The 121,896-nt window shown below is 36.3% G+C and overlaps 13 protein-coding genes, 1 long non-coding RNA gene and 1 other non-coding gene across 16 annotated transcripts; 9 read left to right on the top strand and 6 right to left on the bottom strand.

Annotated features, from left to right (window-relative positions):
• Positions 1–7,543: 7,543 nt before the first annotated feature.
• On the bottom strand, positions 7,544–10,030 carry LOC117789787 (esterase B1-like). 2 transcript variants are annotated; one of them, XM_034628920.1, is made up of 4 exons: positions 9,702–10,030; positions 9,027–9,493; positions 7,749–8,964; positions 7,544–7,691 (listed from the first exon to the last, which is right to left on the bottom strand). In XM_034628920.1, exons 1-3 carry the CDS (start codon positions 9,746–9,748, stop codon positions 7,778–7,780), a joined length of 1,701 nt encoding a protein of 566 aa, XP_034484811.1. In that variant the 5' UTR covers positions 9,749–10,030; the 3' UTR covers positions 7,544–7,691; positions 7,749–7,777. The 2 variants fall into 2 exon arrangements, with proteins under 2 accessions (XP_034484811.1, XP_034484810.1); XM_034628919.1 differs by having other exon boundaries at positions 7,544–8,964; positions 9,702–10,029.
• An 844-nt stretch (positions 10,031–10,874) lies between these two features.
• Positions 10,875–12,937, top strand: LOC117791368 (esterase B1). Its single transcript, XM_034631097.1, has 4 exons — positions 10,875–11,100; positions 11,170–11,446; positions 11,504–12,400; positions 12,459–12,937. The coding sequence occupies exons 1-4, from the start codon at positions 11,069–11,071 to the stop codon at positions 12,915–12,917; spliced, it is 1,665 nt and encodes a 554-aa protein (XP_034486988.1). The 5' UTR covers positions 10,875–11,068; the 3' UTR covers positions 12,918–12,937.
• Positions 12,938–13,526: 589 nt separating this feature from the next.
• On the top strand, positions 13,527–15,546 carry LOC117789596 (esterase B1). The gene is made up of 4 exons (XM_034628637.1): positions 13,527–13,627; positions 13,688–13,964; positions 14,020–14,170; positions 14,225–15,546. The coding sequence occupies exons 1-4, from the start codon at positions 13,614–13,616 to the stop codon at positions 15,385–15,387; spliced, it is 1,605 nt and encodes a 534-aa protein (XP_034484528.1). The 5' UTR covers positions 13,527–13,613; the 3' UTR covers positions 15,388–15,546.
• A 349-nt stretch (positions 15,547–15,895) lies between these two features.
• Positions 15,896–18,039, bottom strand: LOC117789591 (esterase B1-like). Its single transcript, XM_034628633.1, has 3 exons — positions 17,925–18,039; positions 17,353–17,819; positions 15,896–17,110 (listed from the first exon to the last, which is right to left on the bottom strand). Exons 1-3 carry the CDS (start codon positions 17,975–17,977, stop codon positions 15,930–15,932), a joined length of 1,701 nt encoding a protein of 566 aa, XP_034484524.1. The 5' UTR covers positions 17,978–18,039; the 3' UTR covers positions 15,896–15,929.
• An 820-nt stretch (positions 18,040–18,859) lies between these two features.
• LOC117789594 (esterase B1-like) lies at positions 18,860–20,933 on the top strand. Its single transcript, XM_034628636.1, has 5 exons — positions 18,860–18,919; positions 18,993–19,266; positions 19,327–19,477; positions 19,632–20,365; positions 20,428–20,933. The coding sequence occupies exons 1-5, from the start codon at positions 18,909–18,911 to the stop codon at positions 20,878–20,880; spliced, it is 1,623 nt and encodes a 540-aa protein (XP_034484527.1). The 5' UTR covers positions 18,860–18,908; the 3' UTR covers positions 20,881–20,933.
• Positions 20,934–21,663: 730 nt separating this feature from the next.
• Positions 21,664–23,975, bottom strand: LOC117789592 (esterase B1-like). The gene is made up of 3 exons (XM_034628634.1): positions 23,832–23,975; positions 23,171–23,637; positions 21,664–22,967 (listed from the first exon to the last, which is right to left on the bottom strand). The coding sequence occupies exons 1-3, from the start codon at positions 23,876–23,878 to the stop codon at positions 21,787–21,789; spliced, it is 1,695 nt and encodes a 564-aa protein (XP_034484525.1). The 5' UTR covers positions 23,879–23,975; the 3' UTR covers positions 21,664–21,786.
• A 1,278-nt stretch (positions 23,976–25,253) lies between these two features.
• On the top strand, positions 25,254–32,504 carry LOC117792638. The gene is made up of 9 exons (XM_034632851.1): positions 25,254–25,626; positions 25,686–26,591; positions 26,669–27,126; positions 28,280–28,384; positions 30,043–30,355; positions 30,415–30,565; positions 30,633–31,196; positions 31,254–31,417; positions 31,900–32,504. Exons 1-9 carry the CDS (start codon positions 25,282–25,284, stop codon positions 32,371–32,373), a joined length of 3,480 nt encoding a protein of 1,159 aa, XP_034488742.1. The 5' UTR covers positions 25,254–25,281; the 3' UTR covers positions 32,374–32,504.
• A 38-nt stretch (positions 32,505–32,542) lies between these two features.
• LOC117789598 (ubiquitin-conjugating enzyme E2-18 kDa) lies at positions 32,543–33,142 on the top strand. The gene has a single exon (XM_034628639.1). The coding sequence runs from the start codon at positions 32,572–32,574 to the stop codon at positions 33,028–33,030; it is 459 nt and encodes a 152-aa protein (XP_034484530.1). The 5' UTR covers positions 32,543–32,571; the 3' UTR covers positions 33,031–33,142.
• Positions 33,143–34,836: 1,694 nt separating this feature from the next.
• On the top strand, positions 34,837–42,577 carry LOC117789589 (esterase B1-like). Its single transcript, XM_034628631.1, has 4 exons — positions 34,837–35,531; positions 39,307–39,619; positions 39,676–40,560; positions 41,823–42,577. Exons 1-4 carry the CDS (start codon positions 35,485–35,487, stop codon positions 42,309–42,311), a joined length of 1,734 nt encoding a protein of 577 aa, XP_034484522.1. The 5' UTR covers positions 34,837–35,484; the 3' UTR covers positions 42,312–42,577.
• A 4,135-nt stretch (positions 42,578–46,712) lies between these two features.
• LOC117789590 (esterase B1) lies at positions 46,713–57,207 on the top strand. Its single transcript, XM_034628632.1, has 5 exons — positions 46,713–47,326; positions 54,369–54,681; positions 54,740–54,890; positions 54,945–55,681; positions 55,749–57,207. The coding sequence occupies exons 1-5, from the start codon at positions 47,283–47,285 to the stop codon at positions 56,211–56,213; spliced, it is 1,710 nt and encodes a 569-aa protein (XP_034484523.1). The 5' UTR covers positions 46,713–47,282; the 3' UTR covers positions 56,214–57,207.
• Positions 50,615–51,905, bottom strand: LOC117789597 (growth hormone-inducible transmembrane protein). Its single transcript, XM_034628638.1, has one exon. It carries the CDS (start codon positions 51,880–51,882, stop codon positions 50,797–50,799), a length of 1,086 nt encoding a protein of 361 aa, XP_034484529.1. The 5' UTR covers positions 51,883–51,905; the 3' UTR covers positions 50,615–50,796.
• A 999-nt stretch (positions 57,208–58,206) lies between the features above and the next one.
• LOC117789599 lies at positions 58,207–58,684 on the top strand. The gene is made up of 2 exons (XR_004617915.1): positions 58,207–58,314; positions 58,374–58,684. It is a non-coding gene; the product is annotated as an uncharacterized LOC117789599 (long non-coding RNA).
• Positions 58,685–59,635: 951 nt separating this feature from the next.
• LOC117789593 (esterase B1-like) lies at positions 59,636–64,347 on the top strand. Its single transcript, XM_034628635.1, has 4 exons — positions 59,636–59,908; positions 62,331–62,643; positions 62,709–63,420; positions 63,479–64,347. Exons 1-4 carry the CDS (start codon positions 59,868–59,870, stop codon positions 64,099–64,101), a joined length of 1,689 nt encoding a protein of 562 aa, XP_034484526.1. The 5' UTR covers positions 59,636–59,867; the 3' UTR covers positions 64,102–64,347.
• A 31,298-nt stretch (positions 64,348–95,645) lies between these two features.
• Positions 95,646–95,718, bottom strand: Trnav-cac. The gene has a single exon. It is a non-coding gene; the product is annotated as a tRNA-Val (tRNA).
• Positions 95,719–105,321: 9,603 nt separating this feature from the next.
• Positions 105,322–107,210, bottom strand: LOC117791243. The gene is made up of 2 exons (XM_034630944.1): positions 107,166–107,210; positions 105,322–106,037 (listed from the first exon to the last, which is right to left on the bottom strand). The coding sequence occupies exons 1-2, from the start codon at positions 107,178–107,180 to the stop codon at positions 105,387–105,389; spliced, it is 666 nt and encodes a 221-aa protein (XP_034486835.1). The 5' UTR covers positions 107,181–107,210; the 3' UTR covers positions 105,322–105,386.
• Between the last annotated feature and the right edge of the window lie 14,686 nt (positions 107,211–121,896).

Genomic DNA, 121,896 nt, shown 5'->3' with positions numbered 1-121,896 from the left:
TGCCATGAAACTTACACAATTAAAGTATTAAAATAAATAAAATTATATCTTATAACACCCTTAAGCTTACACACACTCGTAAGTATTTTTATATCACACCTACAGTCTATCCAAAAGTATTAATTACACAATCATCTGCTTCGTGTGGATAATCGACTGGTTTAAAAATTGATCCGACTGATCTCATCTGGCTTAAATTAAAATAAAGATGCAGCGGGACCAATTTGTAGCCCAATCGATGAAGAAAAGAATACCTAAATTCTCTTGCCAATCAACTATAAATCATCATATGTCATCTAATCAATTATGTCTACAACATTCATTAATATAATACAATTTGTGTAGAAGCACATTTCGAATCATTTACATAATCCAAAACTTGAATCAAGGATTTCTTCAAGCCCGGTCTCAAAAAAGACATGTGAAAAAAGGAAATGGCCGCCATATATCCAAGCTGCCAGTGTCAATGCAGCCGAGTGCAATAAATTTGTGCAACAACCACAGCCAACAACACTCGCAACCCGAAGCCGAAGCTGGGAGAGACCCTCGGTAGTCCCCCTTAGACACGTCCATGCTTTACCAACTCTGGGTGAATGCAGCCAAGCTGAGGCGTTGCCTACGCGCCGCAAATTTAATGCCAATAAATTTAAATTAGCCGAACGTCGTTTGGTCGGGTACAGGCCGACATGTCTGCGTTCGTAGTATTTATGATAGCACTTGGAGAACAGTAGACCAACCGGAAGTGTCGCAAACCTCCTCCAACTCCCCCGACTGATATTCCCACTAAGAGTGTAATGAGCAAGGCAGTCTGAAACCAGGTGTCAAACACCTAAGCTCGTTATTCTGTTGCTAATTAGTACTGTTGTTGTCGTATGGTTGTTTTATACATTAGAAGGGGCCAATGTGCCAAAGACAATGCAGCAAACTGCAACTAATTGAAGCAAAAAGTTAACGGACAAATTGGATTATGAAAATAGAGTCTTGATGTTGAAATAGGCAATGTAGCATGTTCATTTTAATCAATGTATAAGAAACAACACATTAATTAAGATTTTAGTCATAATTATGATTTACTATAATTGATTTTAAGTAAACCAGAATGTGGAACTCTTTACAATGAATAGAATAATATGTTTAGACTAGCTACAAATAATGGTATATGTTCCCAAGTTAAAGAATATTTACAACTTGTATCTAGAACATATTGAAATAGAAAAAAGAACTTCTCAGAATGCAATAATCTCAGGCTTCAAATATGGTTTTCAATTTTCATCTGAGAAAGTCAATTGAAATGAAGTTTTGCCCGCGTTCGGCAGCTTTCGTCAAAGGACAGACAGTTGGAATGCGATTTGTAAAAAGTATTAAAAAATAAAAATAAAAAAACTGCTAAATGGGAATTGTCAGCTCAATGAGTAGCTGTTGTAAAGACACGATTGACTGCAACAAGATTAAACCTTAAATATCAAATACAGGAACGTGTTCTGTAACAAAGAGAGGAAAACATAAGGAGCAGAGAATGGTAAATTGCATGTAAATTAAGTTTCACAGTCTCATCAATACAAGAAGCTCAGCAGACACAAGTAATGACAGCATAAAATGTAAGAAGAGAATGCACAGGCAAAAGGAGTGACTGCTGGGTCAACTTGTGCTCGTGTTACTGCATTTGGAGGTGGTAAATGACAGTACATCAAGCAGCACACTTTATCATTGTGCCCAACCAACCCAAGCCTAGGCAAAGGATGCCGAATCAGCGCAAACAACGAATGACCATTAGCAGCTGGAGGAAATGGGAGGAGGAGTGGCTAACTGGCAGCTATCGTCCTGCAGGGTTCGTGTCTGGTTCATTTATAACCAACAACGAGACGACAACGACCACAACGACGCTCAAATGCAAGACCGCAAAACTGTTTTGGTTTTTCTTCTCTACATTTGCACTTTTCACTGACCTCCTTTGCCTTCTCCCAAGTTCAGCAACAATAACTAGTCCGACAGCTGTCATCATGAACAAGGACGAGTCCTGCGGCGGGACGTCGATGAAGCCAACCGAAAATAGCAGTTCACAGAAGTGCTCGCAGTCCCACAGTTCGCAGAAAGTAAAAGTTTGTCAGTCAATTTTGTGTTTGACATTTTAGCACGCCCATCGTCATCCTTCTCTCCCCACTGGGTATTCTTGACGTTAACTGTGCGAATAAGTGATGCATTAATAGTCAAATTTAATTACACTGGAAACTCGACAAAAACTAGGCAAACCTCTTATTATTAAATTAATTTTCTCTTGCGGTCAATTGAAATAAAAGTACACATATTTGCATGCAAATACATACGTTTTGCAAAGAATGTATCTTGAGTGCAAAAAAAGATTCATATCTGACAATTTGCATAACTAATAGAAAACACATTTTCAAAGCTAAGAAACTGTTTCAAAACAAAATAAGGTGATTTAACAAAATTTAGTTTACCCCAGATATTCTACCTTATTTTGACAATTTATACCCCTGATCGCAATGTAAAAACGGTGGAAAAAGAGTCCATAATGATAATGAAAAATAATCATACTGTCCTCTGACAGTAACTTCTCAATTGGGAAACTTGAGAGGATTTACTCATACCTTACTATATATGCGTATTTTAGCGTCCTTTTAATTCCAGTACAGAATATCATCCAGTCAGCCACAAGATCAGTCAAACTTAACTTTGTCCCATTCAGAATTGAAGTATTTCATCTAAACTTAAGAGAAAGGAAAAATTATGATGTTTATCTTTATTTATTATTAATTTGTAAATATTTAAATCCTTACTTCTATGTAGGATGATCCTCTACAAATGTACAGCAATTTAAAGCAAGGCTGCAAACCTCAAAAATTTTGTTAAAGGTTCGGTTCGGCGGTTCGCGAATAGGTTTACTTACCCCCTGAACCCAAGGTTTGGGTTCGAGCCTTGGTTCAACTGTATACAAAAAAATATTTTTATTGTTATACAGTTTTCTTTACATTTTGAACTAATTAAATTTTTTTTTTTTTAAAGAAATCAAATTTTGATTTAAATTTAAATTTATTTGAAGATTTAAATATGACCTTTTTTAATCCGAAGTCTCAAATAATTGCGTAATTAGAAAAACATAAAATTTATGTAATTTTTTTTTTTTTAACCGAACCTTTTATTTTAAAAAGTGGTTCGGTATAGGTTCGGCGTCGCAAAGTAAATAATTTCAAGGGTTCGGCTCATAATCCGGTTCAGGCTGTTTACATATTTTTGAACTGTCTTTCAGAAGAATTCAAGTATAATTAATTAGTAGCAATAGTAAATATATCAAAATGAAATGTACATCAACCACAGCAACTTACGAAGCCAAATGAGAAAAGTAAACCTTCCTTTGGCGGAGCAATCCGTGCAATTGTAACACACAAAATGGAGACGTCAGAGTCCAAAACTTGGCAACAAAGCGTGAAATTTCAATTTGCCATATTAATAAACCTAGAGCATGCAGCTGAAGGCAGACAATAGACAAGCAGACACATACAGACACATACAGACTCTGGCTTGGCTCGATATCTCCCAGGAGCAGACTGCATAGCGGCCACAAGACAGCCGTGGACTACATTTCACAACAGCCACAAGAAACTCACACATTTCTGTAGATACACTCGTATTCCCAGGACTCCATCCATGGCCACGCCCACAATTTAAACAATTTCGCCCCCCGCCCCAAACAGCTAAGAGTAGCGCACAAGAGAATGGATGGTTGGTTGGTTTGGGCACAGGAGGTGGCAGAGGGCGACAGCAACACTTCCGTTTCCGCTGGCTTGCGCTGATTGTTTTATATCCTGTCAGAGGACACGCTGCAGTTGCCGAAATTCACAAACTTGTTTTGCGCTTTCTTGTCCGACCGACTCTCGACTCGAGTCTCGACTCTCTGCTCTGACTATTTGACTTGTCTAAGGAGGTCTAGATTCTGCAAAAGTGACTTCTCCTCCGAGAGCATCTCCACTTGCAGTCGCACATTGTTGCGGCATTTTAATGCGTCCCACGCTCCCTCCTCCTCGGCATATTTAATCAAAGTGAATTACAAATGCCACAAACGGCGTCACTGACAACTACGCGGCCATTTAGTTGGCCCAAAGCTGAAAGTGTTGCATGTTCAACATACAAATTCGTGGCACAGCATAGAAATCAACTCCTCGCTTAGGCAATCATTGTATTAGTTGGGAGCGCGTTGTTGCATGTAATTTGCTTGAAAGATCAAAAAGCGTTTCAGTTAATAATAAGACGGTCGAGTTCATTATTTGCCAATTGACGACGACTTTTCCCTCCCTACAAAAAGTTAATTTATGGATGATGTATGTATGTATGTTTTTCCTTTATTCTTATCCCGTTTGCTTTTCTCTTTTGTTCAGCCCAATGTAAATTTATTAAAAATGCTGCTCAAGTTTCATAAAATTTCTTTTTTGTTGCCTTTTGCCATTATTTTGGCATTGTCTTAAAAAAAAAGTTTGGAGTGGCAACAGTTTTCATTACCCACCTTCCCAAATATTACCCTCCCTCATTCTATTTAACAATTACTCACTTGCCTTTTAACCAAATTACTTTTTTGGGAAAAATGACAAAAGCATAAAACAGTTGCCCTTCTCTATATTAAAAAATGGCCTTTTTGCTAGGTTAATAGGATTTTAGGGGTATAAACAATTGTTTTAGGGTTTCGCTGCCTGTTTAATTAAAAAGTGAATTTAATTTAGCTGAAATGAAATCTAAGCTTGCAACGAAGTCAATTGCCTGCTTATATCAACTGCTTCCAAGATCATACAACTGAAATTTAAATTTGATTACATCATAGAATTTAATTTGTAGCAAAAACTTTTGACAATTTAATATTTAATTAAATTAAATAATTGGTGAGAGTTTACAAACGTTTTCCCCGACAAAGAACTGACAAATTGAAGCTGTTTAAAATTCTTTAGAAAGTCGTCTCCTAGCAACAGAGAGAAAATCAATGTACAATTCTTCTAGTTGTTGTTGAACCCAAAAACTTAGTCCATCTTCGTCTCTCTCAAAGGGAAACGCACAACAAAAGTCGCATAATTCTGAATTTGTTTGCAATTTTAGAAGAAGGCGTTAATCGACCACAAAATGCCCTGTAATTTGAAGTTGTCAAATGAACACTCGTTTTCCGACTTTATACGTATATCAGAGACGTATGACGCTCTTAGTCAATGAAAATGTGTCTTTTTTATGCTCAACTATAATATACCCGTTTTTAACCATGCTATACGGAATACAAATAGTTTTAGCTATCAAAAAAAGGACGCTGGAAGATATTCACATAAGGAAAGTCCCATTGGGTGTAATAAGCAACAAACGAAGGACAGGACTAAATAAAAATAGAATAAAATAAAAACTTTCACCGAACTCAAATGGTTTTGATGCAGTCTCAAGGAGCAGGAGAAGTTAAGGGACATTGATTATATATCACGGACAAATGACTACTGCATATTTTAGACATGTTAATAAATAGATATTGGGGAGCAGAGGGTCTTGAGCCACTTTCACTTAACCCTTTGACATTCAATTTACTTTCACAGAGCCCACAGCTTGCAGTGTCAAATTTCAGGAGCGACGAGCTTATATTAAGATTAGTACGCCAGTAGACATTGAAAGCAAAAGACTACTCCCGGATACCCCCCACCACCATCCAGTTGCAAACTCGTTATATGTACATAATTTAATAAGCCTCTGTCTGCCATCCTTAGCCAGGAACCGAGCAGCATGTAACCAAAGGGGCCTGACAGCAGCTTAAGCCTATAATTTACAAGGTTTCGGCTCACTTTGACTTGCCAGCCTAATTTGCATTTCTTTGCAACCTTCTGCCTCCCTCCCATCACCCCTTATCGACAACTCGAAATTAAAGTGCGCGCAAGTGTAATTAAGTACTTGAGCAATACAAAAAGCACAATTCTGGGCATGGCAAAAGGCTCGTTGTCGGCCGTCTCTAAAAAACATTAAATGAAAATGCTTATTGCCATTTCTCACCAGCCCAGTTAACTGTGAATGGGTTAAACTCTCCGGATTTATGACAATTTTTAATTAACATCACCCGCTCTCAGGAGTTAACCAATATCAAACTTTACTATGTACTTTAAGCGTTTCATTTCAATTTTGTCCTTTTTTTCATATTTGATGGAATTTACTACATGCTTAGCATTTTCTCGAATTTCATAAAAAATGTTGTTGGTTTTTTTCAACAAAAGTTGAACAACTTCAGTCATGTACAAACAATCACATACTTTTTTTGGAATTTGTACGCACTCTTGAAAGTTTTATTGGATTGTGCGTTGATTGGAAATTGTTGTTAAATTTAAATGCGCGCAGGTGAAAGTTAAAAGCTAAAAGTTAAAATCGTTAGCAGCCATCGGCAATCAAACATAATTGACAAATGCAAAAAGTTTGCACCTGAATTGAAAGCCAGAGAAAAAAAAATCCATCGAGGACATTGGCAACACTACAGAGAACCCAGTGCGTTCTGATGACTTTATGACAGTTGGCAATGCTGTCACATGTTTCCGATGAGTAAGAGTGAGACAAATCTATGAGCCTGGATTAAACTGTACCATTTTCCATCAAAATGTACCAAAATTTATTGTTTTCTAAAGTATGTTTAAATAATTTGAATAAATAACAAACTTGAGAAAACAAACACGTAGAATTTTGCAAGTGTTTTGCCTATTTGAAATTCGCATATCTGTTGTTTTATTATTATTATTATAATTATTTCAAGATGAGCTACTTCACATTCACACGATATTGATAGTCTCAACGGCGTCTGCGCGGATTTCTTGGAAAACGTGAAACGTCGCAATTGTAAATATTTACATTCAACACTCACGACTTAAACTATTATGGTGCAGAGCTTTTAATAAACAGAAAAAGTAAACAAATATATGGAACACAGAATAAGGTTAATTTTCGACGAGAAATTGAACAAGTTAAAAATACAAAGAAAAAAGTTTCACTTACCTGACGAAAAATTATATGGATACAATAATATGAACTCTAATATTATCTCGTTTATCATTTAAGGAAATCACAACATAAATCTAAAATAAAGTAATCATTTAATTATTTATATAAAAACCTTTGGGTTGGTGATTCAGTTTGGCAGCCAAGCGGAAAAGCAATTTCTCTGTCGTGGCGGAAGTGGAAAGTTATTTTAAATCGCACGGTTGTATTTTATCTAGTTGTCAAACAAGCTCTGTGTGGCCCTTACACGGCACAATCGGCTCATTAAATGTTAAATTTCTTGTGTAATTCGATAAATGTTGAATTTTATGAATAATACGACATTGACTTTGAGTAAATACAGCATCATTGTGAAATGCCTTTTATTTGAGCAATCATTTATAAATATAACCTATTTTGGTTCTAAAAAAATAAAAAAATATAATTATGAAATTGAACTTTTCACTTTTTACGAGATAATCTACATTATTTTTTTTATAATATATGTTTGCTTACAGTTTACATTTTTAAGGTCAGCAAACTAGACTTTGAATTCGAAAAATATAAAATTAAACTTTATTCTTTTAAAGATTTGGGGCAGGTACAATCTAAACACTTAAGTTTACAAGAATTTAGTTACACTTTAATTGGAGAGCTTTGTGATCACAAGATACCTATTGTATATAATTAAATGTACATGTATGACCCTACATAAAAAACACTTTCTTAGAATAGTATTGGATTTGTTTTGATAATCTTTTGAGTAGAAATGGAATGGGTATATGGATTAGTAGAGAGCCTCCCTGTCATAGAAGGTATCCCAAACGGCCAGCGTTGTGGCCTCGGGCAGAGCCATCATTTGCATCTCATCGCTGATGTTGTAGCAATTGTGTGCTGCATTTTGCGTCTCCTCCACAGGTGTCCACTTGGCCGATTCTGTGGCCTGGCAGTTGGGATTGCTGTTGGCTGCAAAAGCTGTCCACATGCCCACCATTCGCTCAATGGTGCGGTATTCTAGCGAGGATTTACTTAGTTTCGTTGCCAGCACATTGTAGAATAGATAAGACAACTCATCTGCATGGGAAACGCCCCGTACACGATCACCACAGACGAGCCAACGGAATTGATTGAAGTGCGGTGAGTCAAAGTCAAAGCGATACAGGTAAGTGGATGAGGTTGGAGCATATTTTAGCCGGGCCATAACCATTCGATGCAAATCATGCCAGATTTGCCGATCCGAGAATATGGAGAGAGCTTCGAATAGCTCCATCCTTTCTCTCTGCTCATCTCCAAAGTACAAGTGCTTCAGCCGGCGAACCAACAGCTGTAGTTGTTCTGGGGAACAGGCCTCGCTCACTTCACGGGGTATTATGTTATCAAAGTGAGTCATAACCCAGGGATCGTTGCGAACGAGCTGATAAGAGAACAGGCCCTCGAACGAGTTGCCGCCCACGATAAGTGGAATACTGTTGCCCCACGCACTGGCCAGCATATCTTTGTGTGGCTTTGGCACCACACAATGCGAACTCTCGTAGGGCTCGACGACGGGTCCAAAGGCGAACAGGTAAAAGCTTCGCAGCTCATCCTGCGTGATGACATCCTGATCATGGGACGCGATTTGTCGTGCCGATGCCTTGCTGAGAAACCTCAACACATCCGCCTCCAGCTCGCTGCCTTTGTAGCCCATCCGCTGAGCTAGGCGATACGCCCAGTTGTGATCCGGAGTGTCGGCCCAGGCGGACAGGGCACAGCCCGATTGCATTATGGCCTTGTGGAAGAGACCACGCGATTGTTCGGTTGTCATCATAATGTGCGTGGAGGCGGCACCAGCGCTCTCACCCATCAGCGTTATGTTATTGGGATCCCCATTGAAGTTGGCAATATTCTGACTAATCCATCGAAGAGCCTGCACCTGATCCTTAAGTCCCGCATTACCAGGCACATCTAATTTCGGATCCTTTAGACTCAGAAAGCCTGTAAACAAATTCAATGCATGAGAAAGCAGCAATAGTTTGAGATTTAAATAGAGAGCTTACCAAGAGCGCCAAGTCTGTAGTTGATGGTCACAAGGACGACAGGTTGCTTCATAAAATAATCTGGGCTATAATAATCGCGGGAGGCTTCACCCTTCTGAAAGCCCCCGCCATAGATCCAGACCATGACGGGCAGTGGTTTTGTTGTCTTCATGTTCTTTACATAGACGTTCAAGTAAAGACAATCTTCGGATCCCTCAATCAACCCCATTATCATGTTTCTCTGAAACGGTTTCTCGTTGTATGTGGTACAGTTGCGAACACCACTCCAATGCTCTGGTGGTTGCGGTGCACGGAAACGCAGCTCACCCACTGGCGGTTTGGCATAGGGAATCCCCTCGAAGGCGTAGTACAGTTCCCCATCGTAGATTGTCTTCCGTTGGAGGCCGCGGACTCGGCCGTACTTCGTTTCCACGATGACCGTGTGGCTGGTGGCCAAGCGATATTGTTGCATCTTATGTCCGACAAGTCTACGAGTGAAGGATCAAGGTTACAGATTACAATTTGTACTGATAAGGAACATAAAAGGTGCTTCTGCTGATAACACGCAGCTGTGGTCTAGGTCCCGGATTCAGGTCGAATATTCAAGTTCAAAGTCGTCGTTTGTCCAAATCACGATGAGGAATGAAAACACTTCCCCCAGCTGGCATTTGGATAGCTTTTTACACATCTACTCACTTGGCGCCCATCTGCAGCAGTTTCGGAAAACCAACGTGCACTTCCATTTCTATCTTTATAAATGAGTATTTATATACGGAAGCGTGTACATAAGTGTATTCGATTTTTGAACAATTATTTTGTTCTTTAAAAAAAATACCACTAATTTTCGAAATATTTGCTCTGGTTGCTCCAATTCTGTTGACCGTCGAAATGCGATTGATCGAATTTTGACTCGATGCCGGTAAATTTAAGCGATGAACCTATGTTCTTTTCACGTATATTTCTAATTTATGAAAGTATGTATTGTATATACACAAGCACAAGGTACACTGAACGTCTGGTCAAAATTTGTCTGGCCCATTCCCGAGAAAGATTATTATTGTATCAATACTAGAACAAAAATAGATTGCCCAACGGCGCCTGTGCTTTACATTAACAGTGTTTATATGTTAACAGCACTCGGCTGCCTTAACAGCTGTTATTTTATCGCAGCAAGTACGCTGTAAGTTTTGTTGTTTTGAATATAAAGATGGGATGATACTTTCAAACTTACATATTTATATTTGTAAACACATGCATTTCTCATTACTCAATTATTTTGCAAGGTAATTAATTAACAAACTTTATTATTAAAAAATATTGTGTAGCAATGGAAATAAACAAAAATATGTTTATACACAAAATTCTTAATAAACAAAAAAGAGAAAAATACCAGCTTTTATTTAACGCTTTACAGCAAAGTATATCTTATCAGAGAATAGTATAAACAAACTGATAGCAGCATTTATGTATGTATATATTAAGTGCAAACATGTTACTCACTTGTCAGTGACAAGTTGTCACTACCTTGTATTTTTATACCATTCCGAGTGAGCTTCACTTTATTTTACAATGCAATTTTTCAGGGTTACAGCAGTTTTATATAAAAAGTAATTGTTAAATATCTAGCTATAATTATTATATACAGTTGAGAAATAATAGACTCTAAATATACGAAAAGTAATTTTTTGGAAAATAAATTTGATAAGTTGTGAGTCCCAATTTATGCAGCCCTGGCAGAATAACTTTGCATGTTTTGAGTATGTCAGTGTGTATGTTATTGTCGATACACGTCTGCCGATACGAGAGCTTTGCTGCAATCAAATAAACAACAGAAATAAATAAAAACAATGACTACCAGTTTAACATTTTATACTTTTAAAATTAACTCAAATTGTGGCAGAATAAACTCAAATCCGCTGTCAGATAATATTCCGGCTTAGATATTGTTGTACACTTTTTTTGTCTTTGTTTTGTACGCTAGCAATACAAATTGCCACAAATGCGTTTTATTGTTGGATACAAGAAAAATTAAAAGCTGCAGATAAAAAGGCGCATACGTGCAAATGCCGAACAGTAGACATCGTGCAATGAGCGAGTGAGTAAGACTCGAGATCGAAAAGTTCACATATATTTAATACGTAGTTCTCTATTATTTATCGTACAGCCCCAAGCCCGATATTGTCGTAAAGACCAAAAGTGGCAATGTCGTCGGCAGCCAGTGTACGAGTATCTACGGCGATGATTACGTCAGCTTTGAGCGCATTCCGTACGCGAAACCGCCTCTGGGCTCCCTCAGGTTTAAGGCGCCGCTGCCAGTGGACCCCTGGAAGAAGACTCTGATATGCCGTCAGAAGGGCGAGAAGCCGCTGCAATATAATCAGTATACCAAGGAGCTGCAGGGGGTTGAGAATTGTCTGTATCTCAATGTGTACGTCAAGTCGGTGAGTATATGTAATTAAAGATAATAGATGATTAACTAATTAACGATTAATCCATAGATGACTACAGAGAAGCCCTTGCCTCTGATTGTGTTCTTTTTTGGCGGCGGCTTTGAGAAAGGCGATCCAACGCGAGATTTGCATAGTCCGGATTATTTCATGATGCGCGATGTCGTTGTGGTTACGGTTTCATATCGTGTGGGCCCTCTGGGCTTTCTAAGTCTCCAAGATCCAGCAGCAGGTGTGCCTGGCAATGCAGGCCTGAAGGATCAGCTGCTGGCAATGAAGTGGATCACACGGAATGCTGCCTGTTTCAATGCGGATCCTGCAAATGTAACCGCATTTGGTGAAAGTGCCGGTGCTGCCTCGGTTCATTATCTAATGTTGAACCCAGCAGCGGAGGGACTTTTCCAAAAGGCCATCATGCAGTCCGGTAATGCTTTGTGCTCCTGGGCTATGTGTCCGGTGCCCAATTTGGCGCGACGTCTCGCTGAAAGTTTGGGCATGAAGAAATTGAATCAGGCCTCGGATTCGAAGGTGCTGGAGTATTTGCAAAGTGTGCCCGGTGAAAATCTGGTGAAACCGTATCTGCTGAGTGAAGCCGAGAACCTGGACGATTGTGTCTTTCAATTCGGTCCTGTCGTCGAGCCTTACAGCACTGAGAGCTGTGTGCTGCCCAAGCAGCCCCTTGATTTGTTGGACACAGCCTGGGGCAACAACATCCCAGTTCTGATGAGTGGCACCTCGTTTGAAGGTCTCCTGATGTATGGCCGTGTGCACATGTCGCCATATCTCCTAACCAGCCTCAAGGATCAGCCAGAACATCTGTTGCCACTGGAACTAAAACGTTCATTGCCCCAAGAAATGGCCCATCATCTGGGAAAGCGATTAAAGGCCTTGCATTTTGGGGACAAGCCCTTGGAGTTGCAGCAAGAAAGTGTGGTGGCCTATTGTGAAGTGAGTTAGATGTGCCAGATCTTTGTAAGATTATTTTAATGTACGATTATTCTTGCAGTACGCCAGTTACAAGGTCTTCTGGCATCCCATTATGCGCACCATTAAGACACGTCTTCAATCGTCCTCGGCACCTACATATCTTTATCGATTTGACTTTGATTCGTCCACGTTTAATCATCAGAGACTCAAATACTGCGGCGACAAACTGCGTGGCGTTGCTCATATTGACGATCACTCCTATATTTGGTACGGCGATTTTGCCTGGAAACTGGACAAGCACACCGCAGAATTCCAAACCATTGAGCGTATGATTGATATTCTAACTACATTTGCGGCTACATCGAATCCGAACTGCGCTAGCGTCGAATCAAAATTACCCAAGGGAACCCATTGGACGCCTTTGGCCAAGAAAAACATAAAATGCTTAAACATTTCGGATAGAATCAAAATCATGGAATTACCCGAGGTCAACAAGTTAAAAGTCTGGGATAGCATCTATAAAGCGAACTCAAAATAATGGTACAACAATAAAAAAAATATTATCAAAACCAAATATTTGTTAAAACTATATTAATTCTTAATTTATTTATTATTTATTTAAACATAGTTTACTATGGGAAACCATGTTGATTTGAAACGGTATTAACAGCCCAATATAATATACATTATTAATAATCTGAAAATAAACTTAATTTTATCTGAATTATTTATTTAGAACATCTATTATAGTCTAAAAAACGCTATATTTTTCGTTTTTTAAATGTCTCACTTGATAAAATTGTGATTATAAAAATTTGATAGATAAAGTTAAAGAAAAGAATGAAGATTTTAGAAAATTTGATAGTTAAGAGATAAATTTCTACATGGATTACTTCTCTTCAAATACGTGTCTCGTATATATGAATTTCAGGAAAATAGTCATGCAAATTACAAGTGGTCTTTTATAGAAATTATAAAACAAAATAATGTACATTACTTTGTATATGTTCTCACTAACTTACTAACCATTTTTATCAACAGCCCTAGAGGTGTATTTGTCTATATAAATGTTTTTCCACTTATATCAAGAAAAGATTAGATTACCTCTAAAAGCTTAAAAAGTTGTAGATTGCTCAACTTTTAGTGGGCCAGATAACTTTATCTTTCAGCATGGTTAAATCTAGTTTAATTGCCAAATTTTTGGTTTTCGTAGCCAGTTTTTCGAAGACAAGACATGGAAACGGACTAGTGGGTTGGGATCGGTTAAAATACTTAACTTATTAGGCTAAAAGAGTCATCTAATTTCAGCAAGGAAACGAATCCAGTTCACAACACGACTCACGGTCCGGTGAGAGGCGTTCTGCGTAAGTCGATGTATGATGAGCTTTACTACAGCTTCGACGGCATACCTTATGCTCAGCCGCCCCTGGGGGAGTTACGTTTTAAGGAGCCACAGGATGCAACACCATGGAATGGGGTTCTGGACTGCACACAGCCGCGAGACAAGTGTCTTCAGGTCAACAGGCGAAACAATAAGGTTGAAGGCTCCGAAGACTGTCTATATTTGAATATAGCTGTGAAAAGAGTAAGATTTGCTTAATACCCAATACGAAACGTTGCTTGAAAATGCTCGTCCAAAGTTAAGCAGTGATAAGCCATTGCCTGTGATGGTTTATGTTCATGGAGGCGCCTTTAAGTCAGGGGATCCATCAAGTCGTGCCTGGTCACCGGAATTTTTAATGCGCGAAGACGTCATCTACATTAGCATTGGTTACAGACTCGGAGCATTCGGTGAGTATTATAAATATTTCAGGAAAAATAAAATTAAATTGAGGCTCTCCTTAGGACATCTGAGTTTTGCGGATCCATCACTGGGAATTCCCGGCAATTCGGGCTTAAAGGATATTGTGCTCGCCCTGAAGTGGATCAAAGCTAATGTGAAATACTTCAATGGGAATGAGAATAACATAACTCTCTTCGGCCACAGCTCGGGTAGCATGCTAGTACAACTGCTGTCTGTAAGTCCACAGACCGAAGGACTCTTCAACAAGTTCATCCTAATGGCGGGATTCTTGCAAGAACTGAACCGTTTGCCCAACATTGAGTACCGCCTGGCTCAGAAGTTGGGATACCAGGGAGAAAATATTGATAATGAAGTGTACAACTTTATTAAAAGTGCTGATCCTAATCTCTTGGCTTCGGCGGATATTTTGACGGAATTTGAGAAATGTCATAGTGATATGATAACAACATGTACACCTAACGTGGAGCACTATGAGACACCCGCAGGATTGATACTAAGAGAGCCTCGTGAGTTGCAACGTAAAGCCTGGAGTAATCGGATTCCACTGATGCTGGGCACTACCAGCGATGACGGATTTAGTGTGTCTTTAGAGATCCTTAGTCAGCATCCTGAGGTCTTGCTACCACGCACTCTTTTATTCCTTGATGATGCCCAAATGCGAAGACAGTTGGGAAAGAAGTTGGTGGAGTCCGTTTGTCAGGTCGATATCAATGATCTGAGCGAAGCACATTTGGACTCACTTAAAAAGGTCAAAACTTATTGCATTATGCATAATCAGCATCGTTTGATCAATGCTCGCTTAGCTTATGGAAAAGCCGATAACTATCTTTACCGTTTCGATTTTGACTCGCCCGATTGTAACTTTTATCGCATACGCCGTTTAGGTCCCGATAGTCGAGAAGTTACTCATGGCGATGATTTGTGCTATTTATTCAAGATACCAGACACATTCAAGCTGGATAAGTCCAGAGCAGAGTATGCCACGATATGTAGAATGGCATCCATGTTCGTTGAGTTTGCCCTTCGGTCCAATCCGAACTCCCCTCTCACACAAACTTTGGTGAATTGGAAGCCTGTCACTCCAGATGAACCAAATATGTGTCTGAATATCAATGAGGAGCTGCGGTTCATTCCACAACCGGAACTACAGAGTCTACAGTTTTTCGACAAATTGTTTGAGGAGGCAGGTGTGGACTTAATTTAAGGCCAATTTTGAGACCAGCGATATATGATTGCAGATCTTATCAGAGTATAATTAACCTAGATTCCAGCTGGATTTATTTTATTATGCGCTTAATGCCTTGTCTGTTTTTTTCAAGCTCTTACTAAGAAATAACAGCATTACATTTTTTTTGTAAGAGTAGTGTTGTCCCAATTACAATTTCATATATGTATATTTCTTTGATGAATTGTGGCATATTGACAGTTAGCTGACTTATGGATTTATTATTTGTCTTATAAGAAATAAACTGAGCAAAATGTAACAAAATTCACTCTTATCTTACTGCTCGCAAATTCATCATCTCTAATTGGCTTAAGCTATAATATTATTTAAAGCTTCACAGTAAAAATAAATAAAAATGTTTAATTTACATAAATAACTGATTTTATTCCCACTTCGAACTAAGCCATGAAATCTTTACAATAAAACTATTATATTTTAAGGAAGTCATCTTCTTATTTCTACAGTAAAAAGAGAGATAACAAGTCGATTAATGCATCGAAATCTTATTACATTTGTTTTTTTTAGTATAATTTGACATTATCATAGAAACTATCCCAGAGCTTCAGTTCTTTGGCTTCTGGTAGTTCAATGAACTGAAGAAGTCTGCCAATATTCAGACACATTTGAGGAGCGTTAGGCTCCAGGGGTTCCCATTTAACGGGCGCAGTCTGAGCAAAGTTGGGATTTCCATGAGTTGCAAACGCGGTCCACAAACCCACCAGGTGTTCGATTGTTTGGTATTCCGGTGAGTATTGATTCAATCTGTATGACAGAATACCGTAAAACAAGTAGCAGAGATCGTCTGCATGCGCTGCACCTCGCTGATCGGGTCCACAGAGAAGAAGGCGAAAGAAATTGTAGGTAGGTGAATCAAAGTCAAAGCGATAGAGGTAGGTTGGTGTTTTCGGGGCATATGACACACGTGCGAGGGCTGTACGATGTATGGCATGGCTGCAGTGTTTTATGGAGAGCAGTTGTAGGCATTCATTGAATTCCATGTGATCCCTGTCGACATCTGCAAACCTGTGCAATTTTAGTCGTCTTATATGTTCCTTAAGTTCCTCTGAGGTGCAAGAATCACGCACCTCTCGTGGTATCAAGGATTCAAAGTCGCTCAGTAAGTGTGCTGTATCCCTCAAAACATATTGATAGAAGGCGAGGCCCTCAAAGGACGTACCACCAATGATAACCGGTATTTCATTGCCCCAGGCGGTAGACAGCGTCTCCACATGAGGTTTGGAAATAACACAACTATCGCTGACATATGGTTCCACGACGGGTCCGAAAGGAAACAGGATATAGTCCCGCTTTTCCTCCTGACTCAATATGTTATTGCAACAGGCAATTTCTTTAGCCGAAGCACGCTGTAGAAATCGAAAGACTTCCTTCTCATTGTCGCTGCCTGAGTAGCCGAGTTGACAGGCAAACCGATGGGACCAATGGTGATCGGGCTCATTGGCCCAGGCACACAGCGACGATCCCGACATAAGTATGGCCTTGTGGAAGAGACCTCGGGTCTGTTCTGTCGTCATCATAATCTGCGTTGAAGCCGCTCCGGCACTCATTCCCATCAGAGTGATGTTGTTTGGATCGCCGTTGAAGCTGGAGATGTTTTCGTGTATCCAGCGAAGAGCTAACACCTGATCCTTGAGACCCGCATTACCAGGAACATTCAACTCCGGATCGGATAGGCTAAGGAAACCTGCATTAAAAATACTTTAAATATTTTCTCATACAATTTTGTTCATTTAAAAGTGCTAAAATCTTAGTCAACCCTAAAATTGATCAAGTGCAAGTCAATTTGTTTTGCTTAAAACGTTTGATATGTTTCGCTTTAAACTTAATGATCACGGTATCGGCAATAAAGTTTAAATTAGGTGTTGAGTTTAATTTCGTTTTGTAACTAGAACTGTTTATAAATTTTTCCTATTAAATTTTACTCACCTAAAGCGCCCATTCTGTAGTTGAATGTGATTAAGACAACGTCCTTTATCATAAAGTGATCTGGACTGTGAGTATTCCTTGAGGCCTCACCAACCTGAAATCCCCCGCTAAAAATCCAAACCATTACCGGCAATGGTTTCTCAGATTTTAGCTTCTTCGTGTACACATTAAGATAAAGACAGTCTTCGGAACCCTCAGCATAACGTAGCACACAATGCATCTGCACAGGCTTGGAGCGCGGATATGTGCAGTCCCTGATACCCTTCCAAGATTCTGGTGGTTGCGGGGCACGGAAACGCAGTTCCCCTAACGGTGGTTTGGCGAAAGGGATTCCTTCGAAGGCGCAGTAGAACTGCTCATTGTAGAGTGTCCTACGTTGCATTCCAAGCACCAGACCATACTTCGTGCTGAGAAGAATCTTCTCCTTTGTGCCCAGATTGTACTGCACTATCTTGTGGCCAAGAAACCTGCCAATTTAATCCGATAAGTAATACTGCCAATCACTATATTTCCTTGATTAAAACTATCGCATCCTGGCATTTACTTTCTTATCGGCATTGACGATCACTTACTTGCAAGCCAGCTTCAACATATCCACAAGACCCATATCAACTTCCATGCTCATTGTTTTAATTGGTATAAAATAATATTAAATGTTCGTGAATCAACACTTCCACTTTTACCAGTTGCCAAGTTGTAACTGATCTTTCGAAAAGAGTTCTACAAATTGCGGGTGTTCAAACTTTGAAGCAATCTTAATTACACGGTAAGCTTATTTAAAGCTTAGTTTTCACGGATTGGCATTAGTTCCGACTTTGCTGTTAGAATAGTGTTTATATTTATTTATTGTAACAGTATATAATATATATAAAATAAATTTAAAAAATTGCCCAGTTAAGTTGTTTACAGTATCTGAATTTCACATTTATTTTTACATCCCATGACATCTAATAATTGAGTTAAATTTGTTAGTAAATACATACATACATAAAAACTGAAGAAAAATATCTGATGCATAATTCTACAAATATCTTTAAAAGAACTCTGTAGTTTTTTATACTAAACGATCCCCATCGGCTGCATTCTCAGAAAGTTTTGAGTAAAAAAAATAAAGGCAGCTCTCTTCTAAAGCTCTATAATTTAGAGTGCAAATAAAGAGTCTCTTTTAACAGAACTGTTAATAACAGGTCGTTATCAGCGCAGCAAAAAAAACACCGGGAGAATTAGCTTATAGACATAGAAGAATATTAGAGTCGAGATACCCTGTATTTAGCTTATTAGTATGTGCATGTATGTATGTATTTACAAGTATTAATAAGTAAATGTAAGTAAACAAAGTAAATTCATAAAAACTTAAATGTATTTTATCTTATCAGAAGTGCACAACTGTTAATCTGTCACACAGAGCATATTCCATAAGAAATACGATCGGTAGACATGTTGTTATGGACAGCACTGTACATCAGTGAGCTTTTTTGTTTTCAATTGATAAAAATCGAATAACTTATTTTAGTTGACAAACGACTCTCACTCGGATCAGGCGACCAAGAAGTACAATGTCGGAAAGGTGATTATCATATCAGACAATCTAACATAGAGAATAGTGAGCATTATATGGAATTTAATATGTACCGCTCTAGTCTGGAGACATGTGAAATTTCCCTACCGCTGGGCCAGATAAAGGGCGTGAAACGTAGAAGCCTCTATGACGATGAATACTATAGTTTCGAGCGTCTGCCTTTTGGTAAGCCCCCGCTGGGAGAGTTACGTTTCAAGGCCCCGCAGCCGGCGGAACCATGGACTGGAGTCTTGGACTGTACGCATTATGGAGACAAGCCGGTGCAGAAGCAAATTCTCACAGGTATAATTGGTGGCAGTGAGGACTGTCTCTACCTGAATGTGTACGCCAAGCAGGTGACTATCAAAAAATACTTTGATTGATGGACATGATAAATGAATCGAATACTCTCTTAGCTTAAAACGGAAAAACCACTCCCGGTAATGGTTTATATCTATGGAGGTGCCTTTACGATTGGAGAGGCTACACGGGAGCTTTATGGTCCGGACTATATAATGGCCAAGGATGTGATTTTAGTCACGCTAAATTATCGTGTTGATTGCTTGGGTAAGATATGAACAACTAATCGCAGTGTTTAGATAGTTTTTATTAACATTCTCTTATCTGTTGATTAGACACGATGGTTGTGTGAAAAGCTCTCAACATATAGAATATTAATTTAGCTTGTTCGTAATTGCCACTTTTTTTTTCCTTTTCATAGGTTTTTTGAGTCTTAAGGATCCCAGCTTAGATGTGCCTGGGAATGCAGGTCTTAAGGATCAAGTCCTGGCACTCAAATGGGTTAAGAAATACATTTCGTACTTCAATGGTGATGCCAATAATATTACGCTCTTTGGAGAGAGCGCAGGCGGCTGTTCAACCCATTATATGATGTGCACGGAGCAGACACGGGGTCTCTTTCACAAGGCTATTCCTATGTCCGGCACATTGCACAACTACTGGGCCAATACAACACCCGAGGACTTTGCCTATCGGCTTGCAAAGTTCCATGGCTATGAGGGCGAGAATTTTGATCGAGAGGTGTTGGATTACTTGCGTGGAGTTGAACCATGCAAGTTGGTTGATTATAACCTGATGACGCCCGAAGAACGTCGCAATGGATCACTTTATGCATTTGGACCCACTGTGGAACCTTATCAGACTCCTGACTGTGTGGCACCAAAGTCGCAGCTGGAGATGGCACGCGATGCGTGGTCTAATGACTTGCCTGCAATGCTGGGCGGTGTCTCCTTTGAGGGACTTTTCATGTATCCCGCTCTCAAGGCCAATGCGAAGAGTATGGATAGCTTGCTGGAAGATCCTCTGCGTATGACGCCCCGTGATGTTCGTGCCGTCAATACGGAGAAGCAAAATCTGGAGTTCAGCGAAAAGCTGATAAAATTATACTTTGGTGATGCAACTCCCAGTTCAAAGTTGATAATGACATTCCTGGACGTGAGTAATTGTTAATAATTAAGTTTTTGAATGTACACAGAAATTATGAATATTTTTTTCAGTACTATTCATACAAGATCTTCTGGCATGGAATCTATCGCACTTTGTATGCTCGCCTGGCCTATTCTACCGCTCCAACATATTTCTACCGATTTGACTTTGATTCCCCCGACTTTAACTTCTATCGCCAGAAGTTCTGTGGAGATGATATCAAGGCTGGTGTTGCCCATGCCGATGATTTGAGCTATTTGTTCCGAAACACAGAATCCCGAAAGCTGGACAAATCTTCCGGCGAGTATCGCACAATTCAACGCATGGTGGGAATGTGGACGGCTTTTGCAACAAACTCTAATCCCAACTGCAAGGAAATTGGACATTTATCGTGGGAGCCCTCAAAGAAAGACCATACGCAGCGGGTACTCAACATTGGCAATGATGTCAATGTCATCGATCTGCCTGAGCATGACAAACTTTTGGTCTGGGATAGCTTGTATAAGCCAAATGATTTGATCTAACTTTGCTGCAGTTACGGTAGTTAACACGTAATAAAGTTTTTTGCGAGCTGAAATGCTTTTAATTAGTAAATGTTGTATTAGATGTGTTCCAGTGTTGGAAAACAGTGTTACTAGCCATCTGTAATGTTTGTTTGTTAATTACAATAAAAACAATCTTTATTAAAATAATCTCTTCATATACATAAATATGCACAGAAAATTTGATTGAAAATTATATCCTGAAGATATATTTAATAACTGGTGAAAATTAAATAGGTAGCTTGAATTTTAGAATAAAAAATATTTCTGTGTACAGAATATTGTATAAATAATTGCACAATCTCGTAGTCATAACTATGTAAAGTGGGATTCTAATAGCCGAGTACACTCGACAGCTGATTTCAAAATTTTTTAATTAGTGACAGTTTAAACTACCTATCAAAACAATATAGCTCCTAAGTAATAAGCTAATAGGGCTTGATTATAAAGCAAGCCTGTAAAACAATGTACAGGTACTAAAATATTAACTGCACTGCCTTTTGAACTCGCACTGGCGCAAAGTGTGCCCAACCGAGTATAAATGGGGTATAAATTAAAAAAGAATTGGTCAACATTATTTAAAATTTGAATATTATTAAAGATGGGAGCTAATAATTGTTTAGAATATTATTCTTATTTCCGATTCGTAAAATTTTAAATATTATTATTATTATTATTTAATAGTATTGTCATAGTTAGACCACTGTCATTGTAGCAAGTAATTGGCATTCAATTAAAGATGTCTAAACGACAACTACAAATTTGTACGTTTAATTTTATACACTCGTCTGTACTTTATTCACGAAATTATCACACAAACTATCTAGAGAAATAATATTCATACAAATTCTTACAAAATATTGCCTTCCTTTTACCTTGTGGACCAAGTTAAAACAATTTTAATTTTTCATAAAAACTATCCCAGAGTTTCAGTTGTTCGGTATTGGGCATATCAATGAACTGAAGTTTTCTGCCAATGTTTAGGCACTTAAGAGGAGCCTTTGATTCAAGGGACTCCCATCTAACGGGCGCAATCTGGGCACAGTTGGGATTATCATGATTCGCAAATGATGTCCACATGCCAATCATGTTCTCGATAGTTCGGTATTCTGGAGAGGACTTGTCCAGTTTATTGGATGGAATATTGTAAAACATGTAGAACATATCATCGGCATGACAAACACCTCGTTCATGGCGACCACAGAGCAAAATGCGATAGTGATTGTAGGTAGGGGAATCAAAGTCAAAGCGATAGAGGTAGGTTGGTGTCCTTGGGGCATAGGCCAAACGGCCTTGAACAGTCCGATGTATACCATGCCAGAAATGCTTGTAAGAGAGCAGCTGTAAGCACTCTTTAAATTCCATTCGTCCCCTTGTGGCATCTTCGAAACTGTACAGCTTAAGTCGTCTTACATGCTCCTTGATTTGCGCTGCATTGGAAACATCACGCACCTCTAGTGGTATCAACGATTCAAAGTCGCTCAGTAAGTGTGCTGTATCCCTCAAAACATACTGATAGGAGAAGAGGCCCTCAAAGGAGGTACCACCAATGATAACCGGTATTTCATTGCCCCAGGCCGTAGACAGCGTCTCCAATGGAGGTTTGGAAATAACACAACTATCGCTGACATATGGTTCCACGACGGGTCCGAAAGGAAACAGGATATAGTCGCGCTTCTCCTCCTGACTCAATATGTTATTGCAACAGGCAATTTCTTTAGCCGAAGCACGCTGTAAAAATCGAAAGACCTCCTTCTCATTGTCGCTGCCTGAGTAGCCGAGTTGACAGGCAAACCGATGGGACCAATGGTGATCGGGCTCATTGGCCCAGGCACACAGCGACGATCCCGACATAAGTATGGCCTTGTGGAAGAGACCTCGGGTCTGTTCTGTCGTCATCATAATCTGCGTTGAAGCCGCTCCGGCACTCATTCCGATCAGAGTGATGTTGTTTGGATCGCCGTTGAAGTTGGAGATGTTTTCGTGTACCCAGCGTAGAGCTAACACCTGATCCTTGAGACCCGCATTTCCGGGCACATCCAAATCGCGATCTCGTAGACTAAGAAAGCCTGCGAAAAAAGAAAACACTCATTTTATTATAGTGCTCTTTTAATAATTATTAACTATTTTTAAAGTGAGTGACAGGCATGATATCATTATGGGGTTGTACTCTATGATTATGAAGTACTTATAATAATACTCCATTAAGCACGCAATCCGTCAAGTTGATGAAGAGAAGTATTAATTATTAAAATGAAACTCTAACACTCACCTAGAGCACCCACTCTGTAGTTGAATGTAACTAGAACAATGTCCTTCTTCATAAAGTAATCCGGACCATATACATCCCTGGTGGCTTCGCCAATCTGAAATCCTCCGCCATAGATATAAACGATAACAGGCAACGGCTTCTCAGACTTCAACTTCTTGGCGTACACATTAAGATAGAGGCAATCTTCGGAGCCCTCGACCACATGCAACAGAATATGCTGTTGCAAGGGCTTGGAACGTAAAAATGTGCAGTCCCTGACACCCTCCCAGGGCTGAGGTGGTTGTGGTGCTCGGAAGCGTAGCTCTCCCAATGGTGGCTTGGCATAGGGTATTCCCTCGAAGGCATAGTAGGTATCCTCGTCGTACACTATCTTTCGTTGCAGCCCTTTAACCTTTCCAGAATTTGTGCTGAGAATCGTCGTCAGTTTGGTGCCCAAATTGTACTGCACAATCTTGTGGGCGATGAGCCTGTGGTTCATTAATAATATAATTATATATTTATGATCTGTCAAATGGCCTGGCCGTATCTTATCGCACAGCTATACCCGGTGTTTTAAAATAGAATTCTAAACTATATTCTTTGGAATTTACGATTACTTATTAATAATCAAGTATTTAATCGGCTCATAAACCATTTGAAAAATAGAAATCTATCCACCTACTTGGCAGTCATCTTAAGCAGATCCGCAACACCCATTTGCACTTCCATGTTCGCTGCAGCAATGGGTATTACGTCTTTACGGGTACTCGTGAGTCAATTTCGTGATCGCAGCGAATTAACTTCCGCTTCTACCAATTGACAAGTTGCAACTGATCGTTCTACTAGAACCGGGCAATCAACGAGTACTCGTGCTCGCACTCATTATTGATGTACAGTGAATATTCGTCAAAATGAATACTATATAATTACAACTTTTAAGTACATATTAAAAGATAAAGATTAAATTAAGATGACCGCTTGGAAAAGTTTAATTGTTGTTGCCTTTCAGTCGATAAAAAACGCCGAGGTCTTCTAGGGCAATCTTTACTGTAGCAATGTAGATATTATAATCTTTGTAGCAACTCACAGTCTCTGTTGATGTTTTAATCACGAACGACAAAAACGAGTGCTTATCTCCATAGGCGACTCTCTTGTTCTTGTGGATGTTATTACTGCTGCTGTTTTAGTTGTAGTAGTTGTTCTTATTGAAAACCATATGGCAATGGGAGCATGAAAACTGTATTGATAGTGATTGCACTGGAGTGTTACTGAGAGCTTCACTCTTTATAGACAGCTGTTCGTGTTAATAACATTTAATGAGCCGCAGTACAAATTGGCACTGCTGTTGTTATTGTTATAATTGTTGTAAAAAAATTTAACTTTAAAGTGGATACTTATGTATGTGCGACCAGGTCAAAAGTTAAATATTACCTTAATTCATTTAAGCAAGTGGGCAAGAAGTACTTACATATTTAAATTCACTATCATCGTATGCCTTATAGTAATGAATAATTTGCAACAGCTTTAATTGTGTTCATAATATTGAAGACACAAATTAGTTAAAATAAAATAGAATTATTTTCTTAAAAATATTATTATTATTTTCAGCAATTTAATATAACATTAATTCTGTGGAAACTGCCATTTGGATGCTGTTAACAATTTGCTATAGTTCAACTTCTATCAATCGAACTGAATAATGTTAAACAATAAATGTAATTTACATGATAATACATTCCTAGCTTAGCAATTAAGTTTTTCCTATGAATGAATAAATGTTAATTGGTATGATTTGTAATAACTCTAACTAAATCTGATCGAGAGCATTTTAATACCCTATATTGCCAAAAGTTATCAGGATGATTTGACATTAAGTTTTATTTGACTTAAAAATTACCTGTACGAATTGAATGTGTAAGCTCATAAACAATATTTGGATTTTTTCATTGATTGGATAATTTTGTATTGGCCCAACTCGTTCTTGGCCAGACTCAATGCAATTTCTGCTTAAACAATATAAAAGGTAAATAAACGTTAGTCTGGCCCAGTAATATGATCCCCTGGGACGGATTTGAATTAACTTACCAAAGTTGCCTTTGCATGAGTTCGATTCACAATCATTCAGTAATGACATGTTGAAATTTGGCCGACAAAGCAAGAACAAAATTCTGCAGCTACTGGCTATCAAGTTGAACCACTCGAAATGCCCAGAGTCGAGGACTGTGAAGCTGCCGGTGGGCAAAGTGAAGGGCAAACATCAGACTGGTTATTGTGGCAATGAGTTCTATAGTTTTGAGGGCATTCCCTATGGCAAGCCACCCATAGGGGAACTGCGTTTTAGACCATCGCAGCCAGCTGATCCATGGAAGGAATTGGATTGCCAGCAGGAGCGGGATCCGCCCGTTCAATTCGATAGAGACACTGGCAGAGTGTTTGGCAACGAGGATTGTCTTCAATTGAATGTATATACCAAACACGTATGTTTCAAATATTCGAAAAAAAATTCGAATTTTATTTACTTGTGACACATTCACAGTTCGATACTGCAAAGGCGCCGCTGCCAGTAATAGTTTACTTTCATGGAGGAGGTTTTCGCAATAACGGGGCTATCCGCATGAAGTATGGCCCGGACTATCTGATGCGCGAGGATATAGTCTATGTGGTCTTTAGCTATCGTCTGTGCGTGTTGGGATTCCTCAGTCTTAGCAGTCCGGAGTTGAGGGTGCCCGGCAATGCAGGTTTGCATGACCAGCTACTGGCCCTCCGCTGGGTGAACAAGTATATTTCGCACTTCAATGGTGATCCGAAAAACATAACCATAATGGGAACCAGCGCCGGAGCTGCCTCGGTGCACTTCATGATGTGCCTGCCACAGGCATGTGGCCTATTCCATCGGGCCATTATGATGTCAGGCTCAATGATGAATCCCTGGGTAGATGTGCCGAATACAGAAACATTTGCTTATCGACTGGCCAAGTTCAAGGGCTACAAGGGAGCTGCTACTGACTCGGAAGTTTTCAAGTTTCTTTGCTCGCTTTCCGCTGAGGAATTGGTAAAGCATCATCTCTTCGGAGCTCAGGAACGCTGCTTTGGGCATTTGTATCCATTTGTGCCCACATTGGAGAGTCAGTCGAGCTCTAAGAATAATAATAATGGACTCCTCAAGCGCCCCTTCTTGCAAATGATGAAAGAGGCTTGGTCTGGACAGGTGCCCTTGCTGATAGGAGGCACCTCGTTCGAGGGATTAGTCATGTATCCCTATTGCAAGGTGAATAATGGACACATGATTGAACTGCTCATGCAACAGCCGGCTATGATCCTGCCCTATGATCTGTACCGCTGCCTTCCACAGGACGAGCGTGATGAACGTGCTGCAAAGCTGATTCGCTATCATTATGGACCTCGGAGTATTACCAAGTCAAATGTGATGCAGACTCTGGATGTGAGTAGAACACATACACACATACGATTACTGCTCAATGCTGATTTCAACATCAAACTACAATTTCTTTCTTTCAGCACTTCAGCTATAAACTATTTTGGCATGGCATTCATCGGGTGGTTATATCTCGGCTGACCTTTGCACAGGCTCCGACCTACATGTATCGTTTTGACTTTGACTCGCCCACCTCCAACTTGATGCGCCTTCATCTATGCGGGGATGATATCAAGCGGGGAGTTTGCCACGCCGATGAACTGGGTTATATGTTCCCAAGACAGGGTATTGAGTTTAGTACAGCTGGACAATGCACCGTCCATCGAATGATTGGAATTTTAACGGCTTTCGCTCGAACTGGTAATCCCAACTGTGCGGAAACCGACAAGGAGTTGTGGCCTCCGGTTGATCGAAAGGATCCATTCAAGGTAATGAATATCGGACAAAAACTAGAAGTTCAACCACAACCAGAAAAAGAGGGTATCAAAGTTTGGAATCAACTTTACAATGATGATGCTTGCTTGCTCTATGGTGGAAGATTTTAGAACTCTTTTAGGAATTTATTCACAAATTTTAATACTTTTGCATACAAATTTAATCCAATAGCTTGAATTTATAAAATATTAAACAAGGTGACTATTAAAATCGGGTTCTATTACGTAGGAAACTAGACTGCAGGCCCTTAGTTACAACGACAGAGCGACCATTTATTGAATTTTATGAACTGTTGCATTTATTCATTTGTATATAATTCAATATGCAAATTTTGTAATCAACTAGTTTACCTTGTCTGATATTTTTTTTTTTCAATTTTCAGCGTGTGTCTTAGTCTACAACTTTTTAATAATACTTGTGCAACTAACTTTTTTTATATTTAATATATTTGTAAAACATTTACATTTGAACATTTAAAAATTGTAATAGTATTCTTATTTAATCTTGATAATTTGTAATCTTATAACATACGTAAATATTTAAGAGGCAGAAATAATATTTCATTCCGTCACTGTTTCATTGTGAAGCTTTGTGCTTTAAGCTTTCCATTAAAGTTTGTGGTTGCCGCAAGCAACAACAACAAATCGTTATGTTTGTTTACATTTATCTGACCCACTGATCAGGGAGAGGGGTACACTCCAGTGTTCTATTCTTTCATACTTAACGACACTTGATTTTGTATTTGTTTATAAGCGCTGAAAAGTTGATTACAAAGCAGTTTGTGTTTGGTTATTGGTTAATCAATTGATTAATTATTCAGTCGCTTTAGGCGAGTCTACAAGTTGCCACTGCCATACTCAGTGGCGCCACACTCACAGCTCGCTGTGTTGACGGCCCACGTTTCTCCACTCTCCACTCTCCACGCTCCAATCTCCACGCTCTGCAACCTCAGAGTATCTATGATTATTTGTATCTGTATCTGCGCCGGCCGCTTTAGCGCGCACTTGAAATTCACTTTTTTGTTGTATGCGTATGATTATTTTGCTATTTTTTTATGCCGCCTTTTTTGTTGACTATTTTGTATTCTGTTATTTGCCTTATTCTACATAGTAAATACTTATATTTTATTTTATCTCTTCCCACTTGTTTCGCTTGCCATTTCGTTTGCCCGACTCGTCGACAATTGAACAAAAATATTTTTATTTCAGTTTCAGATTGGCGCTGTCGCGTTACAGTCCATACTATCGGTGAATTCAAAGTAAAGAGCCAAAGATCTCGTATTTCAGAAAATTATATTGTTGCCTCTTTGTTACCAAGATGAACAAGAATCTCGGCTTTGTGGAACGCATGCGCTGGCGTCTTAAGTGAGTGCTCAACTGTGACCACAATGGATCAATATTTATTTACTGTATCATATAGATTATTTAAGTGAAAATAACAAAATTATCTCCTACAACTTAATCATATATAATATATTCAATTAAGGCAGTAAAATTCTTTGTGTATGAGAAAAGTTTTATATTTCAATTCATTAATACGCATGACCTAAGTTACTGTTGGATCATTGCAATTTTTGTGATCTAATCAACAACTCGACTGTGACCAGTCATATATGTGAAATATGATGCCAACACCTTTACAAATACATGTACAGTAAAAAATACATGAAATGCTGTCATATCGGGTTTGTTTCGGAATGACTAAGAAATCAAAACAATATAAATGCATGTTCTTTATTATTGCTGAAATTCTTTGTGAATAAATTATGACAATTACAATTAATGATTGCTCAATATTTGTTGAAATTATTTTGTCACTCAAAGTTCTTTAAATCAAACTGTCATAGTTGATATAACGCACTTTGCCGCTCTTCAAAGTATATCAATAAAGTTTTTATGTTATCCATAAAAATGTCACATAATCCCTTAATTTATACCCCATCAGCATTTATATAATACGCTCACATACGTCGCCTATTTATCGCTTAATCAGTTTAATGAGAAACATATTTCGCATTAACGACCTTTCATTAATGCATAGTTTGTCATTATCGATGGGTATACAACATAAACATAATTTGCTTACATAGGCATATATTTGTATTAATATATTATTAAAGTCGTAACTTATACATGTTTATTTAGGCCTTTAAATTAAATATTGAGATAGTTACATCAATTTATAATTTTTCTCTGAATATGCGAACTGCGTTCAGTTTTAATAGAAATGTGACATGTGATATCAGCTTAATTCTATTATTATATAAAATTCGTATTTCTTTCTCTATATTTAAAAACCGAATGAACTTATAGTTTAGCTATCTAACGTACCACTATATATTTTGGTCGTTAAAAAACGTTACACATGCCATAATAAATTTATAATTCCCGTAGCTAGAGTATGCAGAGATTGAACTTAAATACATATACTGTTGACTGATTACTATACATACCTATATTTACATTGTTGTTTTGGTGCCCTTTCGCACAGATTCTTAGTTCACGGGGTGAGAGAAGGAGAGCGATAAGTGGCATAACTTTGACAATCATTGTGTAAATAGTCTTGCCTTTCTTATAGATGCTATTGGCTTATCTGTCGGCTCGCTTGTCTCATTGTGTTCGCTGATAGCCAAGATATACTATAAAAGGAACAAAGTTCAGTATGGAGTGCTTCAGATTTAAGAGCTGCTTTAAGTGTAAGAGAGAAATATGGGGAAACTGGGAACATGAGTGCATTGTAGCGTGACTGGATGACTCTGTGAATCTAAGTGTACATTTATCACTGACAGACGTGCCCAGTTAGGTGAATGCGGTCCATACTTTGTGACAATGCAATGAGCTAGCTCAGATCTGTGGCGGCGTCCAGCAGCATCAGCAGAATAATTTAAATTTATTGTGTTGCATGTCTGTCGGTGGAATATGGTTAATTAAAATAATTAGCATGCATTCAGGGCCGACAAAAGTATCATATTAACTAGGCCTCAGTATTGTTATGCTAATTTGGTGAATTTCACATTTTGCAGAACCATCGAGCATAAAATTCAACAATATCGTCAGACGACCAACGAGTCGGTCATTGCCGACACGGAATATGGCAAGGTGCGGGGTGTTAAGCGGCTATCCACTTACGACGTACCCTATTTTAGCTTTGAGGGTATACCCTATGCCCAGCCACCCATTGGAGAGTTACGTTTCAGGGCGCCCCAACGTCCGACGCCCTGGCAGGGCATCAGGAACTGCAGTCAGGCCAAGGAGATGGCGGTGCAGGTGCACTTCGTGTTTGACAAGATGGAGGGCGACGAGGATTGTCTCTACTTAAATGTGTACACCAACAATGTGAGTTGACTGTTGTCTATTGAGGCTACGCAGTGAACTGTACTCATCTTTTATGACAGCTAAGTCCTGCTAAGCCACGTCCTGTTATGGTCTGGATACACGGAGGAGGCTTTATAATAGGCGAAGCCAATCGAGAGCAGTACGGTCCAGATTATTTCATCAAAGAGGATGTCGTTTTGGTGACCATACAATATCGATTGGGTGCATTGGGTAGGCAAAGAGTCTTTCGAAGAGATATCGAAGATATCAACTCATTTCTCGCTTTATTTTCAAATAGGATTCCTCAGCTTGAAGACGCCTGGCTTGAATGTGCCTGGCAATGCGGGTCTGAAGGATCAGGTGCTGGCTCTCAAGTGGATCAAGAACAACTGCGCCAGTTTCGGCGGTGATCCCGACTGCATTACGGTATTTGGACAGAGTGCTGGCAGTGCCTCCACGCACTACATGATGCTGACCGATCAGACGCAGGGTCTCTTCCATCGCGGCATTCTGCAGTCTGGCAGCGCTATCGCCCCCTGGGCATACAATGGGGATATAACACATCGGGCTTACAGAATTGCACAGCTGGCAGGCTACAAGGGTGAAGATAATGATAAGGATGTGCTGCAATTCTTGCAGAATGTCAAGGCCAGGGATCTATTACGCGTGGAGGAGCTTGTGCTTACGCCGGAAGAGCGCGCCAATAAGATAATGTTCGCCTTTGGACCGGCCTTGGAACCGTATGCAACGCCAGAATGTGTGGTGACTAAGCCCCCGCGAGAGATGATGAAGACCGCCTGGGGTAACTCCATTCCCATGATGATTGGCAACACCTCCTATGAGGGGCTAATGTGGGTGCCAGGTGGGTGCCTTGCAAATTTCCAAAGTGCTACAAATTCAAGGAATTGTATTCTTTCAGAGGTCAAATTAATGCCACAGGTGGTACAGCAGCTAGACGCACCTACGCCATTTGTACCACGTGAGCTGGCAGATGTCAACAAGGAGAAAATTGCCAACTGGGCTGAGAAGATACGGAATGCTCATGTAACGGGCGAGAAGGCATCTGCGGATAACTACATGGATGTGAGTTGTGTTATGAGTCGAAAGGACTTCCTTTAAAGTTATTACTTTCCTGATTTCATATAGATTTAGCTTGCTAATTAAATAATATTTAGTTGTATTTAAATTTATAGAAGCTTACATTGATATTACCAAGAATTATCACAGAAGAAGAAGAATTTGAATTGCTTATTACAACTAAAATTCGAGTTGAGTTTGGCGATTCAGATAGTATCGTTCTTCTAAAAGTCTTCTTTTAAGACACTTAATACCAGGGTTTGGTATGAACTAAAAGAATATATAAATTTTAGTTTTGTTTGTAAATGGATTTGGATTTGGAAATAAACGAAGACGTATTTTTTCTGTGAAATTTATTAAATGCTCATTCTTCGGTTCTATTAAGGTTAGAATGAGTCGAATATTAAAAATAATTATTGTGCTCTATAACTAATGGAAAAATCTCAAAAAAAAACTTTAATTTTGTTTTGTTTTCCGTTCATTTGCAGATATGCTCCATGGTCTACTTTATTTTTCCAGCTCTGCGTGTGGTGCGTTCTCGACATGCATATGCCGCTGGCTCTCCCGTATACTTTTATCGCTATGATTTTGACTCGGAAGAGCTGCTCTATCCGTATCGCCTGATGCGCTTTGGGCGTGGCGTCAAGGGCGTCAGTCATTCCGATGATTTGACCTATCAGTTTAGCAGCCTTCTGGGCCGTCGAATGCCCAAGGAGAGTCGGGAATATCGGAACATTGAACGAACTATCGGCATCTGGACGCAGTTTGCGGCCACCGGCAATCCTTACAGCTCGGAGATCAACGGCATGGATATGATAAGTTGGGATCCAGTGCGAAAAACCGATGAATCTATCAAATGTCTGAATATAAGTGATGAGCTAAGATTTATTGAGTTACCCGAATGGTCAAAGGTGAAAATCTGGGAAAGCCTTTATGATGATAATAGGAATCTGCTTTTTTAAGAATATAATTTTCAATTTAATTTGTACATAAAATCATAATTTGTAATAAAATCAATTTGGTGGCTATTTTATAGTTTTGTGAAAATATGTTTAAGCACAAAATAGGCTTATTAAATATATTCAATAATACCTAAATTTATCTGTGCTTAAAAATTAAACAGCAAAAAAACCAAAAAAAAAAAAAAACATAAACAAAAAATGTCTGCCTCACGTCGTTTGAGTCGCGAGCTGAGTGATATTGTTGCTGCCAATTCGAAGATCCTGCGAAACATTGAAGCCTCCGACGAGTCGTTGCTTCTATGGACAGGACTTTTGGTACCAGAAAAAGCGCCCTATAACAAGGGCGCCTTTCGAATTGAAATTAGCTTTCCGACTCAGTATCCCTTTATGCCGCCAAAGGTACTCTTCAAGACGCAAATCTATCATCCCAATGTCGATGAGAAAGGCGAGGTTTGCCTGTCAATCATCACTGCCGACAACTGGAAACCAACCACACGAGCCGACCAGGTTCTTCAGTCTCTGATTGACATTGTGCATAGTCCTCAGCCCGAGCATCCCTTACGCTCTGATCTTGCCGAGGAGTTTGTCAAGGATAACAAAAAGTTCATGAAAACAGCAGAGGAGTTCACCAAAAAGAATGCTGAAAAGCGTCCCTAACAAAAAAAAAAAAATGTATTTAATTCTTTAAAAGGGTATGACAGACAGACCGGGCTGCACATTATTTGTTAATCCAAAATTTTACATAAAGAAATGTTTATAAAACGATTTACTTGTTGGATTGCCAATAATTTCAATTAAACTGCTTTCTATTGGTTAGTATAGTCGTCACAAATTCTGGCACCTATCGACTCAAATGCTGCTTTAAAATGCAGTCTTTCATCTGGCTATTTATTTAAAGACCAATTACTGCCTAATTATCGGAATTTAGCATGGACTAGATGTAACGCTTATAGCAGGAATAGTTAATTCTGTCCATTTGTATTTTTGTATAATTCTTTAACATTATTGTTTATTTGATTTTAATATACAATCATTATAGAATGATGTGTCAATTATTAATAATACAAATTAGTTAGTCCGTTAAACAAAGTAGTTGTCACAGTCAAAAGGCGTATCATTTTCAAGTTGTAATTTTTGAATGGAAAAGAATAAATAAGCTGCAATTATTTTATTTTAACAAATCTCCATAAAAATATTATTAATATGTAAATTACGGCTCATCATCAAAATCAAAAATGATTATTGATAATATCATGGCAATAAACGCAGTATTCGCAAACAAACATTAACAATAGTACTATTTGATTACAAGGTAAGAGAGCATTAAATTATTATTAAATAAATACTTAAAAGGTTTAAACTTAACGGAATATGAATAATATTTTTACCTTTACAATATTATTATACACATTATCAATCACCATTGTCATGCTAGGAATTCTTGTAAATCATCTGATTGCAATGAAACTACCGTTTTAATTACCGTAATTACCTCAGCTAATGTCATGTCATATTTCTGTTCTATACTCAAAGATTATCGTCGCTCATGTAACATCGCGAGTTGAGTGGAAATTGTCATAAATAAAATGAATTGAGTGTGCTTTTCATTACACAACACAAACTCTGGAATAAAAATCAGTTCTTAATGATGTTGATGAAAGTCATTTTCTATAAGGACTTTTGTCTTCTTGCGATATTAAACTGCAAACGATATTAAATTTTTATTCTGTCAGCTTTATAATAAAATCAATTTAATTGACAATACTGCAATTTTGATAGTATTTTGAAATAGCTCAAAAGCATCTCGAGCATTTCGAGCTATAAACTTGTCGCAAACTGTTGATTAACATTCCCCGAAAACAAAGCAAAGGACAATATAAAACACACGTTACACATACGCCATGTGTGACAGTATAAAAAGTGCAATTTAAGCACACAAAATACAAAAATAAAATCAACAAAAGAATTTCAAACCTAAAGTCAAACACAGCAAACAAACAACAACAAGTGACTAGCTGCAACAAAAGCAGCAGCAAGAGCAGCAGTTGAAACTATTTTGTATACATGTGTATGTGCACATGCTATAAACAATAAACAAAGGCAACAACAAAAACGATAACGTTTAAACAAAACAACGGCGCCCAGCACAGGCAGCAAGCAAACTCACTCGAGCAGACAATGCCATGGGCATTTGAGTGCGAAACATGGCAGTCTACACACACAAACAGGCACACACACATTCACACACACACATAGAGATGTAAACGAATACACGAACACAGCTAGAACATCACTCATACGCCAGCGAGACCCGTAAAGAGTAAATGAGTGGAAACCCCAACAGCAACAGTAGCTCGCATGTAAATTTCAGTGTGTGTGTGTATATATATTTGGCTGTGTGTGTGTGTGTGTACTTAGAGTGCCCATACGGCAGTCCGAGCGGCGAGCGTCAATCGTCGACCGTAGACCGCAGACCGTAGACCGTTGACGACCACTAAACTTAGCCGGCGCCTACTTCACACACTCAGTAGACGAGCAACGGCTGAGAATAACGCATCAAGTCAATGCTCCAAAGCCGGCGTTTTAATAACTAAATAAAGCAACGCTTTCAATTAAATAGAATAGAGCAACGCCAATGCAACGCACTCCTATTGCCGGCAACAAGTGGAACGAGTTGAGTTTTAGTGATCGTTATGTGCTGTCTGAAAATAATACAGTTTAAATGAAACCAAATAATTATTTCATATTAACCAACAAATGCATAAACGAAATAGTTTAAGAGTAGGAAAAAATACATATAAAAAATCAATCAAAACTGTTGCAAGCCCAGAATAAAAGGTTTCAAAGGGCAAGTGGCACATTTTGAGTTGCGCATACGCCGCGTGGGCGATATATTTTTTTGTATACTTGCCACTTGAAAAAGTGGCCTTGTTGTGTGTTTATTTTTACTGGGATTTCAAGAAACTCGCAAATCGTGCTTTATCAGTATTTGTGTTTATTCAAAATATTGTGTGTTTGTGTGTCTCATCTTGACGATTGTGCAACTTATTATTGCCAAGGGGCAAGGAATCAAATTGCGTTTGTTTTGCGGTAGCTTGGAACCATTTGAAGATGTCATTTGATATTGCAATTGCCGATCAGATGCGCATTGCATTAAAGTAAGTGCTATTTTAATTAAATTAATTAATTTGAAAAATTTATTAAAATATACTAAACATATTGGTTAAATTTTTGTATCAATGTGTGTGTTTTTTTTTTATACAATTGTCTTTAATTAATTTAAGTCAATACCATGTTATTTATTCGTTTTTATTATATAACTACTTGACGACAGTTTGGAAAAATTTTCAAAATTATTGCCTATTTTAAATATAGCTGTAAATATTCTATATGATTTAACTAAATACTAGTCTTTTAATCTGATAAGAATTCTAGTTTATATCTTTTTAAAATTAAACCTCTACTATTTATTAAAATTTCTACAGTAAGTTTTACTTTAAATGGAGGTTGAGCTTGCATAGATTGCAATTAAAAATTCTACATTAAGTTTTTCTTTTAATGTAGGTTGAGCTTGCATAGATTGCAATTAGAAATAAAAATTGAAGGCATAGTCAATGCTGCGCATTTGAACTATTTGACACTTGCTATCGATTCCCAAACAAAATGCTTCAATGAGCAATCTTGCAATCTTGATGGGTAGGTTAAAGGTTGATTGAACCTGCCCTCGTTGTGTGGCGCTTATCGCAGCGACTTGGAAATCAAAGTAATATTAAGTAAGTATTTTATTATAGCAGATACGTCAGAGCCAAGTCTCAGAGTCCCTGTTCTTATCATCAGATGCTGAGATGCTATTTATTCCTGAGAATCCGGTTCACTTTTCAGCTTGAGGTCTCATAATAAGCTACAGATTGCATCCGTGTTGTCTGCCCTGTTCTCTCACCTTTTTTTCTGTCTGGATTTTCTGTCTGTACTTGGACCTTTACCCGTTTAGTCACAATTATTTCCATAAATAACGCTTGTCTGTGGTTTTTTAAAGACTTATGTTCATTTGCTCGTTATCAGCCTAAGCGTTTGTTTTCTGTCTAATATGAAATCTAAAGTATCAATATCAAATGAGCTGATAAGATTTACACCAGCGGACTACTGAATTCGTGTGACATTATCGACATTAGGTAAAACAATGCGTTTAATTTTTTTTATGTTTTCATATGCGTCATTCTTGTTTTATGCTTTTAGAGCTGCACTGCATAAATCATGTGTTTACCTAGCTTACCACATGACACCGTCAATTTCATTATCGCCTGAAACTTGCGCCAATTAATGTGAAATTGCCTCTAGTCGGGCAATGTCAAGATCAAAATTTTATATTGCGACTTTTAATATCACTATAATATCACGTTTTGGGCCATTTAAACCGACAATTCTGCAAATGTCAAGGCAAACAATTTATATTGTAAATAAAAAAATTTGCAAGTTATGCTAAAGCTGCGACAAAGCCAACTCGAAGTGACAACGAAATGTTTGCTTAAAACTGGTCTTCTGTTTATTTTACGACAAATGCTCATACGAGTTTTGGTTTTAAAAGACTGAAACTTTGATGTAATCTTAGGCATAAACAATGCAAAAAAGTTCGTTAAAATAACAGTAACGACAATATTTCTCTATTATTTTAATCAACAAAGTCAAATGGGTAATTTAGTTGTATTTGATATTAGTTTATTATATCCAGAAATTTCTTTTAATATCCGAAATCTATCAATGGCTGCTTAAATTTCATTTCCATTTACACTTCGATGCACGATTTTGATAAATTGAAAATTTTAAATATTTTGGCAGGCAAAATGAAATGCGCTTAACCGAAATGTCATTGACCTGAATCGATGATGATGATGAAGCTGATATATTGGAATATTGATTGATTTTCGTTAGCTTTGCATTGGAATTGTACAAAATAATTTATACTCTTAGCACTTAAATTACTCTAGAATTGTATTTTCCAATTTCGACACATTTATAAGCAGAAATGCAAAAAAATGTAGCACTAAATGAGTTATAAGATTCACGTAAATTGTTGTAACGTTTAGAAGCGCACAATATGCATATTGGGAAAATTAAGTTAATGTAGACATTTATGAGTGTTGATGTCGAATATTTTTGTTTGAATTTATCGGATCATTCACTCGATGGAAAACTATAATGGAATGAGTAATTTTAGAAAATCCATTCGACGTTATAATATGTTGACTTTATTAGTAGTTGAAATCAGTTTCAAAATATAAGTCTTAATTAAGAATCATAAACTAGGTCACTTTGATCATGGGCTTCGATAAATTATAATCTCTATCTGAGTTTTGAATGCGTATTATGCTTAGAAATAATTAATTTGCAGCCAACTTTAAATAAGTATTAAGTGTTGTGCAAGGCTAAGAAACTTAAAAGCTTCCCTTAATTTGTCTTTTATTTTAAATGTTATCTGTAACTTTATTCTTTTATCTATAATCATAATAGAATTTGGCACAAACAAAGAATTCACAGATTTAACTACTTGTTTGGGACAATCTCTTAGTCTTCCGCTTTTTTGATGTTTGTATTTATAATTAACATACTGTAAATTATTTATGTAGGCAGTTTCGTATGCAAAGTCAATGTCGAATATGTTTATTTCAATGTTTGTCTTTCTTGTGGTTTCATTGAGCATACAAATTGCTTCTCATTGGATGCGATAGACCCAGAAACAGATGCGGCCTGGTTTTATTTATGTATTGCGTATTAAGTGCGACTTGATTATTTTATTATTTCAACAAATTGAACACGATCTCGCTCAAAAAACTGTCTATTGCAGGAACCAGTTTTACGTTTAACTAACTTCATTTTTTAAACTTTTAGATATTTATTCTTATATAAGGAACTGCAGCTATCTCGCTGTACATCAACTTGTCGAATCTAAGCTTACAATTAACACCTTACAATATATAAGTATAACTCACAAGGCATTCACAGACTAGAAATCCCTCAAGGTTGCATTCACTTGCAAACGAGACGAAAATGCCAGCTGCTAATTAATTGCTACTCGTAGTACGCTCAGTACATATTTCCGATGATTTGCAGTCATATAAATGTTCTGTGGGATCGAGTGCTTTCGTTTTTATACATATACCCATATTTGAAATCTATATTGACGGCGACCCGGTCTGTTGTGGATCGACTCACGCATCGTATAACTCGCGCGTTTCCAATGGAAACGCACTTGAAATTTCAAATGGGGCAGCGCCGAACGAGTCTATCTATTATTTATACACGATATACCCTGTTCTACGAGCAGGTCTTGCTAGACTTAGTGCCATCGTAGCGAATTGATAATAGTACTAATTAAATTATCTGACAATGGTTATCTTAAATTATCAAGCTCCAATTATCCGTTTGTTAACAGATAATGATACTACAGTCAAGCTATCCTAGCATTAACTATTATTTTCTTTTCTCCAAATTTATATTGTCCCACGTGTCCTAGTAATCATGATCTCGTGATTGCTAGCAATTTATAGTTTCCTCTTTTTTATTGATTAATGGATAAGTTTCCTTTATTTTCAGTTTTAATCGGAAATAGTCAAAAAAGTACAGCATTTTCCAGATAACGATTAATAAGAGAACTGAGAGCTCTACAGTTACGGAAAAAATAGTTTAGTATAGTTTTCTCTCAATTCATAGGATATCCCTCGGTCAGTTAATAATTTTAAGTATCTGCTTTGCAATTTGTTTTGTTTACTTAATGAACAAAATTATTGCGAGTGGCACGCCCAAAAGCAAAGGAATTGTTTACAAACAAAAAGTCAAAATGTTTATCCAAACACTTGGCACTCGATTTGCTTTAAGTGCACTCACCTGTCCGACTTCAAATGCATTAAAATTTTCAACTGCTCTTTCTCATTTCAGCTATGTCAAGTTCAAGACAAAACAGCAGCGTTTGCGAAGCAATGACAAGGTCATTGCGGATACGATTTATGGAAAGGTGAAGGGGGTTAAATGGCGTTCCATCTATGGCAATAACTACTACAGCTTTGAGGGAATACCCTTTGCCAAGCCGCCAGTGGGGGAGCTTCGTTTTAAGGCGCCTGTCGAACCGGATTGTTGGACGGAAGTCAAACGTTGCACACGAGAACGCTCCAAGCCCTGTCAGGTGAATCTTGTGCTGAAGCAAGTACAGGGTAGCGAAGATTGCCTATATCTCAATGTGTACAGTAGAGAGGTAAGTTGAGTATTTAAACTTGAAAACTTCTCTCAACTATTAATATCATTGATTAGCTGCATCCGCAAAAGCCGTTGCCCGTGCTGGTCTGGATTTATGGCGGAGGATTTCAAATGGGCGAAGCCTCCCGAGATCTTTATAGTCCGGATTATTTCATGATGGAGCATGTGGTGCTGGTAACCATCTCATATCGTCTGGGTGTGCTGGGATTTCTCACACTGGACGATGATCAGCTCGACGTTCCTGGAAATGCTGGTCTCAAGGATCAGGTGCTGGCTCTGCGCTGGGTCAAGCGTAACTGTCACTTCTTTGGCGGCGATCCGGACAACATAACAGTGTTTGGTGAGAGTGCCGGAGGTGCGTCCACGCATTACATGATGATCACGGAGCAAACCCGCAATCTCTTTCACAAGGCTGTGCTCATGTCAGGCTCCGCCTTGTCGCCCTGGTCCATCACTCCCAAATACAACTGGGCATTTCGCTTGGCTCAGGCAACGGGCTACACGGGAGAGCTCAACGATCGCAAGATTCTCAATCATCTGCGACACACGAAGGCCAGCAGCATGCTGCGAATGGCCGAGGATATTATCACAATGGAGGAGCGTCATCAGCGCAAGGTCATGTTCTGTTTTGCGCCCACCGTCGAGCCTTATGAGTCGTCACATTGTGTGATACCCAGACCTCCACTTGAAATGATGCGCAACTGTTGGGGCAATGACATTCCCATGGTCGTTGGTGGCAACTCTTTCGAGGGCCTGCTCGTCTTTCCTGAGGTACGCAAATGGCCGGAACTGCTCTGCGAACTGGGCGATTGTGAGTATCTCTCGCCCGAGGATGCCGGCTTGGATGCGGATCAACGTCGTGCCTTTGGCAAGCAACTTAAGGCCGCCTTCTTTGGCGACAAAGAGCCCGGCCAAAAGACAATTCTCGAATACAGTGATGTAAGTAAACGATTTGAAAAATAATTGTGATAAAGAGATGGATAAGAAAAGTAAGAGAGAGCTATATGCTAAAGTTAATAGTAAATATCTTGATTTGAGCAGCAGCATGTACTTTAATTATTTCTATTCAAAATACAAGTATTACAAATAAAAATGACAAATTTAATACATGATTATTTTAAGTAAAATTAAAACATTACAATTCTTTTGCATACATATACAGAAGTTAATGGTAAATATCTTGATTTGAGCAGCAGCATGTACTCTAATTATTTCTATTAAAAATAAAAGTATAACAAATAAAAATGACAAATTTAATACATGATTATTTTAAGTAAAATTAAAACATTACAAATCTTTTGCATACATATACAGAAGTTAATGGTAAATATCTTGATTTGAGCAGCAGAATGTACTTTAATTATTTATATTAAAAATACAAGTAATACAAATAAAAATGACAAATTTAATACATGATTTTTATAAGTAAAAGTACAGAAGTTAATAGTAAATATCTTAATTTGAGCAGCAGCATGTACTTTAATTATTTCTATTAAAAATACAAGAATTACAAATAAAAATGACAAAATTAATACATGATTATTTTAAGTAAAAATAACACATTACAAATCTTTTGCATACATATACCGAAGTTAATGGTAAATATCTTGATTTGAGCAGCAGCATGTACTTTAATTATTTCTATTAAAAATACAAGTATTACAAAAAAAAAATGACAAATTTAATACATGATTATTTTAAGTAAAAATAACACATTACAAATCTTTTGCATACATATACAAAAGTTAATGGTAAATATCTTGATTTGAGCAGAAGCATGTACTTTAATTGTTTCTATTAAAAATACAAGTATTACAAATCAAAATTACAAATTTAATACATGATTATTTTAAGTAAAATTAAAACATTACAAATCTTTTGCATACATATACCGAAGTTAATGGTAAATATCTTGATTTGAGCAGCAGCATGTACTTTAATTATTTCTATTAAAAATACAAGTATTACAAAAAAAAAAATGACAAATTTAATACATGATTATTTTAAGTAAAAATAACACATTACAAATCTTTTGCATACATATACAAAAGTTAATGGTAAATATCTTGATTTGAGCAGAAGCATGTACTTTAATTATTTCTATTAAAAATACAAGTATTACAAATAAAAATGACAAATTGAATACATGATTATTTTAAGTAAAATTAAAACATTACAAATCTTTTGCTTCTACTTTTCAGCTCTGCTCGTATAAATACTTCTGGCATGGCATTCATCGCACACTACTCTCGAGAAGTCTCAACGCGCCCAAGGCACCGACATTCCTCTATCGCTTTGACTTCGATTCGAAGCACTTTAACATTATGCGGATTATAACTTGTGGTCGCAAGGTGCGCGGAACGTGTCATGCCGATGATTTATCCTATTTGTTCTACAATGGGGCTGCTAAAAAGCTAAAGCGACGCACGGCTGAGTTTAAAACCATACGACGTTTGGTCTCCATGCTGGTGCAGTTTGCCGCATCCGGTGATCCCAGCATACCTATGGTCGCACACGAGGAACAAGTCGAGGCACAGACAGAAACACAAGCATGGCTGCCCATATCCCAGCAGGATGCGGTGTTCAAGTGCTTGAATATTTCACATGATGTCCAGGTGATTGATTTGCCGGAGGCCGATAAGCTGAAACTCTGGGACAGCATGTACGCTGACAAGCGATTATTGTATTAGTTATGTGTATGCCTTAGCTACATATTAGTTTATTAGTTAGCATATTTTACTACAAATATACATATATTCCCCGCCTCAAGCTGGCCTTAAATGCACATCCCGAATGTAAATCTGTTTGTGCTCTGCATCAAGTGTACACATGTAAATAGGAATTTTTATAGCCTAGCTATTAAATATAAAGAAAAACACTGGCAAACACACTCTCCCACACACATGATTAAGTAAATAACAGCATACGTTTTTTATGAAGGCCTTTGGCTATTAAAGCGTCTGTTTGAATTGTTATCAAATGGCAATGTGTAAATATCTCCGGATTCAATAGAAGTCAAGTTAAATATAATCAATAATTTAACATTTTTTATAGCATGTTGAAAAATGTAAGCAGATCTTAATATCGTTTATTAAAAAGAAACTTTAAATATAATATATTTACGTTATAAGATCTAAATAGTATAGTATAAATAAAAAACATAAAAAAAAAAATATATATATATACATATACATATGAATTCTCTATTTATATAGAAAGATTGGGCTTAGATGTATACACACAATTATAGAACCAATTGAAAACCAACCCGTAAAGCATGCAGCGCTTTATTATATTAAAAATTCATAAAATTCCCAGACATGAATACTCAAACACATGCACACACAAACACACTAGAATGAATTTCAGAATTTATAAAAAGTATTTCTTAGAGCAGAGCGACTTTCGTATGCCCTCACAAATATTCAAGACATATAACTATAGCTTTATAAATTGTTTAAAAAAATGAAAGAAATGATATAGTTAGCATTTCCTTAAGTCTAGCCACTTAAAGATTCTGAAATTTTTTTTTGCCTTTGAACATTTCATTGTTTGGTCTTTCTTAGTGTTTCATATAAACAAATATATGTTTGACAACTTAAAAAGTTGCCTTTTCTGGCTTACACAAATTTGAAAGGTCTTATTAATGGTAATTAACAACTTACAAGTGCTTTACATTCATCATTCCTGGGACTTTCACACACAACAATGTCATTGACCTATTTCCCTTGTACTTGAGCTGTAAAATTGGAATTATTATTTACTTACTAATTTCTTAAAATGCATTTAAATGTTGTGTTGTCGGCTGAGCATCTTTTAGGCGCACATTAAATTCAGTGCTGTGATTTACAGATGCAGCCTGAAAGTAGGCAATGTTTGTGGTTTACTTCGCTCATTAGAGTAATTTCAAATTACGAAGAGATGTTTTTAAAAAATCCAGTTATATTTGATCAAAGAGATACTATTATTAAATTTGACATTAATTTCTAATCATTTTATATAGCTATCGAACCTGGTATATAGACTTTGGAAAAATTAGTCTTACCGAATAAATAAAATATGACTGTATCTAAATTATAAAAAGTGAACGTAAAATGCAATTGACGTCATGAGAAAATAATCTAAAAACTTAATAAAAAGTTTTTAAAGGAATGTGATCGAATTGTAAACTTAATCTAATGAAGTGCATCTGAATATTCGACTGTTAACTTTTAAAAGAAATTCAAGATTATAGTTTTAAATTCAATTTGTATGTACAATTTAAATCTAAACCGTTCTTCAAAAGTTTCCTGATTTAATATATATGCACATACATTTGTATTTGTAAAATGAAAATTTATTTACACAAAGATAATATCTCTATGCTTTGCTATCAATCGTGCAAACATAAATCATAATTATGCCTACGTTTCTAACAAGCTGCTTACCACCGGAGCTTTAATATATTTGTATGACTTTAAACAATATTATTACAACTACTTAAAGCGTTGAATACTTTGGTTTTGGTTTTTACCCTTATCTACACCCACCTTATTTGAGTGAGCTAAGCAGTCGTGCGTATGGCTTTAACTATGTCAAAACATGCTGAATTTTTAAAATTGCACACAATAGTTTTTTTTATGTCACTTAGAAGGGCTTTGTGGAGGATGGGCAAATTACAGGCGAACATTTTGAATGGAAACTTCTTTACATCCCTCTCATTTGCTGTGGCGCCACTGGCAACGGCAATGAGGACGACTATAAGAATCAGGACGAGCCACGTTACCCATGTGCGCTATAATCGAGTCACGGAATGTCTGAGAAAAAGTCACGCGAGATTGTTGAACTGTCTGAAAATTATGACTCTAGGGGTTGGCTATTGCATTATGTGGGGGCGTGCCGAGTATCCTCATGATTTGATTTTGAAAATTCATAGCACAAAAGATTTCATTCCCGACCCCGTATTGCCGTATTGTGTTTAGATGTACATAACATAACTTGTTAGTTAATCAGAAACAGCTCGACACATGGAGTAAATTGTCATACAAATTTCTAAAAATATCTAAGATGCTGTACTTATTAGAAGGGAATTTGATTTTTAATTAGAAAGCACATCTGAGTCAATTATAGAGAACGCCAAGAGATTGTAAATCCCAATTTACAGTAATGGAAATATATAAGAGCTTTTCTGATTCATTTTCATTTCAGTTTTAAATAATCTTTCTGTCATAATTCGCATTCGATATTCCAGAGAATATTTGTTAACTACAGACAAGAGATAAATATTAAATTGTTTACTTAACTGTAAGGGTGCAAAGTTCAAACAGACAAATTCATGAGATTTATACATGAGTCTAGTGTTGACTTTGATACATATGGTAACATATGGTAACGATCAGGCACACAAAAACGAAATTCAAATATCAAATCAAAGCGAATGGAGAACTTTAATTTTATTAATCAAAATCATTTAAAAGCTAACAATGTGCAAATTGAGCTGACAACTGAGCCAGAAATAGACGCAAATTTCAATTGATTTAAATGAATTAGAGGCAAAAAACGTGCCGAATGCCTGAGCACGAGATCGCACAGAGAGAGAGAGAGAATGAGAGAGAGAGAGGGAGAAAGAGAGCAACTTAGTTCGGTTAAGCTGATGCTCTTGAAAGCTCTCTGAGCCACAGCTGAAAAACACATGAATGAGCATAAGACACGAGCGTTTATGCTAGAAAAGAGCGTTGTTCAAGGTCATTAAGTCAATGTGCTAATAAAATGAAAACAATGAGATAGAGGGATGAGGATTTATATGTATATACTTATGTATCTGTATCTTCGAAACTGAGAGAGGGGACATTTTTTGACACATTGTTTGAATTAAGTTTAACAAACATTGCGTGTGGAGGGAATATTCAGTGATTTTTCGATTAAAGGCGCTCTTAATTGCGTGCCTAGGATTAGTAACCAACTAACGGTAACTGGCTATAACTAGCAATAATTGCCTGGTCAAAGCAATCAACTGACCCATTTTGAAAAATTAAATCTCACACAACGCAACACGAAAAGCTTTTGCGAGAGCTTTACGTGTTTCTACGACCCACAAAGGCAGCGCGAACAGCAACAGGAGCTCATGGTCGAGTCCTTCAGTCAGCTGTTTAGTCCTTACTTTTCGCCAGCGTTATTTACATTGGGCCAAAGCTTTTTGGCGCGTGTAAGACAAAAAGAAGCAATAAGAAAGGTATGAATGACTTATGTTTTTGTCTAATTTTGTTAAAGATGTGGTTAAGAGTAGACGAGATAATAAAAAACAAATTGGGAACTTGACAGTAAATTTTAAAAATATATATTACCAGTGTTGTAGATGATAGATTTAAAAAAAACACACTCCTCACTGAACTTTACTCGATCCAATTTTATTGTGACACATACAACATACAATATCAAATGTGCTGATGGGTCTTCCCTATAAGCCAGATGACTCATTTTCCACCAAAACAGTTGATGGGCTTTGAAAAAAAAAAAAGCATGTCACCTTATCAGTAACATTTATACTATTTAATTGATTTTTTTTTGCCGAATGATTGCAATGTTGAACGACGCGATAAAAACAGCGAAATCACAGTTGAGGTACTTGTAGCTCAAATAATACCATACTAATTTATATTCCTCAATATCGATCTGTTTGGCCAGTGATAAGACAACAATAAATAAAACCCGCTGTGACTCAGTTAATCTATGATTCAATGGAAAATGCACTGTTTAACATCGATCGACTCGCATAATTACGTGGCATCATTTAATAAATATAAGTATAAAGATAAGGCATAGTTAGGCTGTGATTACAGCATGACTTGTCGTTGTCGTTGCCGTTTCGTTTTGTTGGTTTTGCCTGAAAATCTCAAGCACACGCACAACAACAACAGCAACAGCAGCAGCAACAACAACAACAACAGTAACAGTGAAATAAACCACAACAACAAGCAGTAAGCAGCAAGTCTCTGTTGTCATCGCGCGCTTTTTAGTTATGCTCAGCGGGGGAAAAAAAAGCTTTTGGTGCTTCAGTTCATGTGCTTAGAACTTTGGCGCGGTGCTTTTTGGTTTGCTGCTTTGAAAACAGTTGACGAGCTGCTTTCATGCCCAACGGTCGTTGCAGAAAGCGTTAAGGAACTCAAGCCAAAGAAACAATCAACAGCTAGCTAATAATACAACAACAGTACATTTTAAACTATAATGGAATTTATTTAATTCTCTTCGCTTGGCAACAATAACAACGGAAACCAAAAACAATTTTCGCGTTCCGTCTTCATTTTTCGTGCGCGAATTGAAAGCGAAAGTTATGTGATAAGCAATTTCTGTGTGTGCTTTTTTCGCAGTGAAATTATCCTGCGTGCCACAGCGTGTGTCCAAGTGTTTGTGTGCGTGTGCGTGTGTGTGTGTGTGGCGTGTATAACTGCGCAGGACGTAACAGTGAAAGCTCTTTTATCAGTGAAGAGCTGCTGCACAGCAGCCTGTTTTTAATCAGGCATATCAAGGCAAGGTCAAGGAAACAGCTGACGCGGCAGATAAATAAAAATAGAAACGTTTAGTAAACAAAATTGAGTTTGTGAAAAGCATTGTGTGCATAAATAAATCAATTAAATTATAAAAGCAAATTTGACGACAAGCCTACAAGAAAACCCAACAACAAAATGTCTTCCATGGCTGCATTTGATCAAATCAAAATTGGACTCAAGTAAGTCGCAATAAAACATATATACTCGATAAATATTTTTAACGAAATCTCATTAGCTCAAAATTTAAGTGCTTTACTAAACAAGTTGTCTATTTAATTGGCAACTGCATTACAATAAGTTAATAAAAATTAAAACTGTGTGTAGATCATTAAGTTCATTAAAGGCACTGTCTTTTTTAGGTATTAATGGAATACCTTCTTAGTACTTGTAATTTGTGACTTACGTCTGTCTTTTCATCTACTAATATGACATCAGCTGTGATTGTGTCATCAACCGCAGAAGCTTAGTTATTCATCAAATATATTTTGAGCGTTATTCTAAAGAAACTCTACTCAGACTTAGTTTTTATGTACATTCAATGGATGTGCACTGCGATATCAGATCGCAAATTTAACTCGAGCAAATCGGGGAGATTAAATATTTATTTGGCAAACAGATACCTATGTTTTCCTTTGTCCAACAAACCCACAAGTCTACATACATTAATTTAATGATTTCATTTTCGGTTCATTTTACCAAATTGCTGCAATTTTGTTAAACAGCTGTGTCCTTTTGACATGGCTTGCTCATACACCTGCAAATGAGTTGGGACAGCAACAAAACAAATATGTTCACACCAGGAGCCCCAATTTACTAACAGCTATGACAGGCTACCTTTCCCATATTTCTTAGAGGCCCCATTATTTTATCGATTCCGAGAACTCTGTAATTTGTCTACATAACGAGCAAACATAAACGGTGACTGACAGAGCCCGAAGCCCGGCACATCTGTCATTAGAGGCGCCCGTTGTGAGCGTTTCTTTGGTCTCATTCTCAATGTGTATGTGTGTGCCGGCACTTAAAATGCGCAAATAATTAGGTAGCGAACTGCTCTCAAAGCGTCCCGCAGCTGTCACAAAAAAAAAAAAAGAACAAAAAGCGAAAAGAAAACAATAAAAAAGCACACTATTTATGTAAATTTTGTCTATTGTAGAAGCTCAAACTGAGTCATTTGTGTCATAGCAAAATGTTTGAGAGAATGGAAAAGAGATTGTGCCATGAGATCAGCAAAAGCAACAGGTTTGGCTTGCCATATAAGCAAACCTATCTGATATAATCGTACATTTTGTATATACTATATATTTAAATCAAATTAAACAAGAACTCGTTGTAAAAACTTTGTTTGACTTGAATTTCCCAATCCATTATAGATTTTAACATATTGTTTTCTACAGGAGTTATTTGAAATTTGTTCTAGATTAATCACTTATTTTAATATATGAAATTAATTCATTTAAATGCCAGCTGGTAATTTATAGTCATTTTCTGTTTGCAGAAGTTTTCGATGATATTTGAATTGTATATACGGCATTTAATATATAGCTTCTATTTAATAATTTTTTCTTGTTTTTAACTTGTTTCGAGATGTATTTCAGTGCAAGATTTTTTGTGGAAACATGCTACCAACTTTTCATTTTTTTTTTTGCGAAAATTTGCATATTCATTGTTTGTGCTGTGATTTATGCGAAATACTTTGAGTAGGGCACTCGTTGTCATTTATATATTCATAAAGTGTATTTATTGAATTTAAAAAATCAACAATTAGATTTAAATTGTCAATTCAATGTATAATATTTTAATACTTTCAATCAAAATTATTTTTCAAATGCCATAAACTATTTAATATTTATGGTGAAATCAATGAGAAGAAGAGAGCAGTGCTTCTCACGTGCCGCCATGACTTACACCTTAATTAACCTTCAATATGATAAAAGTTTTATGCTCACGCCTTTGAAATGTAAAATTTCTAACATTTTGTTATCTTTTATTGTTTTAAATTGTTTGCTGCTTTTGTAATTTAATTTATTTTAAACGTTGAATAAACAAAAATTTCCTCATAATTTCTGTGGCTGCCAAAAATTTCGTGTTGTTTTTGCTTTGACATTGCTCATACGCCGCATGTGCGTTCCACACCAAATTTTACGTACATTTGTCGCTGTCGCTCTTGTTTAGCTCACTCTGTTCGCCCACACTCACAGACACAGATACATATGTATATAATTTTACAGATGTAGATATATTTGTATATGTGTGAGTTTGTCAATTTCATTTAATTTGGCCGTGTTTTGTTCGCATTTCGTATCATTTTTGTAAGGCTTTTATAGTTAGCTAAAAAATTGCTTGAACGAATAGAGAATGAAAGAAAGAGCAAATGAAAGAATTGAAAAGCACAAATCTTTTATATAAGTATAATAAGTATGCTTTTCTATACAATTGTATAGGGCAATAGAATTTATTCATTGACACTTTGTTGGAGCACCTCAATGGGTTTAGCGTCATCAAATTGTGAAATTGTATTCATCAAATTTAGCCAACTTTGATGTTGACGGTTTCCCCTAAATACTACATTTTTATTACTGGATATTTTTTTTAACCCTAACACGCTTTTTTCTGACATCAGACGCCAAAATCCAAGTATCACTTACCTCGTGTTTTATCCTTGCGCTACTTGTAAGCTTTCCATTCATGCACTAAAGCTTTTTCGCAGAGCTTGCGTGCAGCCTTCTCAAGGTCAACAGGCGCTATGGCAGATGGGATGATAGCAAACTTTTCTACATGAAAAACCTAAGCTAACAGTGCCTGCCTTTTTATGTACAGACAGGGACATTCCCTGCCCCAATTTAGTTGCGTTTTTCATGGGAATTCGCTCATACAAGTTTTTTAATGAATATATAGTAAATTTATAATAAAAATTAATTCCGCACGACGCGTCTCAGTTTGCTATTTGTTTAGACTTCGTGCGAGATTCGTCTGTCTGACCATACGACTGATAAGCGAGAGGGGAAAGTGAGGTTGTATAATACGAGTTGCACGTTTGAACGGTATGGAAAATTAATGCAATTATCTTGACATAATCTGTTACATTCTCTGCTTATCACATGGGAACACATTGAGAGTGAGACAAGAAATCTGATAGAGCAATATTTACAATGCGAAAGTGAGAGAAAGGGAGAGGGTTATTTCAGTGATTTTACAGTGTTGCAGTTGCAATATCAATATCTAAAGACCATGTTAATTGCCAATGACACCTGCTGAAGTGGCACTTAAAAATACTTGCAGCTCGTAAAGAATTACAGTCGACATTATAATGAACATTTTTGGTTTCATATTGTAGCTAGTTTGCAGTTACCATTTAATCAATCAATAAAAAAGAAAACTATTTAGAAATATATTTATTTTGTACTTGTTATCAGCAAAAGCTCATAGACTTCAATATTTGTGCTATTTTTAAGAAACAAAGCAAGTTGTTTATGGTTTTATACGGGTTTCTATTTGGCTGCCAAACATTAATTTTGATTCATCTTTAACTGAACATGACAAACTACTGAATAACCAGTCATCGATTTAACATGTATTAAATGCTAAAAATTAGAAAATGGTAAATTTTGTAGGAAATGTTGACTCTCTGCAATGTCAGATCCACCTCGAACTATTTCTTGCGCTGATCGCCATTTGACAATATTATCGCTATGCGTATGAAAATGTTCAAGGCATCCATATAGATGGCCATGGCATGATTGATGGGATCATATTTGTAGGCACTGTGCTGTGGATGCATCTCAGCTGCCTTCACTATGCGCTGTGTGTCATAGAGTAGAAATCCGCTGAACAGTATAAGTCCGCCGTATAGCGATAGAGAGGCCAAGCCAGCACCGATCGCTGTTGTGGGTGGCAACCACATGGAGGCCAGGGATGAGGCGAATACAATGCCCAATCCAATAGCTAAGGGTCCGCCAATATGCAGAAACTTATCGCTGGGCGCACATGCTGCCACCGTGGAGAGGGCGCCCACAATGCCGCCTGTATAGAGCAGAGCTCGGACCAGAATCGGACCGCCCATGAAGCACATGGGAGCAATAACGGCTCCCAGGACGCCACAGTGCAGCGCCCAGGCCAACTGCTTCACTCCGAAACCGGGCTCATATTCAATGGCCTGGGTCAAGGCGCCTGTGCCCATGACCAGACCGAGTGTCACCAGGGTCGCGATCCAGCCACTGCTCATGATCAGACTGAGCAACGCCTCCGACTGGAATACTCCCACCGCCGAGGCGGCAGTCAGAGCACAGGAGGCTCCGAAGTATGCGTAGGTCGCGTGGATGCGATCCCTCACATAATGTGGCCACATCACCGAGTGGTCATAGAGACTCGGCTGTTGCGACAGACCCAGGCCGTAGTAGCAGAGTGCCACGAGACCCATTAGAGCAGCTCCAGCTGCAGCTCCCTTTCCCATGGAATAGGCATTTTCACTGGGCGGACCCATCAGTCTGTCCTTTAGTGAAGGTCCTTTTGTGCGTTGCTCCAGATGCGATCGGTTCCGATTCTGCGAATCTTCTGCGAAATTTCGCCTGAAATTGGGACGAGTTGGCAGCACCGATTTGTTTTTCAATGAATTGAATGATCTGCCTCTGGTTGACTGCATCGTTGACTTCCATAATCCGGGTCCATTAATGGAAGATCTGAATAACAAACATGTCGAGCGTTTCGGCAGGACATGCGACAGACGCGCCAAGAGCATTTTTACAATTTAAAATTATATATATTTTTAATGGATTTTGCTGTACAAAATTTATCTGAATGAAAAGATCTGATCGAGGCTAAGATTGTTTTTTTTATTTATTTATTTCTATTTTTGAATGGAAAGTCTAAGTTGAAGGTTTGAGAAATTATAATTATATATTGCATATTTGTTTATTTTTTTTTTAAATTGTTCGCTGTAAAAAAATTGAAGGTCAAAAACAACCGGGAAAATATTTAGTAATAATTAGAGGTAAGGCTAGGCATAATTATTAATAATTAAGCAACTAATTTCATTTATATAATTGCAAATTAACCGCTTTTTTTTAAATTCATCTTACACTATAGTTTGAACTTGAATTCACAAACAAGTATTCTACTGAAGATCAAACCTAGTCACAGCTTCCGTTCCTTCCATTATCTGTGACAGGTTGTGACAAAATTCATTATTGTCTCAAATTCTCTTAGATCATTAGATAAAATCTAGTTTCTGCCAGCTTTTAGCAGTTGGAATCCGCAATTTTCTCCACATGTTTGGCAATGTCAGCAATTGTGGCATGCAAATAATATTTTACTAAATCGCGAGGAATGCCACATTGCAGAAATCGGAAATGTGTCTTATAAGAAGTGTTTGTTAATTATAAATATGTCTTGGTTTATTCGATGCTTTTGCTTCGGCCTCTGGTTTATTTGTCTTTTATGTTAATTTGCTCTGCTGTCGTCACTTTTAGCGTATAAAACAAGTCTTTGTTTATTTTCATTCAAATTTATTTTCGAATCTGTAGCTAAAGATTTTTGTACGCGGCCAAGATAAGCACATAAATCAGCTTTAGTAGAAGAAAATGAAATTCAACGTCATTTAGATTATTCCGGAATGGAAAACGTAGCAATGCCCCTTTAAATAATTTTGTGGTAAATATAGAACATACTTTATTTTTTGAAAATTGACCATTATGCTTCAATTTGATGCTCGTAACAATTTGTTAATTCCCATTGTTGGGTTATCCACTGAACCGAGTTCTGCAATTGCCAAATTTGCCACGTTAGGTGTTTTCCATGCCTAAGGGGAGTCCCATTCTCAAGACTATAAAGTGGAATGACTCTGACACACGCAAAGCCAGTATTACTCGTTAGATTTTGTTTTTTTCCCTCTGTTTTTTGTGTTTTTTTTATGACACGCGTCCTCTTGTGAACATTATTTATATTGACCTTTATTTTTATAGCAAGATGGCCATTAGCTAAAGCATTGGTTTGGCTTTCACAAATTTCTATGGCAAAGTTCAGGGCCGCAATGCGATAATCAAAAAAATCCCAATCATTGCCTTATACTATAGTAGCAAAAAGCAAAAAAATAAAATAAAATAAAATAACAGCTCGAATGGCTATTAATAAGCATAAGTATGACATATTTCTGTCGCTTTTGCTGACATTTGCAAAGAAATAATAAATAAATACAATGTGTAGGTTGACAATGTTTCTTTTTGTTTATTGATGTAGTCAACTATTTAAGATTTGTTTGAAAATTGAAGCACGTTTCATTTGATGAGCTCACAGCTTTGTTGATCAAAACTATATCTATTATTAAAATATATTTCGATAACCTAAAAACAAAACCCGAAAAACGCAAACATTTTGAAATTTTGAAACTTTTGTTTTATTTTTTGTGGAATTTCAAAGATCAATTTATTTTGTTTCCGGTAACGAAACGAGATAGAGCTTCTACTTCAGTGTGCCGAAGTTTTAATACCCTTTCGGGTAAAAATGATCATCTTTGGTTTTTCAAACAATCGAGTTTTTTTTTAAATATTACGGTTTGTGCAATTATGAGTTAAAGATCAACTATAATTATATCTATAATTTAAAAAAAATATATGTAGTAAAAAAAAAAAATGGTATTTGTAAAGATGAAAATTATGTATTTTAAATGCAGAAAAATTGATTTTAATTGATTAAATATTTAATTCTTTAGATTGTCACATGGTACTAAATATATTTAAGCTCTTCTTTAAAATATGTTATAAATTTGGGCATTTATTTTGTAAAGAGATTGCTCTTTGGCTGTCGCAGCGGAAATTTGGGTTTATCTTTTAGCACAAAGCAAAGCAGGCAAAAGTTAAAATAACAACAATTAATAAAATGGCAAACGGAAATATATTTTTAGACTGATAAGGTTCGAGTTAAGAGAGGAGTCGGGTCTCGATTTTGGGTGGGCTGATAAATGGGCACCTGGCTCGCGTTGAGGTACTGATAAAGCATTAACGTTATCGCATTGTGGTGTTTATGTATGTGTATATTTATTTTTATATGGAAACGAATGAGCGAAAGACATCCCATCGATATAAAAAAGATAGAGGAAAACGCAATGCTTATTGTGATTGATTAATGACGGCTTTCAAGGGCCAAAGTACGATTCAAACCTTTTGCTACGTATACAGATATAAAAGTAATGAAAACTAACTTGGAGAAATCTCTTTTCTTAATCCACAGAATGGTCGACTTCAAGGTCCAACAGCGTCGTTATCGTACAAGCGAAAAGACTGTCGTCAGCACCACATATGGTCCAATTAAGGGAGTCAAACGCAAGTCCATCTATGGACAACCCTACTTCAGTTTCGAGAGAATACCCTTTGCCAAGCCACCTATTGGGGAGTTGCGTTACAAGGCGCCGCAGCCGCCAGATATTTGGACTGAGGTTAAGAGCTGCACATCTCAGGGTCCAAAACCATTGCAGAAACACTTTGTATTTGATATGACAGATGGTTCGGAGGACTGTCTCTATCTCAATGTCTACACTAAGAATGTGAGTAAACGAATTTAATATTTTAAAGATTCACTTTTATAATGGACTCATTCTTCAGGTATATCCCACCAAACCCATGCCAGTGATGGTCTGGATCTATGGAGGTGGCTTTCAGTTTGGCGAAGCCTCTCGTGAATGCTACAGTCCCGATTACCTGCTCCGAGAGGATGTCGTCGTGATATCTATCAACTATCGATTGGGTCCACTTGGTTAGTGTTTGAGCTCTTCCAAATTTGATTGCAAACTAATCAAATTTTCTATAGGTTTTCTTTGTCTCGAGGATCCCGAATTAGATGTGCCCGGCAATGCGGGACTCAAGGATCAGGTGCAGGCTCTGCGTTGGGTCAAAGCCAACTGTTCGCGCTTTGGCGGCGACTCAAGCAACATAACGGTCTTTGGCGATAGCGCAGGCAGTGCCTCAGTGCATTACATGATGATCACAGAGCAGACACGCGGACTCTTCCACAAGGCCATCTGCATGTCCGGCAACACGTTGTCGCCTTGGGCCGTAACGCCGCAACGCAATTGGCCATATCGATTGGCCGTACAGGCGGGCTATACGGGAGAGAATACGGACCGCGAGGTGTGGGAGTTTTTAAAGAACGCCAAGGGCTCGGACATCATCAAGGCGAATGGTGAGCTGTGCATCGACGAGGAGAAAAAGGAACGCATCGGTTTCTCCTTTGGTCCCGTCATCGAGCCCTACGTAACCAGCCACTGTGTGGTCCCCATGAAGCCCATTGTCATGATGCGAACTGCCTGGACCAACAGCATACCTCTAATACTGGGCGGTGTCTCCAACGAGGGACTGTTGCTGTACTCCGAGACGAAATCGAATCCCAAATGCCTCAACGAGCTCGGCGACTGTCGTTTTGTGGTGCCCATGGAGCTGGACATGGATCGGGAAAGTGCTCTATGCAAAGATTATGGAGAGCAGCTGCGTCAGTGTTATTATGGCGATAAGACGCCGAGTCTGGAAACACTTCACGAGTATCTGCAGGTGTGTACGAGTACTAAAAAATATATTATAATGATTGGAGTATTCATATTGCTTATCACATTCACAGATGGTCTCGCACGAGTATTTCTGGTTCCCCATCTATCGCACAGTATTGTCGCGCTTGGAGCATGCACCTGGCGCCCCCACCTATTTGTACCGCTTTGACTTTGACTCGAAGCACTTCAACCATCTGCGCATTCTCAGTTGCGGCAAGAAGGTACGTGGCACATGCCACGGCGATGATCTCTCCTATCTCTTCTACAATTCGCTCGCGCGCAAATTGAAGATCCATACGAGGGAATACAAGTGCATTGAGAGACTTGTCGGCTTGTGGACACACTTTGCCACCTATGGCAATCCGAATTTCGATCCCGATCAGTCTGATCTGTGGCAGCCCATCTCGGCAGCTGCCGTCGAGAAGCGTCAGCTGAAGTGCCTTAATATATCCGATGATCTCAAGATCATCGATGTCCCCGAACTGCGCAAATTGATGGTCTGGGAGAGCTTCTTTCGGCGTGACGAGCTGCTGTGAATAAACGAATGCTTTGAGTGCTATCATCGGGGAGTCTCTACTTAGCATTATGATTAGCTTTATGTTCGAACAATGCAAAGCCTAGCTTTAAAGCTTTAGATTCTGCAACTGCTACAGTTACAGTTAAAGATACAGATACATCTATGTGTTGTTAAGTTTGTTCATGATCCAAATTCTATTTAAGCCTGTTAAAGTTGATCAATGTCTCCAAAAGCCCACTTTGATCATGTTGATACAAACTTTAGACGTTAGCTATAGTACATACTGAAATAAAATGATTTAAGTCGCAACTAAAGTACCTTTTGATAGGGCGATGCCGCTTGGGAATTCCCACCCCCATTGGAGTACAATCTCCATCTTGTTCCTTAAGTGTCGCAAAACGATTTTAACTATTTGAGCATATGCAAGATTCTGTCAAGGCGCCGCTTTAGCTAAAAATAATTAACTATAATTTATACTTATTAAATTATAATCCTCTCATCATATGACATTATATAATTTTGTAAAGATGCATTGGGTAAACATGCCTCATTAGCTTTAAAAGCGTCTTGCGGAGGTTTTTGAATAACTAACAATTTTGTTATTACATAAGTATATAATTTTTGGATATGTATTTTTTTTAGCAAAACTCGTCCAAGTTTTACATATTTAGGAAATGATTCTCGTAATCAGAGAAAGATATACATATAGTATATATATTGTATATTCATATAGGAAAAAACAAAGAAGAATAACAACTTTGATTATCTGTTCGACACCTTGAAATGTTATTGAAAGTGCACATTCTAATCTTAAATGTTTCGAATTGTTTTTTATTTATATATTTCTCAATGAGCATTAAAGTTTGAGCTCTCAAAATTTTAATTCCTATAAGCTTCAAAATAATGTGATGCAACAAAACTAACACAAATTCATATTTTAGTAAGACAACATTTCAATGGATAACTGAATGTATTTCAAATAAAAACAACTGAAAAAATTTTCAAATATATCAAGAAGTATTTCTTTTGTTTTTTTCATATCTTTGCAAAAGTTATCAAAAATAATAATGTCAAAAATTGTGAATGCATTGTCAAAACTTACAACATTGAAAAGACAAGCACCTGGCATTTACACGAACTATGATTATTTACAAAAGTAAGTACTACAGCAAATGCTTTCCCTTAACAACTCACTTTACTGGATATCTCCTTAATTGACGTAATACCCTCTGGTACCATATTTTTGGTGAGCTACTTGAAATCTTATCGCGATCGCGAATCTGAATCATAAACTCGTCTGCAGCTTTCGAAGGCACGCGGTCTTTTGACCAAAAAAAAAAAAAAAAATTATTCACGTATCAGCTGACGTTTGACAAAATTAAACCTAGAGACCATCACAAAAAAAAAAATACAAGGAAAAACAATCACATTTTTAAATGTAGCGTGACTAATTCAAGTGCAAATGGCAAGTTGTTAATTAGGTAGATTTTTATTGTTCAGTTTGGAGGTGTGACTTGCTTGTCAATAATACAACCTATAATTGCAGATAAATTTCTATAATAGCGAAATTTTATATTATCTGAATATTTTTATGATCGACGTAAAATAGCATGGAAGTAATTTCTGATTACGATTATTTTATTGATAATATGATTAACGCTTTATTATCTAACGGTAGGAAAATATCAAAACATTTTCTCTATTATTTTAGGAGCGTACCTCTTTTTATTTGCGAGTATCAACCAAATTTTTCTTCATTGCCATAACAGCATAACTCACGTCTATCATTAAAATATTCGTAGATACCATAATTGATTATTTCTAATATCCTAATAGTTATGTTATTATCCTACTTAGTATTATATTATAGTCATTTAGAATTCATTAATTTATGTTTTGGAAATTGTTATGAAGAAGTGTGGTGAAGCACTCCATTGTATTCATTAGATTCTCTAAATAAGTCACAAGTGATAATCGATCGCTAATAAGCCAAGCAAACTGATTGCATGAAACTACTTCATCATTTAGGGTACTGTAGATCTGTATCCAGTTGCATTTGTGAAAGAGTCGAGAAAAGTCGGAATGTGCTCTAAGCTTCAATATATTATTCTACTACTCAGGTTATTGTCTAAGAATGTATTGAAATATTATACATAAATAAAATATTTTATTAATTTAGCTTTTTGGCTGTGTGCATTCGCTTAACATTATGTGATGATGGGCCAGTTCCTGAAGTCATTACTGAAAGCGAGCCTCCGTATACAACAGCAGATGTCTTTGATTTTTAAGTTAAAAAGTCAAGATGACAGTTTGAGATATGGATATAGATACCAAGCGGAAATGAATAAATATTGTTAAAATAGTAAAAGTCTGTTAAATAATGCTAATAGAAACCATAAACCGACTATGCTTCGTCGTAGTCTTAGACACAACTACAAGCAAACAACTACAAACTGGTTTAATATAATTATTTGGCCAAATTCAAGTTCAGCTCGAAACTGTATCATAACTGTTCTGCGATTGCAAAAACCTCATTTCCAGGTCTTTGCACTCACTCAATGGTTTTATGAAAGTATTTTGTGCTCCGCTTAGGTTTAATAACTTGGGCGTTTGCTTTAAATTCAAGGTGGATTGTTATTTTTGTTTGCTTTGTGCTAAGTGTTTTACTCGAGGTTATTTATTGCCTATCCAACATTTGCTTTATGTTCGTTCAAAATACGTATTCTGTCTGCATCTATTTTAGATATATATTTTTCTACTAGCAATTCAATAAATATGTATTATTCTACTAAGAATCTAAAAAATGAATGTTACTTATGGAATCATTTAAATATCCAACGCATATTTTGCAAAAAATTATATGCTGTGTCCACACTGCCTCACACAGCAATGTCACAACTTGTTTATTGTTCACGAGCTTGTTCAATGTTCACTTTTTGTGAACATGGTGATTGCCTGTGAGGATTTGCGATGCTCTGTCACAATGCGTCAAAATTATGGTGTCACATTGTGAAGCACCGACTGTTTAACAGTGATCTGCAGCAGCCATAAGCTTCTTAACATACGTTATGTTAAAAGAGCTTTAAGCTTTCACCTTACAGACAAACCACAAATAATTTAAAGCTTAAAAGCTTTTAGAGCAAACGAACGAACAGTGAAGGCGGAAATAAATTTGCGGCAAGCAACAACCGATTCGCTTTGTTCAAAAGACACCTGCTGAGAGCGAGAACAAAAGAGAGCGAAAAAAGAGAGAGAGAGAGCGGCAAAGCAAGAGAGAGTGTTAATGTAAGCGTGGCGCATGCATGGTGATTGTTTGTTGAGAGCCGCTTCCGTTAATGTTTATGTTTTAGCGGTCTGCTCACCTTTCCCCGGCTCTCTGTCACTATTCCACACTTACAACCATTGTTTTCGCTGGCGTCGCGATCGTTTAGCTTCAGTCAGTTGTTGGCGCACTCTCGTCGGTAGCGCATCGAAGAACGGATCGTGTAGTGTTGCTTTTTTATCGTGCGTGAACTGGAATTTTTAATACTCGCTCGTGTTTATTTACTTTCCCTTCCCCAACCACCACGCCTAAGCAAGCGTAGGGCCGTGACATTTTCTATTTGTTTTCTTTATTCCCATTATTTTTGGAGTGTTATAAAAAAACTAAAGGTGTGATCTAATTAGTCTTACAATGGCCGTACGCTTCATGGATATGCTAAAACTCACCTTTAAGTAAGTTTTCACAAGCACAAAAGCAAAAGCGTTGTCGCTTTTCGGTGTTTTGAGGTCTCCCGTGTTGCTGCAACATGTGCTGCTTGCAGATTTCTGATTTCTTGTTCGATCGTCAGTCGTTTTATTATCATCTGTCTCGCTCACACCTTCTGTATTTATGTACATGTATCACAGTGTTGCGTCTGGTGAAATTGTTGCGCAAGTTTCGCAGCTGTTTTTTTCCTCTTTTTTTTTGCATAAACTTACACAGAGGGAAATAATCAAGTATTTCGTACTTAATACGCCGATATATCGGTGGTTTTTGTTTTCTTCAACTCGATTCAGCATATATTGTTTTTTAGTTGTCTTTTGTCTGGTGTATTCGTAAATTTTCAATTCCATTTGTTATTATGTGCACGTTTGAGCATGAGCCTACATTTCAAATGGTTTATTGACTATTAATTTTTACTGTATTTTCTTAACATTAATTATGGCCAAGCATTACAAAATAATTTAAAGCAACAGGCTTCATTACATATCAATTCTATTATGAAAAGTCATTTTTTTGTATTATATAAAACGATTATCTTGAAATAACTTTCTTTTACTTAATATTAGTTCTTAACTTTCTGTTATAAATTGAGTAAGAATTTCCGCAAATTTGGGAACGTTCATAACATAGAGTATAGAAAAAGTGCTTAACAAACAAACAATTTTCAAGTGCAGAATGATATCATGTTTCGTATCTCTTAAGTAAAAAAGCATTTACTATGTGTTTTAAGTAATGTACTTTAAGCACTGCTTCCACTTAAGTTCAATAGTTCACATACTTGTTTAAACGTTAATGTTTAAAAATATGTATGTATGTAATTTCGCTAATCGCATTATTCCATTACACATTTTATTAGACATATATTATATTACTCCGGTGTTTGTCCCCACGTATGACAAGAGATTGATAAAGCGACAGGTACATAGTTCACTTTGATTTCAGGTGCATTTGTATTTTTTTTTTTTTTCCATACGTCGGGTTGTTGAATTGCTAAATAGGCATGACGGCTTGGAACTGTGATATAAATATTCAACATTAATTTGAATTTTAGCTTAGGCTTTGACAGTATAATTACAAAACTGTTCATTTAAGTTAATTTGAAAGTATTTGTGCGGTTTTAATATCGGAAAAAATCCAAGCAGCTGCACCTTATCGGCAAAATTTATATATACAAAAAGAAACATTATTTATAGATATGGATTTGATTGTTCTGAGAATTAGACTTAATTAGATTATAACAGCATTGCTACGGTAATTAGTTCAATTAGTGTACACCTTATAAATAATTTATTGAATTATATCGAATGATATTGCTGAAACATTTCGAGTTTATAATGTGACAATATCATCATGTATCAGGCCCTACTGAGTGACATGGCTTAAATAATTGTGTTTGGTTGAAAACAAGTTTTGTAACAAGCAAAGTATGAAATTAAAATTGTTGGCTATCGCCTGTTGAACTTTATTCTCTAGAAATGTTGTTATCTTATATATGTACGTGCATACTATATGTATTTCCACAGCAACCAAATCAAATTTTACGACGTTGAAAGCGATGAGCATGAGTAATAACTAAAGTTTGAATACCATTATAAGTACAGTAAATAACAATAGTAAAATGATCTTCAATCGAAAGTAAATGAATAGCAATAATTTAATCTTAATCATATTTGACAGAACATTTTTAGAACGATTTAATTTAACTAACAGATTAGTTTAATGACAAACTAAAAAAAAAAACATATGAAAAAATATAAAACACGTTTGCTAATATAATTTTTACTGTCTTATGTGGACCTGAGTTTCCCAGCCATGTGGAAAGATCACGTACATGATAATCTTTGTATCTGATCTCTCTCCTTTCACTGTGTCTGCTCTCAAATGATCAATTTATATGCAATTTTATTCTTAAACTATGTCAGTGCATTGGGGCAATGCGTGTGAAATATAAAATGTTTAATTAATTTTTTTGAGAGCTGCGCAATTGGCAAAAAAAACAACAAAAATGCCATAAAAATGCATAAACCACACACCCGCAAGGCAATAAAAACTGAATGCAATAATTGAAAACAAAAAAATATATTTGAAAAAATGATAATAAAAATAAACAGTGAATAGAGAACTTGTCATGCATATTAAGCGTGGAGCGTTGAGGTTGGTCAAAAGGCGCTGACAGTTCGGTAAGACTTTCAAAACAACAATGCAGTGTAACGCAACCACTGAGTAACCACTCGGCGGCATTGAAACCACCTTGCCGGCAATTTGTTGGCGTGACTGATTTCGGGCCGAAAAAGCCAGCGGCAAAAAAGTGGCAACAACTTGCAGCTCATAGCTCAAAACTAATCGGAAACAATGTTCCGCTCTCTCTTCCTATCCCTCTCTCTTATACAGGGTGCTCAGTTTCAAGTACGAGCAACGTCGGCTAACCACAGCGATCTATTCGGTGGTTAAAACGAAACTCGGCTCGGTGCGTGGCGTCAAGAGAAACACAATTTGGGGCGGAAGCTACTACAGCTTTGAGAAGATTCCATTTGCTAAGCCACCGGTGGGGGAACTGCGCTTCCGAGCACCGGAACCGGCAGAGCCATGGGATCGTGAATTGGACTGCACTTCGCCAGGCGAGAAGTCCATGCAAACGCATGTGTTCTTCAGCAAGTTTGCGGGCTCCGAAGATTGCCTGTATCTGAATGTGTACGCCAAGGATGTGAGTAACTATATCAAGCAGCTTTCAGTTATTGAAACTAATAAATGTTTTTCTTCTATCTACAGCTGCAGCCGGAAAAGCTGCGTCCCGTCATGGTCTGGATCTATGGCGGTGGTTTCCAGGTGGGCGAAGCCACACGAGACATGTACAGTCCGGACTTCTTCATGTCCAAGGATGTGGTGGTCGTCTCCATCAGCTATCGGCTGGGCGCACTTGGTTTTCTTAGTCTGGAGGATCCAGAGCTCAATGTGCCCGGAAATGCGGGCCTCAAGGATCAAATCCTGGGTCTCCGTTGGGTGCAGCAGAACATCGAAGCCTTTGGCGGGGATCCCAACAACGTGACCCTCTTTGGCGAGAGTGCAGGCGGTGCCTCCACACATCTGCTGACCCTCAGTCCGCAGACGGAGGGACTACTGCACAAGGCCATTTCGATGTCCGGCACTGCGCTGTGTCCTTGGGCTCAGCCGCCGAGCAACAATTGGGCCTATCGTTTAGCCCAGAAACTGGGCTATACAGGCACCAGCAAGGACAAGGAGATCTTTAAGTTTCTGCTTGATGTCAAGGGCGGGGACATTGTCAAGGCGACGTCTTCGGTGCTCAGCAAGGAGGAGAAACACAATCGAGTTCTATTCGCCTTTGGACCCGTTGTGGAACCCTACAAGACGGAGCACACTGTAATTGCCCAGTCGCCCTTTGAGTTAATGCATCAACCCTGGAGCAACCGGGTGCCCATGATGTTTGGCGGCACAAGCTTCGAGGGATTGCTCTTCTATCCAGGTGAGTGTGTACAGTTGCAGACTTTGAATCGTTTTACTAATTTTTTATTAATTTGCAGAGGTAATGCGACGACCGGCTACTCTGGACGAGGTGGGTGACTGCAAGAATATGCTGCCCATTGATTTGGGTGACAATCTGGATCCCAAGCTGCGCGAGAATTATGCTCTGCAGCTGAAACGCGCCTACTTCGGCGAGGAGGCCTGCAACCAGGCCAATATGATGAAGTTTCTGGATTTGGAATCCTATCGCGAATTCTGGCATCCCATCTATCGCACAGCTCTGGCCCGACTGCGTCAGGGCAGTGCTCCCACCTATGTGTACCGCTTTGACCATGACTCCAAGCTCTGCAATGCCATTCGCATTGTGCTTTGTGGCAAGGAGATGCGCGGCGTTTGTCATGGTGATGATCTGTGCTACATCTTCCACAGCATGCTGTCGCATCAGGCGGCAGTGGGTTCACCTGAGCATAAGGTCATTACTGGCATGATTGACATCTGGACGAGCTTCGCGGCCAACAGCGATCCCAATTGCGAGAGCATCAAGAACCTTAAATTCGCTCCCCTTGAAAATGAATCGGACATTCAATGCCTTAATATTGGTGAACAGTTCGAGGTCAAGAAGTTGCCTGAGTTGGAGAAACTTCAGCTCTGGGACAGCTTCTATACCAGGGGTAAACTTTAGTCTATCCTAGACTCAAGTCGTTAATCTTGGGTTCATAGCTTTAGCTAACATTTTTGAGGCCCGCTATTCCCATTATGTAAATACTTTTGTTGTAAATGTAAATATGTAATAGTTTTTCTTATGCGTATTTTATACTGTTGAATTCCAGCTTAGTCTTATTTATTATTGTTACCGATGTGTATTTTGTGCAATGTTTTTCACATTGTTTGGTTTATCAGCAACAAATATACGTTATCTTGAAAATCATTTGTTTCTGAATTAATTTAAATGATAGAAAACATTTTGAGAAGATTCAGAGCATGATAGAAAGCCTAGGATCAAAGCTAATTTTGTCATTGGTGTTTTAATTTATTATTTGGATTTCAAAGTTATCAGTAACTGAAGATTAATATGTATTTTAAAGATTTGTTGGTGATATTTTTTAAACCTTTTCTTGTTTTCAAATAGACTTAAATTGAATTTTGAGCCAATAATTGGTTTGAAAATCAACGTTTAACCGCATATTAAATTTAGAAAGAATTCGGTTAGGGTAAAATTATTGTTTAAGTTCATAATAAAACATTAAATTTGTTGCAATAACATAATAAATAGCCGAAGCATCAATTTAATTAATTGGTAATTAAAAATTAATGCCAATAAAATTAAAAAGTGGAAAATATGTAATGTAAAAAGCAATTGCCACAAATGGGTAGGGTCAGGTGAATCTAAGACTGTAACTTTAATAATTTGGTATGCATCTAACTATCTTGGTATTTCATAAACACTTAAAGAATATCTCTGTCGTAGCAACACCTAATCTGTATGTATTTAACGGATCTCCATTGATTTTTCACAACGCATTTCAATTTTCGTTTTTGTTTTATATATTTGCCAGTATTAGGGCAACTTTTCACTCAAGCTGACAGTTTAGTTTTTCAGTCAACTAGCTGTCCTGTAACCTCTGTCCTCCTGCTCTTCCATCCTCTTTCCTGTCTGCCTTCACACCTATTCAAAAATGTGTGTGTGGGTGTGTATACGCATGTGACATTTATGTGTGTAAGCCGATGCTTGACAATCAAAGGGAGCAACGACAACAATTTCTGCAACGCAACCGCCGACAGACAGAATAAAAGTGAGATAGTGAGAAAAAAGGAGCAAAAAATAAAGAGAGGGAAATAAAATTCCATTAAAATTTTTACAAGTTTTAATCCATTTTTTGTTCTATTTTTTTTCTAGAGGACACCCCAAAATGTTTGTGTGGTAAATCCAAAGGACTCCTCACGTCGACCGTGGTCATGGCGCGTGTCGCGAGTGACGTGAAAATTTCATTTGTCGACGCGTCGCGCACCAAGTCGAATCGGGTCTAGCAATTCTTTTATATTACTTTTTTTTTTCAGTTTTTGTCGTTTTACATATTTGCCTTTTCAATTTCTTTTTTTTTTAGTTTTAGATCCTGTTTTGGTTAGGGCATGAGGTAGGACGTTCCCGCTGAATTTTGTCCATGTGCGCAGCGTGTAAAAATGGGCGTAAACCCAATAAATTAGAATTTTTCCGTTGCCCCGAATGCAGCCAGCACTTTTTTTGTATTTTTTCAAGTGCTATGCTCTGTGCATTAGTATAAATGTTTTATAGCGATTGCTTCAGTTCTTTTATATAATTTTTTTAGTTTTTAATTTAGGTTTTCAGCGGTAACTGTGAAATAAACGAAAGTGGTGTTGGTGCTGGTGTTATGTTCAATAAAAAAAACAAATATATATACATATTTTGGTATTAATACTTTATATAGTATTTATTTACACAGTTCTTCTTAACTATGATCAAGCAATACAAAACTTAAAATAGATATATTCAGTTTTAATAAATGGAAACTTATTTTGAAAAATTGTAAATAAAATAAATCAAATCGAATACTTGAAGTTAAATATTTATAAATTAAATTTTAGATAACAATTTAAAATTTTGCTTTTCTGGAGTGTATAAAATGTTATGGATTCTTATTAAAATATAATGGTTTTTTACTAAATAGTGTTAAAAAACTTTTTAGTGAATTTGACAAATAAAAAATGATTAACGTAGATCTCAAGTGTGAATAAATTTGAATCAATATATACGAAAAAAATTTCTGCATTCTGTTTTAAAGTTACATTTTTGAATTAAAACAAAAAATTAAAAAGTAAATACGATTTAAATAAAAATATTCTGGTACAGTTTTTATAAACTAATTTTTTAATATGTTAAAAATAACTTGCATATGCAGGGTAATTTTTGTAATTTTGTTGTGATGCCACATAATGAAAAGTTGGTTAATTAAATAGATGTACTCTCGCATGTTTCGCGTGCATACATATTTACATTTGTGTATTTTTATATGCATGCAATGTGTCCTACACTTTGCAATTTTGGTGGCAGCCGCAGTTAAAGTTCATTTTTTGTGGGCGCATAAAAGTATGCAACGATTTTTCGCTTTAAGCCTTTTCGCTGTTTGCATGTGTCACTATCTGTGAGAACATGTATGTGAATACGTATATATAAGCCAAATTCATCCGCCATGCTGCCACTTGCTGTTGTTTTTGCTTGCAGCAGACAACCTGATGTCTGATCATATTTGTTTGTGGTTTTCGTTGCGGTTCTCGTTAAACAAAAAAATGCTTTATAATCACAAACACACACTCACACATACACACACTAGCGGAACCACAATTATAATGGCCTAGCCAGCTTTGGCACTTATTGAAGTTCAACTTTTATCAAATTAAATTTGCCGGATTACAGGTATTTAGAGCTGAACAGTCTGTGGTTTATCGCCAGGGCAATACAAGTGGCATTTAGCGGTTGTAATTGAATTTCAGCTATGAACAAAAGGTAATTTTTTTTTTGCACTGCAGCTTAATTGAATTTACTGTGCGTTTAACTAACAAAGTTGGAAAATAATAGTGACAACTCACGGGACGAGGAATGTTATGATGTAACTATTGCATTAGAAAACAGCTGTCAAATGTAATTCTCTTTGTCCACTTTGAAAGTTTATCTAATTGAATGAATGCGACAGTGCTATATGCAATATAATCTGTCAGTGCTGGTAAATGTCAAATTGAATTAATGTAAATTGCGTTAGGTGAATTTAAATCAAATAAATTCTAATTTATACATAATAGAATTTGAATGTGGAGTAATGTTAGTTTCTTGTAATAAAGTGTCGTATTTAATTTTCTTTTTATATTTTTTGTTAATTTTTCTGGAATTCTGCACTCAACTGACCCAAAAAGGCTGAGCACGCAACTAAGCTCTTACTCAGAAGTGCAGCTTTCTGTTGTAGCTGCAACTCAATTATGTTGCACACATAAATTATTTACTTAAGTGTCTTGAATTACCTGAAGAAAGGATGGTCCAAGGTACAAAGTTACCCTGAAAAATCACTTCCAGCAACAAACACGAACGCAATTCAATTTGAGCGTGAATTTCGTTTGGTTTAACTAAGAACAACAGAGAGGTAAGAGACTTTAATAACAAACACAATTTAAGTGCACATAAAAACACTTGCCAGGCAGCTAAAATTCACCCCTCCCAATACCACTCACGCTGACTCACACATTTGCACTAGTTCCCGCACAGACGGTAAGGAATTATGCACTCCAAGGATACGACCCGCATTTTATGCACTCACTAGCAAACTTATTGAATAATCAGCTTTAAAATTCTGAGCTAGCTGCTACTGCTGTTGCCCCGTACTCGGGGCAGTTGTTTGTTTGTTTCTTGGCCACAGTAGCCTGCACTCTTTGCAGCATGCCCCATAAAATGCGAAAAATGTATGCCCAGGCACGTGGCAGCTGAAAATGATTGCGCGACATGCTTGCTTTATGCTTTTTGGGTCCTACGATTTATGCAGCTCTTCCCACTGACAGTGTAGAGTGCTTCGAGTGGAGCCACGATCCTTGCAGCCAGCAGCTGCTGCAGACTTGCTGCTGCTTAGCATATCGCAATGCTCGAAGACAACGTGACGTATGAGCGTTAATAAGTTCCTACACGTCGGGCCAAAAACTAATCAGCACCAGTAGCAGTTACAGGCTTGCAAATATTTCAGTTAGTGGCAACAAAGTAACTATTTCTTAATTTTACTTAAGCTGGTTCATGTGATACCCTCTACTTGCTCAATACAATTTTTTTTAAAACTAAATATAACTTGTTAAACAATTATTTGAAAACTATAATTTTTGAAAATCAAAATATTTGATGTTGCTAGTTAACATAGATGCAGCAATTTAATTTTAATTTTAATGTCTTAATATATAATTACCACATTTTCTTCACTGTATTCATCAAAATATTATTCTTAAATTGAAAATATGAGTAATATAACATTTCAAGTTTGGTTTTAGCGATTTGCATTTACTATGAATTTACATTAGTATGTATATTAATAAACACTCTTGTAATTATTGTAGATTTTACTTAAAACGAATCATTGTTTAAATTTAAAATTAATCGTTTAACTTATTAATTTTAATAAAATTAAAACATCAATGATACTAACATTATTCCATATTATAATTCGATTCTTCATAGTGTAGTTCATTACTATCAGACACATATATTTAAATTAAAGATGAATGTAAATAAGTTTTGAAGAGAGACCTTACCTGTTCATTGATAAAAATAAACTTCGAACTCAAAGTGGCGAGTCATTTCTACAGGGTATTCGTAACTATTATTTATTAACGTTGGCTGACCAAAGGCAACATAAATAAGACGCAGACAATGAACAATGTAGAGCGTCTTTTTGCGAGCTCTACACATTTTTTTGCTTGCGTACACTCTCCATCTTTTATTTTTATTTTTATTTTATTTTATTTTGGTCTGGTTTGCAGCCTTGCTGAGAGGCAGACTCATTAAGCCCTGTAATGACACTTTAGCGCTGCGAGCACGTTCTAAGCACCAACAATAATTCATGCCACTGAGTGATTTGTGGTAGCAGACCGAAACAGAAGCCACCATCGAAGCTACTGGTCAGAGTCGAAGTGTGAACATTACTCGTATTGGCTGGCATATTTTAAGGTAGATACACGTATGCTGCCAGTTTAAGTCCACTTTGCTATTTTTGATAATGTTGTGAACAGCTGCTTCTTAGCAATATTCCAATTTATGTATTCACTTTGTATATAAACACAAGTGATTGGTGGTAATGGAACTGTGGCCCAGTTTCATAATTAGTTAGTTAAATATTAAAGTCGGCAGCAATTGTACAGGTTGAGTTCAATAATTGAAGCCAAAATAATTGGCAATAACTGCTTTCAACAGAAAAGAGAAATATGTACCGAAAACCAGAACTTTAATGTGCCTACCCAAACACACACGCAAAAAAGCCGAAAGTGCAAATATTTATATGAATATATGCATGTATGTGTGATGTGGTCAGAAAACACTATAAACAGGCAAGCAGTTAACACTGCTGGCGTGGGCGTGACTGTCAAAAGTCCATGAGGCTAGGACAGTACAGGACAGGAAAGGACAGGCAAAGCGGCCGCAGCCAGCAAACCGCAGCAAACTAATAATAACCAGTAAAGCCACATGGTAAAAAAAGAAGTAAAAGAGTGTAGGCCAGAGAGAGAGAGAGAGAGAGAGAAGGAGAGAGAAAGAGAGAGCGAAAGTGAGAGAGGGGGGTATGTGCCAAGAGCGGCAAGTGTGACTAGCAAATGGTTGCGTGGGAGAGCAGGGCAAGAGAAATTCGAAGCTGGCAGCGAACAACACAGCAAACATAATTGCAACCACGAAATTTACAAATAGCTTTTAGTGTCAGCGTAAAATACATAGCACACTCTCAAACGCACACACTCACACACATATACATATGCAAACACACACACGCTCACATAATGCAGATGCACTCAATGCATATCAGCCCTTGGGTCAGCGCGTGTTGCATACTTTTGTGGGCGGAAATGTCGTAAAACAGCGTCGCGCTTTAAACTTGCAAAAGGACTGACTGCTGGGAGCATAATATTTTTGCCTTTTCTCACAGGGCACTCGAAAGCACATCTAATTTGTCATGGAACTGTACAGCAAAAAAAAAAAAAAAACAAAAATTACGGAAACATGGAGCTTAACTGTCGCTGGGAAACTGAGAGAGGCTTGGCTAAGAGTCCTGGCCACGACGCTAGCTTGTCCTTGGCCACTAATTAATGTGGCTTGTTTGGCCTGGCATGTCCTCGTGCCTTGTTGCCACTGCTTGTAACTGTCCTGCTTACGCCTTTCACTGCCCCCTTTTGCCAAGCATCGTTTGTCAAAAATTTTCGCTGCAAGGCTGCAAGCTGAAAAATTAATTTAGCTATCCTGTTTATGGCGCGTATACGTAATATCGCATGTGCGAAGTTTGCATTTTTTTTTTCTTTTCAGTTTATATCCATATAATGTTTTCCTTAATTCAGTTAATTGCGAATCACTTCAAATGTGCTTCTAATGAGCTGCTGTGTACATTTATTAAATACGTTGTGCCTCAGAGTGAATATTTTTTAGTTTGGCTCGTTTACTTCTGTTGCCGTGAGGCTTCTTCACCATCTGGAGTACCTCGTTATCATATTCTTCCCTTAGGCTTGTTTTAACAGCCGCTCTCTCATCATGTAGCCTACAAGCAACAAGTTGGCTTTTAAAGTACTTACAATGAGAAATTATTAAAAATGATACAGTCCGAGACATCTACTAAAAGGGCTCTGTAATGTATTAAAAAGTAAATTTTGAGCGCTTTTAGATTTATATATCTATTTTACTATGAAATCAATGAAAAATATATATAGCATAATATATTATTTTAAGCTGTCCTCATATGCACAGGGTATAAAAAGGGTAACGGAAATTATAAAATCATATTTAATTAGGACAACATATGTGATACTCAATCTAATTACTTTCTCAGATGACTTACGGCTATCCTATGAAAATATAGTAAAACCTCTACCCTTTAAGTTTCTTGCAGAGTGCGCTTAAAGATCAAATCAATAACAACAGCTATAGCTCCAGAACTAATTATTATGAAAATTGCGAGCGATTTAAAGGAAAATACATGACAAATACCAACAAGCCAACGAACAACCAAAGGCATTTTGTGCATGCCAAAAACTTTTCCTATTACGAAACTATTAAAAACAGAAAAAAATGAAACACAGAAACTAAAATAAAAACAACAAGGAACAGGGTCACCACTAACGCCCCTACCCAAAAGGCAACAAGCCAACATTTAAATAAAAGTAAAACAATGCTAAATATTTTTTGTAACCCTTTTTTCTTTATAGTGCTAACTTTTATTGCCAAATAGAAATGCCAAAAAAAAAATGAAAAGCAAAGGAATACTACCATATGATAAAAGTAGAAGCACCCGAAAGCGGAACAAGCCACATAAAACTAACGGTACATACAACTGTATTTATGCAATGTACAAATAAAAAGCGCTGACAATTTGCAATCAAATTAGCTCAATTCTAAATGCTTGTTGTTCCGTTTCCGCTTTGACATAGATTTTGTAACCCTACTGTTGGCACCTGAGCATAACGAGCACACGAATATAGTGCAACTATTCATGTCTGGTACAAGCGACTTTTGCAGACAACAATTTCCTTTTGGTTGATTCTGCCACAAGTGGCAAGCTACAAACACAGCTGGGAAATTCTTTTTGAAGACACATACATATTCCTATGAATAATTACACCTGCTGTAAAAGTGCAATATCTAAGAGTTTTCTGCACAGACTTTACAGCTAATTGTTTGCAAGCTTTTTTGTAGCCGAAGTTTTAATACCCTTGCAAATATATGAAATCTTTAAATAAAAAAAGTAATATAGATTTATATAAAATAAAATAGGTATATGATTATTAAAATCATCTTTCTTTGTTCTTACTTTTTCAAATACAGATTTAAACTGTTGTAAGTTTTGCATGTTTTGTTGCTACACCTACATACATTTATTTTCTTAATTAGGGCTAAGACTAAAACTAATTCAGAAATAATAAATTACATGCATAAGATTTATTTGAAAAAATATTTTATTTTTAAATGCACGCAAAATATATAAAGGATAAAGGACTCGAAAGACTTTACCAATCAGCTTACATATTTGAGTACGAGTTCAGATGGCTGGCAGGCAGATGCAACAAATAAGCCAAGAAAGCGTCTTGCTTTCGATTATCTGGTAAACACATTAAATGGTGTGGCAGACAATGGCAGCAGACACGGACATGGACATGGACATGGATACGTGCAGCGTCGCGGAATGGAAGGGGAGATGGGAAGATGGGGGAGGAAACATCTCAGGGCAGGCAACGAAAATCGCGTGCTCCACAAAAATATTTATTGGCTTGCAGCGAAGCCATGACAGGGCTAAAATAGAAATAGAAATCACAGCTAAGGAAATGCTAAAGAAATTCTAAAGAAATAACGGAAATACAAAGTTGAGGTATCAGGCCCGGAAGCGCATATCGCGTATGGCAAATGCAATACAACAATAGCAACAACATTGCTCACAACAACAACAATAAGAGCCACAACAATGCCAGCAGCTCGTAAATAAAATGCAATACAAATGTGTGCTGCCAGAGTACAAAAAAAAAAAACCAAAATAGTGATACCAAAATCTGTGACAAAAAATAAAAATTAACTACATGAGAACAAAAATTGCTGGCATTAAAAAAAAAGAATTTTTGCATTTAAATAAATATAAGCTTTATTAAAGAATGATTAATATAGCTGCAAGATAAGTACATATTTAAATTAAATTAAAAATAATTAAATTTGTATGTATAATGTAATTATCAATTGTGTATCTAAAAGCTGCCTTAGCTATCAATAATATAAGCTAGGTTTGCTTAGTTTAAATCCAACTGCAATAGACAACAGTTTTTTTGTCTTATTTAAATACATTTAGTGAGCGATCACTGTGCTGACGTGTGAAATACGCAAATAAAATAGTTGGAAATCAAACGGCCACCACTTTCACCAAACCAGCGTGTGGACAACCGCAACAGTAGTAGAACTTGATGTTCTGTGGCGTAACTTTATTTTCGGCGCTTGGGAAATTGGAAAATTGCAGATCACGTATAGCAAAGAAATAGAAATGCGTGTGGTGCGCCATTGATAAGCAGTCGCTAGGAAGATTTAATCTCGGCTCGATGTGGGCGTGGTGTCACAAAGACTGCGTTTTTATTGCCGCCTCGTTGAGCTTATGGAAGTTGAAATTGGTGAGGTGAGCTGAGGTGCGGTAAGGTAACCTTACCTTAGATGAACTGCAGCTCATTTGGTAAGCAATAAAAAACTTGTTGCCAGGGCTACAATGTTTGTGCTCAACCCTTTTGCATGACTTCTTTACATTGTTGTTACTGCATAAGTCAGTGGGAATTTACATTTTGTAAATCAAAATACTTTTAGCATGGCCGAAGACGCCAAAGATAGCGACGCAGCCATCCAGTTATCCACCCACTCGCCTTGCATGTGTCAACAACAACGGCAAACACCACGTAAACACAACGCCAACTTAATGGTAACTGTGTGGGCCGGGCGCACGCCTAAAAGTATGCAATGTTTGCTTAGGCACCTCTGCAAACACTCTCCGGCTTTCAGCTTGTGCTCTTTCTGCTGTTGTTTGCTACTCTGTGGGCGATGCTGGAGCAAACTTTATTGCAAGCACTTTTCTTGCTTATATTAAAGAAAAATACTGAAAACCCACTGAAACGCACAAAGTTAATGGGCGTGGTCGTGGTGAAAGTTTAACCTGGCTGGAGGCGTACTTCGTACTTCCACCCAACTACAGGTACAAGCAATAACGCTCTCTTGTTTATAACATACAAACAGACTTAGGCTTAACTTAAACGTCACGGGAACTCCAACTAATCCAAAATGTCATTTGCCCTTAGTTTGCGTGTAAATTAAGCAGTAAAAAGGTGCAAGGCATATTTTTTAAACTCTAGTTAAATATTTCTCAATATAAATAATTAGCGCTTAATACTGCCATCCTACCTTCATAATTTTGCTAAAACTAAATTTATTCAAATAATTTATTTAAATAATAAGCTTGTTCTATTATATTTCATGTTTACGGAAAGGTATGTATTTCTAGTTCTCTTCAATATTGGCAAAAGTAATAATTGAGCTTCCAAGTTTCCAATTTCATATTATAAAAAACAAATCAATACTGCATTTTTAATAATTATTTTAAATCCAGCAGAAATAAACTAACTTCAGTAACTCTGCAATAGATATAATATTATTTTCGTCCAATTTACTTTGTTTAATTTATTCTGTTAAAAACTTAAATAAAATCGCGATGGCTAATTATTGCTGAATGAATCGGAAGAGTTGAGTTGATTATTAAATTATCACTTGAATGTTTTAAATTAATTTTTATTACATTTCTAAAATCCCTTCTAGCTAATTAACTATAATTAAAGTGCTAACAACAAACTCAAGGGCATTTTAGTAAATATAATATTAAAAATAGTAATATATATGAAAATCTTAGACCGAGAATAATAAATTGATACTTCCAGTTCAATAAACACGCACATTTTCATTTAGTTTTCCTCAAGCGTTTACAATGGAATTAGCAATTGGGCTATTGGACAAAATTTACAATTAAATATATTATTGTGGCAATTGAATAGAGACTCAATACAATGGCGTTATTTATTAAATTTGCCATGGAACTGCACAGTTCAGAACATTAAATTTAATTAACAATACAAAATGTGTGTAGAATCCGTGAAAAGTTCATTGATCAGCATTTGGCCACTTTGTTTAATTATCAGTACAACAAAATGCAGTTATTTGCATATTATATGTACATTTATTGTTCTAACCAAGTTAGTGTCATCTGAATTTGATTTTAATGTTTCCAAATTCTAACCACAAAATGTGTTCAATAGGGTCAACTAAAAACTGTTTTGTGCTCGTAAACAAATGAAATAGTGACAATTATTACAGTAATTAAATAGAATTTAGAACAAGCTATAACTAAAGCTATAAACTCATAACAAAACGATAGGTAAGTCGAAATTGACATATTCAGAGATATGCTGTGCATATCTTTTAATTATTTGATTACAAATTCATTTAATAAATGACCTGTCAAATAACAGTTGAACTAATTTTGATTATTTTTAATACACGAATTAATCAAAAGTAGTCAAATCATCTTGCAAGTTCGTTGTACACTTTGTTGTAATGTTAACTCATATTTTATTTTTAGAGTCCTTGGCCAGGTTCTTTCTGTTTTTCATAGTGTCATTTTTCAAGTATGCAGCAGTTAGTAAAATTTTAATTACGCATTCAGTTGGCGCAAAGTCGTTGATGTAATAACGGAAGCCGAGAAATACATGCACTTGAGTGTATACAACTTTCTTATTGTGCTAATCATTTTCTGTTCTTTATTCACATTTTTCACATTTATTTTTTTTATTATTTTATAAAGAGTGATAACAACAACTTATTTTAAATTCGAAAGTTTTTGTTAATTAGTAAAAACAACCTTGCTAAAGGGGATAACAGCTTGAATAAATGTATGATGTTGTATGTGGTTGAACTTTTTCCTGTTGATGTCTGTCGCCCAGTCAAGTTTATGGCACCCCAAAGACACATAAAATCTTAGCATTTCCCAAAATGAACATAAAAACTATTTATGCATAAAACACATGAATATTCTCTTTTCCAATCTTAATCTCATTCTTATCCCAAATTTCGTCCTCAACCACTTTCGTATAAAACATTGTAAGTTGAATGGCAATTAACCTTTCGCGTTGCTAAATTAAAATCATGAGCCTAAAATAACCCACAAATGCGGGTCTACATAAATTCACAAATGCAGGGAAAAAGACTTTTAAGGGGGTGTGTAGGGGATGGCACACATGACATGTATTTATAGCTAGCCGAAGACCTCGGTTGGTCATATTGCTAATACGCCATGTTAGCAGTCAGCTGCGCGGCTTTTGTTTTATATGCGCACACACATAGAGATTCGAGTGGCATTTAAGAGTCAAGGCTTGAGTGTAAGAAAATGCAAACGTCTGCCAGTGCACACACACCCCCACACTCTCCTTTACCAACCCTTCAACTGTCTGTTCAGTCTTTTTGCTGGTGATTGTAGAGAAGTTGTGGTGCTTGCAGTTGCCTCCGCGGTTGCTTCTGCATCTCGTAAATTGAATAAAAGTTCAAATGTTGGCAATTAATATAACGCAAAACTTAATGCCACATGTGAGTATGTGTATGTGAGTGCGGTTGCATGAGTGTGAGTGCTCCAATTGGCTCGAGAAACAAGTATAATCAACTGTGGCTTCGTGGCAGCGTGCAGAACAATTTTAACAGGGGCGCAGTTTAAAACTATTAAATATGGAAAACTTTGCATAAGCTTATAGGTAATTAAGTAACATTAAAAATAAAATTAATTTTAGCACTTAGTACACAAAAAATGTAGAATTTAACTGTTTAAAACTTATTGATCAGGCATGACAAAAGTATTATAAGTGTTATATTTCCTGCAACTTTATATTAAGTTTTCCGATAAAGCACAAATTTATATTTGATAAATTGATAAATTTTCATGTTTTTCTCGAGTCCAAAAAAAATGTAAACAGTTAGAGGGCAAATCAAAATTGCGGCAATATTTGTCACGAAAATGAATTTATAATTAGCAATTATGCGTTTTTTAAACCAATCCTATGGGTAAGATTGCATTGATTGATTTAAACTATAACATGCTTAACTGTAACATTACACCAAGAGAGTGAGTATTTAAATTACAAATAATGCGTTTGACTTAAATGGATTGTTTTTGCACACATATTTTAAGCAAGCACTTTTGAACGAAACTTAATGGAGTTATCCACTCTTGATTAAAATCAAATACTAATTTGTTTCTGTTCAATATTCTGAATATATATGCCTTTTTTATATGGTGTATTCTCTGCTTTGTGCTTATCATTCAGGAGTTCTTATTAGGATTTTGCAGATATCAGAAACTGTTCTTGTTCTGTTCTTACTGTGCTCAATGCACATGTAACTGAACTATTTACTTCCAGAAACATTCACTATGATTCACATACTCACACACACACTTACAGTTGGCAATTCATTAGCTCAAATTGTGTGTGTGTGTGTGTGCAGCTGCTGGCATTTGCAGTTTCCTTTTAGCCTTTTGCCGAGATTGTGGCACACGCTAATTGCTCGAATCTTTTGCCATTTCTCCATTTCAGCACTATGCACTATGAATACATATTCTTTTTGAAGACGCTTCACAGTGAGTCCTTAAACAATGCTTCGTTATTTTCGCAAAAGTTAAAGCGCATTTGCTGCAGTTAACACTGATTTTATTCAAGTTATTTAATTGTTGTCTAAGTATCGGGTTGCTCCAATGTTGTTGCAATGAAACGTATCCCACAAGCTCCTTTGTCTGAACTTCTTACATTAATTGTTTCTCTCGAATACAATTTTATCATAAAATTTACAAGATACCATATGAGGTTCTTTCAACTTAAGGATAATTAATAATAAAATGAATATATGAAATTTTCAAAGCAATAATACCATATTCGTTCTAAAATCAAAAAAAAAATTAAATTTAATATTATTTTAATGATTGCAAATATTGTTTACTGAATTTTCCTTAGAAAACCAAAACTGTCTTTAATTTGAATTTGATTTTCCATTTTTTTGTCCGACTTCTTGTAAGAGTTTAAACCCTATGCTTATGTTTTTGTTTAGGACCAATTTGTCAGGCAGAAGATAAGCAAGAACAGCTTTCTAATGCCTTTTGTTTGTGCTTTGTTCTTACGAAATGCTTAACAGTTATCTAATGACTTAACAATTATTGCGAGCCATTAAATAAATAACCGAAATTTGAAAATTTGAGGCAACTTCACTTAGGCAAAGTGCTTAGTTAAATCACTTAACTGTTTCATTCATCAAAATGCAATTTGCATAATCTCTTACTCCCATTCTTCCCCTTCCACCATATCTCTGTGAATCACAAACAGCCATTTATTTGCACGCATGTATGAGTGAGAGCTATGGGAAACACGTTTTTAATTCCCAGCCGTCAACAAATATGCGATTTGCTGTAATTCTTGTTGTTGTTGTTTGCACAGACTCAAAGCACACAAGGCAAAGGCAAATCTAATTTCTAACATACCAAACAAAATAAAAGAATACGCAAAAAATGAACGAGAGAGCACAACAAAAACAAAATAATCAACAAGAAGCAGCAGAAAAGCAGCAGCAGCGACAGCGGCAGACAGTTGCGTCCCAAAAAAGTAGGCAATGCATGTGTGTGGCATAAATCAAAGCTAGACAATTTTGGCAAGGGAAAACACGAGCTGCGAGACATAAGTAAAAAATACAAATTTAAGAATAGTCAATAGAGACATACCTCTTAGCGAGGAACCAAAGTGTGATATAGACAGTAAATATAAAATTAAAACGTTTCACTTTCCAATATTATTTAACTATTTTTCAACTTTAATTTGGATATTTTATTTGAGATTTGCTTTAAGAATAGTCAAAAAGGACATACCTCTTAGCGAGGAACCAAAGTGTGATATAGACAGTAAATATTAAACTAATAAGTTTCACTTTTCAATGTTATTTAACTATTTTTCAACTTAAATTTGGATATGGTATTTGAGATTTGTTTTAAGAAAAGTCAAAAGAGACATACCTCTTAGCGAGGAACCAAAGTGTGATATAGACAGTAAATATTAAATTAATACGTTTCACTTTTAAACAATATTGAACGAATTTCAACTTAAATTTGAATATGGTATTTGAGATTTGCTTTTGCTTATTCTCCTTACTTATCATATATATTCTCTAACATACTCTTGGTACTACAGGGTATTCAAAAAGGAACAACAGGCGCGACGAGACAGGAAGGAAATCAAAAGTAAGTGACAGGCAGACAGGCGGACGCACATAAAACACATGTGCACCGCAAACAAACAGTATGGCAGAACTTCTGTCCAAAATGGAGGAGGATAGGGGCTGGGGTAGGGGTAGGGGTAAGGGGACGGGGGGCTAGATGCTGCTGTTGTGTTGTGTCAGAGACAAGTTGCCCTTTGAATATTCACAGGGCTCCAAGCGGAGCTCCTGACGCGCCTAAGTACTTTAATTGTTTGTGCCGAAACGTTGACAGTGGGAAGTAAGTGGAAAAGGCAAAAAAGAGGAGAACAGAGGGAGAGATATTGAAAAGGAGGGGAAGGGATTTTGATTAAAGCAGATAAGAAGAAACTAAGCTGAAATTGAAAATGAAGTTGTAATTTTCAATTGATATTATGTACATATATCTAAATTTCTGTTGATGTTACTTCTCCACATCCTGCTGAGAGTCCTGCGCAGTCTTTAGCTACGCAATATCCTTACTTGTGAGTTATTCAAATCATCTAATGGGCTTATGTTGTGGATTTAGTTGACATTTTTAATCACTGTGCGGTTAACGCTCCCCGCTGTTCTTAGCTTTGGCAAGTGAGTTGGCAAAACAAAGCATTTGCCCTGCTGTTCAGAACAGGAAAAGAATACAGAATAATTACTGCAATTGTATGCCCAGACAAGGTCTAGACAAAGCCTGTTTCTGTCAGCCACATGACTACATGTAACAGGACAACAGTCGGCTTTGTTGCCAGTTGATTCCACAGGACGAGTTTTCCTGCTCAAATAATACGCATTGCTCGATTGGTGGTCAAATCATGTGGATTTCTGTGTGTGTGCTGAGAGGAGATGGAGGCAGATATAGAACATTATGAAATATCCACTTGGTTGGCATTTCATAGGAATGTGGTTCTTGTCTCTGTTTGTTGGTTTGGAGATACCTCGGGACAAGCTCGTATCTAGCCAAAATGGCAAACATGCTCCTATAAATTCAATAAATTTGAACGTACAATGCACATGGAACAACAATTATAATGCCAAACGTTCAACAATTGCATTTCACATTGATAACATTCCGAGCTGAAAACCATTATCAGCTGGTAATGTCTGTGGCTGCACTCGCATCGTTGGTCAAATTTATCAGTTTCAGATAGTTGAAGTATACCTTTTTGTGTGGCCCACTTAAGAGATTAGCTTTAAGCGACGCTTTAACTATTAAATAAATATATATGTTAAAGAGACAAGAGAAAGAATAAGCAATTGAACGCACAAGGGCATGAAAGTACCTGCCCTTCATCAGTAAAACCACTAAGTGGACTAATACAGCTAATACGCATAAATAACAAGGATGCATAGGATGCCAGAATGCTGTCGTTTAATATTTATTAATGGCACGATGGCAGAGATGTTATAGGAAAGGGCCAAAACCAAATTGAATGCATCAGCGAACCAGTTAATATTAAATTGCCGCTTCGATGAGCACAGCAAAAACATGTACAAAAACAACAATACGTTAAAAGGAAAAAGTTAAAATGATAGCAAAACTATGCACAGATTTTATCTTGAGGTTTTGATATTTTTTTTTTTTGTTTCTTTGGATGCGCACACATCAAAAGCTTCATAAACGCGCAGCGCAACCCAAAACTTATGACTCCCGGGGGAGACACTTGAGTGACTACAACAATAGCAACAACAACAAATCGAAGCAACTTAACTGGGAGCCCAATACACCAGAAGACCCTTTAAAGAAAGAAAGCAAAAAAAAATACTGAGCCAAGGAGAAACCGAAACTATTTCTTTGCGCAGCGTTGTGGAAAATTAAAAACCTCCTTCCCAGATATCCCATATACGACCAGTCTTACAGACAGTTGAGAGAACAGCTTACCCAGCAGCGTGTGGGAAACACTGAGAGCCGCCCGCTGATTATTAATAACCGGGCTGCATCAAAAGAGTTATTAGACTAACGCAGTTAGTACTCATATCAGCAGTATGAGATAAAGTACAGTAAGTATCTCTGGCTGGCTTGTCTGCGGCACAGATTTCCCAAGGGCCATTGAACCGCTGTCGACAGCGCCTAATGAAGAAAATGTGCACTCTGCACACACATTTTGCGAATAAAATTCTATCTGTTTGATTGCTGTTTGTTGCTGCCTTTAATCAGCTTGCAGATCCCAACTCCCATATTACGTATACGCAGTTACAAATTTTCCAATTGATTTGAATTTGCTGGGCATTCTAGAAGCATATCTCTCATATGAATGGCCAATAGATGTGCAATTTATAACATTTTTGAATATGCATAGATAACAGAGCAGTGTCAATGCTCGCAACATTTGATTGACAACGCAGCGTATGAGTAATATTTGTGATTTAAATCTGCTGCATAGAAGAATAAATATTTTATGAGGTGGTAGTATTCAGTATAATATTTAAATAATTCGAAGTCGAAAATGTTTTTTTGAATTCGCATCAAATTAGATTTTATTTATTAAAAAAAAAATAAAACTACTTACATAAAAGCTTCTCATTTTATATTGCGATCTTGTACATTTTTTTCTATACTATTATTGTGATTTGTAAATCAATCCAGTAACTCTAGAATTGTTAAGAGTTAATTAATATTTCTTTTAAAGTGTCTACGATGTTAAAAACAAGCCTGTCCTAAGAGTGTGTTACATACCTTTTTTTCAGATTCTGATTAAGGCCGCTGTTGGCAGTAAAAGTTGTTAACGGAATCAGAACTAATCGACAGAGCCAGCCAAGCATTCAAGCAACCAATGCCACTGCATTCAGTCAGGTTTAGCCTTGTGCTCGCATTGATTCAAGTCGAAACCGAGGCAATGTGGCACAAGAATGCAATTGTGTTTGTACTTATAAAGCGAGCGAGCGAAATGAGTGAAAATGGCTAAAATTGGAACTGGCAGTGGGTAAGTATGGTGGCAGGGGAACCAGAGACCAACGAGGGATAAGCCGCCGCGGAACATCATTTTTTAAAATGGTTTAGGAACTGCGAGGACGCGACCGTGCGGCGAGCAGCGCGAAACCAAAACGCATTCAGGCAAACAATTGCAATTGTAATTGAGCCGAGAGTCGACATGGGCCTGTATTAGTATACTATATATGTATGTGTGTATATGTGTGTGGGTAGCGGGGGGTTACTGAGTGAGGGTGGGGTGTGCGTGAGTCTGTTTGCATTGTTATTTCAACGTCGGTCGCTTAGTGGCAATAAAAAGAATGTGCATTCCATAGGGAAATTATGAAAGCGGATTTCTTTTGTTTAGAATCGTTTCTAGATTGCATGCAGTGGCACAGTATTTGAGTGAGCGTGTGTCTGTGTGTATTTGAGTGTGTGCAGCTTTATAGCCATTCTTGCTTATTGCTAATGTGACTCTTGCTGCGGCTGAAGTTGCATCCGCGCCAACAGCAGATACTCGTAGCTTTGATAATGGGAACCTCTCACGTTATTTAAGATCGTTCTTTGAAATGTTGATTACAGAATAAAATATTTATCATTGATGTACACTTTGTGCATGAGTAACAGCCTGTAGAGTACTTTAACTGTTATTGTGAAAAGTATTTGAATTAAATCTTCAATGTTAAAATTTTTAAAATTTTTACACGTTACTTAAGAAATAAGTAAAAGGGTATATTGTGTTTGTTGGAATGTATGAAACAGGGCGATGCCTCCGACCATATAAACTATATATATTCTTAATCAGCATCAACAGAGAGCCGAGTCAATATAGCCATGTGTGTCTGTCCGTCCGTCCGTCCGTCTGTCCGTCTGTCAGTCTGTCTGTCTGTCCTAGATCTCAGAGACTACCACCACACCCACAGTTCTTAAGATAATATAGGTTATATGGTAAATAACGTCTATTAATATTATCTATAATCTCATTTAATTGCAGCAAGATCGGACAATTAGAACGGCAGTAAAAGCTAACCAAAGTTATCAATAAAGTTAATAATTCAATACAATCACCTAAAAGTATGCAATAGTTTTTATTAGGCAGTAATTTCTTTAAAGCACTTTTATATATATATTGAAATAAGTAACGGGTATCCTATGGTCGGGATCACGACTATAGTCTTTCCCACTTGTTTTATTCTATAAAATTCAAGACTCAAAACACTAGGAAAATAATTTCTAAATTGGTTGATAAATAAGAAAGCTGAATAAGAAATGATCATGCAATGAATATAGTTGAACCCTTAGAAACGTCGAGTGCTTTAATTGAAGAGTTCGTAAAGTTAGAAAATGGGATGTTGTACTGTCTTAAGTACAACGAGTGGTATTTTTAAGAGACCTCTTTTAAAAACTGCTGAATTTTCGGAGCTTCTTGGTCTCATTCTGAGCGCTTGCAGAACTTACAGTCAAATATTTCTCTGAGTTGGATTTTATGAGCACTTTGCCGGCATTGCTTTGAAATGCAAGTAGCTTACCAATTGACAACCCCAATGCAACGCAGAGCTCCTCATCAAAATGTGCGTATGTGTATGAAACTTTTACCACTATGACTTTCCTTTTCCCCCCCTGAAAGCTAAAAAGAACAGCAGACTGCCAAGTGCCGCATGAAAATCAAATTTTTTATGATTGAGCAGTCATGCAGCATGAAAGTGGCATGATACAATTGAATGCAACGTTGTGTGTGTGTCCGTGAGTGTGTACAACATTCAGATAGCGACTGCCAATTGGTTGCTATTTTGTATCATCATCTTGCCATATGGCCCGGGACGCACTTTGACTTGATGCCAATTTTAGTGCAACTTGCTGATTTCATTTCCTTTTTTAAGCGCCAGCGCGAAAATATGATTTGCATGCTGCTGCTGAAGCTATCTCGGATACTTCAGATACACAGATACATATGCATATATTGAAATGTGCATTGGTTCGCTCATAAGGGAAATCGAACTTTTATCAAGTGTATCAATTTGTGTTATATGATTGAAAGGACAATGTACTTTGCCTGATTGAACCTTATTATGAAGGACGCAGAGGTCGCTCATTGGAGAATGACAATGGCTTATTTGATGCACATTTTAAGAATTGATTAAATTTCATATCAGCATAGACAAATACTGCAAACAATCGTTGACTTTGAATAAAAGAGAAATAAACCGATTAGGAAGTGTACAGATATATTTTAATTTGATGCACATTTAAGATACATATGCATAGATATTATACTCAACAATATTTATCAAGTAATAATTTTCTTCGCTTACAAATTTTGCAACAATGCAAGTCACGACAATTTATGCTGGGGAAAAAACAATGGAATTAAGATAAATATTTTCTCACGCGACATTTTCAGTGCTAATGAAATTTTGCTTTCAACTAAATTGGTGTCCGTCTGTAGAAAGGGACAATAACGGCAGCAACAACAACAGCAACAACAACGATGGCACAAAATAAAATTAAATAATGCAAGCACTTTTAGGTTAATTAAACTTGAATAGCAACAAACTGGCAGCAAACGATGCAACACACTAAGCCATTCCAGCAAAAAGAGCCAGTTGCAGGGGGAGAAATGGACAACTTGAAGAATATTGCAGCCAAGTGCAAGGGTTGCTGTTGCTCTTGTTGCTGTTGTTGCTGTTGTTTGTAGTTGTAATTGTTATTACAATGGTTGTCCTTTTGCATTGTTGTTACTGCCAGTTGTTGTCTGGCTGTCTCGGTTTGCACTTTTCCACATAATTGTGTGCCTGTGGATGCCCAGTTTACATTCAAGTTCTATGCATTTCCCGTAGCACATGCCAAAATCTACCAGACGCTTCCTGCAACATGTTCCGAAAAACGCTTTCGCTTTGTCCGAAAGAGACGAATTCTCAAATGGCGACAAAAGGAATTAATAATATAGTCAGGGGTTATTTTAATAAGTAAATACTCAGATTTCCGATCTTTTATAATTTATTCAGTCTTAACCGGGCGGCGTCTCTTCAAAAAGTCACGCTTGCTCCATTTCAGCTAACTTTTATTCACGCCAGAGGGCGCTTCTTAGTAATCGATAAATGATTAATTATATTTACAGTGCGATAAATATAATAATTAAGTAGCACTATTTACAATATAATACAGTCTTACATACTACTTATGACTACGTGTGCTAAATATTACTACAATAATAAACTATATTTGATTAGGGGAATTTTAAAATGTTTGTCAGAGAGATGGAGAATTTGTTGCTTGGAACACAGCCAGTTGTTGATACTCTTGCTGCAGTTGCTGCTGAAATGTGCAAAAGTAAACAAAAGTGTTGCCAACTTGCCATAGACAAATACAAGCAACGGGATACGTTAGGCAACTGCCTTTCTCTCTTTATGTGTACGAGTGTGTGTGTATGTGTGTGTGTCTGTGTGTGCGTTTGTGTGTGCTTATATCTGAGTGCTATCTAAGTGCTACAACAAGTTTCTTTTACTGCTGCCTGCCGGTTTCCCTTGCTTATTATAATTGCCTGCGTTTTGCCTCGTCTTCTGCAAAATGTTGGCTTTTGTTGCGGGTGTTGCAAGCTGCAAGATTTTCGGCAGCCTGTTTTACAAATGTAAGCAACGTTATTGATGCTGTTTTCCCAATGTTTTTGTTGTCTTCCTTTTTTGTGTATTGGTAGAACAGTTGTATTTACAATTTGTATACTTTTTTATTTGTATATGCAATATAATCGTGTTGGCCAGTTCTGAAATTGCTATTTAGTAGTATTTATGTGGTCAAGGAATTGTTTTTATTGCTCAGCAGATATCCAAACACAGTCAGTCAACAAATTGGCTTATAAAGTAGAAGTTGAGTTTGACTTTCTTATGAAACATAATTCAATTTTGGCAAATTTAGTTACTCCAAGTCAAGGCAATCCTTGAAATTGTTTCCCCTCATAATTGCAAAGCTCTAGCAGCAGTTTCAAGTGGTTGGCTGTTATCGTTGTCATTGTCTGTTCTTTAACTTCAGTTTGTTGTTGCTGCTGTTGTTGCAACTGCATTGTTGTTCGCAGCGTATAGGGTTGCTAATTGCTTTAAATGTATTTCAGCTTTGCTTAAGCCACTAGGCATTACCACAGACAACAGGGCACAAATACAGGCAGACACATCTGTAGATACAAATGCAGCAACAATGCAATCTACACTTAATACGCATAATGCACACATGTATCTAAAAGATGCAAACTGAATGCGGCTCTGAATGTGCTATGAACTGTATACGAGTATTGGCTGGTATTATCTGGGATTTAATTTAATCTGATTTCATTTTCATTGTTTTTATTTATTTAACTCAGCTTTAGTCAAGGTCCTTTCGGTTTGTATCCGCAGTGCTTAAATACATTTATCGATAAGCATACAAAAGCTTTGACAAACAATTTTCTTATTTGCAGGCATTTGATTCCCAAACAACAAGAAAATTATTCTTGACGGTTTGTTGACTAGCCGACGCATTGTATTGAATGCAAATTGAATCCTGAAAGTTGATGTTTTATATGCAATTTCAATATGCAATTAAATATACATGCATGTAATCGGTAGATCCATTGTTTGTTCTCATTCTTGTCTGTTTTCTATTGCCATCTGGCTCTTTTGTATTGTGGTTTTATGAATATTGCATATTGCATAAATAAGAAACAGGCACGAACAATTATTTGCGTTGGACAAGCATATGTCAATATTTATCAATAAATATATATATATTGTCAATAGCCAATGTCAATTAAATTTAGAACTATTTTAATGAAATAATCTAAAATATGATATTATTTGTTTAAAATATATAATTTAAATCTAAATATGCTCAATAACAGTAGAAAGAAATGAGTGAATGATGAAAATCTATCGATTTTTAGCGCTATTTATATTTGCTTAATAAAATTGATTGTGTTTTTAAGCTTAAATCTGGGTACTCAAATGAAATAAAATCCGTACGGTGAGTACTCGTAAAAGATTGCTGCACTTTTAAAGTGTGGCTTAAGATCAGTTGGAGGAAGGTCTTCAGATGCTTATGTGTTGACATTTTTATGGGAATTTTATGGGGAACGCGAGTGCGAGTGTGGCAAAGACAAAGCTAAGCTGTATTTTTATACTTTTCAAATCGATAAAAAATGCAAATTAAACAGCGCAAATGTGTGGAAGGGAAGACCGTAAAAACTTGCATATGTGCCTGAATGATATGGAAGTGGTTCCCACAGCCAAGTGACAAGAGTCTTGCTCGTTAAAGAGAAAGCCAAGCGAAATTCAAATACCGGAAAATGGTTTTTTGTTGTCAGTGTCTGGCATATCGTGCATACATACATATGTACGTTATACAATACATAAATATGAAAATAGTCAGAAATGCCTAACGGAAACAGCTTTTCAAGTTACTTGCATGATGAAGCACATGGCCAAGGACGAGACCCAAAAATGAAGCAGTCGAGCGACAAATGAAAATTGCAAAAATGATCGGAAATGACCAATTTGAAATAAAAATGTATTTAAATGTGGGAGTGGCTCTGGCAAATGTTAAATGCAGCTTAAGAAGAGTACACACACACAAACTCCTTGTGTGCCTGTTTATGTGTGTCCGGAAGTGAAGAGCTTGACATGCTCAGACACGCACATCAAGAGCACAAGGATGCAAGGAGGCAAATACAGACAGCGCCTGTTTGCAAGGGATGCGTCTAAAGCTCGGTTCGTTGGCCCCAGGAAACTGAACCAAATTTCATACGGAAAACTACACTGCGCAGACGATATGTCACATGTTAAAGTCATGTGCACGAATCGGACAAAGAAATATGGCCAGATCATAATCGTATCAGTTGTAACCTACATTAGATGGCTGACACAAAACTTATTGCCCATCTGCGCTGCTGACAGACTAATTAGAAATTTGTCATCTTTCTGTGCAACTTACAACATGTTGGAAGTATCTTAATCTTACACACGGTCATTGTACTCGTATTTTTCGCATTCTTATGGAATAAATGTTAGAGTGCATTGACTTTTATATGGGAGCGAGGACTCACATCGACGCACAGCTCATAACTCAAAGTTGTCATCTTATGTGGAATTCTAAAAACAATAACACAAAACAAACCCATATACTCGCATGTAAGTATGGAAATATGCATGTGAATATTTCAATAAATCAAAACAATGCTTCAGTTGCGTTAGCAGTTAGAATTTTGCAAAAACCCTTTTCAAAAAAATGCCCTCAAGCAATTTATTTTTTTGTAAGGAGCTGGCAAGTAATTCATCAAAGATACATACTTGAATTATAAAAGAGTTCACGAAAGCGACTTGGAAAATAATAATGTAAAGAATTCTAAGATATTTTGCTTGCAAATTAGAATATGTTTCGTGTGTCTTAGACATGGTAAAACAATCAATGAAAGTTTTTTTTCTCTGGCGCAATTGTTAATTAATATACGTATATATAAACAGAATATAAATAAAACAATGTTATTAAAGAGTGCATAAAAGTTAATGTGTAGATTTTTGATGAGATATTTGGCATTATGCATTATTTGAAGAAATTACCTGCTGCTTGTTCTGTTTTTTTGGTTGCAATCTGTACGCTTTTCATTTATTTTTTTGGCGTGCCTTAAGGTACTTTCCTTTTCGTGGGTAAACAACATGTTGGGTTTTGGGAGAAAATGTACAAAAGTAAAAATTTTGGTATTCATTTGTAGCCGAGTCAGCACTTTGCGCTAATTTTTGTTGACCATTTTGTTTGTCTTTCCTCTTAGTCTTGTTGTTTTTGTTTACTACATTTAAAATTTGCTTTAAAATGGTGTCAACAACTGCGACCCGCAATTAGCAATGCGATCAAAACTGTAGCTGCACATTTTTTTTGCAATTTCAAATGAAAATCTTTTCCGTTGCCAAACGAGCTAAATAGCAATTTACCAGTCTACAAACACATACGCAAATTTTACAGACTACACATTGCTCATACGCCCCATAGACAAACTCGTACATATATAAAGTACTCGAGGCAGAGCAACAGTTCGCACAGCTGCAAATGTCCGTTTTTCGTTTTAGTTTTATTAAGTTTTTAATTAATGTATGAGCAGTTAAAACTTGTAAAAGTGCTGTCGTGATAAACTAAAACAATATTTCTCACTGGGGGACCAGCTCCCACACACACACACACACACACACACACACAGACACACGCAAACACACACTCAAACACACACACACACACGTCCATGTAGTCAGGTCACGGAGCAAACAGGATGAAGGCGGAAAGCTGTGTAAATAAATGAAGTTATGGCTAAAAGTGTGCAGGATGTGAGTATGTGTGTGTTAGGGTGTGCTTCTGATTGGTTGTGTCATTAAAATATTTTCGCCTCATTATTCACTTAAGCAAAATGTGTAGCTGTAAAGTTCAGTGGACATGCACCATATATTAAGTATATTTGCAAGTTGAGTGAATCTAAACTTACACTTTAAATTTATATAGACAAGCAAAGTGGGTAAGCTCGATCCATTAGATACTTAATTGTTTTTCAAAAGATTTTCTTCATATTCGTCCTCAGACGATAAATTATATATAGAAATTGATCATCAAATTCAGTTCAGTTACTAGACCGATTGTTTCACTAAATATAGTTTGATTTCCTATTATTTTCGTATGAATGTAAAGTACAAATTCATACAAGTATTTCTAATCCTTGGCCGTATTCAAATAAAAGTTGAAATTCTTGTTGCATTTGGGCAGTGTTAGAGTAGGGAGCACTTGAGCTCTATCGTATCAGGGAAATTGAATTTGTGGTCGGCACCCAATGAGTGTGCTAAGTCATTTGGCAAACACACTCGTACACCAAGTGGCACACACTCACATACTTAGAGCACACACATTTTTCAAATGCCTTCTGGGGCAGGTTTGCACTAAGTTTTATCTGTACAGGATAAGAGAGGAGAGAGGGCAGTTTAGCTCTTTTTGTTTGTGTGTGTATGTCACCCTAATCCATTATGCATTTTGTGCCCCAGACACAGACTGACCCCATTCATAGAATTTAGAACGCCATCTATCAACACACACAACCATACGACGTAAAGGACATGGAGGCGACATGGTCAAAACTTTGCACAATTAAAGTTTAAGTGTTGCACAAACTTGTGTCATGTGCTTGGACGAACAGCAACAACGATGACGATGATGATGATGATGATGATAATGATGATGCCGATAATGCTGATAATGAGAATGATAATGATGATGACAGGGACAATGCGTAAAATTCATTTTGTTATTATAGACTTTGGAGAACGGCCCGAAACAAGCTGCATGCTCGAAAAGTGTATTCGGCTTTGCCAAAAAATAACACCTTTTGGATAAAGTTCATCCGCAGTAACAAAGTGTAATTAAAAAGTTTCATTCCAGCACTTGCAAAAATAATTAAATCGATTATAAACAGGGTATGGCTGAGGTAAAAGATTGAAGCCAGCTCTAGTTGCAACAAATGTCTAGGGGCAACAACACTCAATGAAATTAAAAAGATATTCTCTCTAACTTCTTTCTTGCTTTTTCATTTTATTTTTGCCTCAAGGCTGTCAGGCAATTGCATTGCTCTTTGCCCATTGTTTTCATGTCATTTTTGTGCGTCTGTCAAAAGCAGGCAGTTGCTTGTGAATTCATTGGGAAAGTAGCTACAAAACGAGGCAAAATGCAAGAGTCTGAGCAGAAACTATGGCAAACTGCAAAAACTGTCAATAAAAGCATTTTTATGCATTAATTTCTTTTGCATTTTTCTTCATCGTTGCGCTGTTCGAGTAACAATAAGTAAAAAAAAAACTATGGGGAAAAACAATGCAAAAATTTTAATGCAATTGCCTCAACATTTTTGCAAGTTTACTTAGAGTAATGCTCATTGAATATTTAAAAGGTTCTCAGTTGGCTCAAGAGGTTTTCAATGACAATCGAGAATTAATTTGTTAAATGGTCTAATTAATGAATACAATCTTTACGCAGTGCACACCAATAAAAATGTAAATGCTCGGAATCCGTGCAAAGGAATCGTATTCAGGGTAAATCACTGCATATTATATACAAATATATATTTTATATATGCTTCTCTGTCATAGTAAATAATCAGTACAGAGATTAATTGTCATATTTATTTAAAGTAAGATTAATATTATCCTCCCACGGCGCACATGTCACTATTAATTATGTAAAAAGAATACAGTCTGAATATTCGACCTGTTATTGATTTCACGCTAATTATATATTTAAAATTACATAAACTGCAATTAATTAAGCAGATTAAGCTACCAAAATACAAATATATAGGGAACCATCAATACCCGACTATTAACAAAATTAATAATGTGAGCCAGGATTGTGACATTCAGATTTTTAATGACAGTCGGGAAAATTTCCACAGATGAAAATTAATAATATATACTCTTACAATGATTTATGCATTAAAAGATAATGAAATTGGATAGTGGAAGAAATTTAAAATTACTTTTATTAAATAAAATTTGAATTTATTGAGATTATTGTTGACTTATTAAAAAATTTTAGTATCTTAAATTATATTTTAGACAATGTAAAAAATAAAAAAATAAGGTTGATAATGACTTCTTTTTTTGTAAATATTAGCGTTTATAAATAAATAAATTTCCAAATTTAATTATTTCGTACAATTGCGCATTATAATTAGTTGTAGGATCAGTTTCTTTCATAGTCTTTGGCCCACAGACTGATTATTTCCATACATTTATTAATTCATATATTTCATCGTTTTAAAAATATTAACAAGCATCCAAAGTCATAAATAAATCTGCGAAACATGCTATGCAAATGCAATTGCACATAAATAATATTTAATGCGCTTTTCTTAACAACAATTGCATATATTGATAATGCAATTGAATGAAATACGCAAAATAGACCACGATTGGCATAAAATCAATAAATGGATGAGCAAATGATGTGTGCAAAATGAATGTATCTGATAAATACAGTGGAAAACAAAGCTTCAATAAAGAGTGAATAAAGTAAAATTTCCATTTAGCATACTATTGGTTAACTTCTTTCCATAATTGATACTCTTATTACTTTACAGTGTATTATGTTTTAGTTCATTCCATAAAGTCTCAACAGGTCACGTAAGTAAAGCCAGTTAACAAGTTTATCTTTTTAGGATTGTTCGCTAATCCAATTTTTCTTTCGCGTCTCGCCGTCTGGTGAAATGAAAAACAAAAAAATAAAAGAAATGTAACAAAATGTCAGTTATTTGAAGCTGTTGTTGATGCTGTTGAGCTTAAGTGACATGTTGTGACCGGAATTTGCTCTTCAACTTCAATTTAAAAACAATTTTAATGTTTGTGATGCATTTATGTCGTTAACACATGAGTGGCTCTTCGAATGTATGAGTGCATGTGTGAATACAGTGCGAGTGTGAGTGTAAATGTTTGAGTGTCAGTATCTGTGAAAGTCATGTAGGCTGTTTGTTGTGGTTGTTGTGCTGAAAAGTCGGTTATCCGTGCTGCGGTTTTGTCCGAACAGCAGACACGGCTACATACACAAGAACATATGCAGATGGATACAATTTAGAGATACAGACAGTACAGAAAATCTATAAATATTGCCAAGCTTTAACCGCCTTTACCTCAAAGTAGGCAAAGAAACTTCCCCCACTGTAATTTTATTATCTTTTTTTGTGGTTGTGGGTTACTCCAATCCAAGCAAAACAAACACCTGCGACATAAACTTTAAATCCATTGCAAGGCCAAACAAAGTTTTATGTAGCTTAAAACAACCAACAAGCCAACCAGAAATAAAATTCATTCGACTGTAACTGAAATTTGTGCTACATCTGTAAGGGTGTTGGTGTGTTGGTGTGAGCCGTGTGTTTGTATGCCTGACAAAAATAAAAGTTTTCGATTTGCCGCAGGTATTTAGGAATAACTTTATCGTTTCTTTTGCTGGTCGAGAAAATAACCTTGCCACAGAGTTTGCCTCTCGCTCAAAATGCAAATGAGAAAATTGAATGTTTTTGCGAGCATAATTTATTAGAATCATTCGCGTTCCACACATTTTCACCAGCTGATGATGATTATGATTATTTACTTGTATGATTTCATGGGTTTCGAAATACGAATCATCCTTACAATGCGAATATGAAACCTGTATACTAAGCCACCTTATGATGATCCGTAGTTACGTTATAGCAATTATTCGCATTATCATTAATTTATTAGAGCCACAGTCATTGGCCGCCCCCACACACACAACTCACACGCACCTAGATTACACTACCACAACGACAACGACAACTTCAATGGCTTTTGACGAGCAAATCTCCTTTTGCTGGCGACAAATTCCAGGCAAAGTCCTAGCTACAATCATCCTCGATGTCGCACATTTAGCTGGTTATTGTTTTAACATTTGCCATACCCCAGTTGCGCGAAGCTGTCTATTCTGTCTTCGCTTCTTTTACCTTATCATTATTAACGTTCATTTTATTGTGCTGCTTGGCTCTTTGTGTGTGTGTGTGTATGTGTGTGTGTCCCGCTGCTACTCGTAGTTGCCATCATGTTTGGTCTGTATTTCAAGAGTGCTTTTTATTATGTCATTATTGTCATTTGCTTAGCTCTCTGTCTGCCACCATTGCTTGTATCTCCCTCTACCCCAACTCCAACTTCCGATCTCTGCTCTAGCTTGCATTATTTTGATTATTTGTGACTTCTAAATGGTTGCTTTCAGAACATTATGCTCAGACTCGTTGATATTTTGATGGCGGATTTCATTTACAGTTTCATTCTCATCTAAGGCCCTTTAATGACCAGCTCTGTTTATTACTTGCTCTTGCAACTTTTTCTGACTTTTTTTTGGTTCAGTTGATTCTTCGGTTAGTTGGCTGCTTGTTGACTGTGAGTTATATGGCTTGCAGATTATTTTAATGACAAATTTCATTGGATTGCTTGATGTTAACAATATCTGTATTTATTTTTCACTTGACGCTTTTTCGAAAACTTCCAACGGTCAAACCTTTGTCAATTTTTAACCTATTTTTAAGTTTTATTTCGATTCTGCAGCAAAACTGAAAAATTCTATTCTTTTTTTTTTTGCCAACACTGTCTATTTTTCCAAACTTTCCCCTAGACGCTTTCTCAAAAACTTTAAATTGTCATAACTTTGTAAAATTTTAACCAAATTTCTTGAGTTAATTTGATAAATTTATAGTTATTGAACTTCTTTTTTAGTTCTACATTAAAATTGGAATGTTTAATTTTTTCATCACACTCCTTTTTTCACTCCACTTCCGTCAACACAATTTTGAAACACAGAATCGTTATTTAAATGTGAATAATATGTGAAAAGATTGTGCACATTGAACTTGAAGCTCAGCGAGAGAGAAATTCGAAATATGAATTAAAATAATGAGGCATTCAGCAAACAAAAATCGGCATGCGTAAATTGATTACTGTATTAATTGGTGAACTTATGACTTTTAATTTAAAATAAAAAAGTCACAATAAATTTCGAGCAGTCAAGTTGCAATTGCGCTCAGCTGGCAATTTGGCTTAAAGTGCTGACAATAATGAAAGCAGCGAGAAACTCATATAGTACTTATAGCATAAAGTAGTATTAAGTATCCTCTCTATGGGGATGGTGAAATTAATTTGGTAGGACGACGGTGCCTGGCTTGAAATGTAAAATGCAAATGCCAACAGGACGCGAGTGTTGGCAACAGGAAAAGTTAAAATGCAACGCTGGAAAATTATAAATCAATTTAACATTGCCATACAAACGAGGCCGGCCACACAAAAGTGCGAGCCGCATAAGTAAATGTGCGGCCAAGTTTCCACCATAACAAGCAGCAACCCCAACGAAAAACTGTATAAATTGCCAACTCAAACGGAAGCGCAATGACACCGGACGCCATTGACCGGCGAGGGTCTGTGCCCTGGTCCAGGTCCAGGTCCGGGTGCGAGACCGAGACCGGGCTCAGATCCAGGTCCAGGTCCAGGTCCTGGCACGCATGCGCGGCATTGTGGGCTACTTTATCATCCGGATTGTTGCCGTCACCACGGATGTACGCGCTTTTATCTGTAAACCACAAACGTCGACATCAGATACTGCAGCCACAGCTACAGTTACTCTGGACTCGGACTCGGATTCAGATTCGGATTCAGATTCAGATTGAATTTGGAGTGGGTATTGCTGCTGTTGGGGGTCTTTGTCAGTGGCTCTGTCTGTGGCTGCATTTTAAGTCAAGCAGTTAAACAACTGTTTGTAATTGCAGCCAGCAGGCAATCCAGTCGCCAGTCCATGGTATTGTGGTGTTGGTTTGGCTTGTTGGTCTGGCAAAGAGAAAAAGAGACAGGGGTTGAAAGTTGAGGGTCAGAGTTGAATTCTTACTGGGAAAATTGCTTGTTACCGGATGTTGTGCAATAAAAATGCAAAGTGTGCAAAAGTTTCATTGCTGGTTGGCAACAAACATACATATTTTGGGATAATGTGTCCACGAACAACCATTTTATTTTCTTAAAATGATAATCACGAGTGCCAATGAAGTACTTGCAAATATTGTTAAATCCGAAATATTTATGAATATAAGCTAAAGTTTTAATTGTCTATAATGTCATGTGTAACGCAATAAAGCAAGAATTTTATAGATTTAAAAGACGGACCATACTGTCAAAAATTATCACTTGAAACAATTAATAATCAGCAAAAAAAATTTATAAAAATTTTCTGTTCCCGCCCGGGATCGAACCGGGGACCTTGTGCGTGTGAAGCACACGTGATAACCGCTACACTACGGAAACTGCTTAATGCAAGTCGGCAAATTTTTAAATACAAAGATTACGATGGTAATCATTTAGAAAACCTTACGAGTTATTTATAGAAAATATTTTCTTAATTTGAATTTAATTTCATTGAACATTAACTGACTAATTTTAACTTCTGACGATCGATGAGCTTACAAATTTGTTAAATGGCATCCATAGCTATTATCAAGCTTGAGAGCGATTAAGAAACCTCAAGCAGAATCTTTTAAAGTACGTTTGAAGCAATTTAATGAGAACAGCAGAAAAGAGACTCCGTAAACAAGAATAAATGTTGAGCGAAAGTTGTTGCTGTATCAGCTGAATGGGAAGCTTAACAACTTAACGAACGATACAGATGTATGTGAAAATCACAAATTAAATAACTTATTTAAATATGATTATGTGCATTATTTACGGGATGCGTCGGATTAAAAGGGGTGATGGGATGAATGGAGGGTTAGCAGAAATACGATAAATGCAGCGCCGCAAAAACGTGTGCTGCATTTAAAGCGAATCAGACATTACGTATACGCAGCGTATACGTATATATGTAAGGAACGTTCTCTTATGTTGCTTATCGCTTGCACGTCGCAGGCTACTGGGGCGTATGGAAAGTGAAATGGCAGCATGTTTGGCATAATGAGTGCTACTCGTATCAACAATTCAGCATGGAGCATTAGCGTGTGGCAGGCAGGCCGTGTGCATTTGAGGATGGAGATGTGGCTCGAAATCCTAAGTACGCAACATCAAATAGCAAACAACTTCTTGCACCTGGAATGCATTAAATAAACATCATTATCGCTAAGACTGGAACAGGATGCATCCACACAAACACCACACACACACACACACACACACACACACAAATAGACCGACAGAGGCGTGTCGAACAATGCAACTCTGCAAATTCGCACTCTCGCAGAAACATTGAGCATATTTGGCAAACAAAAGGATTTTGCGGTTGAATTGTGTAAACATAGATGGAAAATGCTTGCATGGGATTTTCAATTCGCTGCTGCATACAGAGAAAGCAAAAGCATTGGAAATTTTCATATATTTATCGATAACGTACCTAGAAGTAAAAGCAAGTACATAAATAGTATTCCTCGATATTTAAAAATTTATTTGGAAGATACCATTTCAATATTATGATTAAAGAAGATAAGATAACTAAATTAAATTTTATGGTATGTGATTCTTGTAGATTATCGATGACTAATGGATTGCTTTAAACTGAATAATTGTAGAAAAGCGTATGTTTTCTATGAAAAATTAGACATATCAATTAAATATTTTCAAAAAGAAGTTCTTGTTTGGAATATACTAAGGCTAAATATTTTTTTACCACTAAAATATACTTTTTAAATATTTATCCCTGAAGACATTTTTATATTTCCGACACTCTGAGGTATTTAAAAGTACGTTTACAAATATTTTTTGCCCGTTTTGCTGTTGCTGTAAAAGTTGTGTGTTACTAATGTGCTGCAGGCAAGAAATAAGTTGATTTACAAATATTTGGCCATTTTTATTTTCACACATTATGCGGCATTTCTTACGCTTTTTTTACTCACACATACAGGCATACGTACACACATACACTCTCACTCTGTTAGGAATAACCAAAGAGAAAACGCAGCGTGGCCATTTATCATTTTCGCCCTATTGAAGTTTCAGTCTCGCGACGACGAGGACGACGACGACGACGGGGACATAAAGCAGCGGCAGCAGCGGGCGGGCGAGGCCAAGGGGCGTGGCAGCCATGAGCAGAAGGAAAAGTAGAAGCAATAGGAGATGGAACTGGAGCTGGGCAAGTGTCGAGAGAAGACACAAAACAGCAGGGGTTGCCAAAATATCCAAAAACGTCGCAGTCGAGCACAAAAAGAACGACGTGCAAGTAGTTCAAAAACTTTGGCCTAAAAGCGAAACGAAGGCAAGTCGCAAAAAAAAAAATACACACAGCAAAAAATCCAGAACGAACGAATGGACGCTGGGGGCGTGGCGCGTAAGGACAAGCATTGGCTGCCATTTGTGAGCGTATGACATTATTTATGGTTTGTTATTTGTGAAAAAAGGAAAAACGGACCATCAAAAGTATGCAAGAAAATATGCTGCGACTCTTTCATAATTTTCCTTTACTATTTTTTTCGGGGCGAAGTCAAACGAAACAAAAGTTTGCACACACAAACAGTGGGTGCTTTAAGCATAAAATTTAAGTCAATATCGCATAGCATAGATGGACTTGGCCTTGGGCATGCATTAATTAAAAGTGCAAACTCAAATCGACAGCAAGAAACAACCGAGAAACTTCCTCCCATCGTGCCAAAGATATACGGAGGCTAGAGCAAGTTGCGCATAAATTAAAAGCACTCATTAAATTTTTTTTTTAATAAATAGAAAGCAAGCTCAGCAATTTAATGACCATAAATCGAAATTAATGACAATGTCAAGCGCTGTCGTTGGCCAATCCAAGCCCGAGGACCAGCTCCTACTATAACCATCGACCCCATCGAGCTGTCCTGCGGCCTTCAGCTGCCATTTATGACCCACCGCAAATGGACGCACCTGCTGCTGCTTCCGTTGCCGTCGCTTTAGTCTGCCAGTCAAGCAAATTGCGACTGACGTTAATGACACCTGCGAGACAATTTCAATAACCAATATGTGTCGTTTTCGGTCAGCCAACCGCCTGCCAAACTATGTACTACCAGCGTTGGCATTAAGGAATCGATTAAGGCTTCACTTTTTTTTATACGCATGGGTAATTAATATATTACGTATACATATAGAAAGTGAGTACAAAAATATGAATCCTCATTAGCCATTAAGATACTTAACCTTTGTATTTATTTATTTTTTTTTTTTTTTATAATTATAAAACGAATTATTATTTTTTTTTTGATAATCATTTGAGTAGATAACTTTAAGGAAAGTCAATAGAAAATAGGAATTTTTCAAATATGGAAACAGCAGAATAATACAAAATATCTGCATTCAATATAACATTTCCTTTCCTTACTTTGTACGCATGTTTTATTATTTAAATTTTTAGAGGCATGTACTTCCATTTTCGTGAATTTTCTCAACTTTAATAAATATAGGCTTTAATATTTACAATAAGTAGAATAGCCACCCCGGGCCACGCTCTCCAAATGGCACAATGAGGTGTCAAAACAAAGAAAATTCTTCGCTGGTTTCTTTTTTTTCTGCTGACTCGACTCAGATTCTTTGCCCCTATTTTCAGTTGGTCGACGCACTCGCAGCTGTTTACTTTGTTAATGGTCTTTTTCAGCTAAGCTTGTCAGTCGCACGCGTATGCCTGCCCCTCCAACCGCCAACCATCCTATCATCCAAACGCCGAGCCATTGAAATTTGCTCATTTTTTGACCTCTAAAGCCTGAGTGGGAAACACCCGGCATTGAGAATAAAGTCTGAGCGGGGCGAGGGCAAGGACATGGGCAAGGGGGAAGACTTTTTGATTTGTCCCAGTCCCGCGGGTTGAGTTTTTTATTTCCAAGTATTTTTTTGTCTGTGTGCCTGCGATACGTAAAATAATTTATACAGAGCTCCCGTAGATTTTATTTTCTCTTATTTCAATACGATGTTTAATGGGCACTACGAGCTGGACGCTGAACAGAGGTGAAAGCGGAAAGGAAATTTCTATACCCATCTATTGCTTTGTTGATTTTGTTAAATACTTTTTATTTTGCTTCAGCAACGACACTGTCTGTTGCAGTGTCAAGAAGCCTAATAACTTACCACTTTTCAATTAAAGTTTGTAAAGTTCCATACAAAATACTTAAGCCGCTTAGTAAACAGTTTAAGTTTTTATTTTGATATATTAACAACTCGTATAGAAAAATGAGAGTTCAGGTTAAATTCATAATTCCTTCATTTATTCTAAGAAATTTTGTACGAGTTTCCAACTAAAATAATTTCATTAACTTAAATGGTTTATATTAAAATTCATTTCCCTTTCGGCATTGAAATTAATTATAAGAATGAAGGAAAAGTTTTCAAGGGCTACACGAAATCATCTTAAATAACGAAAGCCGTTCGTGTGTAATTTTTGTCATTGATTTTGCAACAGTTTGTCGAGCACTTAAAACGCTTGACCCAGCTGAAAAGAACCCTCGGCCAAAGCAGAGGTTTGGGTCTGAGTTCCATGGAGACTTCAGCAAGTTACTCAGATTCAACGCCTTTGAAATTTATTACATTTTCAAGTATTTTTCCGGTTTTGTTGTCCGGAAATTGCTGAAACGTGTGGCCGGTGAGCAAAATCCTTGAAATGTGCTAAAATAAATTATTAATAATTTCTATGTTGTTCCACTCCAACCAACAATTCGGTGTCCCAGTCCACAAGCCATGGATCTAACCCCAAACCGAGTTTGGGAAATTTACACGACTTTTGCCGTTGAATAAATGAATTATTTATTTTGAATGTCAAACATTGCTGCCAGTTAGCCACTGAATGCTAACCAACTCAATTTCTGATTATATAGTATATTTATTTTGCGATATCTAAGACCTTCGTTTAACTTTTGCCTTGGGCTCAATTTGCAGGGGTGAGTTTTGAATATTTTCGTTTTCGAATGACAATCTATTTTAACGTTTGCCAAATTTGTTTGTCGCCCAACAATTTGTAATCAAAGTTTATGATTGACTAATGCTCAGCATTTTATTGCATGCCTAGCTTATATCTCCCTTTATACGTTGTTTATATTTATATCTTATATACCCAATTAATACAAGAAATATTTAATGCTCTAACTGTGTACGTAGTACACGTTATTATGGAATTGTGGGGACGGTAATTTGAAACATAATTGATTTGCGTGGCGTTGAATTCTGTGTGCCCACATTCAAATGTCTTCATTGCTAGATCGAGTCGGCTGTTGAAGGTGATCAACTATAAATATCCTTCAAAGGCCTTGCCTTCGTCTGCTGAATCCAATATACGCTTGTATTTTACAATAAAACTCAGCTTTAATTTCAATACGTCATTTGCAACAGCTGTCAATGCAGTTTGTCAACAGTTTGCCAATGTGTGAGCCAAGACTTCAATTGCAGTTGAAAAATATCAAATGAAACACGCACAAAAAAGGAAATGTAATTCAAAAGAATTGCTGCTTTCATTTTTTAATTATACAAAATGGCAAACATCAAAGAGAGAAAAAATGGTGAGTGATAGGCATTGAGAGATAAAGAGATAAAGTGAAAAAAACGAAAAAAAATTTATGTCAAATCAATGAAGAAAGCTTATTCATATGAGTACAAGTTGTGTAATAAAATTTCAATAATTTCAGAGTAAATGTTATGAATCGTGGGCGTTTAAATTGGAATTTAACTGTATGATATATTTTAATATTTGCACATTGTTTTTTTTTTGTTTTTTCTTGTCATCTGTCGTATTCGTCTGTGCACGTAATGACATGCAATTATTTTCACATTAAAACTCATTTCCGTTCTTGTGACCGAAGAGAGACCTTAATGCTCGCGCACATCCGTTATATATCTATGTGAACTGTCAGTTAAGTGTAACCAAACAATATTGACGTTTCGTTGATTAAACAATCAATGTTTTAATCGTATGTCCAATGCTTCTTTTTTATTGCATACTTTTTACCTGCTTAATTGGGTATATTCGCACTCTGCACTTACAAAGTAAAGCAAAAATTGACATTTTATGGAATAGTTTAGTTTTTCAATAGTCTTAAAGTCGAGTTGTTTGATCTGTGTGTATTTTTATACTATTGTGGAATAGCATAGTTTAGTATACTTTCAATATAAGTGTTTTTAATGTTATTTTATGGTCCATTTTGTGTGATAAGACTTCCTCTGATAAGACTTTTTCCGTGAATCAGCATAGGAAATCAAGAATCGTATGGTTTTGAACTCTTCGTTTCGATCCTTTTTGACTTTGATTTTCTGTAATTAAAGTGATATGTGGGTGACCAGACAGTAGCAGTTTGCTTGCTCATCAGCATTATCATTATCATTATCATTATCACCATCAGACACCGCAGGAGCAGCAGCAAGTGAAGCTCAACATGTGCATATTAAAAGTTATTTTTGTATATGTTGCAAAATGAAAATGGCCCTGGCTGTAAGGAAAAAATTTCGGAATGAAAAAAGTTGGGAAATATTGCTTTTGAAAATGAAGGAAGTCCTCAGCAAAATAGTATGAGAATTCACTTTATATGAAACTTTAATGTTTACTATCAATTTCATGCAATTATTACCACATTGACTCATTAATTAAACAGCCTTGTCTTGGACTTCACTGGGATCACAATTAACATAGCAGTTGTCTGAAAAATTTAATTAAAGTGCTGTTAAAAAAGTTATTTAATGAGCGCTGCAGCTACGGCAAATATTATTAATTAATGTATTCTTGTAAGTTATTTAACATCTGTTAATATTTAATTGTGGGGCCAGTAAAAATTATTAAAATATTTCGAGAAAAAGTATAATTTTAAGCTGATTGATATGTATATTCAGTTGGACAAGCCAAAATAGACTTGGCTTTAATGTGTACCACCAATTGAATTTTATGTGATTTTCATGTATGTCTTTTGCGTAATTATAAAACAAACAACAAATTACATCGAAAATGATGCATTGGATTTTTTGCATATCTCATTTTTGCACAACATATCGATAACTGATGCACCTATCATTCACAGCAATTCAAATGTTGATTAAAACGCAAATTAGCAATTTTGATGGAATTTTTATTACAACGCAATATTGAAATTTCATGTATTGTTTTTTTTTTTAATAAGTTGATGTCTTGCTCGCTTCGTGTCCTTTTTTTTGTAAGTTAAACACTGTTTTTTACTTATTTGTGGCAATGTCTAGACACTTCTATTATATATTTATACATAATATATACTTTTGGCCTTGACTGCTGTGGGTGTTGCTGTCGACCATGGCTTCTGTGTAAAAGTTGAAAGCACTCATACGCCGCGTTGTTCACATAAATCTTGCTTTCACACAAACACACTAGTATGTATAGAGGCATCCAGTCAACTATGCGTGAGTGTGCACATTAAAAGTTTGCCTTAGAGCTTATGGCACCATTTGTTAAAAGCGATTTTTAATGCAGCTTGAAAAATCCCCCCACAACCCCAAAAACTGCGATATATACACGCACACGCGTATGTGTTTTTGGTGGAGATTGGCACTAATAATGCCATGGTTGAAACATCTAATGGCTTTTCATGCATTAGACGCAAAAGTTTTCTTTAATGAGAGCGCATTATTATAGTACTCTCCCCGAAACCGCATGAAAGGTCCCAAAAAAAGGGTAACAACGGCTATAAAAATATAAGGAATATTTTAAAGAAAAGAATATTAGTAATATCGTATTTATTTTTTTATTTTTACTGCTATTATATATCAGGGAATAGTTTTTATTATTTAACAAATTTCCAGCTTATGGTAATGTAGAGTGTACAATATTCGTTATTATCGTAAGTAAGAGCTCTGTGAAGGCAGATCACAGTTCACTGTTTGACAGTGTTTCGCATATTTAAGCTGACATCCAGTTTGCTGGCAGGGACAGACAGACTGACACTCGCTGCCTCATAATTAGCTAAAGCACATTAGATTGGAATTAAATGATTTTTGTCACAGCTTGACATTGGCGGGATTAAGTTGAAATAGAGAACGGATTAAAGAGAGCTTCACGGGCAATTGCAGGCGCTTAATCAGTTTGCCTGCATAGACGTGGTCATAAAGTGCATTGTCAGTCGACTGTTTGGACATTTTAATTGAAAAACTAAACAACATGAAATGTTCTGCATATCTAAAATTGAATCGATTCCCCCTCTTCCTACGAGTATGTGTGAATTTTTGTGTAAATTGTTTTTCTAGTAAATATATTAATATTTCATTTCATGCTGCATTTGGGGTAAACAAACAAAATGAACAACTAGCAATAAAGAAGAACGCAATAGTTTCGAATGTCTGACTATAAGATACTCATTATGCCAATCACAGTCAACGGGAAATCATGTCGTTTTTAAATAACAATATTGAGTAACTATTCAGTTCAAACAATAGAAATTACACATAGCTATTGGAATGAAATGAATGAAGTATTTCACGCATTAAATAAATAAATAAATCACTTCAAAAAATGTAGTTAGAATTATTTTGACAATTGAAACAAACTCAACAGAATAATACATAAAAAATTAGTAGAGATGAATTCAAAGATTAATCATGAATAAGTTATAAAAATATCGGAGCAGTTTTTTTTATTTATTGTATTATGATTTTCGCATTTATCTGAAATTAAAATATACAGATGAAAGGCCTTTAAGCATCAATTAAATACACGTAATGGAAGATTTAACAAATATGAATGTCGTTAATCATCGAAAAAGGCTTGCGACCAATTGGTGCAATGACAGCCTCGTCAGCCTGAGGTCAGGAATTATTTAAAATCAGCTGTTGCATTGACTGTAACAACACATTAATGTCAATCAGCTTTGTAATTAATGCGGTTAAATGAACAACAACAGCAACAGCGACAGCGACAATGGTGACAAAAACCATTATCAATCGGAGTGACAAACGGCGACCATAAATATGGCTAATCTGTTTGGCAATGATTTGATTAGAGCAACAACATTGCCATTGCTGGGATCTGGCCTGCAATGCAATGCAAATACGACATATTTGCGGCAACTCGAATGTCAGCAACATCATCAACAGCAAATACAACACCACGAACTCCAGCACCAACACCAACATCAACAACAATATTAACGTCAAACACGTCAGGGCGAGGGCAATAATTAGCACTTGTCAGGTTGTTGAGCGGGGAACAGCGACAAATTATGCAGCTTCAAGAACTTTGTATCTCTATCTGTATTTGTATCTATAGCTGTAGCCGTGTTTGCATTTGTATATATGTATATGCATACGTACGAAATACAATATTTGACAGAAGCCACAGGTTTTCAGTGTCGACCAGCGGCGACGAGTTATTTGCCTCCAGCAATTAATTAAACATGGTGATAAATTCCGCTATGCAAAGATGCTCTTAGCTCATTGAAATATTGCCACTTTATATAATAGTTCGAAAACTAAAAGTTAGCATCATTAAAAAGAATTTAATATCAAATTTTGGTAACTTTTTTTAAGAAAAAATTTGGATCATCAAAAAAAAAATCGTGCATTATCAAGTTTATCCTGGAGTGCTTGTAGACGTACCAGAAAAGATTAAGATTACGGTGAGAATAATCAATATCTTTAAAAATGAGACTACATAATAAATATCTTTTTTTTTATTTTTTATTTCTTCAACTAATGTGTAATTATCTTAACAATATCAATTCAATCAATAAGTTTTGAAGGTAATCAAAGTGTTTCCATCATTAACTTTGCATTCGTCTATTTAACTATCTTTAATCGGATAACTAAAACGCTTATATGATTATAAATAACCTCATAATATTTGTATTTTTAAATAATTAGCTGTCTGGTAATTAAGACATTACCTTATTGAATAAATCCATCTCATTTAAGTAGCTGCCGTTTTTGCACAGAATTAAATTAAATTACTGCTAATAAATAAATACTAAAATGTTGAACTCATTTTGTGATGTATTAATTTAACTTTATTGCTGTCTTCTCTAAAAATAATTTAGTAATTTTTTCTATTTCTTAATATGATGGGGAAAGGGAGTCAGTGTCGGCAGTGGACCGCGAGAAGGTCGCCGCGTTGTGAACTGGAAATTTGTTAGATATTGAGTGATGAGATCAGACGAGAATCCCGACTTGGCTGAAGATATCGAAGATACTGTTGAATCGCTGGCAATGCTGTTGGGTCGTGCCACACGTGCCTGCAACTGTTGCAGCTGTGGCTTTTCAATATGCGGTACGCTTTTCCTGGTGGTTGCGGTTGGTCGACTGTCAACAAGTGGTTGATGTGTTGTGGTGCGAACTTGTTCGATTTGTGGCTGCTCTGATTCATTGGATGCTGGTGCTTCAGCAAAGGGTGGAAGTAGTTCCAATGCTAGCTGCAGTTTTGGCTTTTCATCAACTACGTCTAGATGCATGACCTTGCTCCGGGCCTGCTGCTGATAGTATGATTTTTTTGTGGGCTTGGAAGCTGGCGTTGCCTCCGTTGTCTTTGTTGCCTTTGTTGCCTCTGTTGCCTCTGTTGCCTTCTCCGTAGTGGTGGACTCCTCCAGCGGCGGTGGCAATAAATCATTGAATGGCACCAATACGTCCTGAGGCGGCTTTTGATTTATGTGGGACACATCGGCGGCACATAGGCAAATCAGCACGGCAGCTGCGATTAATAACTGTGAAATAGTTGGGAAATGATGTTAACTTGTCTCTCCGCTATCTTTACGAAAAAATGAATGATGGCTTCCTAGAGTTATGTGATTTCTAGTTTGCATAATCTAATTGGCTCTGCTTTGCTCACAAATTATGGAGCTTTGTGCGCTGTCTAAGTTTGGACTGATTTTATGGCCGCTTATTTGGATATGCTCTTAGCCCAAAACACGAGAGTTGTGTTTTGGCCTGGCCAAGTCTGAGCAGTGGGCAGCGTTTTCAAGATCGCTGTGTGAAGGGGACTAAGTGTAACCTTGCATTGTATGCTAATCAATCGCTGTAGACGACAATTCCCCTAGAACCAAAATACATATTATTAAATCATGGTCAAGTGACATTCTTAATAGCTTTTACTTAAAAAGAAACTCTATGAATTATAACACAAAGTGACACAAATAGAGTGCAAGCATTATAAACACAAGCAAATTATTTTATTATGCTCAAATTTATGAAGTCGCTCTGCATATTAGTCCAAAATTAATGCAAATTCATTTTAGCCCAAAATAGCTTTCCGGTTCTTTTATTTTATTAAAATTTTCTGTAAGGGGCTTTTAAAATGGAATTTATTATTTATTTAGCTATGGATAGAACATGATAAGACTAACTGCATTTTTTATGCATTGATTGGCATCATAATTTAAATAAATTGATGTTTAATACATCATTCTGTATATGCAAATGTGATCGAGGTCTTTGTCCGATTTTGGTTTAAAAACTAGCTAGTTCGATGTACCGAGTTGTCTTCCTGCATATCTGCATTCAACTAATGGAATACCAATTAATATATTTAAAAACAAAAAATTAGTAAAAAAAAATATCCAGTTTGTTTTGCAAATGCTAATGCAAAGAAATAATTTTAACAATTTATTTATAGTGTTCTAAGACTAACTAGTTATGTCTGACAGCGACTTATACACATTCCAAGGAGTATTCTGATTCAGTTACACAGTCAGTATCATATTGATAGCTTGATGCAAGTAGTCTCAAATGTCTATAAGAGTATTACAATGTTTTTTTAGTTTATCACTTTAACCACATTTGAATATAGTATTCACGAATTATGAATGCGTTTTAAGTTCAAGCTGGGCACTCACAAAACGAAGCGTCATTTTCGTATATCTCGATGAGTTCTCGAGTTGTCGCGTTGGGGAATTTAAGTCGACTAAAAGATGCGCTGCGCATGCGTCTCGGTTTTATAGTTGCCGGTTAAAAAACTAAAAAGTGAAGCACTTTTAAAGAGCGAGAATTTACGCACAGCCGCACATATGAGTGTAAAGTTTAATAACCGGATTAGGCAACAGTTGGCAACGGGTTTCCGATGTTGCTGATGTTGATATTGCTGCGAGCACGAGCTGATGTTGTTGCTGATGAACATGGATGTGCTGACCAATTAGGGGACGGGGGAAACTATTGTTTTTAAGGTAACAGACATCGTCGCCAGACGCCGCAGCCGTTGCAGATACATATTTTGGCTTATGGGCTTGAACTCTTAAGGTTCAAGGTCGTATCTGTATCTAGAGCTCGTTCTCTGATAAGACGCGACACAGATATTTCTTGTTGTTATTGTACCGGATGTAATAAACCTAGCAAACACTCGCACGAGTACGATAAATGGATCTGTCGAAATGTTTGGATCGTTTTAAATTGGAACTAACAACTTCCTACTTGCTACCTGTTATCTGTTATCGTTGTGAGCAGCTTTTAAAGATTGATTTTATTAACGCACTAATTGATTTTCGCCAACGCAATCGTAAACTGGTTTCTATTTTAATCACTTTTTTACTTTTATATCTTATTTTTGCCTAAGTATATCGGAATTTCTTTTGCCCAAAGTGAATGCCCTCATTTGCATACAATTTGAACCCCCTTGCTGGTGAATTAGTGGCACTCCAAATGCTTTCTGTATAAATACAATTGTATTTCCACTTTTCTGAGCTTTGTCTATTAGCTACCTTCTCTTTTGATACATCAGCAAATTATGCAAATAATTTAGCGTTGATTTTTAACACCGCAAACTCTGTGTGAAGGCTCATAAATTAAATACATAAATAAATAAATAAATTTTCTAGCACCGTTGAGGGAGATTGGCTTGACTAATGTTGAACCGGATTTTGTGTACAATTTGCTCTATGAGATTAATTGTTCGGCAGCTCGTTGTTTAGATGCGGATTGTGGTATGCCTGATAAGATACTTCATTTGTTTAAGTATTTTGTCGTACATCAAACCAAATAAATATTTATAGCACTTCTTACAACGATTTGTCATTTGTTAAAACTACATAAAATATTTGATGAAGATATTGTTTCAAACAGTAATACAAAGAAAACAATGACAAATTCGCACAATGGTCAAATTTTGAGTACTCTTCTGACGAGTTGTTTATGGAATAAGGCAAGACTCATATTACTGCACCTACTAAAAGGAATTGCTTAGCGGATAAAAAATTAGTACAATTATTTGTAGTTTTTATTTTTTTTGAATTTTTATTTCATTGTATGTTTTTATTTTATAACTATTCTATATATAACAAATTTAAAGAAAAGTTTACTCGTATTTTTATTTAAATAAACATGATATTAATTATAACAATAAAAGAAGAAAGACAAGTTATATGATTTGCACCCTCCACCCATGACTGCAATTTCTTCAACCCTATCAATTTCGCTTACTTTATTTATATTTCATTCAAAATTCACATGCGGAAATTTCATCAACAGCAAATTATTTATGCCACAAACCTCGTGGCAACCATTGGTTCAAGTATTTCAATTGCTAACGATTCATTTGCGATGTTGTTGTTTTTGGCCCTTTTATTGTTTTCGATTGTGCTTTATGCGCAGTTCCAACTCCCATTTGTGTTATTTATTTATATGTATTTATTTATATTTATGTTGCTGTGTATATTGCATATGCGTGTATATGTTGTTATGCTGTGTGAGTGATACTACAGTTCTTGGTTGTGAGCCCATTTGCGAGCTGGAAACTGACGACTATTGCCCTGGTTCCTTCATTTCAGCTTTCACGCGTTTACCTTATAAATGTTACCTGTCTGAGTTGTATGCTCTCTGAGCGTCCTCAATTGTTTTTCTGTTATTCTTTGGGGGGCATATAAATCGAAATTTTTGTTGCTATCAATCGAAGGGAACTGTGACCAAAGATGCGTGTCAACGCTTGATATAAACAATGTTTAAGAGTTATTCAAGTGGTGGACGATTAAGTTCTTCGAAGGAACGGGAATCCCAATTGAAATTGATGTCAGATGTTCCCTTACTTGCAATTGGATATTACTAAGGGGAGATATTATACATTTATATTTTTTAAGTTCATTAAATTCTGCTTAAGTTTTGTCCCTTAACACGTTTACCTGAGAAATTGATTTAGTGCTTTGCACTCCATTCCGTTCCTGGGTTCATGGCAATATCTGCAAGCGCTGTGAACACATTCAACTTCCTGTTGAGGCAAGCAACATCTTTGCCTTTGTGCAACATTTTACTTTGCAATCCGAGTTGCCTGTTATTTCTGGCTAGTACTTGGCAGGTAAACAATCCCTGGTAGCATTTCCTACTGCCATGTATTTTGACCAGGCGAGGTCGTTTTGCCTGCCAATCTGTTTGCTCACGAACTAGCTACAGCTACAGACGAACAAGTTCCAATGCTGCTACCCAGCTGAAGGAGAAGGAGAAGAGGGGCTTATGTTTTCGGTGCTTTTGTTTTGGCTGAGCCGTTTACAACTTCCTGGTCACGCTTTTGGCCTTGCCTTGCCATGCCATGCCTTCTCTTGGCTTTGCCTTTTGGCAGCCTTTTGCTCGTCGTTGACTTTTTGCTTTTGGCAACCACTCCTGCCTCTTCTTCTTAGGGTTTATAGCCGTTTACTGCCTTGCCTTGCCCGTTTGTTGTTCTCGGCCACAAGTTTGTTTTCGTTTTCGGCTGTTGCCAACTGAGGTGGGCCGTCCGTTGGCTAAGGCTAACCAGCTAACCGGCCTTACCACCCGACCAACACTGACTCTTAGCTATTGCTGCCACTTTTCTTGTAATTAGCACAAAAAGCGTAGCCCAAATGTTGGCAACTTAAAGTTTTCAGCACCAAGACAAAGTCGCGGGGCATCCCGCTGAGTGACTTCAGAATGTTGCATGATTTGCGGGCTCAACTCGAAGCACTCGCTGAGCGCACTCGAAAGTCATAAAGTGCAAAAATTGTTACACTCAGGCAGAAATGAATTATGAAAGTTGTTTTCAGTTTTTGTGTTGCACTTGCATCCAAAGAACAGCTATAGACACAGAATCGCACTGGACAAAGGGAAAAGGGTACGATGCCGAGAAATAACTGTATAAGACATATTTTCATCTTAGTTCCTTCTCTTTTTTTACTGCTTAGCGAAAGTTTCAATTTTTGGAGTTGCAAGTTATATTTTCAACTTGGGCGCATATAATTTAATTCAATTTGACTACAAAATATTGCGTTTTAAATGCTTAATAGAGTTTTAAATGCTTAAACTTTGTAAAAACAAAACTAAAGTTAGCTACAATTTGATTTACACCATGCACCTTTAAAACAACTTTTAGTACGTCTTAGAAAAACAAAAGTGGCAAACTTTACAAGAAAGTATCACTTTATACGTTTTTCTAAACTTTGGACATGTCCAAAATTTTGAGGCACTGTAGAGTGAAAGTAATTAAAAATAATAGTTAGTATGTTTATCTTTGATTAATTTTATTGTCATTAAAAATAAAGAATTAAATTTTAAAAAGTACATACAGAAAACTGATTTTCTCCTTTGTTAAGCTTCTCCCAAACCAGAGCGAATAAATCGCAGCGGCAGCGGCGCGAATAAACCGCGTGATGTTTTCCGCGCCAAAATCGCAAGTGTGTTCACACCGCGGCGAATTTATTCGCGGTTTCTTTATTCGCAAAAATGTCTTCGTCAAATGACAGCCATGAAAAAAGACATTGCGCATAAACAGCTAAACGCATAAACGTCACATGTGATGATTTTTAATAAATATTTTTTCAATAATAGCGAATGATTATAAGTTAAAAACTGCTTCTCGTATTATATTATTATAATTATAATATGTATTAAAGCCAAAATATAGTAATTTAACATGTAAACAAGGCAAAATTCAACACATGCATCACATGTGACGTCATCAGCGCAGAACATGAGCAAATTTCTGCGCAATCTAATTTTATCGTTCTTGGCGGCAAGCGGAAAAAACGCTGCATGTGCTTTTGTCTACCGAATTAATTAAGAGACCAAATAATGATCAAGACGATATTCCGCATGAAAATCGGTCAAGTTTTGGCAAAGTTATACGTGTTTATGTGTATGGGCATGTCTTAGCCTATACCTGACGTATAGCTATACGTTGCTTGAGATTAACAAACATTTTTTTGTTGTTAACTATTTTTGTATACCGAAATTAATTTAGAGACCAAATAATGATCAAGACGATATTCCGCATGAAAATCGGTCAAGTTTTGGCAAAGTTATACATATTTATGTGTTTGGGTATGTCTAAGTATAACTTTGCCAAAACTTGACCGATTTTCATGCGGAATATCGTCTTGATCATTATTTGGTCTCCAAATTAATTCGGTATACAAAATAGTTAACAACAAAAAAAATGTTTGTTAACCTCATAAGCAACGTATAGCTATACGTCAGGTATAGGCTTAGACATGCCCATACACATAAACATGTATAACTTTGATAAAACTTGACCGATTTTCATGCGGAATATCGTCTTGATCATTATTTGGTCTCAAATTAATTCGGTATACAAAATAGTTAACAACAAAAAATATTTTTGTTAACCTCATAAGCAACGTATAGCTATACGTCAGGTATAGGCTTAGACATGCCCATACACATAAACATGTATAACTTTGCCAAAACTTGACCGATTTTCATGCGGAATATCGTCTTGATCATTATTTGGTCTCCAAATTAATTCGGTATACAAAATAGTTAACAACAAAAAAATTTTTGTTAACCTCATAAGCAACGTATAGCTATACGTCAGGTATAGGCTTAGACATGCCAATACACATAAACATGTATAACTTTGCCAAAACTTGACCGATTTTCATGCGGAATATCGTCTTGATCATTATTTGGTCTCTAAATTAATTCGGTATACAAAATAGTTAACAACAAAAAAAATGTTTGTTAACCTCATAAGCAACGTATAGCTATACGTCAGGTATAGGCTTAGACATGCCCATACACATAAACATGTATAACTTTGCCAAAACTTGACCGATTTTCATGCGGAATATCGTCTTGATCATTATTTGGTCTCTAAATTAATTCGGTATACAAAATAGTTAACAACAAAAAAAATGTTTGTTAACCTCATAAGCAACAATAGCTATACGTCAGGTATAGGCTTAGACATGCCCATACACATAAACATGTATAACTTTGCCAAAACTTGACCGATTTTCATGCGGAATATCGTCTTGATCATTATTTGGTCTCTAAATTAATTCGGTATACAAAATAGTTAACAACAAAAAAAAATGTTTGTTAACCTCATAAGCAACGTATAGCTATACGTCAGGTATAGGCTTAGACATGCCCATACACATAAACATGTATAACTTTGCCAAAACTTGACCGATTTTCATGCGGAATATCGTCTTGATCATTATTTGGTCTCTAAATTAATTCGGTATACAAAATAGTTAACAACAAAAAAATGTTTGTTAACCTCATAAGCAACGTATAGCTATACGTCAGGTATAGGCTTAGACATGCGTATACACATAAACATGTATAACTTTGCCAAAACTTGACCGATTTTCATGCGGAATATCGTCTTGATCATTATTTGGTCTCTAAATTAATTCGGTATACAAAATAGTTAACAACAAAAAAAATGTTTGTTAACCTCATAAGAAACGTATAGCTATACGTCAGGTATAGGCTTAGACATGCGTATACACATAAACATGTATAACTTTGCCAAAACTTGACCGATTTTCATGCGGAATATCGTCTTGATCATTATTTGGTCTCCAAATTAATTCGGTATACAAAATAGTTAACAACAAAAAAAATGTTTGTTAACCTCATAAGCAACGTATAGCTATACGTCAGGTATAGGCTTAGACATGCACATACACATAAACATGTATAACTTTGCCAAAACTTGACCGATTTTCATGCGGAATATCGTCTTGATCATTATTTGGTCTCTAAATTAATTCGGTATACAAAATAGTTAACAACAAAAAAAATGTTTGTTAACCTCATAAGCAACGTATAGCTATACGTCAGGTATAGGCTTAGACATGCCCATACACATAAACATGTATAACTTTGCCAAAACTTGACCGATTTTCATGCGGAATATCGTCTTGATCATTATTTGGTCTCTAAATTAATTCGGTATACAAAATAGTTAACAACAAAAAATATTTGTTAACCTCATAAGCAACGTATAGCTATACGTCAGGTATAGGCTTAGACATGCGTACACATAAACATGTTTGGTCTCTCAATTAATAACTTTGCCAAAACTTGACCGATTTTCATGCGGAATATCGTCTTGATCATTATTTGGTCTCTAAATTAATTCGGTATACAAAATAGTTAACAACAAAAAAAATGTTTGTTAACCTCATAAGCAACGTATAGCTATACGTCAGGTATAGGCTTAGACATGCGTATACACATAAACATGTATAACTTTGCCAAAACTTGACCGATTTTCATGCGGAATATCGTCTTGATCATTATTTGGTCTCTAAATTAATTCGGTATACAAAATAGTTAACAACAAAAAAATGTTTGTTAACCTCATAAGCAACGTATAGCTATACGTCAGGTATAGGCTTAGACATGCCCATACACATAAACATGTATAACTTTGCCAAAACTTGACCGATTTTCATGCGGAATATCGTCTTGATCATTATTTGGTCTCTAAATTAATTCGGTATACAAAATAGTTAACAACAAAAAAATGTTTGTTAACCTCATAAGCAACGTATAGCTATACGTCAGGTATAGGCTTAGACATGCATACACATAAACATGTATAACTTTGCCAAAACTTGACCGATTTTCATGCGGAATATCGTCTTGATCATTATTTGGTCTCTAAATTAATTCGGTATACAAAATAGTTAACAACAAAAAAAATGTTTGTTAACCTCATAAGCAACGTATAGCTATACGTCAGGTATAGGCTTAGACATGCCCATACACATAAACATGTATAACTTTGCCAAAACTTGACCGATTTTCATGCGGAATATCGTCTTGATCATTATTTGGTCTCTAAATTAATTCGGTATACAAAATAGTTAACAACAAAAAAATGTTTGTTAACCTCATAAGCAACGTATAGCTATACGTCAGGTATAGGCTTAGACATGCCCATACACATAAACATGTATAACTTTGCCAAAACTTGACCGATTTTCATGCGGAATATCGTCTTGATCATTATTTGGTCTCTAAATTAATTCGGTATACAAAATAGTTAACAAAAAAAAAATGTTTGTTAACCTCATAAGCAACGTATAACTTTGCCAAAACTTGACCGATTTTCATGCGGAATATCGTCTTGATCATTATTTGGTCTCTAAATTAATTCGGTATACAAAATAGTTAACAACAAAAAAAATGTTTGTTAACCTCATAAGCAACGTATAGCTATACACATCTAGATGTGTATAAGAGACAGGGCTTAGACATGCCCATACACATAAACATGTATAACTTTGCCAAAACTTGACCGATTTTCATGCGGAATATCGTCTTGATCATTATTTGGTCTCTAAATTAATTCGGTATACAAAATAGTTAACAACAAAAAATGTTTGTTAACCTCATAAGCAACGTATAGCTATACGTCAGGTATAGGCTTAGACATGCCCATACACATAAACATGTATAACTTTGCCAAAACTTGACCGATTTTCATGCGGAATATCGTCTTGATCATTATTTGGTCTCTAAATTAATTCGGTATACAAAATAGTTAACAAAAAAAAAATGTTTGTTAACCTCATAAGCAACGTATAGCTATACGTCAGGTATAGGCTTAGACATGCCCATACACATAAACATGTATAACTTTGCCAAAACTTGACCGATTTTCATGCGGAATATCGTCTTGATCATTATTTGGTCTCTAAATTAATTCGGTATACAAAATAGTTAACAACAAAAAATGTTTGTTAACCTCATAAGCAACGTATAGCTATACGTCAGGTATAGGCTTAGACATGCCCATACACATAAACATGTATAACTTTGCCAAAACTTGACCGATTTTCATGCGGAATATCGTCTTGATCATTATTTGGTCTCTAAATTAATTTGGTATACAAAATAGTTAACAGAAAAAAAATGTTTGTTAACCTCATAAGCAACGTATAGCTATACGTCAGGTATAGGCTAGACATGCCCATACACATAAACATGTATAACTTTGGCAAAACTTGACCGATTTTCATGCGGAATATCGTCTTGATCATTATTTGGTCTCTAAATTAATTCGGTATACAAAATAGTTAACAACCCAAAAAATGTTTGTTAACCTCATAAGCAACGTATAGCTATACGTCAGGTATAGGCTAAGACATGCCCATACACATAAACATGTATAACTTTGCCAAAACTTGACCGATTTTCATGCGGAATATCGTCTTGATCATTATTTGGTCTCTAAATTAATTCGGTATACAAAATAGTTAACAACAAAAAAAATGTTTGTTAACCTCATAAGCAACGTATAGCTATACGTCAGGTATAGGCTTAGACATGCATACACATAAACATGTATAACTTTGCCAAAACTTGACCGATTTTCATGCGGAATATCGTCTTGATCATTATTTGGTCTCTAAATTAATTCGGTATACAAAATAGTTAACAAAAAAAAAATGTTTGTTAACCTCATAAGCAACGTATAGCTATACGTCAGGTATAGGCTTAGACATGCATACACATAAACATGTATAACTTTGCCAAAACTTGACCGATTTTCATGCGGAATATCGTCTTGATCATTATTTGGTCTCTAAATTAATTCGGTATACAAAATAGTTAACAACAAAAAAAAATGTTTGTTAACCTCATAAGCAACGTATAGCTATACGTCAGGTATAGGCTTAGACATGCCCATACATAAACATGTATAACTTTGCCAAAACTTGACCGATTTTCATGCGGAATATCGTCTTGATCATTATTTGGTCTCTAAATTAATTCGGTATACAAAATAGTTAACAAAAAAAAAATGTTTGTTAACCTCATAAGCAACGTATAGCTATACGTCAGGTATAGGCTTAGACATGCCCAAACACATAAACATGTATAACTTTGCCAAAACTTGACCGATTTTCATGCGGAATATCGTCTTGATCATTATTTGGTCTCCAGATTAATTCGGTATACAAAATAGTTAACAACAAAAAAAATGTTTGTTAACCTCATAAGCAACGTATAGCTATACGTCAGGTATAGGCTTAGACATGCCCATACACATAAACATGTATAACTTTGCCAAAACTTGACCGATTTTCATGCGGAATATCGTCTTGATCATTATTTGGTCTCTAAATTAATTCGGTATACAAAATAGTTAACAACAAAAAAAATGTTTGTTAACCTCATAAGCAACGTATAGCTATACGTCAGGTATAGGCTTAGACATGCGTATACACATAAACATGTATAACTTTGCCAAAACTTGACCGATTTTCATGCGGAATATCGTCTTGATCATTATTTGGTCTCCAAATTAATTCGGTATACAAAATAGTTAACAACAAAAAATGTTTGTTAACCTCATAAGCAACGTATAGCTATACGTCAGGTATAGCTTAGACATGCGTATACACATAAACATGTATAACTTTGCCAAAACTTGACCGATTTTCATGCGGAATATCGTCTTGATCATTATTTGGTCTCTAAATTAATTCGGTATACAAAATAGTTAACAACAAAAAAATGTTTGTTAACCTCATAAGCAACGTATAGCTATACGTCAGGTATAGGCTTAGACATGCCCATACACATAAACATGTATAACTTTGCCAAAACTTGACCGATTTTCATGCGGAATATCGTCTTGATCATTATTTGGTCTCTAAATTAATTCGGTATACAAAATAGTTAACAACAACAAAAATTTTTGTTAACCTCATAAGCAACGTATAGCTATACGTCAGGTATGGGCTTAGACATGCCCATACACATAAACATGTATAACTTTGCCAAAACTTGACCGATTTTCATGCGGAATATCGTCTTGATCATTATTTGGTCTCTAAATTAATTCGGTATACAAAATAGTTAACAACAAAAAAATGTTTGTTAACCTCATAAGCAACGTATAGCTATACGTCAGGTATAGGCTTAGACATACCCAAACACATAAACATGTATAACTTTGCCAAAACTTGACCGATTTTCATGCGGAATATCGTCTTGATCATTATTTGGTCTCTAAATTAATTCGGTATACAAAATAGTTAACAACAAAAAAAATGTTTGTTAACCTCATAAGCAACGTATAGCTATACGTCAGGTATGGGCCTAGACATGCCCATACACATAAACATGTATAACTTTGCCAAAACTTGACCGATTTTCATGCGGAATATCGTCTTGATCATTATTTGGTCTCTAAATTAATTCGGTATACAAAATAGTTAACAAAAAAAAAATGTTTGTTAACCTCATAACAACGCATAGCTATACGTCAGGTATAGGCTTAGACATACCCATACACATAAACATGTATAACTTTGCCAAAACTTGACCGATTTTCATGCGGAATATCGTCTTGATCATTATTTGGTCTGTAAATTAATTCGGTATACCAAATAGTTAACAAAAAAAAAAAATGTTTGTTAACCTCATAAGCAACGTAGCTATACGTCAGGTATAGCTTAGACATGCGTATACACATAAACATGTATAACTTTGCCAAAACTTGACCGATTTTCATGCGGAATATCGTCTTGATCATTATTTGGTCTCTTAATTAATTCGGTATACAAAATAGTTAACAACAAAAAAAATGTTTGTTAACCTCATAAGCAACGTATAGCTATACGTCAGTCTCTTATACACATCTAGATGTGTATAAGAGACATGCCCATACACATAAACATGTATAACTTTGCCAAAACTTGACCGATTTTCATGCGGAATATCGTCTTGATCATTATTTGGTCTCTAAATTAATTCGGTATACAAAATAGTTAACAACAAAAAAAATGTTTGTTAACCTCATAAGCAACGTATAGCTATACGTCAGGTATAGGCTTAGACATGCGTATACACATAAACATGTATAACTTTGCCAAAACTTGACCGATTTTCATGCGGAATATCGTCTTGATCATTATTTGGTCTCTAAATTAATTCGGTATACAAAATAGTTAACAACAAAAAAAATGTTTGTTAACCTCATAAGCAACGTATAGCTATACGTCAGGTATAGGCTTAGACATGCCAATACACATAAACATGTATAACTTTGCCAAAACTTGACCGATTTTCATGCGGAATATCGTCTTGCTCATTATTTGGTCTCAATTAATTCGGTATACAAAATAGTTAACAAAAAAAATGAGCATTGTTAACCTCATAAGCAACGTATAGCTATACGTCCAGTATATAGACATGCCCATACACATAAACATGTATAACTTTGCCAAAACTTGACCGATTTTCATGCGGAATATCGTCTTGATCATTATTTGGTCTCTAAATTAATTCGGTATACAAAATAGTTAACAACAAAAAAATGTTTGTTAACCTCATAAGCAACGTATAGCTATACGTCAGGTATAGGCTTAGACATGCCCATACACATAAACATGTATAACTTTGCCAAAACTTGACCGATTTTCATGCGGAATATCGTCTTGATCATTATTTGGTCTCTAAATTAATTCGGTATACAAAATAGTTAAAAAAAAAAAAATGTTTGTTAACCTCATAAGCAACGTATAGCTATACGTCAGGTATAGGCTAAGACATGCCCGTACACATAAACATGTATAACTTTGCCAAAACTTGACCGATTTTCATGCGGAATATCGTCTTGATCATTATTTGGTCTCTAAATTAATTCGGTATACAAAATAGTTAACAAAAAAAAATGTTTGTTAACCTCATAAGCAACGTATAGCTATACGTCAGGTATAGGCTTAGACATGCCCATACACATAAACATGTATAACTTTGCCAAAACTTGACCGATTTTCATGCGGAATATCGTCTTGATCATTATTTGGTCTCTAAATTAATTCGGTATACAAAATAGTTAACAACAAAAAAAATGTTTGTTAACCTCATAAGCAACGTATAGCTATACGTCAGGTATAGGCTTAGACATGCGTATACACATAAACATGTATAACTTTGCCAAAACTTGACCGATTTTCATGCGGAATATCGTCTTGATCATTATTTGGTCTCCAATTTAATTCGGTATACAAAATAGTTAACAACAAAAAAAATGTTTGTTAACCTCATAAGCAACGTATAGCTATACGTCAGGTATAGGCTTAGACATACCCAAACACATAAACATGTATAACTTTGCCAAAACTTGACCGATTTTCATGCGGAATATCGTCTTGATCATTATTTGGTCTCTAAATTAATTCGGTATACAAAATAGTTAACAAAAAAAAATGTTTGTTAACCTCATAAGCAACGTATAGCTATACGTCAGGTATAGGCTTAGAATGCGTATACACATAAACATGTATAACTTTGCCAAAACTTGACCGATTTTCATGCGGAATATCGTCTTGATCATTATTTGGTCTCTAAATTAATTCGGTATACAAAATAGTTAACAACAAAAAAAAATGTTTGTTAACCTCATAAGCAACGTATAGTTATACGTCAGGTATAGGCTTAGACATACCCATACACATAAACATGTATAACTTTGCCAAAACTTGACCGATTTTCATGCGGAATATCGTCTTGATCATTATTTGGTCTCTAAATTAATTCGGTATACAAAATAGTTAACAAAAAAAAATGTTTGTTAACCTCATAAGCAACGTATAGCTATACCTCCAGTATAAGCTTAGACATACCCAAACACATAAACATGTATAACTTTGCCAAAACTTGACCGATTTTCATGCGGAATATCGTCTTGATCATTATTTGGTCTCTAAATTAATTCGGTATACAAAATAGTTAACAACAAAAAAAATGTTTGTTAACCTCATAAGCAACGTATAGCTATACGTCAGGTATAGGCTTAGACATGCGTATACACATAAACATGTATAACTTTCAAAACTTGACCGATTTTCATGCGGAATATCGTCTTGATCATTATTTGGTCTCCAAATTAATTCGGTATACAAAATAGTTAACAACAAAAAAAATGTTTGTTAACCTCATAAGCAACGTATAGCTATACGTCAGGTATAGGCTTAGACATGCCCATACACATAAACATGTATAACTTTGCCAAAACTTGACCGATTTTCATGCGGAATATCGTCTTGATCATTATTTGGTCTCTAAATTAATTCGGTATACAAAATAGTTAACAACAAAAAAATGTTTGTTAACCTCATAAGCAACGTATAGCTATACGTCAGGTATAGGCTTAGACATGCGTATACACATAAACATGTATAACTTTGCCAAAACTTGACGGATTTTCATGCGGAATATCGTCTTGATCATTATTTGGTCTCCAAATTAATTCGGTATACAAAATAGTTAACAACAAAAAAAATGTTTGTTAACCTCATAAGCAACGTATAGCTATACGTCAGGTATAGGCTTAGACATGCCCATACACATAAACATGTATAACTTTGCCAAAACTTGACCGATTTTCATGCGGAATATCGTCTTGATCATTATTTGGTCTCTAAATTAATTCGGTATACAAAATAGTTAACAACAAAAAAAATGTTTGTTAACCTCATAAGCAACGTATAGCTATACGTCAGGTATAGCTTAGACATACACATACAAACATGTATAACTTTGCCAAAACTTGACGATTTTCATGCGGAATATCGTCTTGATCATTATTTGGTCTCTAAATTAATTCGGTATACAAAATAGTTAACAACAAAAAAATGTTTGTTAACCTCATAAGCAACGTATAGCTATACGTCAGGTATAGGCTTAGACATGCCCATACACATAAACATGTATAACTTTGCCAAAACTTGACCGATTTTCATGCGGAATATCGTCTTGATCATTATTTGGTCTCTAAATTAATTCGGTATACAAAATAGTTAACAACAAAAAAAATGTTTGTTAACCTCATAAGCAACGTATAGCTATACGTCAGGTATAGGCTTAGACATGCATACACATAAACATGTATAACTTTGCAAAACTTGACCGATTTTCATGCGGAATATCGTCTTGATCATTATTTGGTCTTCAAATTAATTCGGTATACAAAATAGTTAACAACAACAAAAATGTTTGTTAACCTCATAAGCAACGTATAGCTATACGTCAGGTATAGGCTTAGACATGCCCATACACATAAACATGTATAACTTTGCCAAAACTTGACCGATTTTCATGCGGAATATCGTCTTGATCATTATTTGGTCTCTAAATTAATTCGGTATACAAAATAGTTAACAACAAAAAAAATGTTTGTTAACCTCATAAGCAACGTATAGCTATACGTCAGGTATAGGCTTAGACATACCCAAACACATAAACATGTATAACTTTGCCAAAACTTGACCGATTTTCATGCGGAATATCGTCTTGATCATTATTTGGTCTCTAAATTAATTCGGTATACAAAATAGTTAACAACAAAAAAAATGT

The sequence above is a fragment of the Drosophila innubila genome (assembly GCF_004354385.1).
Source record: "Drosophila innubila isolate TH190305 chromosome 3R unlocalized genomic scaffold, UK_Dinn_1.0 2_E_3R, whole genome shotgun sequence".
NCBI lineage: Eukaryota > Metazoa > Arthropoda > Insecta > Diptera > Drosophilidae > Drosophila > Drosophila innubila.
This window is presented reverse-complemented; position numbering and strand designations above follow the sequence as displayed.

What these genes read in the sequence shown, in the direction of transcription:
- LOC117789787 (XM_034628920.1), bottom strand. Translation starts at nt 9,748, where the DNA reads ATGGAAGTGCACGTTGGTTTTCCGAAACTGCTGCAGATGGGCGCCAA. An exon ending in CTGCTGCAGATGGGCGCCAA is followed by an intron (nt 9,494 to 9,701) that starts GTGAGTAGATGT and finishes CTTCACTCGTAG; the next exon opens with ACTTGTCGGACATAAGATGC. An exon ending in CTACAGACTTGGCGCTCTTG is followed by an intron (nt 8,965 to 9,026) that starts GTAAGCTCTCTA and finishes ATTTGTTTACAG; the next exon opens with GCTTTCTGAGTCTAAAGGAT.
- LOC117791368 (XM_034631097.1), top strand. Translation starts at nt 11,069, where the DNA reads ATGCCGAACAGTAGACATCGTGCAATGAGCGA. An exon ending in AGACATCGTGCAATGAGCGA is followed by an intron (nt 11,101 to 11,169) that starts GTGAGTAAGACT and finishes TTTATCGTACAG; the next exon opens with CCCCAAGCCCGATATTGTCG. An exon ending in TCAATGTGTACGTCAAGTCG is followed by an intron (nt 11,447 to 11,503) that starts GTGAGTATATGT and finishes ATTAATCCATAG; the next exon opens with ATGACTACAGAGAAGCCCTT.
- LOC117789596 (XM_034628637.1), top strand. An exon ending in TGAATATAGCTGTGAAAAGA is followed by an intron (nt 13,965 to 14,019) that starts GTAAGATTTGCT and finishes GCTCGTCCAAAG; the next exon opens with TTAAGCAGTGATAAGCCATT. An exon ending in TTACAGACTCGGAGCATTCG is followed by an intron (nt 14,171 to 14,224) that starts GTGAGTATTATA and finishes GGCTCTCCTTAG; the next exon opens with GACATCTGAGTTTTGCGGAT.
- LOC117789591 (XM_034628633.1), bottom strand. Translation starts at nt 17,977, where the DNA reads ATGAGCATGGAAGTTGATATGGGTCTTGTGGATATGTTGAAGCTGGCT. An exon ending in ATGTTGAAGCTGGCTTGCAA is followed by an intron (nt 17,820 to 17,924) that starts GTAAGTGATCGT and finishes TTAAATTGGCAG; the next exon opens with GTTTCTTGGCCACAAGATAG. An exon ending in CTACAGAATGGGCGCTTTAG is followed by an intron (nt 17,111 to 17,352) that starts GTGAGTAAAATT and finishes TTTTTAATGCAG; the next exon opens with GTTTCCTTAGCCTATCCGAT.
- LOC117789594 (XM_034628636.1), top strand. An exon ending in TTATCGTGTTGATTGCTTGG is followed by an intron (nt 19,478 to 19,631) that starts GTAAGATATGAA and finishes TCCTTTTCATAG; the next exon opens with GTTTTTTGAGTCTTAAGGAT. An exon ending in TGATAATGACATTCCTGGAC is followed by an intron (nt 20,366 to 20,427) that starts GTGAGTAATTGT and finishes TATTTTTTTCAG; the next exon opens with TACTATTCATACAAGATCTT.
- LOC117789592 (XM_034628634.1), bottom strand. Translation starts at nt 23,878, where the DNA reads ATGGAAGTGCAAATGGGTGTTGCGGATCTGCTTAAGATGACTGCCAA. An exon ending in CTGCTTAAGATGACTGCCAA is followed by an intron (nt 23,638 to 23,831) that starts GTAGGTGGATAG and finishes AATGAACCACAG; the next exon opens with GCTCATCGCCCACAAGATTG. An exon ending in CTACAGAGTGGGTGCTCTAG is followed by an intron (nt 22,968 to 23,170) that starts GTGAGTGTTAGA and finishes CTTTTTTCGCAG; the next exon opens with GCTTTCTTAGTCTACGAGAT.
- LOC117792638 (XM_034632851.1), top strand. Translation starts at nt 25,282, where the DNA reads ATGTTGAAATTTGGCCGACAAAGCAAGAACAAAATTCTGCAGCTACTG. An exon ending in TTGCTCTATGGTGGAAGATT is followed by an intron (nt 27,127 to 28,279) that starts TTAGAACTCTTT and finishes GTGAATTCAAAG; the next exon opens with TAAAGAGCCAAAGATCTCGT. An exon ending in GGGGCTAATGTGGGTGCCAG is followed by an intron (nt 31,197 to 31,253) that starts GTGGGTGCCTTG and finishes GTATTCTTTCAG; the next exon opens with AGGTCAAATTAATGCCACAG.
- LOC117789598 (XM_034628639.1), top strand. Translation starts at nt 32,572, where the DNA reads ATGTCTGCCTCACGTCGTTTGAGTCGCGAGCTGAGTGATATTGTTGCT.
- LOC117789589 (XM_034628631.1), top strand. Translation starts at nt 35,485, where the DNA reads ATGTCATTTGATATTGCAATTGCCGATCAGATGCGCATTGCATTAAA. An exon ending in CAGATGCGCATTGCATTAAA is followed by an intron (nt 35,532 to 39,306) that starts GTAAGTGCTATT and finishes TTCTCATTTCAG; the next exon opens with CTATGTCAAGTTCAAGACAA. An exon ending in CAATTCTCGAATACAGTGAT is followed by an intron (nt 40,561 to 41,822) that starts GTAAGTAAACGA and finishes TCTACTTTTCAG; the next exon opens with CTCTGCTCGTATAAATACTT.
- LOC117789590 (XM_034628632.1), top strand. Translation starts at nt 47,283, where the DNA reads ATGTCTTCCATGGCTGCATTTGATCAAATCAAAATTGGACTCAA. An exon ending in CAAATCAAAATTGGACTCAA is followed by an intron (nt 47,327 to 54,368) that starts GTAAGTCGCAAT and finishes CTTAATCCACAG; the next exon opens with AATGGTCGACTTCAAGGTCC. An exon ending in TCAATGTCTACACTAAGAAT is followed by an intron (nt 54,682 to 54,739) that starts GTGAGTAAACGA and finishes CTCATTCTTCAG; the next exon opens with GTATATCCCACCAAACCCAT.
- LOC117789597 (XM_034628638.1), bottom strand. Translation starts at nt 51,882, where the DNA reads ATGCTCTTGGCGCGTCTGTCGCATGTCCTGCCGAAACGCTCGACATGT.
- LOC117789593 (XM_034628635.1), top strand. Translation starts at nt 59,868, where the DNA reads ATGGCCGTACGCTTCATGGATATGCTAAAACTCACCTTTAA. An exon ending in ATGCTAAAACTCACCTTTAA is followed by an intron (nt 59,909 to 62,330) that starts GTAAGTTTTCAC and finishes TCTCTTATACAG; the next exon opens with GGTGCTCAGTTTCAAGTACG. An exon ending in GGGATTGCTCTTCTATCCAG is followed by an intron (nt 63,421 to 63,478) that starts GTGAGTGTGTAC and finishes ATTAATTTGCAG; the next exon opens with AGGTAATGCGACGACCGGCT.